This window comes from Diospyros lotus, chromosome 2 (genome assembly GCF_014633365.1).
Source record: "Diospyros lotus cultivar Yz01 chromosome 2, ASM1463336v1, whole genome shotgun sequence".
In the NCBI taxonomy this organism is placed as follows: domain Eukaryota; kingdom Viridiplantae; phylum Streptophyta; class Magnoliopsida; order Ericales; family Ebenaceae; genus Diospyros; species Diospyros lotus.
In genome coordinates, this window is record NC_068339.1 from 3,318,503 (window position 1) to 3,433,826 (window position 115,324).

The 115,324-nt window shown below is 35.4% G+C and overlaps 7 protein-coding genes and 1 pseudogene across 11 annotated transcripts; 6 read left to right on the plus strand and 2 right to left on the minus strand.

The window, feature by feature from the left end:
* Positions 1-394: 394 nt before the first annotated feature.
* LOC127795389 (phenylalanine--tRNA ligase beta subunit, cytoplasmic) lies at positions 395-27,137 on the minus strand. 2 transcript variants are annotated; one of them, XM_052327036.1, is made up of 20 exons: positions 26,973-27,137; positions 26,841-26,896; positions 26,626-26,729; positions 26,268-26,397; positions 26,051-26,166; positions 25,126-25,192; positions 24,364-24,405; positions 8,644-8,685; positions 8,364-8,440; positions 7,965-8,091; positions 7,674-7,841; positions 6,658-6,786; positions 6,458-6,559; positions 5,092-5,226; positions 3,322-3,396; positions 2,400-2,507; positions 1,697-1,792; positions 1,513-1,596; positions 845-941; positions 395-727 (listed from the first exon to the last, which is right to left on the minus strand). In XM_052327036.1, exons 1-19 carry the CDS (start codon positions 27,028-27,030, stop codon positions 867-869), a joined length of 1,791 nt encoding a protein of 596 aa, XP_052182996.1. In that variant the 5' UTR covers positions 27,031-27,137; the 3' UTR covers positions 395-727; positions 845-866. The 2 variants fall into 2 exon arrangements, 1 of the variants encoding a protein (XP_052182996.1); XR_008021787.1 differs by lacking the exons at positions 395-727; positions 845-941; positions 1,513-1,596; positions 1,697-1,792 and adding an exon at positions 2,886-2,955 and having other exon boundaries at positions 2,430-2,507.
* Positions 27,138-27,369: 232 nt separating this feature from the next.
* LOC127795390 (H/ACA ribonucleoprotein complex subunit 2-like protein) lies at positions 27,370-30,317 on the plus strand. The gene is made up of 4 exons (XM_052327037.1): positions 27,370-27,553; positions 27,643-27,712; positions 29,063-29,168; positions 30,095-30,317. Exons 1-4 carry the CDS (start codon positions 27,418-27,420, stop codon positions 30,254-30,256), a joined length of 474 nt encoding a protein of 157 aa, XP_052182997.1. The 5' UTR covers positions 27,370-27,417; the 3' UTR covers positions 30,257-30,317.
* Positions 30,318-30,691: 374 nt separating this feature from the next.
* LOC127795388 (inorganic pyrophosphatase TTM1) lies at positions 30,692-45,958 on the minus strand. Its single transcript, XM_052327035.1, has 12 exons — positions 45,789-45,958; positions 40,913-41,280; positions 38,865-38,979; positions 37,226-37,421; positions 36,991-37,104; positions 36,706-36,879; positions 35,508-35,702; positions 34,115-34,237; positions 33,935-34,047; positions 33,623-33,746; positions 32,848-33,099; positions 30,692-31,081 (listed from the first exon to the last, which is right to left on the minus strand). The coding sequence occupies exons 2-12, from the start codon at positions 41,250-41,252 to the stop codon at positions 30,866-30,868; spliced, it is 1,962 nt and encodes a 653-aa protein (XP_052182995.1). The 5' UTR covers positions 41,253-41,280; positions 45,789-45,958; the 3' UTR covers positions 30,692-30,865.
* A 2,328-nt stretch (positions 45,959-48,286) lies between these two features.
* LOC127793795 (agmatine deiminase) lies at positions 48,287-53,551 on the plus strand. The gene is made up of 10 exons (XM_052324528.1): positions 48,287-48,473; positions 48,999-49,112; positions 49,200-49,289; positions 49,392-49,476; positions 49,892-49,947; positions 50,036-50,114; positions 51,032-51,166; positions 51,826-52,058; positions 52,392-52,550; positions 53,096-53,551. The coding sequence occupies exons 1-10, from the start codon at positions 48,387-48,389 to the stop codon at positions 53,180-53,182; spliced, it is 1,125 nt and encodes a 374-aa protein (XP_052180488.1). The 5' UTR covers positions 48,287-48,386; the 3' UTR covers positions 53,183-53,551.
* A 587-nt stretch (positions 53,552-54,138) lies between these two features.
* LOC127793746 (uncharacterized) lies at positions 54,139-62,104 on the plus strand. Of its 2 annotated transcripts, XM_052324448.1 has the most exons (7): positions 54,139-54,252; positions 54,358-54,624; positions 55,049-55,191; positions 56,366-56,509; positions 56,897-57,082; positions 60,981-61,105; positions 61,566-62,104. In XM_052324448.1, the coding sequence occupies exons 2-7, from the start codon at positions 54,411-54,413 to the stop codon at positions 61,789-61,791; spliced, it is 1,038 nt and encodes a 345-aa protein (XP_052180408.1). In that variant the 5' UTR covers positions 54,139-54,252; positions 54,358-54,410; the 3' UTR covers positions 61,792-62,104. The 2 variants fall into 2 exon arrangements, with proteins under 2 accessions (XP_052180408.1, XP_052180407.1); XM_052324447.1 differs by lacking the exon at positions 54,139-54,252 and having other exon boundaries at positions 54,301-54,624.
* Positions 62,105-64,482: 2,378 nt separating this feature from the next.
* Positions 64,483-65,026, plus strand: LOC127795746 (protein GLUTAMINE DUMPER 4-like). Its single transcript, XM_052327616.1, has one exon. The coding sequence runs from the start codon at positions 64,574-64,576 to the stop codon at positions 64,814-64,816; it is 243 nt and encodes an 80-aa protein (XP_052183576.1). The 5' UTR covers positions 64,483-64,573; the 3' UTR covers positions 64,817-65,026.
* A 1,441-nt stretch (positions 65,027-66,467) lies between these two features.
* On the plus strand, positions 66,468-68,987 carry LOC127795487 (protein SOB FIVE-LIKE 2). Of its 3 annotated transcripts, none has more exons than XM_052327187.1 (3): positions 66,468-66,604; positions 66,703-66,745; positions 66,827-67,906. In XM_052327187.1, the coding sequence occupies exon 3, from the start codon at positions 67,098-67,100 to the stop codon at positions 67,494-67,496; it is 399 nt and encodes a 132-aa protein (XP_052183147.1). In that variant the 5' UTR covers positions 66,468-66,604; positions 66,703-66,745; positions 66,827-67,097; the 3' UTR covers positions 67,497-67,906. The 3 variants fall into 3 exon arrangements, with proteins under 3 accessions (XP_052183147.1, XP_052183148.1, XP_052183149.1); XM_052327188.1 differs by adding an exon at positions 68,802-68,987 and having other exon boundaries at positions 66,557-66,745; positions 66,827-67,460; XM_052327189.1 differs by adding an exon at positions 67,923-68,300 and having other exon boundaries at positions 66,557-66,745; positions 66,827-67,460.
* Positions 68,988-70,765: 1,778 nt separating this feature from the next.
* Positions 70,766-83,317, plus strand: LOC127794442 (serine protease SPPA, chloroplastic-like; annotated as a pseudogene).
* The last annotated feature ends 32,007 nt before the right edge of the window (positions 83,318-115,324 follow it).

Below are 115,324 nucleotides of genomic sequence, written 5' to 3' on the forward strand. Positions count from 1 at the left end.
TATTTGCAAATAACATACACAATGACACCTTTGTCTAAATGCGTTTAGTTAGTTCTTCCATTACTAAAGCAAATAAATATGAACTTAATACAGAACTTTGATGCAATTCCATTGCAATTTAAAATGGTTCAATATCCCCTCCACATATTCTGACTCTTGTTTCTGCACCATAATATATATCCTTAAAGACTTGTATATAGGCTATTAAGGCCCATTTATCATCCCTAAGAATGGGGCAGACCAACAAGAACAGACCTTTATGGACCAGGCTCAGGGGTCTGGCGTTTTACACCTCTGTTACCAAATCAGCATCAAGTTTTATTTCCAACTAAACCATATAGAATGGAAAGCTTTTAATTCTGTAATTGCATGCTCAAAGCAAAGACAACCTCAATTGGCTACCAAATGACAGTTCCTATTTATGTATTTACCGAATGCTAGAGTTTTCTGAACGGGCAACAACCACAATTTAAGTGAACTCTTTCCTTATAAATTATTGAAAACTAAAAGTTGACAAACAATAGAGCGCCATGTTAAAACTGTGTTAAGGAGACTCAGATCCAGGGAACAAATTGATTCTGGCATTCCCAGTGAGTCTTAGTAAACAATAAATAGAGGTTGGAAAGTGTAGGCTAGCTTAGAGATCAGTGTTATCCCCCTTCAGACAGCTGAACTGCTGGGAACTCACCTAGGCACCTTTTGGCCAACTATCATTCATCCAATATACCTGCAATTACAAAAATAAAGACAGCAATGGAAACAAGTTTTTGAGGTCGAGATACAGGATAGAGATCAACGAAAAAGGAGATTTAAAAAAAAAAAAAAAGGCACTGATAAGAGAGACCTTAAGTCTTCACATTACAAGACTACCCCCACAAAAAGCTCTCAATGTTGAGTTCCACGAAGGAGCATGGGTCAGGAATGTCAAAGTTGTTCAACACCTGAAAGCAGCACAAAAGAAGATTGATGTAACATGAGAATGCATTATGCTATTAAGATCCATTAAATTCACAAAACTATTAAGAGTCCCGGGTCCACAAGCACACGACCCAAAATGAATGGTTGATGCAACACTATGCGAGTCCAAAATCATCCAAGTTAACCATTGTGGGTTGGTACAGCAAGCATATGGTGGTGTCTTCTTTTTTTTTTTTCTCTCTCTTTTTCAGGGAGGTTTTACAATAACAGCAGTTGTGATGGTGGTGGCATGACGGTTAAGCTGATGTGATGAATGATGATGGGTGTGAAAATATTACCAGTCTTAGGCTAGGCAGAGAGATACAGAAAGGGAATAATTCAAAAGAGAGGAAAAGGGAGGGAAACCATCCAGAGAGGGGGGAAAGTGGGGACAGCAGTTAGAAACCAGAATCTGCCTAACATAGTAAGAATTATAAATAAATAAAAAGTAAAATGCTCGAATGAGAAAGTATCAACAACAAAAAGATTTGAAAGTATCATAGTGCAATTAATCCAGTCTATAAACAGGTGAACTGAACTGAAATATTTCCATACCTCAGGATGCACAATTCCAAAAGCACCTATGCGCTTGCCTTTGTAAATGATTCTAGCTTGTCTACCCGGAAGAAACTCAGACTCCTTCAGTGATAGCAGAACAGTAAGAAGATATTAGAAATACTCCCTAAATCATTTGAATCACATGCTCACAGGAAATTCAGGTTCCTTAAGCAACACTTACATCTGCACGTTCAATGTAGTAGCCCGCACTATCCCCAGGTTGAACAAAGGGAGTCCCAACTATTTCCATGATTCTGTCCACTAGACCGTGGATAAGCTGCAAAGAAAAAGTTAACAGAATTAAGATCAATAAGATCTACTTAAGAAATTGGTAGCCATGCAGAAGGGCACAAGTGGAGAAAGCAGCATCAGTGCAGATGCACACATGTTGCCATAGTAGACTCAAGCAGAGCAAAGTTCTAACCCAGATGAAAAACAAAAATTAGTCACAATTTGTAAGATATGTTCAATGTCAAGGATGATGAAAACTAAGAGATTTAAGAAAGTTCTCGATTATCTTAGAAACCTCAGGAAGGAATTATACTAGTAATAAGCCCTTTATTGTCAACCTTCAAATTAATTCATCATCTCCTTTGCAGTTTATTTTCACACACTGGGAAATTGCAACTAAATCAAAAGCTTGCTATAGAAGTGATCTTTATGCCCACAGAAGATAAGAACAGCTAAAGAACCCATGTTAATGTAAGTCTTACAGAAGTTCAGAAATGTCTCAGAAATGATTGGGAGGTCAAACAACTAAATGATCTATTAAATATAAAGAAAATTCTTACATAATAACCAAAGGGGAGGGAAGAAAGAAAAAGAAAATGCTAAAATCACAAAAAACAAAGATAAGAGACCTTTATCATAAATGAAATTAATACCTCAAATCCTGAGTTAGCACCACAGTATAAAGCTGCAAGTTGCCGACAATTCTTTGCACCAACATCTTTTGTCCCATCCAACAATGTGATATCACCCACTTCAAATATCTAGAATGACAATTTAAAATTAGAAAACCTTAGCACCTAACTGTAAAAATAGGTTAAGCACATAGAACATGAACGGGATCAGAAAAAAATTCAAGCCATGAAAACAAGAGTCTACAGAGATTAAAATTATAGCTACACATAACAGCATAAGCTGTCATGAATACACACAGCACACTCACACTCACACTCACAGGCATGTATAGTACTGAAATTGTGTAACACGTTAAGCATTAATATTAATTTTCCTTAATATAGAGACGATAAATTATGAAGCACTCAAGAAATCTGGTGCCAATAAAGGTTAATCAACCTGTTATCAGTTTCCGACTGTAAGCTTGCACCAGAAAATTACAGAAATTGTTATGTTAGAAGGAGTACCTCACTGTAAGATGCAAGCAAATAAAGCACCATCCTTTCTCCAAGAAATTTCCAAAAACTAGAACTAAAGCTGAGAAAAAAAAAAAAAAAGGTAATATTTACTAGTAAACCTCCTAAAATCTCTTAACCACAAATAACTGCTGCAGGTTTTGCAACTACAAAAACAATCACCCTTCCAACAGTATAAAAAAAAAAGTTCACTGCACTGCAGTGAAATGTGAGCTGTCCTATTTATTTGTAACTGAATAATTATGTGACTAAATATCTGACTTGAGAACATGAAATTTGTCATCATAAGAAAAAGAAAAAGGCTCCAAATTAGTATCTTAGGAACCCATATATGCATATACAGTTCATTCGGTCACTAAAGTCTGAATTGAAAAGAATGGCTCACTGATAGACACGATCAGGCCCAATATACAGTTTAGAAATATACCTTTATTGGCTTTGGATGGTCCTTATTGTGCCCCACAGTTTTCAATATACCAGGCATAAGACTGGTCCGTACAACCTGTAGAAAGATAGGGAGTTCCAGCAATTACAATCTTTAGATGTACCATGAAGATAAACAAATGAAGGAAACATTTCATTTTCACCACTAATACTAAAATCATGTGAACCTTTAATTACTAAGAGACTGCCAGATTAGAAGTTCAGACCACAAAAAATTTTCAAAGCCATCACTCAAAAGGAGCTGGAAAATATTAATAAAGCCAGAAACATTAAAACCAAAACCGACACATACGCATATACAAACCAGTAGGGGAGGGCAAAGATACAAGTTGACATCCATTTTGAGACAATTAGAAAGCTTGAAGCAACACAGTTAGGATTATGGCAATGAAAATCCCTTGTACTGGAAACTGGGGATGCATGTGGTCAGCCCAAAAAAACACAAACTATTAATTGCTTGGTCAAATTAAAGTGGATCTTAAATACAATCAAAGCAGAGATAACGCAAGAAAAAAGAAGAGAATTTCTAGCTCGTGTGAACTCAATTATGCCAAGTCAGAAAATTCCTTACATATGTGAGGTATATACAGATCTATAAGTGGTATTGTTCAATTAGGGAAAAAATGGAATAGAAACAAAATTAGAAGTGAACAGAAAAAATAATTTAAATTAAATTGAAAATAAATCCTATATACCTACTATCTTCAAGTTTTCTTTGCCTAAAATATACAGAATTCCATTGATCCCATCCATTAAGGTTCACTTCAACTTTTCTGTTGTCATGGATCATGTATTCCAATTGATGCAGGACTCATAATTACCATAAGAAAGATCTTTTGGATTAACTTGCCTTATTTGGAAGAAGATTAATTCATTCTGAACTTCGATCACTAGGGGAAACAAATATTAATTTCATCACCTTCTATTTCTGTAAGGAGACAAATGCTAACAGAGGATGCAACATAACTTCTTATTCCTCAGGAGATAAACTGATAAAGGAATAATTCTACAGAAAAAACAAATTTATAACCAGACCACCTTTAAAAGAGTTCAAACCACTCTTAAGACTTAGGCCACAAAAAATTATTCTTTGGCCATTCAAAACCCAAATTGCAATCCATTAATGATGATTTATAAGAAAAATGCTTACTGCATACATGCAGGTACAAGATGCTTTAATACATACCAAAGCTTCAAAGAAACGAAAGGCAATTACTTCCATCCCTGATACACAATACTCCCTGCTTTGTGAGGGTCAAGGCAGGGACATTTTCGTATGCAACCTTGCACTTGCTTTGAGAAGAAACTGTTTATGCAACTCAAACCTGTGACTCTCCAATTGCAAAGGAGTAATCTTACAATTACTAACAAGGCTCATACTTATCTTGAACACAATGCTACTTCAAGAAAAATATACCTTGTATTCTAGTTGTGTTAGAATTCAAAAAATCACCAGAACATAAGAAATAATTATCTGGTGGATCATCATGAACAATAAAATTCTGAAATGTTTGTTAATCCCCAATGGTGGACTCTGAAATAAATGTATCTGAAAAGAAAGAATTTAAAGCTAACACAGGGAATCAAAATACAGAAATGAAAGGGACAAATTGATTCTATTATGAAATACCAAATAAGAAATTGAGGTTTTCCCCTTTTTCTTTCTCATAAAGAAAGGTTACAGCAGGATAAAGACATTACAGTTATAAACAACTAGATTTCATTCCCTTTAAAACTGAAGGAGAAAACAAACCTCAAAATCAGTGGATCGAGGATTTCCAATGATCACTGCCGTTGATTTGTCATCTTCACGATTCAGCATGGAGAAATTTTCTTTATAGGAACACAGCACCCAAGTTAAAACCTCCGTAAACCCACTCATTGCAATCTAAAATTCAAAAACAAAGAGTTACCGCATGCATAAGAAAATTACATATAAAATTACTAAAAAAACAAAGCTGAAGAGATTCATTAGCAAGAAAGTAATTCATCAAGCAAACATTAACAAGTTATTAGATTTCACAGCAGAGTGGCATGTATAATTCAAGAAGAAATTTCTTCTGAGAAAACAATAGAATAGTCCAAATTGACAAGCTTCTATTCAGAAAATAATCCCATAATTACAGAATATCTTCTGTCAAACAATCATAATGCAATGGTGTGGGTTATCTAAAAGTGCAGATTTTCTTGTTGTGTCTCAACTGGAGAGAAGAAAACTGAATCCTGGGACAAAAAATTATAGAACTGGTTCACATTGCAATGAATTTCAAAATTAGTATTAGGTTTCACTTACATATATGCCAGCCAACAGCTATTAGCTATTTTTCTTAATTAGCTAGAAATCCAAATTTAAACATTTGGACACTGGAACATTAAATTATAACAAATAATAACAACAACAACAACAATCATCACAACAAGCAATAAAATTTTCAAGAAGGAACTCGAGGTTTCTTGTTCATTGTTTTGTATAAGCCGCCACCCCCCCCCCCCCCCCCCCCCCCCCCCCCAAAATAAGGCACAATAACAATGATGGACTTGAGAGTATCATTTGAGTACAAAATGCTAAGAGAAGCTGAGGGCTATTATGATTCAAATGGTTAATAACATCACCAAGTATTCCTATTTTCTATGTATAAAGGAAATTCAGGGGAAAAACAGTTGAGGGCTATTAAGATTCAAATGGTTAATAACATCACCAAGCATTCCTATTTTTATACATAGACAGGAAATTAGGGGGGAAAGGTCACAATTAATCAGCAAGTGAATATCTACCTAGCATGCAAGCATTGTTGATTGTTCAAAATCTCTTAATAAGCAGCCCATCCCACATTGATCCAACAAACAGATAACTCAATTTCTATTATACCCACTACTATGCATGTGTTACAATGCAGCAAAGATAGGCAGGGAAATATCAGAATGCCACAAGAGAAGGATTGAAATGGATGCTAGGAAAATAAGATGATAAAATTCATAAACTCCCAGGGAGGACAACAGAAAAGTGAAATAGATTATGAAACACAGAGGCAGAATATAAAGGAAACTCCAAAACCAGTGCAAGCAGCATGTCCTTCTAAGGTAAAGTATGGAAGTGAAAAAAAATGCAACTACAGCACCTCCAATCTGATAAGATCACTGAACTGGTTAAGAGGCAAAGGCTTCAAAGACGCAGGTATTCTCTTTGGAATTTCATTGTAGCCATAAGCAATAGCAACATCCTTTCAAAGAAAAAAAGTAGAAAATATAAGCTACAATTTTCATCTTGATGGCATATCAAATTGCCTGCTTTTGTAAGATGAAACATCAATATCCATACCTCTGCTACATCACACGGATGAAGAACATCATTTCTGGTAGGAGGAACAGATACAGTGTAAGTGCACTGCTTATCTCCTGATACAGACGTCACAGAATGCAACTGCATTTTATTCAACAAACTGGCAACCTGAAGGCAGTAACAGTTGGTGTGAATACATTAACTTCTAGTTGGTCTCTGATTCCATTGTTATGCTGCACAACATATGGAATTGCATATGTAGATACATGATTGTATCTACATGATTGTATATGTAGATACATGTAGTTTCTGACCAACTATAATAAACCTTTACATGATTGTAGGATCAACAGTATTAGAAGAGAACAAAAAAATAGATGTTCAAACAAATCGTAGAATAAGAGAGAACATACTTAAAAAGTACTTCATCAACACCAAGATAGGACTAAACAGGGCATTGCAAAACTTGCATATTTTATTAGAAGTTATTTTCTCTTTCTAAATTCTAATTAAGACAAATATTATACCCATTATTCTAGCTATCTGAACTAAACGCAACTCCATCAACAGTTAATGTATTTCTTAAAATATGTAACATCTTGCCCTATGCCAAAAACAGTGATGCTCAAGAAGGGTGTTGTTCCCAATGCACAAGGCTACTTATGTGAGAGTTGGGAGAGGCTCATACTGTATGCAATTCGAACCCATAACCTTTTGGTTACAAAGAAACAACCCTACCATAATTACCAAGTAGTGAAGCACCAAGAAGTATGAAGTGAGCTTCAGTGCAAGAACTCCCATTAGATTTTGCAGGGGATTGACATATAGCAAGGGAATAAAGTGAACCAAGGGAACAAAGCATCTACATCTTAGAAGTGAATTTCGCCACAAAAACAAAGTCAAAAAATTGAAGCAATCAACTGTGAAGAGAACCACTTCAGCTCCCAAAATTTAAAAAAAAAATCATATGTCAACCATCAAATAAAAGGTCATTTATTAATAGATAAAGCAGGCATACATGAAACAAAATAAATCAAAGAACAGAAATCCATTACCTCATTTGCCTCCAGGGGAACTCCAACAATATCAGTAATGTAAGATAGAGGGACTTCCATATGGTAGAGTGACAAATCAGGGTAAACTCTCGAATTGCCATCAGAATAAATTACTTCAACTGGTTCAATCTCAAACTTCCTTTTGCAGTACATTGAGAACATAGTAACCTTGAAAAAATAAATGAAGTATCCAAACATCATCCAAAAGTTAAACCAACTAAAAATTTCAAATTAGTTTGGCACCTCCCTCCCTCCCTCTCTCTTCTTTATATGCGCAACTCTAAACTGTACCATTGTGTTTAAAACAATTTTGGCCTTGGTCAAATCCGTGGCTGTGCATTCAATGAAAACATTCTTTGTCTTCAAAGTGATTGCAGAATGAGCACCATTGATAATTGGAGGCAATGACACAACAGTTCTGCAGAAAGAAAATGCATCCTTTTCAAAGAAGAAATAAAAACCAAAATAGAAACAAATTATCTAATACAAGTTCACTTCCTGTATCCATAGCAGAATAGGTTCAAGCAGGAATAAAGACCAAAAATACTTCATTATTTTGAAGCAAACTGTAGATGCAATAATTAATCTCAACATCTTTAAAGGAAGCACAGACCTCTTCACTAAATGGTCTATGAAAGAAGGAGCTCGTAATCAAAAAGCTGCAGCTGGCGCTATAAGGAAACAAAATACCTGTGCCGGTCATATATGACAGGATATACCAGTGAACTTTCAATTATATGCAAGAATTTCTTCAGCTTCAGGTCTGACTGCCAAACATGGGTAGTAAATTATGTACGAGATAGTTTCTTCAAAACTTTAATATGAGATTAAAAACATAAGCATTCTCATTCTAGAATCCTACATGATTATGCAATGTCACAATTCAAAGACAAATATTTGTAGGCTCATCATCAGAATCTCAAATGCTAACAAATTTGCATCAAGGAATAAATCACAAGTTCAGACTTACTTTATAAAACTCCATCAGCTCATCAGCCCTGAAGTTTTTAACCTGGAGAAGAGACACATGGCATATATCAATAAAGCTAATGACTGAAAAAAGGCAACAGTACTCATTCTGCATGGCAATAGAAGACATAAGAAACAAAAGATGAATAACATTGGATTGAAATGTAAATCCATCCACAATGCAGTGACTAAAGCAGGCAACTAACTGCTTTGAAGACACCAGCTCTGCTGACACTTCCTTGAGCAAGAAGCCAGCTCTCCGTCCAAGGATGATGGGTCGCCTAACCCTAATTCCTTTGATGAGCTGCACCTCCAAGGCCTGTTTGGCACCCAAGGCTCAGGTGCCTTAACAAGAAAACTTCTACATTCACAATGAGTTTTTCTACCCTACTGATTCCATCCCAGAGCTCTCCACTTCCACTCTCACTCTAAGTTGGTTGGGGTCGTCCATCTCTTCCCTACCTCCAGAGGTCCAATGACAGCTAGATGCCTACCATTACATTGCACAGGGTCCCACTAGCTTTCTTTCAACACCAATCACCCCACCAGAGGAACCATAGAGGAAAACTTCAATTACATTCATTTTTTTCTTTCTTTTTTTTTTTTTTGGGGGGGGGGGGGGGGGGGGAAGAATTCCATAGGGTCGAAACTTCATAAGTTTTTAAGATTTTAATACTTTATATGTTTTAGGATGTTAATTCTATTTTATGTTTGTTAGGGTTTTATTTCTATTAGGATTCTAGTTAGATTTTATTTACAAGTATTAGATGGATTAGCCAAACACTATATATATATATATATGCTTAGAAACTAGGGTTTGTAATCAACTTTTTACCAATTCAATTACAACAACCTATTTGAGTTTCTTTCCAGCAAAACAAGTTCAGTTTTATGCCTTTTTGAAAGCCAAGCTTTGACCATTGAAGCTTGTTTTCAAGGGTTTCTTTCACGTGTTTCTTTACACACTCGCTATCCATTGCGTTAGGTGGTATCAAAGTAGTTAATCAACCAATCAGATGGCTAATCTTGAAGGTAACAGCAGTAGCAACTAGCCTTGTGACGATGATCAAAGGTTGTCCGCGGTTTGAAGAGTAATTGAAGAACAACGGGGAGTAACTCGTACCATCTAACAGCAATTGGAGCAAATCAGCAACCAATTGGGTGTCCTACTACGAGTCAATGATGATAGGAACCAAAATATTGGCGTGAATCAAGTCGGAGCGAGAAGACCAACCAATAATCATGTCCCTGTAATCCTAGAAGAGCAATGATGGAAGATAGCGATAAAGAGGATGATCTTGGTCGAGTAATAGCTAACTCTAGTGGTAGAGAGGTTAGGAGGAATGTGCAACAGCACAACCATTGGGGCAACGATGAGTATATACTAAATGTTGATATTCCTACCTTTAGTGGAGATATTAATATTGAGGGGTTCCTAGATTGGATAACTAAAGTTGACCGTTTTTCAAATACACGGGGATCCCAAAAGAAAGACGAGTCAAGCTAATGGCCTATCAATTGAAGGGAGGCACATCTATTTGGTGGGAACGATTGAGAGAGACTCGATTAAGGGAAGGCTAACATCTAGTTCAGACAAGGAAACGAATGAAACAGCTGTTAAGAGGTAGGTTTTTATCTCTGACTACGAACAATACATGTTTAAAGCTTATCAAAGATGTGCACAGGGAATGAGGAATGTGAATGAGTATACACCTCTGAGTTTCTGAGATTGGCAGAAAGACACCAATTGTTAGAAAGTGACAATCAACAAGCAGCTTGTTATTTGAATGGGTTGAAGCCTGCTATTCGTGATAAAATTAGGGTTCATATGGTTATGAGTGTGGCAGAAGCAAGGAACTTGGTTTTAAAGGCTGAGTTAATGTTGAGAGAAAAAACTCACAATGACAACTATCGTCGGTATAGTGGAAATGACAATAAACAAGCAACTTTTGATAGAGGCAAGTCAGTTCAAGAAGTGCAACATTCCAATCCACCTAATGTACTCAACCCTAATAAGGCTATAACGGGAAGAAACACTCGAGGTGCTACTTCTAATCTTTCAAAATCCACTAATCCTTATGCAAAGCATGTTCTTTAAAATGTTTCAAGTGTAATGAGGTTGGGGCATAGGTCCAGTGATTGTCCAAGGAGAAAGACTATTAATATTATAGAAAGGGAGGAGGAAGATGTTGTTGAAGAGGAAGTATATTGTGAGCCTAATGGGGAGGAGGATGATGAAGAGTATGGGCATGAAAAGTATACATGTGTAGTGAGGAAGTTAACGTTGTCTCAAAAGAACAAAGATACTACTCGACGACATAAGCTTTTTCGCACGAGATATATAGCGAACAAGAAGATCTTTGAGCTGATCATTGATAGTGGAAGTCAAGAAAATACAATAGGAAGAGATGTGGTGGAAAAGTTGCAGGTAACTCCTGAGAAATATCCAAACCCTTATACGATTTGATGGATCAAAAAAATTGGTGGCATACGTGTGGGTGAACTCTGTAGGGTGTATTTCTCTATTGGTAAGTACTTTGACAAAGTTTATTGTGATATTATTGATATGGCCACTTGTCATATTTTATTTGAGAGGCCTTGGCAATTTGATGTGGGTGCTAAGCACTAAGGTAGAAAAAACACATATCAACTTGAGAAAGTGGGTGTGCTTTATACCTGAAGAAATTTTCTTTTGAAAGAATAATCTTCCGCCTATTATTCCCTTGAGAATGCCACAAATATATACATAGTAGATCCTAAGAATTCTCCTAATTTAGAGATTAGATTCCTCCTTTTTAGGACTAGATTACAACAACCTTAAATACAAACAAATCTAATAAAAGGAAAAGATAAGATATAATAGTAATATAAATCAAGATAAATCACAGAGAATGAATCAAATGATAACAAGCTTAGTAGCTCGGTAGCTCGGCCTCATCAGCTCGACAGCTCGGCCTTCCATCAACTCAACAGCTTGGCCTCATTAGCTCGACAACTCGGCCTCCCAACAATTTCTACACTCCCCCTCAAGCTGGGCTGAATATTTGATGAACCGAATTTTTAACAATGCCGATGGCAAATTGGTTGTCACACAACACCTGTACTGGTTCTGTTGTATCTATTTTCAGCTCTTGGAGTAGTCTTTTCAGCCATATTCCTTCACAAAATCTATGAGTAAGCTCTAAATTCAGCCTCTGCACTACTTCTAGATACAACCGACTGCTTCTTGTTGCGCCAGGTCACTAGATTTCCCTATACAAATGAACAATACCCTGAAGTTGACCTTCTATCAAGAATTGAACCAGCCCAATCAGCATCTGTATAGATAGTGATTCCTCGATTTGTTGTTTTTTTTAACATTAACCCCTTGCCTAGAGTTGATTTTAAGTACCTTAGGATGCGGTAAAGTGCTTCCAAGTGCTCCTCTTTGGGATCATTCATGAACTGACTTACAATACTAACAGAAAATCCAATATCTGACCTGGTATGTGATAGATATATAAGCTTTCCTACTAACCTTTGATACCTTCATTTGTCAACTGGATTGCTTTCTTTGCCAAAGTCAAATTTTGCTTTAGATTCCATAAGAGTTTCAACTGGTTTACAACCCAACTAATAGAAGACCCATACAATTCCGTTACCAACGACGGAATAAACAGGGGCAGAATGGTGATACGAGTAAGGGAGGAAGCGACAAAAGTGGGTAAAGGGTATTATGGGTAGAGCAAGCTGGTGGCATGTGGGGATAACAGAATCGGTTAGAGGGGGATGGCTAGAATAACAGTTAAGTAGGAACCATAGTGGAGGAGGAAGGCATCTTTTTGGAGCAGTAAGGAATTCGGGAGAGTGTGGACCTCTCGAAAGTCCACTTTTCATTTCATTTGTTTCTCTTTTTCAATTGTAATTCTCTCCAAATTCAGTAAACGTAGATAGATTATCTTCCATAATCTATCATTTGGTATCAGAGCGACAAAATCGATCTCCATGGTGAACCTGAGTGACCGAGTAGGGGACCTGGAAGGGCGGATAGATGGGTTGTACAGTGGATTGGATTCGTTGAAGTCGGAAATGCAGAAGGTGAGCGGAATTGAGAAAAACATGGCCACGTTGATGGATCAATTCGCTCTCCTGATGGCCCATTGGGATGAACAGGAGCGAGGGAGAAAAGGGAAGCGGGAGGGGACGGAGCTGCCTCGGGGTTCCTCTTCATTCATGGAGGGAATGCCGGACGTGAGATTGGGCAGAGGCGAGGGGGTAGATGGAGTTGAAGGAGTAGGAAGGTCTGATTGCAAGGGAAGGCGATTGGAAATGCCGATCTTCGAAGGGGAAGATCCAGACGGTTGAATTTTCAGGGCTGAAAGATATTTCATAGTTAATCAGTTGTCCGAGCTAGAGAAGTTGGAATCCGCAGCACTCTGTTTTGATGGGCCAGTGCTCGCATGGTTCCAATGGGAACAAAGGCGGAGGCGGGTACGAAGTTGGGAAGAACTGAAGGTGATGCTAAGAAGCCGATTTCGGTCCATGCATGAGGGGACCTTGGAGGAGAGATTCCTTGCCCTTAAGCAGTGGGGATCAGTTAGAGAGTACCGCCTTTGTTTTGAAACATTGGCTTCACCTCTCGAAGGCATGCCGGAGGCCTTGTTGGAGGGCCAATTCATCAATGGGTTGAAGCCGGAAATCAGAGCGGAACTGAGAATGCTTAGGCTGACTGGATTGGATCAACTCATGGAAGTGGCCCAACGAATTGAGGAAAGAAACATGGTAGTCAGAGGAAGCTCCATCGGAAGTGGTTAAAACAGGGGGACAACTCACTTCAGCCCATTTCAGCATCATCACCGATCCATGAGCACGGCTGCCCCATCAGCATCACCAAGGCCAGCAACAACCAATGCGGTTGTGCTGCACTGGAATCCGACTGCCGGTAAGGGGGGTAATCCGCCTTTCAAGAGATTGAGTGAGGCAGATTTGAAGACCAAACAGGAGAAGGGCTTGTGCTTTAGATGTGATGAGAAGTATTCTATTGGGCATCGCTACAAAAACAGGGAGTTACAAGTCATGGTGATTTATGACGAAGAGAAGGATGAGCTGGGGGCGGAAGAGGAGGCGGAAGGAAGGGGTAAATGGGAGGTGCAGGAGGCTAAAGGAGAGGTGATAGAATTGTCTATGAATTCAGTGGTGGGGCTTACCCCACCCCAAAACATGAAGGTGCGAGGACAGATTGCTGGCCACGAGGTTGTAGTTCTTGTAGACAGCGAGGCTACGCATAATTTCATTTCAGCTGAGTTGGTACAGACGCTGGAACTGCCAAGGTCAGAGACGGCAGGCTACGGAGTGATCATGGGAACAGGGATGGCTGTGCAGGGCGCTGGGATCTGTAAGGGGGTGCTTCTTTCTCTTCAGAACTTAGAGATAAACGAGGACTTTCTTCCCTTGGAGCTGGGCAGCTCGGATGTCATCCTAGGAATAAAGTGGTTGGCAACCTTGGGCAAGGTACAAGTTGATTGGAAATCCTTAACTATGAGATTTAAGGCAGGAGGAATGATGGTTACATTACAAGAGGATCCGAGTTTAAGCAAAACCCTTGTCACATTAAAAGCCATGATGAAAGCACTGAAGGACAATGGGGAGGGGGTGCTCATCGAATTAGGGTGTTTGTCGACAGATTGTGGAGAGTTTAAGGCTATCACACAAGGGGGTATCCAGCAGGTGTTGGCTGAGGTCAGTGAAGTATTTAATGATCCAGAGGGGCTGCCACCAAGAAGGACACGCAAGCATGCTATCAACTTACAGCCGGGAGCTGCATCGGTGAGCGTAAGGCCCTATTGTTACCCCTACGTTCAGAAAAATGAAATTGAAAGGTTAGTACGAGAGATGCTTGCTGCAAGGATTATTAGACCTAGTACTAGTCTTTTTTCGAGCCCTGTTTTGTTGGTTAAAAAAAAGGATGGGGGATGGAGATTTTGTGTAGATTACCGAGCCTTGAACAAGGTAACGGTGCCGGATAAATTTCCTATTCCGGTAATCGATGAGCTGTTGGACGAGCTGCACGGGGCCAAGGTGTTTTCAAAGCTGGACTTGAAAGCTGGCTACCATCATATTAGAGTTAAGGAAGGAGATGTGCCCAAGACAGCATTCAGTACTCACGAGGGACACTACGAGTTTCTAGTCATGCCCTTCGGGCTGACCAATGCACCAGCAACATTCCAGTCCCTCATGAATGAGGTCTTCAAAGGTCAGTTGAGAAGGTCAGCGTTGGTTTTTTTTTTATGATATTTTGGTATTTAGCAGTGACTTGGAGGCACATAAGTAGCATTTGAAGGAGGTGTTGCAGGTGTTGGCTGAAAATGAACTCTACGCAAACAGAAAAAAATGCCAGTTTGGATAGCGAGAAGTGGAGTACTTGGGCCATGTTATCTCACACGAAGGGGTGGCTGCTGATCAGTCCAAAGTTAAGGCCATGCTGGAGTGGCCAAGACCAGGGTTGGTAAAGGAATTACGGGGTTTTTTGGGGCTGACGGGGTACTATAGACGGTTTGTGAAGGATTATGGAAAGTTGGCTTGGCCTCTCACGGAAAAGCTACGAAAGAACGGGTTCGGTTGGGATGAACCAGCTGAAAAGGCTTTCCAGAAATTGAAGGAAGCTATGACCTCTTTACCAGTGTTGGCATTACCCGATTTCACTAAACAATTTGTGGTGGAAACAGATGCGTCCGGGTCAGGTCTAGGAGCTGTTTTAATACAAGAGCATCGCCCCATCGCCTTTTACAGCCATGCCCTTAATCCAAACAGCTGCAACAAGTCGGTGTATGAGCGGGAATTGATGGCAATAGTGTTCGCTGTCCAAAAATGGAGGCATTATTTATTGGGCCGGAAGTTTATCATACGCACCGATCAGAGGAGCTTGAAGTTTCTAATAGAGCAAAGATTGGTGAGCCCCGAACACCAAAAATGGATGTTGAAACTGATGGGTTATCAGTTTGACATCCAATATCGGCCCGGGTGGGAGAACAAGGCAGCAGATGCCCTCTCTAGAATCAATCACTCAGCTGGTCTTTTTGCAATAACAATCCCTAAAGTTATTCAACTTGAACAGCTGGCTAAGGAAGTGGAGGCAGATGAGGAAGTGCAGAAATTGATCCAAGAAATCCAGCGTAATCCTTTGGCCAAACCCGACTATCAGTGGGCCAATAATCAGCTCTTATTCAAGGGCAGATTATACTTGCCTAAAGGATCGACTTTGATTCCTATATTGCTCCAAGAGGGGCACGATGGGAGTGTGGGGGGGCATGCTGGATTCTTGAAGACATACAAGAGGATAGAAGCAAATGTGTATTGGGCTGGAATGAAGAAGGATATCCATAGCTATGTGAACCAATGTGCCATCTGCCAGCAGCACAAATACCAAGCCTTATCACCAGGAGGCCTTTTGCAGCCACTCCCTATTCCGAGTCAGGTTTGGAAAGACATAGCTATGGATTTTATTGAAGGGTTGCCTAGATCTGGAAATATGGACACGATATTGGTTGTGGTGGATAGATTGAGCAAATATGGACATTTCATAGGGCTGAAACACCCTTTTACAGCTGGAAGTGTGGCTGGGGTTTTTGTGAAGGAAGTGATACGCCTACACGGGGTGCCTCGCTCTATTGTGTCTGACAGGGACAAGGTTTTCATGAGCCATTTTTAGGAAGAATTATTTCGCCTCCAGGGCACGAAGCTATGCAGAAGTACGGCGTACCACCCCCAATCAGATGGGCAATCGGAAGTATTAAATCGGACACTAGAAACCTACCTCCGATGCTTTGCATCAAGAAAACCGAAGGCTTGGTTCAACTGGCTTCCATGGGCAGAGTTTTGGTATAACACCTCGTACCACACGACTTCCAAACTTACTCCCTTTCAGGTCGTTTATGGACGGGAGCCACCGGAGTTATTGAGGTTCGAAAGGGGTTCTACCCCAATATCGGCAGTGGAGCAGCAACTGGCTGCAAGGGATCAGATGTTGGAAGAGCTAAAGGCTCAATTACTGCGAGCTCAAGCTCAGAAGAAGTTAGGGGCGGATGGGAAAAGAAGGGACGTTCAGTTCGAAGTGGGAGACATGGTTTACTTGAAGATCAGGCCATATCGCCGCAAGTCGCTAGCAGCCCGCCCTCATGAGAAGTTAGCACCTCGATTTTATGGCCCATTCGCTGTGGAGAAGAAGGTTGGACAAGTCGCTTACAAGCTATCCTTGCCTGCGACTTGCAGCATACATCCCATATTTCATGTATCCCAATTGCGCAAGGCCTGCGGTATAACCACCCTCCAAACTGATATCCCTAACCAGCTCAATGAAGAACTAGAAATGTTAGTAGAACCGGAGGCAGTCCTTGGTATGAGACCGGGAATGGGTAGGAACCTCCGAGGCTTGGATGTACTCATTCAGTGGAAAGGGCTGCCGCCTTTGGAAGCCACCTGGGAACCCTACGACATGCTCCAGCAACAATTCCCTGATTTCCACCTTGTGGACAAGGTGAGTTCTATGGGGGGAGGTATTGATAGAAGACCCATACAATTCCGTTACCAACGACGGAATAAACAGGGGCAAAATGGTGATACGAGTAAGGGAGGAAGCGACAAAAGTGGGTAAAGGGTATTATAGGTAGAGCAAGCTGGTGGCATGTGGGGATAACAGAATCGGTTAGAGGGGGATGGCTGGAATAACAGTTAAGTAGGAACCATAGTGGAGGAGGAAGGCATCTTTTTGGAGCAGTAAGGAATTCGGGAGAGTGTGGACCTCTCGAAAGTCCACTTTTCATTTCATTTGTTTCTCTTTTTCAGTTGTAATTCTCTCCAAATTCAGTAAACGTAGATAGATTATCTTCCATAATCTATCACCAACATTCCTGTTTCCTTAAGGAGATCCAGGATATACTTCCTTTGTGTGACTGAAATTCCCTCTTTGGACCTTGCAACCTCCATGCCTAAGAAGTATCTTAAATTCCCTAGGTCTTTGATCTCAAATTCTCTTGCAAGTACTTATTTAAGGCTTTTGATTTCAATAATGTCATCCCCTGTAACAATGATATCATCCACATATACAATGAGAATAGTCAATTTACCTTCCAAGGACCATTTGATGAATAAAGTGTGGTCAGCTTGGCACTGATTAAATCCATGCTTCTTGATTGCCCTTGTAAACCTCTCAAACCAAGCTCTTGGGGATTGTTTAAGTCCATAAAATGATCTCCTTAGCTTGCAAACTTTGTTCTTTATAAGTAGTCTCAAATCCATGGCGAATCTCCATGTAAACTTCCTCTTCTAGATCTCCATTTAAAAAAGCATTCTTCACATCTAACTGATGTAGAGGCCAATCCAAATTTGTTGCTAGGGATAGCAAAACTTTGATGGTATTCAACTTTGCCACAAGGGCAAATGTTTCTTGGTAGTCAATACCATAAGCTTGGGTGAAGTCCTTTGTCACTAACCGAGCCTTGAATCTATCAATCTCTCCATCCTCCCTATATTTTACCGTGAAAACCCACTTGTAGCCCATAGGGTTTTTTTTGGGAGGCAGATTAGTGATATCCCACGTTTCATTCTTTTCCAAGGCCTTGATTTCCTCAAGAACAGCCTCCTTCCATCTAGGTTGCTAAACAGCCTCTTGGATATTGTTAGGAACCTGCACTTTGTCTACATTTGAAACAAACACACTGAATTTTGGTAAGAGACCCTTGTATGAGATATAATTTTGTAAAGGATGTTTTGTGCATGCTCTCACACCCTTCCTCAAGGCAATAGGCCAATGTAAATCCTCATCATCAATAGAAACAGAGTAACCGTATCCTCACCAGCTGTATTTCTACCTCTTTCTACTGGTGATTTCGGCTTAGCCTCTTGAACAGTCCCGAGGCATGTTGAAGCCTCATTCACCTTAGGTTTGGACTGTCTTCTAGAGTAACCCTACAATTTAGTGACAGTAGAAGGTAGGAAATTCCTTGGTAGGAGAAGAAGAATGGCTGGTAGAGGTGTTAGATTCGGTTCCTCGGTCTCCTCAGGTTCTTGGCAGTCAATGGAATCCCAAAACTAATATTCTAAGGAAGTATCTTGAGTGTTCTCCCCTTGAATATCAATTTTGTGATAATAGGGGTAATTTTCAATAAATGTGACATCTATGGAGGTAAAGAATTTTTGAAGTTCAGGAGAGTAGCATTTATACCCTTTTTGATGAGAAGAGTAGCCTAGAAATATGCATTTGGGAGACCGAGGCTCAAGCTTGCTTCTCATATGATTATGCACATGAACAAATGCACAACAACCGAAAATTTTGAGGGGAAGATGTGAAAGGATCCGTGTGTGAGGAAAGGAAGTAAGAAGAAGTTGACTGTTTGATGCTTTAGGATGCGTGAGGGCATTCTATTGATTAGATAGGTGGCCGTTAGAATAGCCTCACCCCAAAAATGAGAAGGAACATTAGTAGAGAACAATAAAGATCTCGCAACTTCCAATAAATGTCGGTTCTTTCATTCTGCAACCCCATTTTGTTGGGAGGTATCAACACAAGTGCTTTGGTGTACTATGCCTTGTTGGGAAAGATAATGACCAATGATAGAATTGAAGTATTCTTTGCCATTATCTGTTCTCAAGATCTGAATTTTGGCATTGAATTGTCTTTGCACCATTGAGTGAAAAGTTTGAAAGATAGAACCAACTTCAGATTTTTCTTTCATAAGAAATACCCACGTTAAGTGAGTATGATCATCAATAAATGATATGAACCAACGAACCCCAGTAATGTTTCTAACCCTAGAAGGCCCCCACACATCGCTATGAATCAAGGAGAAAGGCAAAGATGGAGTATAAACTTGGCTGGGATAAGTGTTTCGTATATGTTCAGAGAATTGACAGATTTTACATTATAACAAATGGGGATCTTTATTCTTGAACAATGAGGGAAACAATTCCTGAAAATAAACAAAATTATGACGACCTAATCTATAGTGTCATAACATGATAGCACCACTATTGGAATGAAAATTAGATAAAAAAAAACAGCTGGTTTAAGAGAAGAACAGTTGCTGGATTGAACGACTTTACTGCTAGAAGAAGTCTTTTTAATGATGTAGAGGCCCGAACATGCTTCAGCACTGCCAATCGTCTGTCAAGCCTCGAGTATGAGGCTTGGGCAATTCTAGAAGAATCGGGAATTTGAGAAAGAGAGGAGAGGGAGAATTTGAATTAAGAAGAGGGAGAGAAACAGAGAGAGAAATTAGAGAGGGAAAGATCCGAATGTATTCATTGATAGATCCCATCCTCACATACAATGCCCATTTATAGGCTCGCCCAACTAGTTGTTATCACAACTGATTCCTGCAAATGGCCTAAGCGGAACCGCCCGCACATGCAATCTGTTATAGCGATTTTGTTATTACTACTTATAGCTATGCATCTCTAGTTTATTACACATAAGCTACTAGGCTTGTGACATCGTCCTCCCCGAACTCCAGTCCTGAAATTCACACAAATTTTGTGAGAATTTAACCACACAATTACAATCAGTAGATAACTTGCTCACTGATATTAAGTTGTAGTCTAAATTTGGAACCAAGAGAACTGATTTTAAGGTTAAATCATCTGAAACTGCCACCATTCCAATTCCAGCTACCTTTGATAGTGAAAGCAATCCTTACCACCCAATCTTGCTTGGAGGGTTAAAAATTAGTTAGTATATTAGATTCTCCAGTCATGCGATCAAAAGCCCCTGAATCAACAATCCATACAGCAAAAAACTCACTTTTGGCAATTAAAACATGAGATGATTTACCTTTAAGGGCTATGAAACCGGATGCCATGTTAGGTGATGAAGTTGATGAGGCTGTTGTGGTTTCCTCCGTGGAAGCTAAAGCACCTCTACTCTTCCTCTCATGGGCTAGCTTCCAATCAGGTGGCTTACCATGAATTTCCCAACAAGTATCCTTAGTGTGTCATGTCTTGTGACAGTGATCACACCAAGGTCTTCCCTTCTTTTGTTTGAAGGCAGTTTGATGGCTTTCTCGGGTGATTAGAGCCGATTGCTCCAAGGTTGGACTTGTAGACTTGAGCATAATCTTCATCTGGCTCTCTTCCCTTCAGACTTTAGCAAAGGCCTCTCTAAGACTCGGCAAGGGCTTTGTTCCAAGAATTCTACCACATACAGCATCTAGGTTTTTATTCAAACCGATGATAAATTTGTACAACCTCTTCTTTTCCACAATACTCTTGTATTTTGCTGAATCCTATAGTATTCACTTGTATTAGATTAGCTTGGGTTATCTCAGGAGAGTTTTCGTTCTGTGTTAGCATTTGTATATCACTTGTTTTATTCTAAAAGGATTGTTTCTAAAATGGTTAGTTAGCAGATTTGTTAATTCGGTTAGTTGTCTGTAACTTCCGGTATTTTCTACGTAACTTTCTGTTACCGCCTCTATGTTGTATAAATAGAGGTCGAATATGAGTCTTTAAGCAAGGGCTTTATTCTGTCTTGGGATGAGAGGGAGAGAGGAGTATGCACAAGTTCTACTTGAGTATTAAGAGGGTATATCTTTGTATTTTGGGTAGGGAAACTCTCAGCAGTTCTAGGTAAAGGCTGGAGAGATTATTGAGTGCATGTAATACTTCAAGTTTTCATTCAAGATAGTGAAGATAAAGTGCCTAGGACAGTTTGGATGTAGGTCTTGTTAAAAGACCGAACCAGGATAAATTTCTTACTTCTCGTTTTGTAATTGTTTTTCTGATTGTTTCGTTAATCTTGTATGTCATCGAGTTGAGTGAATTCTGAGAGAGGTTTTTTGTTGTGAAGATGAGTGTTATCGAGAGTTAAGAAAGCTAGGGAAATTATTCCAACAAATCCTCTGTGCACTTCCATTGGATAATATCATACTTATCCAATTGAAGCCAATACTTGTTTAAGGAATTGAAGTATTGTGTGACATGGGAATCACCTTGCCTTAGGTCATCAAGCACGCTTTCTATGTCGAATAACTCCAAAGTATTTTCGATATGGAAATAGGCTTCCTTAGTAGCCTCCCAAATTTCTTGTGCGGTATCATAAAGAAGGAAATTCTCACCTATTTCATTCGTTATAGAATTGATGAGCCAAGACATCACCATGTTATTTTCTGTCTTCCAACCTCTGTATCCTGGTTCCTCTTCTCTTGGTTTGGCTATGACTCCGGTCAAGTAGTCGTCTTTGCCCTTGTCGCATATGAACATCAACACTGATTGTGACCATTGGAGATAATTCTGACTGCTGAGCTTGTGTCCCATAATAGCGATCATGCTTGGTGCGGGAATAATCTGGGTAGACTTACTGTCGATGTTGGCCATTGTAGAAGAATTCTGGTACTATCGGGTAGAAGGAAGAAAGGAGATTAAGAGGTGGTTGGTCATTGCAGCAACTGGCTGCGTAGGGTTTGATAACAGGAAGAAATAATTCCTTCTCTGATACCATGAAGAAATTTTCTTTTGAAAGAATAATCCTCCGTCTATTATTCCCTTGAGAATGCCACAAATATATACACAGTGAATCTTAAGAATTCTTCTAAATTTTAGAGATTATACTCCTACTTTTTAAGACTAGATTACAACGACCTTAAATACAAACAAATCTAATAAAAAGGAAAGATATAAGATATAATAGCAATATAAATCAAGATAAATCATAGAGAATAAATCAGATGATAACAAGCTTAGTAGCTCAGCAACTCGGCCATTAGCTCGACAACTCGGCTTTCCCTTAGCTAGGTAGCTCGGCCTCATCAACTCGATCTTCCATCAGCTCGGCCTCATCAGCTCGCCAGCTCAGCCTCCCAACAATTTCCACAATACCTTGTCATCTATGGTGGAAAAGAACCAAACCAAAACTTCTAAAGTGGAGGGGAGGAATTTTTTTACCATTACACATAAACATTCTGAGCTTGTGAGGGAATGTAAGGATACCCGAGAGGTTCACCTGTTGGTTGTAAAGGGGGAGAATGTGTATGAGCCACTAAAAGTGAATCAAATTCCAATGGAGGTGCAGGGATTGTTGGAGGAATGTCATGATGTGGTTCCTGAGGAGTTGCCTAATGAGCTACCTCTTATGAGAGATATTCAACACCACATTGATTTGGTTGCTGGTGCTAGTTTGCCTAACCTACCACACTATAAGATGAGTCTTAGGGAAAATGAGATTTTGCGAGAGTAGGTAAAAGAATTGTTGAGAAAATGGCACATTCAAGCTAACATGAGTCCATGTGCAGTGCAAGCATTATTGATACCAAAGAAAGATGGGAGTTGGAAGATGTGTGTTATAGCTAGTGACTTAGCCGAGCAAGTTCAAGCGATTTGGGAAGATGTCAAGAAAAAGTGGCACAAAACGAATGAGAAGTACAAGGCGGCAGCTAGCAAGCATAGGAAGAACAAGGTATTTGAGGTTGGAGATGAAGTCATGATATTCTTGAAGAAGGAAATGATTCCAGTAGGAAAGCACAATAAGCTCAAGCCAAAGAAATATAGTCCTTACAAGATTACAAAAAAGATCAATAACAATGTTTATGTTGTGGATTTACCTAATCATATGGGTACTTCCAAAACCTTTAATGTTGCTGATCTTTCTTTGTATTTTTCGGATGTTGTGTTGTCATACTCGGATCATAATTCGAAGTCGAATTCTTCTCAAGTAAAGGTGAATGATGCAATCACTATTTCTATTTGAAGACCTAGCCCGTCCAAAACCCGGCCCAAGGCCGACCCGACTTAAATTGGGCAGTCCAGAACAACCCAAATAGTAGCAGCGAAACAATCCCGGGGGGGGGGGGGGCGAATTCCATAGGGCCAAAACTTCATAAGTTTTTAGGATTTTAATACTTCATATGTTTCAGTCTTTCAGAATGCTAATTCTATTTCATGTCTGTTAGGGTTTTACTTCTATTACGATTCTAATTGAATTTTATTTACAAGTATTAGATGGATTAGCGAACACTATATATATATATGATTAGAAACTAGGATTTGTAATCAACTTTTTATTAATTCAATTACAGCAGCCTATTCGAGTTTCTTTCCAGCAAAACAAGTTCAGTTTTGCACATCTTTGAAAGCCAAGCTTTGGCCATTGAAGTTTGTTTTCAAGGGTTTTCTTTCATGTGTTTCTTTACACACTCGCTACCCGTTGCGTCACTTAGGTGCCAACATTTTTTCGTCTAATTCATGTTCAACGAACTAGGGATTTGTTTGGCATAGACAAAAGTACAAGCACATAAATGACTTGTTGCAGCAACATCTACCATGGTCCATGTAAAAGAAGGATATCAAGAGAAATATAGGACAAAATAGCATCATAACCAACCATCAAGTGGTCAATTGCTTAAAATATCCAGCATAAATTTCTATTAGTACAGATCATAAGCAACAAAAGAATCTTAATTGCATAAGAACTCACAGTAACCCTTTTTCTAGGAGTTGATTTTCCACCAAAACTTGCCTAATTCAATTTTGTGGCAGAATTAGAGAGGTCCGGTCAAAACCAACTTATTGACAACAAATAAAGAAAGAAAATAAGACTGGTAAACAACATGTTTCCAGGTGGTTGTTCTCTAGGTCTTTCTAACCAAAGGTAACCTCCCTCTCAACCAGAATCAGAAACTGACAACAATGAATTAAGACAGGTTTTAATTTTAATATCTTTCTATAAAAGTTAAGATTGAAAAATAGAATCACTTACCTGTTTCAGTGGCACAAAGTTTATTTCTGCCGGTGGCAAGGCCTAGAAACGAGAAAAGACATATAAGTAACAATGTGAAAAGTAACTGCTTATTAAGTGTTTACAGTTTAAATGAAGAGAAGCTCATAAAAGCATAAAAATCATCTTTAGTAGAGCTATCTGCTCATGATAGAGCAATATGTTTCAGGATGTCCTCTGTAACTGTTCTAAGGTATTCTAAGGTATTAAATTTCCACACAGACAAAACATAATCAGCAAAAATGCAAGAAATACTCAGAAAAGAAAGAAATTTCAGAATTTCCATTGTAGAATGTATAATAAAAACAACTAGACCTACCTTCAAATGATATTTACAGCCACTTTAGAAACTCAAAGGCTAGGCCAGTAACCCGTTTTCTGTTAAAAACAGCATAGAGATTACTGCTGCAACAGAACTCAACTCCACAGAAGTATGAAATTAGAATAGGCATGCCTAAGCTTTAAGCTAATATTGCAAGTGTCACAGTAAAGCAAGATGGCAAGCCTAGACGTGAAATTCTAATGCAAATAAATCTATCTGGAAGCATCTAACATCAAATGGTGATTATCCTTCTTAACCAGCAGATACCATTACCTGGTGTTTATCCTTAATGCTTTCAATAATCTTAAATAGATTATTCATCCCACATCCAAAGATAATATTTGAATTCAGAAAAAAAAAATGCAATTATTACATTATGTTGAAAGACAAAGTGGATGAGAGTGGCTGCATGAGCAGCATACCTCATATGTGAAAGGACCTTCTATCGTATCCAAATCATGAGTACCAATGGCGACCAGAGTTCTTCGCCTGAAACAAGAGGGTGTTGCCATCTCAAATAAAGACTTATAAAATATAGAACATAAAGACAATTGAATTGAAAAAGTTGGGCCAGAAGGCAAATACACAATGAGGAAGAGTTGGGCCAGAAGGCAAATACACAATGAAGAAGAGTAAATTAGCGTACAGCCATAGCATAGACATGAACTTATTGATTGCAGAGTTCTAAGAGGTGAAACACAGAGAGAAACATGCGATGCTTTGGGTAGCTTCACATTACAAAATTTTATTTACATCAGTAAGAATCTCTGTGCAGAAACGTACCCACTGTGCTCCTGGCAGACTCAAGAAGAGAAGAATATGACTAATGCAAATGTTACCCTAAGAGAAAGGGGTAATGAAAAGAAGTAAAAAATTGGGTAATGAAAAGAAGCAAAAAATTGGGTTAAACAAATCCAGGAACATATATAGGATTCTAAAATGTCAATGAAAATTCCATAAGAACTTATTCTGGATCTGAGAGATATCAAATGGCCAAATAACCATATCCTGTATTTGCATTAGAGTCTGTGTGCACAACAACTGTTAAGGCATTTGTTATAGACACAATTTATCAAGAGTCAAAAATCCAAATATAACCAATAAAGAAAAAAAAAAGTTAATTGGCTCCAAATTACAAGGAGAAACATTTTCTTTCTCTTAAAATCACCTTAAATTTCAATTAAATAGCCATGATGAATGAATGTATTTCTATCCATATATTAGTAAACCCAAAAAAAAAAAAAAAAAAAAACAAAAAAGAAGCAAGAGGTCACACAAGTATAACATGGAGGATATCAAAAAGAGTCCCAGCTGCAAAATACAACTGAACCATAACTAATGTGTTACCTGCAGATGTTTTGATGAAGCCTATCCTGAAGATCAATGAAGCTGTTATATCTTGCCTCATCAAAAGTTATACCTCTTAAAACAGCACAAACTATATATGGGCGAATTAAAGACGTCTGCAACAGTAAGCCAAACATAAAAAAGTAGAACAAGTCATTACCTACTTCTTGTGTTTAGCAAAAATTCAACAAGTGATTTATAATTATGCAATCTGTACCTCTGGTTTTACATGCATTTCAAGCATGGCATCACTCCTAATATTTGCCACTGTGTAAGTAGGAATTGGATCAAGCCCAATAAATATGCGCAGAGCTTGGGCAAGCCCTTCAAGGCACAGCAAGTCATATCTGTTCATCAAAAGAATAATAAAGATAAAATCGTTTACAAATGCTTCCCACTATTACAAAAAGGCAAAATCAGCAAGCAACTCACAACCAGTCACCAGTTCATATCCCATAAGTAGATTATATCCTATGTTTAGAATTTACAAATAAAACAGTCCAGAATCTACTAACAAACTGAAAAATAGCATCGACAAACAATTCATCGAGACTGGAAAAATTAAAAACGGACACCTGTTAGCTGCAACCTCGATTTTATAGATAATTTCTTCATCCTCAGCCGCGTCTTCTTCTTCCTCCAAGTGCTTCTCTTTTCGTATAATTGCTTTTTCAGTCGTCTATGAGTGCATTAGGCCAAAAAATTACATTAACCACAAATGCCTCAACATGTCCATACATTAGGGATAAAGAGAGAGAGAGAGAAATGCAGTCGATCAGCGATCCCTTACGACGTCATCGAGTTCGATTCCGAATTTGAAGCACAAGTCCTCGAACTCTTCTTGCGCTGAAAGCAACGAAATGAAATGTGAGATCCTGGACGTGAATTGGACGCTTAAGGAGCGGAGAATCGGAGGCCTTACTGTAGCTACGCCCGAGGGCTTCGAAGAGCCGGTCCCTTCCGACGCTAACGGTAGGCATGTCGGAGGCTGAACAAAGTACGCCGCTCCTCTGCAAAACCCTACTTTCTGTGCCCTGCGAAGTATACGCTGCTCAAACCGGTTCGCCGTTGGAAGCCAATGAGTAATGAAGAAATAAAGAGTAAAATACATTCCAAATCCCTCAATTTTGGTATAAATACAAGTAGAACCTTTTCTTAAAAAAAATTACACTAACCACTCATCAGGCCAGTTAGTTCGATAGAGCGGGCCCGGGCCGGCCCAAAATCATCCAACCTTGAGCCCGAAACCTATTAGAAATAAATAAATAGACGACTAAATCTAAAACCCTAACAAAAGGCCAGACTACCGCATAAAAACCCTAGTTTTCATCTCCACTGCGCAAAATCCCTTCTTTGCTCGATTACAGATGGCAAGCGACAGCGAAACAGAGAAGTCGGCACAGAAGGAGAAGGAGAAGAAGAAGTTGTTGGCTTTGGCCCCCATTGCGAAACCGCTCGCCGGCAAGAAGCTCTGCAAACGCACATTCAAGCTTGTTCGACGAGGTTTGTTCATACATTCATATCGACATATTCAGGCTTCTATATGTGTTTATGACATCCGTATCTATATTGAGTTCGTGTTCTTGCTTCAGCTGCAGAGCAAAAATGCCTGAAGAGAGGAGTGAAGGAGGTTGTCAAAAGCATTCGCCGCGGTAACAAAGGGTCCGTCCCTTCTAGATTTTCATTACGCTGTATATGTGAAGCAATCCTCCACCCGTTTCTATAGATGCACACACGTACTTCTGTACTTAACGATATCGTGTACGTTTTCCTTTGTATGTACAAGGTGCTGATGTTAAGGTTCCATCATCACTATGTGTGACCTTAGCGGATGTGCAGGATTTATTTTGTTATCCATGCTTCTACAAAACCGATCTCAGCTTAAATTTCAATATGAAATGTCAATAAAATTGGACATACCCTTATTAGAAAGTATTCATATTGCACAAAAGACTTTGTTAGAATTTGTTGAAATTATGCACTAAACAATAAATTAAATATGAGTATTTAACTTCAAAAAAAACAAACCATAGAAAATTCATTTCAAAGCAGGAAGCATTATGGATAATATTTTTTATGATTATAAATATTTGGTGTGAAGTGCTTAGGATGGTAAGGGAGTCTAATATTGGCACCTGCGATGCTTTGATGGTTAGATAAGAAATGCATTCTCACACCCAGTTTTGCTTCTTTATGATGGGCTTATTCAGAGGCCAGAAATGAAAGAAAAATTTTATTCTTTTGATTGTATTCTCTCAAGGACAATGTCTTTTGCCAAAAAAGTTGAATTATATTGAGTATATATGTAACAAGGAAAACAAATTAAAGGGAGACAAACAATGAATGGTTCATTCCATAGTATTGACCATTGATTAGCATTTTTCTAGAGAGGACAAATGAATAAATTTATTGCATTATTCTTGTATCACCAAACATGGTTTCCCAAGCTTGCATTATTCAATATTTCATCATTGCATTATTCAAAACAGAAACTTGCCTACTGTTTTCAATTTTTACAAGCAAAGCCAGTTTTCAGCAAGGAAATGGCCACCTGATCATACTGGATGAGGAAGTAGTCTACAAATACGTATAATTTTTTATTATAATTTTAAATTTTGTATTTATATAACCATTATATGGATTTTGATATTTCCAAAATTGGTAATTGCTTTATTTCTTGACTTCTGTATATAGGTCAAAAAGGCCATTAATTTTTGACATAGTGTTTGTGTTTTCTTGTTTCAACCCCATTTCTTTTGCTAAAAAAAGTAAATGTCATTTTCAAACTACTTGATACTATCAATGTTTAACGTGTTTTAAGTTGAAGAAGATGCCAGCTTGTGATTTGCTGCCACTTTGGCCGGACAGAGTTTGGTTCACTATGTTAGTGCTTGTGTGTGCGTGTATTATGGAGAGCAGCTTTCTTGTTGTTGAAGATTGTGCTTTAATTGCTCTGGTTACTTTTATTTACACTTCATTTCTCATTAATCCATCTTATTATTGTAAATGCAGATTGTGTATTATAGCTGGGAATATATCTCCTATTGATGTCATCACTCATGTTCCAATCTTATGTGAAGAAGCTGAAATTCCTTATATATATGTGCCAGCAAAAGAAGTAAGTTTCTTTTTTTTTTTTTTTTTTTACCGTTCTCCTGTAGATACAGTGAGTCAGTCTTCTATTTTTTTTTTTTTTAATTCTTATGCTATAGATGATAAGGGTTTCTGTTTCTCTTATGATTGTTTCCTGTCGCTATGGTAATTTTCAAGAATAGGTTGCACTGCTTATGTATTAGCTTAGCATTTGCAATTAAATTTTTATTGATCTTAACATTCCTATTCAGTTTATTGCCATACATTTTGACGTATTAAGAAAAGGGTAATACCATTTATGTTAAGGTATCTGGGGAATCATTTTGTTGTTTTTACAAGACTGAGGGCATTTCATTTTTCCTTCTTTTCTTCTCATTACTTCTGGATACAATGCTATCATCTGCATTGGCAGTTTAATGCACTTTCTTTCATTAAATAACCAGGACTTCCATGTTTTAGTTGCTTCTTAACTTGCATCCTGGCGGTTATTTGGAGATAGCATGATCAAATTTCATAGGCATTAAAGCCCTGTCTAGTTAGAGTTCTTGTGTTTTCATGCTATTTATGTTTTCTATTTCTGAAACAAAACTAACGAATCATTGAACAATGGCTGTAAGAAACTTTATACCAGAAAAACTATTTCCTTATGTTCATTAAAATTCATCTCTGATTGTTGTGGTGTTCTCTTAAGCTGGTTTTTAGGCTCTTCTCCGTGTACCCAATTGTGTTTGTGTTTCCTTCTTCTATTTTGTTTCAGAAAGTTGCATTACTTTCAAGATTCACGCCACTTGCATCACTTGGGTTTTTAAAAACAATTCTGTGAAATAGCATTGGTTACGTTGATGGATCATCATTCATACACTCTTTATCTAATCGGAATAAGGTTTGGCATAGTGGTGTATCATTTGACTCTTAGGGCGCTAAAATCACTGCCATGTTGCTTTTATCCAGGATCTTGCAAATGCAGCCACTACCAAGAGGCCAACATGCTGTGTTCTAGTGCTAACCAAACCAACCAAGGGGGAGCTGGGCCAGGAGGAACAAGAAAAGCTGAAGGGGGATTATGATCAAGTTGTAAAAGAAGTTTCTGATCTCACTTCCTCTATGTACTAGATTTTGACACAAACTGAGTATTGCAGTTCTCATTCAGTAATGTATTTCTGATTTTGCCGGATGTACCGTGTGGTAGTTGCATATGTTGCAACGGCAAGCAGCACAGGGTGCATTTTCCTTTTTTGAGATTTTGTCCAACACAACTAAGATCATTTTTAGTTATATGAGAAGAAGACAAATAGAGAGGAATGTAGATGAAATGGAAGTAATGGACGAATCAGAACTCAACCGGCCTCTATAACAGGATAAAAGGATTTTGATATGTTATTTGGTAATTGTTGATATGGCTCGGAGCTGGCTATAAGAAAGCGGCTAAAGTCGTTAGCCATAAGGTGGAATGGAATCCCAATAACATGTGTAGTTGATCTCTGAGGTGCATATTTGATGGGCGAAGAGTAACACATTAAAGAAGTTAACCATGTTCTTCATTTCAAATTACTTTAACTTCTAATGCATTCTATATATACTGCTCCATAGAACCAACCAACGGAGTCAACAGTTTGAACAGAAAGATCCTGAGTTGCCAATTGTTTCATCCCAAGACGTTTGCAACAAGACACAACATATACATGCTTCTAGTATGCAGCAGACTGGATTCCCAGCGCACTATCAGTGTTGGGAAGACAAGGTCCTGAAGAAAAAGATGCCGAGGCCACCAAGGGCCAAAGTTAGGGCGAAAGAAATTCCAACGGCCCCGGCATCTGTTGATCTGCTTGTATCAGTTCTTCCAGCACCAGAACTCTCTCGGCGGATCTCATGCAAAAGATTGATCAGATTGTCTAATTGATGCATGACTTGACGCTGGCCCCTTGCTACAAGTAACACCTGTTCAGGAATGGATAAATAATGTGAGAAAGGAAATTAGAAAGTGTTGAAAGTTTCAGTAAGAAACCTATGGTTGTAACCATCTTCGGTAGAAGATAAAACACTTTTAAAAGTACTCATTACTCATTACCAGGCCTAAAAATTGAACAGAAGCTTGATTTGCAACTGAAATTTGAGGGCAATTCTAAGGTACCCCGAGGGTATTACACGTCCAGACCTTCATCTTACACAGCACCCTTACCCCTTGTCAACCCCCCCCCCCCCCCCCCCCCCCCCCCGGGTTACACCAACCCCCTTGGGTACCAGTATCCGAGGGATACTAAAGCAGTTCCCAAAATTTGAGCAAAGCTTTGAATCAAAAGACAGCTTTTATGTTCTCTTTCTTGAAAAATTATACATATGCAAAAATTTACCTTTACTTTGCCATGTCTTTGTCAGGAAAGGCTAATAAATACGTGACAGTACATAAGAAACAAGATCCCCAAATCTTGATCCTAAAAGATGTGTTGCTTACTTGCTTGGAATGAATTCATATTGGGCAAACATGATAAAAAAAAAAATGTAGGTAGCTGAGACCAGCATGCTAAGTTGGGTGTACGGAAAAATTAAGAGTAGGAACAAACAAATACATAACATAATACAAGCAACATCTACTAAAGGTAAGAGAAAAATGGTGGAGGTGGCATAGACATTCAACAAGGGGCAACCAATGCCCTAGTTGAGGTGATTTAGAGTTATCTTGAGTTGTATTTATGCTGGCAACTACTGTTACTAGGCAAAAGGATAGTTGCAGATACGAATAGAGCAGAGTGAGGAAAAATGCAAGTGTAACAAGGAGAATAGGATGGAGTATTGTGGATAGGGGTATATTTTATTCTTTATCAGTGCCCATACAATTGGAGTTTTGTCCACATAAGAAATTGATGCAACATTGTTCAATGAAAACAAATTTGGCCCTGGATAGAAGGGAATGGAGAAAAAAAACCCCGAACCCAAGTAGTTGGGAAAAAGCTGAGCTCAGTTGAGTAAAAGAGTTGATTTTTTTTTTTTTCCCCATCTTTTCTTTCCTTTGAATAGATAAGCTCTATGGTTCCATTAACTCTCTTGCTACTAGATCCATCTAATAGGCCATTTTCTTATAGACACCTCCGGAAAAACCATAGCCCCCAGCAGAAGGCAATGCAAAGGAAGAAAGAGAAAGGAAAACATATAACTAATCTTTTACCACCCCTCAAGCATAAATACCCACACCAAAATGCTCAAGTATCACTCTTTTGATAAGAAACAGGAAATGCTGAAATCTAATCCTTCTTACAGATGCTCTCCTTAATGGTGTGAAAGAGGTACATTTCATGCGCTCGTGATTATGTCCATTCTTTCATATTAAAGGGAAGAAGGTGCTATTCTTCAGTGCGCCCACTCTTCCATTCTATGTGAAGAGGAAGAATAAGCTATTCCTCTTACTCCTAAAAATTGAAAGCTGTCCCATATGAGCCCAGTTACTTAATAATACCACTATTCAACCTCCATTTCTCTAAATTCCAACCACGTTCATCTATTAACCTCTTCCCAACAGACATCTGCACAAGGCATACATCTCCCCCGTGAAAGAAAAAGCATATGACTGCCACAAATTAATGACTTTCTCCATACCAAAATATGCTTAATGATGGCAGGCAGTTAAACTGCTATAATTATTAATTTAACATGAGTCACCTATTTTCTTATTTCATCTAACAAAGACTGAATAAGGGAAAGCCAAGTACCTCATCCATCAAAGGGGACTCCCTCGCTAATTGGGATGAAGATGATGAATTGGGCATTGAACCAGTACCAGCCACAAGGAGTGAAGGGGGTGTGCCTCCATTGCAGGCTTCAGCCTGCAAAGCTAAATTTTGTTGGCTAGCTGAAACTTGCCTGCCAGCTAGCTTTGAATTTAATTCTTCAATACGAGATGTAAACTCATCCATTCTCTCATTTAGAGTGGATATTTGTTCTGAGAGTTGAGTAATGATTCCCTGAAACAAATGAAAGACAAATTTACACTGAAAACTAATGCCATACCTGGTAAACAATGAATCAGAAATACTTGATGCAAGGAAAAACAGCAGTTTGGAGTGCAGAGTGCCTGTTTGATGCGATAGTAGAAGCAACTTTGAAGTTGACTTTCTCCACGCACCAAACTTATGTTGTGTTTATTCTACTAGTAACAACAGAGTAAAAGTTAGAAAGACAGTTCCATCTTTCCGTTCCATATCTTCTCTTGTAACCAAGAATGCAGATGTATCTCTAGGGTTGACACCAGAAAGCCCCTTCCCCCATTTCTTTTTTCTTACCCACACTCCTTTTTGGGTGCCAAACAATGACAGATCATACTTAAAAAAGAATCCAACATGATTCTTTGGAGAAAATAATCCTCCCCATGCCAAAAAAAAACACCAACTTGAGATGACTGCTTCAAATCTGTAACTCCAAACCCCATACAGACACCATTACAATACCCATTAATACAAATTGTTTCTCAAGGTAGAGATAAATTACCTGGTTAGTAAGTGATGCTGGAGAATCCAGAGTTCTTCCATCATATCTTCTATTATTGACAGCAAGTTTGGTCAACTTGGATAAGTTCTTGTCTCGTCGTGATGAAAATGAATGCGACATACCACTACCCAAATTAACACATAAATTAGTATTTTGACAATTGATGATATTTAACTCCTCAAAGAAACAGACAACATATTTCCAAGAAAACAAGACTAACAAATTACATCACATAACTTCTCATAGCTCAAGCCAGTGTGTTCCCAGAACAAAATTGTGACTGAAATCATGATGGTGGAGGAAAGAAAGTACCGGTTCAGATACTTCATTCTCCTATCAGCAGAGGCTCGGGTGAGAGCTTCTTTGGGGCTTGAGACCATATCATCATCTATGCTGAGCTGTGTCTTCAGGTCATCTGGCAATGCCTGCAGATGGAATCAATCAGCAAAAGCACAACCAAGAAAGTACATGACCAGTCAAAAAGAACCATACCATAACATCATTTAGAAGTTTCTCCAGTTGAATCTGTTCTATGTATGTACGAGGAACATATGAGCCATCTAATCCCAGATCCTCTGCAATAAGTTTAACATACAAACGATCTCTCCCTTGGACCTACAAAGGAATATATACAATAACCAAAAACATGACTAACTTTGCATGGTTCACCATAAAGCTAGATCCAACAGTTTCAGGAGAAAAGCTCCAGTGAAGACTAGAAATAGAAAAAATAAACTGTTTCTCTCTCTCATGATGTTGTGGTAAATATAATATAAGAAAATACTTGGCCAATTTATTTCTCCACATAGGCTCATTCTCTCGGATGAATGTTGGCCTAATATGCCTGGAGAAAAATTTGGAATGTCTGGCCCATCTTCTGTATACAATCTTTAGAAGTACATTGATCCTAATGCTAGGCAGCTTGGCAATTTTAAATAAATTGCAAGAGGGGTTTTTGTCAGTCAGTATTCATAATATCTTAACTAATTGTCTGCCAATTTCAAATGAAAGACAATTGCACAAAATCACTAACAGTGCCCTGGGAATGAAGTCAAATACCTCTAATATCTGATAAACTTGTAAGTAACTGCCCCCGCCAACTTTTCATAATCACTTCATGCAGGTTAATACTCCTCGAGTTATCCATTCTAGGTTTATATCAAATAATGCTACTTCTGCTTATAAAAGGGCATCCCCAATGGGTGAAGCTCCCCGCTTTGCGAGAGTTGGGGGAGGGTTGGTTTTGTACTCACCCTTGCCCTTGCTTTGCAAAGAGACTATTTCCATAACTTGAACCCATAACTTTCTAGTCAAAAAGGAATAACCTTATTATTGTTACCAAGGTTCACCTCAATGGAAGTTCTACTTATGCCAATGAAAATTTAAGTGAGAGCACCTTGATTGTGCTAACAAGATTTCCATAAATATGAAAGTATAGAAGAAAGGGAAAAGTAAAGACTCCTAGCAAGTCATCATCATCAATTGCACCTTATGCTAACCAAGTTAGGCTCAGTAGCTAAAAGACTCCTACCAAGTATTCCTGAAAATAGATGTTGTAAATATAACATGTGCCTGCTAACAAGTAGATTTAGTTACATTAGGAATGGTAGATAAAATTAATAGCTAAAAGGAAAGAAAAAGTCAAAAAGGCTTGTGAAGTATTTCACTATGAAGTTGTGCATGTTGTTTAAGAGAGTGACATGCTGTTTGTCATGGTCAACAGCATCCATTAATGCATGCTGCAGAATATTTGATATGACAATGCGCAGTCTCATCTAATTCTAGAGGTATTAGATAAAAAAAACTCATGCCAATATAAAAATAAAATAAAAACCAGTCATAGCATACTTAAGACCAATTTTCAGTAAGTGAACTAATACAATACCTGAATATAATTCCGATTAAGTTGTTCTAACCAATCAATTTTCACACACACTCTGTCATCAGAAAAGACGTGGCTGCTTCTTTTCAGAATGGATGCAATTGTATACCCTAAAGCCATAAGTCCACCAAGAAGGCGCACACTAACTTCAAAAGTGATTCTTGGTGATATGATGAATGGATTATCTGTGACCCATTCCTGAAAGGAAGAACAAGTGGTCAGTAGATGTAACATACATTTCATGTATTTCTAACCATTGCTGCACTTCCACAACACAGTTTCTGTAATTCTCAGGATGTTACAGTACTTCTATGACATTTTTTATTCATAAAGTAGTTAGCAGAACATAACCATGAATTAAATCATGTTCACACCTAGTATATCTTTCACTAAAGCACACAATACTTCAGTCCTATAACTGCACATTAATTGTGCTTGTGAATGTAATTTACTTCATATATTCTGGAAGAAACTACCAAACGATATTGTTACAAATTTGTAGCCTAGACAGGCTATTGTCCATCAAGTTCCCCCACCTCAACTGCCAGACCCTCCATATCTGCATGCAATGCCTCAAGTTTTCCAAGTACAAACACACTCTCACTACTGGAGAGCCAAGGTCACATGTTGCAGCAGCAGATGACTTCCAATCTGGAGCCGAAATCAATTGTTGATACCAAGACAAGTGCTAAAAATATGTAACTTTTGGTGCTAAAATATGGGGACAAAGAACAGAGTTTTGAACATGAAATGATCTGATCTGGGAGATATTTCAGGGTTATTTTGGCAATATGAAGAACACTAGTTTACAGTAGCTTAGATTTGTTATGTGTTCTTTAAGGCACTACATTGATTAATCTTGATGGGGAAGGAATATGCATAAAAGTGGATCAATTTCCTAGATTGGGAGAAAGCTTCAAACGCCTGGTTCTGGAGTTTTGTAGGCTAAAAGTGCACAAAGTAAGAAGAGAGTCTCAAAAGAATAATATAATTCTAGAGCAGCTTATTAGAGCCAATAAGGGAGAAAAAAGTGGGAAGGAATTAAATTAATTGAAATGTAACATCTCTAAAACAAGGGGAAAATACACCAATTGGGGGTAACATTGGTATGGATTTAATAGTTGATAATAAGATACGGACACGGTTATGTAAAGCATAATTACTAGTTGAATAGAGAGGCTTAGGTTGTTGATTATCAAACCTCAAACATAAGATTGTATTTGCCAGCCTTGTTCCTCATCCTCAGATATGATTGGCATGCTTCAGGGTCTTCACCTGGAGGGAGAAGATATATATCATAAGTTTCCTCTGTGGCTTCCTTGTGTTCTTCAGAAAGAACAGCCTTGATTTGCTCCACAGCCACAGTCCGTGATGACTACAGAACAGAAAGCATCCACTCAGTGCTAGGTGTAGAAGCCAAAATGTTAGACGAGGTGCTTAGGATACAACCCTGAAAACTTAACTCAGGTGATAATTGAAAGTTAACCTTTAAAATATAAGTGGGATTCTGAAATCCATTAAATGGATTAAATTTGTTCATAATTTTTATATGCGCTGTCTGGAGGTCGGGCTCAATAAAAGCCTTGTACATAGGATACACCTGTGTGAAAGAACATCAATGAGAACCATGCAAAAAGCTTCAGAAATAATTTAAGCACTAACTGGGAATTCAGTCAAAGGGTCCTGAAGAAAAGTGATGAAAATGGAAAGAACTAAGACACCGTTTCAGATATTTGCTGGATTATCTCTTCAGGCTCTTGTCCAGCACGTTGAATGTCCCTTAACACCCTCTTGACCAGGTCGAAGTGAACTCCCCCAGTAATAGAGACACGAAGATCTAGCAAAGGCCGCAATCTTTCACTTAATGCATATATGCCTTCAATAATCACAATGCGGGAGCTGGGAACTTCAATTGTCCTGTTAGATACATCACTTTGGTAATATTACATATATAGACACACAGTTTAAGATAGAAGTACATGAGACTTCCAGTATAAAAGGCATAAGATATATTCTTGTTGGTGAATACACCAGCACACCACATGTCATGACTCATCATTGAAAAGTTCTCCTGAAAGTGTTCTATTTATCAGCCTCATGAAAACACAAACCCTTAGAAATTCTTTCAAAAAGTGCCACATGTCAGCCTCATGAAAGTGATACATGGGCCATTGGGTTAATCACCAGATTCTCCAAGAGCTTAGGACAACGGATGGGGCACCTTGGACCTTGGCCACCCCCAAGGATGATGTTGTTCACTCACTACTTGAACAAGTTTAGAGCTACAATTGTGCTCAGCCTCATAGCTTGAGTATATGAAATCCTCCCCAAGCTATATCTGTAACTCAAGGAAATCACCTTCAGTCCAGACCTTGGACGCTTCCACCAGGGATTGTCAGGGATATGCATATTGGATGTTACAGATATGAATTCAGTGAGGCATGTAAGCCCTTCAGGGATGCATGCCTCAACCTGCCAAGACAGATGGGTCACCAAATTCTCTTGACAAGCACTTGATTGGCTCTGATGAAGAGACTTGCCTTTATAAGGAAGCCTAGTCAACATCATCCATCCCCACAGAACTGGTATATCCCAACCACACTTCCAAGTCAATGAGGGCCTGCCACCATCAAATAAAATGATGAGCAGAGAAAAGCTCAGAGCTCAGTGGTCTTCCAAGTAGAGTTATCCTCCATTAAGCGTAACGTCCCTATCCTCTTCAATGTTCAGTAATCCTTCCACTGCCACTCTCTCCTCTAGGTTGTTCTAACTCTCTTCCTTCACCCCTGATGGTCCTAATGCCATATTAATGACCATTATAACTTCTCATAATCCCACACCCTAAATTTCAACAAATTCCTATGAGTCTATAAGATTACTTGAAAGTAAAAAAATAAAAAAAGAAGGTAAGGATAGAAAGAACAAGGAAAAGACATATACCAAACTTACTGTGTAGTAAGAAAATATGGCAATGGAAAAAATCTGTTTACGTCTTTTTCCCCCTTCTTCCTTCTTATATGGATTTTTTTTTGGTTTGGGGGGTGGGGGGGAAGATGGCAGATAAATCAGATAATAATCATTGATGGTGGTGCCAGGCTCACTAAACAAGTAATCAAAGGCCAAAAAGGTCAACTGTTATAGCAGCAACAGCTTTTTTTTTTTTTTTTTATCTCTTTAGCCTGCCCCCTCCTCCTAATATGCCACTACAACAGCCACAGAAACTTGAGCTAAGTATACCAATGCCCATCCATCACTTCAAACAAGCATAAACATACATGCCATTCACATCACAAATCCAAAAATAGAAGTTAATACAAAAAGGAGTTAATTTAAGCTTTATGAAATAGAGATATTCCCAACCTGTAACCAGTTCGAGAGCTAGATTTAAAATCATATATAGGAACCTGAACAGACTTCCCTTCCTTTAAACCACGGATATTCTCAAGCAAAGTGTCATAATCCGTCAATCGTGGATCTGTTTTAAAGCAGTCCAATCATTAGACTTCTGCCAATTAGTCTTTAGTCATAAACTATCTTACCAGATAAGAAACCACAATATAGTCTGCCTTTAAGGCAAACTAGGAGGTAAACTGCATAAAATATGTAAAAGATAATAAACACATAATCAGGTCCATTATTTTCCAAGCCAACTGCACTTTATTACTCAAATGTTCATAGAAGTGTGTCAAAATCAACTAATTTTTCCAATTCTTAGGTAAGGAATAAAAAAAAAAAGTAGAAGAGTATAGTTAGAAAATGTCAAAATGATATCATGTATAGGTCCCTTTTACTAAGTTGAGGCAGGCATCAGAGGCATGACTAAAACTCAACCAAGCAGGTGCTTTTTGCAGTTTAATCCATCAGAATCTTCTAAGTTCTAGAAGACATATCTGCTCATATCAGCAATCTCTTTGAATATGATTCCAGAGAACAAATTCATTGGTTAAGCACAGTAGTGAAGATCTTTATCTCCACACCACCACCACCATAAGAAAAGAAAAGAACAAAAACGAAAGAAAGAAAAAGTCAAAAAGAAAAAAGGAAAAAGGTAATGCAAGAGTTGAAATTGTATGAACATGTTTGAATTTTAGTGTTCTCAAATGGTATTTACTCCAGGATGTTCCAGACCAATACCAATAACTTGTTCAATTTGACTTGGGAGCACACCATATTTAATACAAGTCAATGAGCACTCATCTGGAATGGACTCGAAGAATCCATTTTCCATTAATCATTTCAGCATTATCTGGAAATTTTATACCAATTCCATGTTGTCGCAACATCGACGAGGCCATAACAATTATGTTAACTTGGTTTATCTTTGGCATTCCAAGTGGTTACCATATTCTTTTTATTTGTCAAATAGTCCCTTTCTCCACTATATTCCATCTTCAAGCCCAAACCTGCCCACCTAAGAACATAAAATTTGTCAACAGCCCAGAAGCAGGTCATCCTTGCTAATATTCTTCTCTATAAGCCAACAGCCTCCCAAATTCCCCTATCTCGCATCCTGAGTTGCCAGTCTAAGCTCATTTGCTTCTTCAATACCTGAATTGGGCCAATATATTGGGTTCGTCTACTGTAAAACACTTGAATTCAGCCTGTTGTTGTACTTCAACAGCCTTTCAATACACAAATTTGCTGTAATTCATGTACTAGGTCATGTCAGGAAACAATCAGTTCCTTGTAATATGGATTCATGAAAGCTTTCCATTTCTTTTTTGATTTACCTTTAATTGCTCAATTAAAATATTCTCAAATAGTTTTCGCCCAAATCAAAACCCATGTCAAATCCTTCTTGATTTGTACCACCATTCTAGAATTTAACTAGTTCTTGCCTACAAAACGGAGAAGTACCTGAATTTCATAATGTATTAAAAAGAATCCAGCTCACGGGAAAAGTAGAGTGTAACTGATATGATTCAGTATATGCTTCCTAAAGGGTTGCATTTCTGATTGGATAGAATAAGCCCTAATGGGTTCATATACAGCCACCCATACAACAGACATGGATGCAAATAAACCTAATCGGCATATCAAATCCAAGCTAGACAAGAAGAATAAATGGCATGTAATTACTGGCTTTTCTTCGTAGTATTTTTATGATTTTATCAACTTCACAACAATTGCCTGAATTGCTAACCACCCAACAACCAACTTCCAGATTCTCAAGGGAGTAGCAACAGTTCTCGACTCTAGACTTCCCTTTAAGATTCATCAATTTTCTGAAAGATAATAAGCAGGAAGACTATATACGTTAATAGACATGCATATTTAGGGCAAACTCTGAGAAAGACGCATGACTTTACAGAAAAGTTTAAGAAATAATTTAAAGGATACAAATGCTAACAAACCACCAATTCACCAGAAGATTTTCTGACATGCTTCAAGAAAAAGATGTCACTTACCATCAAAGTTTCCATCAATAAGACGGCTTGAATCGTTGTAGTTGTCCATTGTTATGACAGCAACACTGGGCATAAAGTTGAGCAACTTTTCTGTAAAGACAGTTTTCCCAGCCCCAGAGGGACCTGCAACTCCAACTAAAATTATCCCCTCATTTTTTTGAGACAACAACTGACAGGCACGGATTACAATGAAGAAACCCTTCTCAAATGAAAAGGGATCTTGGATTGGGACAACCTCAAACCGATCAGAGTCCTTTCTTTTAACCAAATGGACTTGATCCCTTAATAGTCCAAACCGCCGCCTAGGTGATTCAATATTCAATGAAGTATCCTGAGCCATTAAACTGTGGTTTAAGCTATTCCTTTATCTGAAGAATGAAGGGGGAATAAAAACACAACAATGAGTACACAGAATTGTATAAAACTCTGATGTTAAAATGCTATTTGCAAAAATATGCAAAACCGAAATTTAATGGCTACTACCACTAAAATCTTTTGCAAGCAAATGGTAAATTTTTTTGGAAAATCACTTTTCGATACTTCTTTTTGCAAATAAAATTTCTCTCAAGATTTGAAGGCTAAGAGAAACAGATAAACTTAATTAATTGGAGGGAAATGAGCAAATTAAACAATGAGCAGTGTCAAAATGAACCTAACTAATGTATGAGGAGAATTGAAACCCTTAATTGGTAAACATTTTATCTTAAGTGCATACAAGATGTGTCCATAGAGGTAATCAGTAGACATGTTAGTTCTTGTTTCCATGGTTGCTCTAATATGGAAAATAGAAACAATAACAACAATCACAAGCCACAATCCACTAGGTGGGGCTAATATGGAAAGTGGAAATTTTGAAACAACATTTTTACCATGAAATCTTATTGTAGGAATAACTCCTACTCTCCATAAACAGTAACCAGTCCAGCATTGAATGGAATGAAGTCTTATTGTAGAAAGTTCATTCTTATCATAGGAATGAAATTTCTATATCATTCAAAAAAATTACCAGTTCAGCATTGATAGAGAGAGCTAATTAATACAGGTATATTATAGAATAGAATCAAGCTTCCACTAGTGTAATTTTTTTCTTCCCATGCAGTGAGATCAAGAAATCCTTTAAGTTTAAAAGATAAATTATACACAAATATGGAATATAACCTCCAAAAAACTTTTACATTTCAGTTGGAATAGTTCAGCAACTTCATTTTGACATTAGAGGCAAATATATGTGTAGACATCAATATCTATGGGTTTCAGTAGGTCAACGGAGAATTTGCACACAAATTTCCCTTCCCTTCTCATGCTTCATTCCAAAATAAACCCTCCATTTGAACACACAAGATTTTCCATGCCATTTTGGAAGACTGATCCTATGTGACTAGAAGGTCATGAGTTCAAGTTGTGGAAACAGACTTTTTGCGAACCACCCCCGCCGCCGCAAACAACCGATACACCCTCCAAAAAGAATCTGTCATGTTTATTGCATAAGTCAAGCTAACAAGGCCAATCTCCACACAAGGTTGTCCTCAACTTCTTGTTTCACATACAATAGTTATCTCCATGAAACAAAGATTAAAGCTCGTGGTAGCAACAATTTCTAGGTGATGCATGGCCCGCCCTGGTGACATTTCAACAAAAGATAACATAATTAAATAAGAGGATGGGTACAAGAATAACATATTCAGCTAAGATCGCACAAGTTATACCAGAAATGGAGGACAACAGCTTGACCTAACAGGGTTCGGGAGAATTTTGTTTGAAAGCTGAGAATGAGGTGCTGACAATTCTGTGTGGTGCTCACTGTCTCCTTCACTTTAATAGAGATATTAAAAATCAAAAGTGTATTTCATCCTTAGACATTTCACTATGGCATGTCTCATCACCCCTTGTACCATTTCACACCATTGCTCCCCATTTGGGTAGGTAATACAGCTTCACAGTACAGAAGACACTAATTGATGGGCATATTTACCTAGGCAAAATCCTTGGTTCACCATAATTCTGCAACTCACCATTCTATGTTGGCAGAAAAGCAAAAGGCAATCTTTTGACTGATAAAATAGACACATAAATCCGAATCTTGGCAACCATTGGAGAAAGTGTTTTTGTTTATTGTGTGCATAGGTTCCAGATATCTTGACTTGCTGGAGCAGCAAAGAGAAGTATAGTATTACGACAGCCCCCAGCCTTAATCCCACGAGGTAAGGTCAGCTACATGGATATTAGAGCTCCATGTGTCTCTATCCATGGCAAATCCTCTATGAGGTCATGTCTAAGATATGCATAGAATTATACAGATTAAACTTGTATATCAATTTTCTCACAGAAAAAAAAGTGTTTTGGTCGAGGTTTCCTTAGGAGTGTGAAGTCCTAGCATAACTGTGTAAAACTGTGCCGTGTTGCTACTAATAATGCTTTTACATCTTTAATTTGTAAAAAAAATAAAGTATATTTTCATAGAAATAAATTTTAAAATACCTCAAGAGAATGTTCGGTTCTAATAGAATTATAGAATAATATATTTAAATCTGCCACTGTCCTACCACATTTAACACATTGTGCATGTTAGAGTTCTCATTTAATGTATGAGAACAACCCACATTGCAGGTAACATATATTAAACCTATTAAAAATTATTTGAGTAAGTTAAAACCTTAAAGATGTAAAATCATGAGGGAGAAAGCTGAGAAATAGTACATGAAAAAATTGCCCAAAAATGAGAGACTGTAAATATAAGTCAATTATTAGAAAATTTAAATAAACCAAATAAAATATTCATACTAAAGTGGGAAATCCCCTCCTATGGGACCCCAACATGCAGCCCACTCTAAGGGCTCCAGCTGGCTGTTTCTACTTATGACAATTCATCACATACTCGGCCCAATACTCATCAGCTCGATATCCGTTGGATCTGCCTCCTGTTTGTGATACACATGGGTCGGCAGGTCAGGGACCCAATCAGTAAGGTCAGGCAAGAATCTATGGAACCCTGAAGAATTCTAAAAAAAGCCAAGTGCCTCTCTAAAAACTGCGATGCCAGCACAGAACTGCCACATGCCACTGGGATCCCATCTGAATAGGGAAGATCTCCCTGGTACCAAGACAGTAAGAGGCCTTTTAACCTCACAGACACGCCCCCATAAAAAGGCAAGGGGAACCATGCATGACAGAGGGCCATGTTTGGTAATAACGGGATAAGGGAACGATTCATGAAGGCAAGCCATATCCAGTAATAATGAGATAATAAGGGGTCAAGATACCTCCCTTTTATCCCCCTCTCTTTTCCCTTCTTTGCTATTACACCCACTCTATTTTCCAACAAGGCTTTGGAGGGCCCTTCCAAGGACATCCCTGAGCAGTTCTTATTCCAGGTTATAGATGCAATGGGAAGAAGAGTTCAAACCAGGTCGCAGGAGCAAGTAACCCAAATCCATGCAAATAATGGTCAAGCTCATGCAACCCAATGATTACCCAAAAGGAAGGCAGGCAACTGATACTTTCTTGCTGGGCACAAATCCCTACGTCATCAAGTGGCGTCATCTGTGAGAAAGAAAGCAAATCAAGTGGACACTAACCCTCTCTAGGGTTCCCGCAGAATATTGCCAACAGACACCACTATCATAGTCCCCCTTCCGGAGAAAGCATGCCCATATGCATAAACAAAGGGAAAAAGAAAATGCTAAACACACACACACACACACACACACACACACACACACACACTATGTAGCCTAGAAAACAAATGCGAAGGTAATAAAGTTTTCCATTAGCAGTTGACGGCAAATAACGAAAAGAAGCAGGAAAGGATGGGGACACCCCTATTGTCTCAAGATCTTCCAAATAGTCGGCATTCTTCACTGATGCCTGTGCATTGCTAGCCCCTTGTGATGCAGCAAGCCTAGCCACATCCAAGCCAACAGAAAATGGTTGGCCCTGGCAGATCCCTGTTAGCTACAACAGTTTCATCACTCTTCAATAGGGTAGAGAAACCTCCCCCTCCTTTCCCTGCTTTACTATTGTGCACTCTCTTTTCCCAGACAATTCTTATTGTGAGTCATAGAAGCAACGGGAAGAGGAGTCCTAGCCAGGCCACATGAGCAAGTAGCCCAGCTACATGCAAATAGTCGCCAGACCTATGCAACCCAGCAGCAACCAGAAGGGAAGGCAGGCAATCCAACCCTTTCTTGATGGGTGCAAATCCTTGCATTATCGCATGCACACTCCACCACACAATCCGGTGCATGGAGTAGAAAATTATAAGTAGATGGGAACTGAAATCATGGCATATGTTTCACTGGGAAACAGACATATAAACAACAAGAAGTCAATAATTGAACTTGGAAGGAACGGTGAACGTTTTAGAAAGATTCCATAAACTATCCATAAAAAGAAATTCAGCCATTTCAGTCATGCAAATTCTACTACATGATCCCACAAACTAAAAGATGGTCACGGAATAAGCCCCCGAAAAGGAACCCAAATCTAATAACTTCCTCTGAAAGGTAAGTATCAATTGTCCCTGGAAATAAGTTAAATCGCTTTCAATCTCCATCCCAACTTAAACAGAATGCCCATAAATTGAATTCAGAAAAACAACATTTCCCGATCAACCGACCTCTCTACAATCTGTAAGCGGGTCTGCAGACTGCGCTTTCCAATCACGAACTAGAAACTAACGATAACCAACAAATTATGCAGAGAAAACTGAAAAAAAAAAAATAAAAGATAGATACCCATAAAAAGAAAATCAAAATTAGGCAAAAAAAAGTGCACGCCGACGAAGTACATCCAATTCCAAACATGTAATTTTCTGGGAAATGAAATTCACAAGAAGAACAAGGAGAGTAAGCAAATATCAATTATCAGCTTCACATACACGGAATAGGGATTCAAAAATCAGCTCGGCTTCGGAGTTGAGACAGTGTTTTGCCTCTGGAGAACGAGATGCTCGAGCCTCGAGGCGTGAAGCTTAAGCAGGAGTAGAGATCACAAAGAGGGAACTGCGCTGAAGAGGGCTACACCTGTACTTATAATTTTTCTTTCTTTTTTCTTTTTCCCCAAACGGATATATATGTATATGTATGTAATATCAAACATGATACGGTTTGTCCGGCTGCCGGCTCTTAAATTAATAATAGTTTTCATTTTTTTTATTTTCTGAAACTCTCACCTCCTTCTTCCCACGGATGACGGTGGAGGTCGCGTCTCGCGTACTTGTTCACCAAAGTCCACGTGTTAAAATAAACAGTGACATGCATTTTTTTGTTTTTGTATTTTTTTATTTTTTGTGTAATTATTTAAATTTGTTATTGTTTTAATTATGTGTATGTACTATATATTTTTTAGGCAATTACAAATCTCACTTAGAGCACAATGAAATACTCAAACTACTCTTATGCGCATGCAAATAATCATCGTCTACACCACAATTTCTTTTTTTAATGGTTGATGTCGAGGCATTTTAATGGTTGATGTCGAGACATGGGAGGTGACCAACAACAAGTATAGAGAATTGAAGATAAGGTGTGACTAGCAATGAGATTGGATATGAGATATGACAGGATAAGAAATAATATGTGACAAGATATAAGAGGTTACTAACAATAAATACAGATGATGAAAGAGAAAGTGCAGATCAATAGTTATGCCCAAAAGTGTAAAGATCATTATTGGTTAAGAAAAATGAATGGTGAAGATATCGACGATTATAGAAAGTGTAAAGGCCATTGATCAATAAATATGAATTGTCAATGCCTTCACTTCTTAGAGCATTTTCACCTTTTACCACTATTGATGCATTCACCTCTTTAATCAATAAATCACATATGTACACCAAGCATTGTTAGATTTATCAAGAGTGTTGTTTTTTTTCTTATAAAACATTTTTTTAGCATTAAATGATTTATTTAACAATAACATGAACAATAATTTTATATAAAATAATTTTACATGAAATGATTTTTTAATCATAAATGTATTTTTTTTGTTTCAAAAACTCTCTTTAAATTATTGAACGTTTAACGAGAACTTATAAATGAAACATTAAAAACTCTAATATTTAATATGGACCTCAAAATATTTTAAATTATTGAATTTACTTTGTATCTATTTTATACACCTGTTTGTTCTTCTACCACGATTCACTAATTTATTTATTTTTTTATTTTGTTATTAATTAGTATAAGCTCGACTTAGCAGTTAGTTTCTAAAATTAAAGTTACTATTTTTTGTTTAAAATAAGAGAAATAAAATTTTAGACGTACCTTGAGTTGAATATGTCAAAACTTAATTTTATATTTTCTTTTATTTGTTTCTCTTTTATTTCTTCCTTCGTCGAATCTCGCTTTCTTTTTTTTTTTTTTTTTTTCTAGATTTTGTAGAGTTAATGAGAGAAAGTATATGATTATAACTCCTTATTTATATTATTATCTCATTCAAATATATAAAAAGTCATTCGATCAATCTATTGTTTTATTTGAATGGTGAAATATATGTATAGAGATGCATGTTTTTATTCTTTTATTTCTCAAGCTCTCTTATAACTTATTCAAGGTATCATCATTTTAATAAAAGGTATATTCTTTGATTTCCTGCATCTCTGCTAACTTACTCAACATGTTCACTCAATGTATCATCATTTTATTTTATTATTTATTGGGTAAATGAATACGCATACATATATATTAAACTTTAATGTTTATTAACATCTTGTTTTTTTATAAATGTTTTTAAATAGAAAAAATTAAAACTATGTGTATCGATTCTTATTTATGGTCAGTTTTAAGTTCGAATAAAAGAAAAAAAATAATATAAGTAACTAATAGTCAATAAAAGTTTTTTAGGAAACAAATTAATTATAAAAAATTAAAATTTATGCAATTGGCATACACAATAGAATAAATGCATTAATAATATTAGTAGGAAAGTGTTTCCCTGTAAAATATTTTTTTAAATAAAATAAATTTATAAAATAAGTTTTCTAAAATATGTTTTTTGTTGTTTCAAGTATAATTTAAAAATTTTGTTAAAAATTAATTATAGTGTTTGGCTAGAACTTATAATGGACAAAATTTAAATAAAGAATCAAATAATGATAACAACGACGAAACAAAAAATAACAATGAGAAAGATGGTAACATGAATGAAGAATAAAGTAAAGATTTGAACAGATAAGAAAAATAAAATAGAAAATAAATCGTGTTAAGTAAAGAATTTTAAAAAATATATACATATATATATATATATTGGCAAAAGGGACGTCAATTTTTGCAATTTTGTATGGCTACAGCATTGTGTTTTTCGTTAATTGAATTGTATTTTTAATTGATTTTTTCCCAAACACACGAGCCTCGGACAAGATGTGTTTAGATGTATTTTTTAATCCATTTACGGTCGGGCAAGGGTTGATGGTTAACCGGGTCGGGGAGTCGAGCTCCGGTGGATGCAGAGAGGGTAACGGAGAGAAGGAGAAAAGATGGATTTGGAGGGGACGCCGGCGCTCCATGGATGCCGAATGCCCGCCGAGTGGGAACCTCACTCCCAAACCTGGATGGGTTGGCCTGTAAATTTCAGTCCCCCCTTTCTTTCTCCACTCTACTAAATTTCCAGGATCGAGATACAGAGACGCAGAAGTTTTTGCAAAAATTTACCATCGGTTTTCGGACTCTGAGTCCAAGAACAACTAGAACGGATTTTCTTATTGGGAACGTTGGTTCCTTTAGTGTTCGTCATACTTGGTAAAACAGGGATTATGGGTTCCCTAAGTGTTCGTCAAATTTTCTGCTATGGGTATTATTGTTCTAAATTGATAAGTAAAGGATCACTATTTCTGTTGACTAAGACGATGGATTTGCTTTCATGAACATTTGGTGCCTTCTTTGTATCCTACTTGTTTCCCTAAAGAGCCCTTTGTTTTCCACTGCTGTTTACACTCCTATTCCCTTGATTTTTGTCCTGTATTTCTCAAATTGTTTGATATATTTGCATTTGCGAGTGAAAGTAAGAAGGCTTTTGAGTTATTTCATTTTTTTTTTAATTTTATGCTGATAATGTATGGATATAATAATAGCTTCATCGTGAATTACAGGAACGCCCAGATAATTGGCGAGATAATGCAGAACACGCTCAACGCGTATTTGCCAAGGTTGCATCCGCAATCTCGAAATTTGAGTATGTAACTGTCTGTGCTAGTGCTTCCCAGGTTGGTAATAATAGTGGTTGCGATTTGTCCCGCCAAATTGATATTTTGTTCTCTATCGAGACTGAATGTGATTCTGTTCATGATCAGTGGGCGAATGCTCGCAGTCAATTGCCACAAAATGTCAGGGTTATTGAGATGAGTATGAACGATTCTTGGTTCCGTGATACTGGACCAACTGTAAGCTTCTTGCTTCTCTTTTGCTTTGGCTTTTCTTATAGCTTTTTAAGAGTAGAAAAGTTTATTTCAAACCCCTGAATTGATGATCTGTGGCATGGATAGTTTGTTGTAAGAGACAGCAACGCATGTTTGGGCAACAATGAGTGGAAGGTTGCTGCAGTTGATTGGAATTTCAATAGCTGGGGAGGTGAGAATTTATAATGTGTGTTCTTATTTATGCCTATGAGATATTATACACTACTTTCTAGAAACTCTCTTATTTATATTAAGTGCTTATGACCTCATAACTGATGTATTGTTATAAATAATGATGATTTTAAACAGAAACTAGTATGAGATATTAAAGCTTTCTTTTCCCAATATTTAGATTACCCATGCAATGGGAGCACACAGTACTCTTAAGTCATTATCATTTTATGAATCTCATTGATCTGCTGAGAAATTATAATTGTGATTAACTGTACTGTCCTTCAATTTATGGTTTATGAGGCTAGGTTCCATCTATAACTTTATTATAGTTTTTGCTAAGAGAAGAGTACATTTGCTTGCTCCACTGACCTGTCAAAATGAAGATTTCACTTTTATTGGTCTGAAATTTGTAGGCATCGAGGATGGTTGTTACAATGATTGGAGTCTTGATCTTCTTGTGGCCAGGAAGGTTAGCAAAGTTGTTTGTTTTCAATTTATTTCTTAAATGCCATATTTTTGTATCCTGTCTGATCCCTATTTCTTTCTTTAACCATTAGATTTTGGAAATTGAGAGAATCCCTAGGTTTCCTCATTCTGTGATTCTTGAAGGTGGAAGCATTCATGTAGACGGAGAAGGTAATGTGTTTCTAATTTCTAGGAAGACACACATGACCATGTATCAAGGCGTGCCCTCCCAATGGCACAAACCTTGCCTTTATGCTTCATTGTTCTGCTCAGAATGCTTTATATGTGCCTAGATGTCCAAAGTGTGTGTTGGCACTGGTGCTTACTATTCCCAAGATTTGAAGTTTCAAGTGCCATGCAATGCATATTTGAAGTTTCAAGTGTATGACAAGGACACCTTACCAATTTGAAAGAGTATGTACATAGCTTCATATAGCACAAGGAATTCCACAGAATATAAACAGTATTTAACTGATATAAAAATTCCCAAGAAATGACCTATGATTAAAATATTGTAGTTTCTTCTGATCTGTGAAGCATGGAATGCATACTGCTTGATGGCATTGGAATCTCCCTCAATGTAATTTGTATACAAGTTCTTGTTTATACAGGCCTGCTAGGGGTTAGAGAGCAGCTCATTGAATATTTGGTTATTCAAGTCTTTTAAAGAACAATATGGTTAAAAAAGTGCTTGTTGTTTTTTGGGTGAAAATTTCAGATTCTCTTTTCCTTCTAGGGAAAACATTAAGAAAATAAATCACTTTGGCTCATTTAATCCGCTATTTTGTAATGAAATGTAACCTGAAAATGTGTGCCCAGAAATGTAAGCAGGAATTAGTGTAAGCAGCCTTTAATGGTGCCATTCTTTGCACCTTATCTGTACCGGCATGAAGTAATTTCTAAGTTGATTTATTGAATCTAATCTTTGTAAGTGATAATGCAAGACATATGGAATCTGACGTGATGGTGCCTGATGATGGCTTACAATTTTCATCATTAAAGGGGCCACAGAAGCTATTTTCTTTATTTTATCTTCCAAGAGTTGACCTTTCTTGGTCTTCATCCTAGTGCATTTCTCCTTCCTACAGGGACTTGTCTTACTACTGAGGAGTGCCTCTTGAACAAAAACAGGAACCCCCATTTGACTAAAGAACAAATTGAGGATCAACTTAAAGCATATCTTGGAGTAAAGAAGATTATTTGGTTGCCTCGTGGATTATATGGTATCCTATCAACTTGAGTTCTAACCGAACTTGTTATTTATATTTATTTTGCACTGAGATTTTAGATTGCTAGCATTTTTTTTCAAGTTTATCTGGATTTCAAATATTTGCTGGTATATGTTGTTTTTTCTCAGCATGTTGGAGATCTTTATGCTTTTGAATCTCACACTTTTTAGTACATGGAATGATACATTCCTGTGCAATTGTGCATGCAGAGCATCAACATGGTAGAAAGAGTTTTTATGAATCCATATCTTTAGTATTTGAACTGCAATTAAAAGTTTAACTCTGTAGCATTTGTTATCTGTAGCACAATTTGGAGGTAAAATGGTAAAGGCTGATTTATTGGGGTTCCTTGGTTTTTTAAAATTTGTCAAGCACTAGTTTTGTCCTTGGATAGTGTTTTGGAGATCATTACCTTGAACTTTGATCCAGTCCCTTCGAGCAATGGTCTATGCCAAGTCCTTGGCCTTTTCATATTACTCAAGAAAGGGCATATATCATGGACGTTATTTTATTGAAGGTTCCAAACCGAAAATGCTGCTCTCTCAAACTAGGAGAAAATATTTTATATTCCATTCCACTCATTTCCATTTCATTCCTCTCTCTCTCCCAAACAAAGCCTGAGTGAACTGAAGTTGATTGTCATTGTTTTGCAGGAGATGATGATACCAATGGTCATATTGACAACATGTGCTGTTTTGTAAAGCCTGGTGTGGTTTTATTGTCCTGGACTGAGGATGAATCGGATTCACAATATGAGCGATCCGTGGAAGCCTTTTCTGTTCTCTACAATGCTACAGATGCTAAAGGCAGAAAACTAGAAATAATTAAACTCCACGTACCTGGACCACTGTATATGACAGAGGAGGAGGCAGCGGGAGTAGTTCAGGTGATGCATGGAATTTACTATCACACAACTGTATTCATTCTGGCACTGAAAAGTAACTTAAGCTCGATCAGTTCTGAATGCTAAAAGAAAATATGTTTATACGGAAGGATCTGGAAACCTGTTGTTTTTGTTGTTGTAAAATGTATGTACACACACTTCCGTGCATCAATTTGCAACTATATGCATGAGTTTTGTCCAGACGAGGTTGTTACTCATCTGCCTGAAATAAGTAGGCCGTATAACCTTGCTGATCACCTCTAGTTGTTATCTCTATCTTGTGAAACGGTAAATCAAATGCATCAAATCTTATTCTTGTTAATATTTGAAGAATAGGATGGGGAGGCTAAACCAAGACTTCCAGGAACAAGGCTTGCAGCTTCATATGTGAACTTCTATATTGCCAATAAAGCTATCATCACGCCCCAATTTGGGGACCAAAAGTGGGATGATGAAGCTGTTCGCGTCCTGTCATTGGCTTTCCCAGCTCATGAAGTAAGTGATTGTGTAATTATTCTTTCTTTTCCATTTTTTTTGATAAATAGTAACTCTGTTAATGACTGTTAATTTATTCTAACATTTAACAACCTTCATATTTAGGACATCAGAATGGAGTATCAAATCTGTCTTATGAATTATCCATCTAAAAATAAATTTGTCTGATGAATCCTTATGTATTCAGATTGTAAATAAATTGTTGAGCTGTAAGTCTTATCCAAGTATTCAAATGAATTTTTGTCAGTGAGTTTAGTTTTTCGATCAGTTATGACAATACAAATGGTATCCTGAGGATTCATAGCTTAAAGGTTCGACCTAAAATCCTTTTTGGCAATATCAATGTTACTCTGCAAATCAAATAAGATGGTCAGATCAATATGGGAGCGTACTTAAAAGAGTAAAATCCTCTTAAACCCTTCATCTATTGTGTGGGATCACCTAAGCATAGTGGGGCTAGGATTGTTTGTTGGGAAGTAATGTTTGTTGTTATGTCCTTTGCCTATATTGCTGAAGAAGGTTAATCTTCTTGGTCTTTGGTTCAGGTGGTAAGGATTGAAGGCGCAAGGGAGATTGTTCTGGGTGGAGGAAATATACATTGCATCACACAGCAGCAACCAGCCCTTTTATAAACACTGTATAACATCTTTCTCTGTATGTTAGCATTGGCTAGGTCTGCAGAGAATGCAAATGAAAAGAGAATTTTCTCAAGCTGTTTCTTCAACTGGAGATTGTTAATCGTAATTTTGGACCTTCAACTGGTCTAGAAGGTTGTACTTATGTAGTACGAGATCCTGAGAATTAAAATGACCAAGAGTTTTCATAACAAAGGGCTTTCTGACCTCAATGCATGAGGGGCAGCCCCAATTTGTGACGGTGAAGAAAGAGTCATCTTTATATGTAATTTTACTCTTATTTTATAAAGAGATTGTCTTTGTAACCAGGACTTGATTGTTAACATGCAGTGAAAATGTGTGGCTTGAGAGGCTGGCATTAATTTCTCCTCTCTTGGAATGATTGTTTTTCGCAAGTTTTGGTCTCGTGCTTTTGATTACGTTAAAGGAGGTAAATCGTAAGTGTGAGATTTTGTTTCATTATACAGAGTGAAGATTGAATTCACGATTTATTGAACTGACACTGACATATTGTTTGTTCGACTGTTTGATCTATTCTGTGGGGATAATTTTTCCTCCCTAGTAGATTGTGTTTATGTTAGATTATTGAAATTTTATGAAGTGAATATAGTATTATTTAAATTTTTTTTAAATATATTCAAGAAAATTGTTTAATAATAAAAAATTATAACAATTTTCTTTATAATAAAAGATTGAGCCATTTTGAGAGAATTTATATATTTTTTTATGTATGAGTTTATATGATGTGCATTATGTATCTTTAGTGAGTTTATTTAAATCATGTTTAAAAAATATTGTGTGATTTATTTTTTTATTAAAAAAAGATAAATTTTAACATTTATCTCAATGTTGTGGGTTTCTTTTCTCTTTTTCTAAATTGAGATACATAAAGTTTAAAATATAATTAGGTGTATTAGCATTTGTGATACAATGGAATTGAACCTAAAATGAAGAAAAAGCCTCGTAGGCACAGAAACGTAACGCCCCAACAGAGTGGAAGCACGAACACCGGGAGTGGAACAAGCAAGCCACGCGGGCGATGTTCAGTGAGAGATCCGAGAAAACTTGTAAGAAAACTGGAAATATATATATATATATATATATAAAATTCTCCAGCCTTAGACCCAATTTTGACGTGGAAATTTGAAGATCTGTTTCAATTTTGAGAGCAGAGTGGTGGTGGTGGTGCCGTGGTGGACGGGGAGAGAGAGAAAGACAGAGAGAGATGGGTTGCTCGTTTTCTGGACTGAACGCGCTCTACGACGCCGTGAACGGAGGCGGAGACGTCTGGATCAACGAGAATCGCTTCCGAATCATCAGGCAGCTCGGCGAAGGTGGCTTCGCCTACGTCTACCTCGTCAAGGAGGTCCTCACCGATGCCGCTGCCGCTTCAGGCGGTGGCATCGCCCAAAAATTCAAGGATCCCTCTCACGCCTCTGGTTCGTTCCCTTTCCCCGGGTTGATCAGTTCCGATTTTTGATTGCTAATTCTTTTCTCAATTGGTAAGCAGCGGTGGAACGTATTTCTAGGGTCTGATCTTTGGTCTGTGATTTGTTAACTGTCTTAATTTTTTGGATTTCTCGTTTGTCAATGTTGTGTTTTTTATTTTAATGTTGAACTGGACCGTGTTGTGAATTAGGTTGTTTTGATGCATGACTCTTTCACGTCGATAGATCTGTAGTGTAACTTATTTTGTTGATGCGTTTGTTTGATCTGTAATGTGAGATTGGTATTACTTTGGTGATGCATTTGTTTTGGCATGGGAGGAAGACTGTCATGGTCATGTTATTTTGCTGGCGGAGAAGGGAAAAAGAAGATAGGATAACTAAATTTGTTTTTCATTCGTATTGGTTTGATATGCAGATGATGGAACTTATGCTATGAAGAAAGTGCTCATTCAGAATACTGAGCAATTAGAGTTGGTGAGGGAGGAGATCCATGTTTCGTCCTTGTTTAGCCATCCGAACCTGCTCCCACTTCTTGACCATGCTATAATATCAGTAAAGGTATACTGCACTTGTCTATATATATTACTGATTTATAAAAAGGCTTGGAAACTTTGCTTCTGTTTTTGTTCTTATTGCTGTTGGCTGATGTGGTTGCATATAAACCTAAAATGTCATTACGTTGCTGTTTTGTGTTGAGAGGTTTGCCATTCAATGTCAATGAGTATGTGCTGAGCAGGAAGGAGAATTTTCCTGTTTTATCTTGCATGATACCAATGCATGCTCTTACTTTAATTGGGAAAAGTGATTGAGGAAGTAAAAGTGCAGAATAACACCAAATTTAGTTAAAAAAAATTCCGTGGAAAGGTTCTCATCATAATGAACATTGGTGGGAATTGTTTGATCAATAAAAACTCAACCTATTGTTGTCCCAATGTCTTCAAATGATATTTACATGAACCTGTGCTTTCCACCCAGTACTTTTTCCTTTATTTGTTGAATTAAAAAAAAAATATTGTAGCCACCTGAAGTTTCCCAAATTAATTTTTGAAATTTCAACTGGTTGTTACCTTCCCACCTTTCTAGGTACAACTTAAACTCTAGGATATTATGGTCCACTATATAACCAACTGCAGATGGTGCCCTTCCAACACTTAGTGTACTGATGTCTTTTATCAGCATCACAGCATACTGAATCTACCGATCAAATAATTCTTCTATGAATAAAAGCGATTTGCTTTTTCTTGCTCATGCCTCTGTATGTTCTGGTTGACATGACTGTAGCCGCCATTACTTACCATGCTCAGCATTTCATATATTGCATGCGTAGATGGAAAGGGTGAAAGACTCCTGCCATTTTGGGGTTTGGGGAGATCATCTATATGCAACTTTATTCATGACATGCAAGGGCATTGTTTCCATTGTTGAACCTATGACCCTTGGTTGCATTAGAACAATATTTTCTAGGCTCCACATTTCTAGGCTCCACCCTCTACACCACATTTCTGATAGCCTGAAGAATTCCATGCAAAAGAGAATGATGAAAATCTTTTCAAGACTTCAATTACTAATGCAACTAACTACTTTCGTTGTTTGCACTTGGTGTACTTTCATTGTTTCCTGTAATTTCTTTGAGATAAAGATATGGGCATCTTTATGTTGTTACTTTTATTATCCTTTTATTTCTCCTTCTGAAGTTGCCAACTTATCAACACGGTCCTCTTTCACTGGATAGCCTACACAAGAAGGATCCTGGAAGCATGAGGCATACTTGTTGTTTCCAGTTCATTTGGATGGAACATTACTGGACAATGCTAAAGCTATGAAGGCTAAGAAGGAATTCTTTTCTACGTCAGATGTTCTTCATATATTTCGGCAGGTGAATAGAAATTAGTAGATGTTGATGCTATTTATTGATTTCCCTTCTACATATTGTTTTTGAAGCATATGAATAACTTTTTTTTTTTTGTCAAAATCTGTCTGCATTAGTCTGAAAAATAAATGTTTTACATTGTTTTGTTTTTTTGGATATACATTTTGCTGTACTTGATTTGATTGTGTGGTGATACATGTTTTCTTTGACTTTAACTTAGCTATTTGATTTGTCAGTTAATCCCAATTAAATCAGATTTCCTTTTGGCTTTTGGTTCACACTTCAAATGCAAATCTGGATTATGAAAATTTATGCTAAACACAGAATTTCTATGTGGCAACTGCAATGGCTGATGCATTTAATGTTAATTTATTGCTGCATTTGTATTTTCAGCTTTGTGCTGGACTCAAGCATATGCACAGTTTTGATCCTCCATATGCACATAATGATGTCAAACCTGGTAATGTCCTTGTAACACATAGAAAGGGACAGCCACCTCTTGCAATTTTGATGGATTTTGGAAGTGCTCGTCCCGCAAGGAAACAAATTCGCTCTCGTTCCGAGGCACTACAGTTGCAGGTAATTTCTTGGGGCCGATTTGATGCTTTTCTAGTTATATGTGTTGGTTTTTAAATTTTTGTATTAAGTTTTTATTTTTTGTTGAAAAAAATGAAAACTTAATTTGCTGTTTGATTTTGTTGCTTTTGAAAAATTGACAAAAACTAAAACTAAAAATACAGTTTCATGGCTCTGTTTGTGTTGATTTTTCTTATATGTTGACAAAAATTTGTTTAATTGTGCAGTGCTTTAGTTTTTATGGTAATTGGAATTTGCTATGTTGGTTTTTTTTTTTTTTTTTTTTCCAATTTTATATGGTGATCACATGGCTAAAGGTCTAGAATCCATGTAGCTGACTACGGTGGTTTGCTTGTATTGATTGAAAAGTCTGTCAGTGGTTGTCTCATTTGGTAGAATAGGGGGGTGTCAGAGAATTTCAGTGGCCAGATCTGTGGGAGATGACCAGAGCTAGGCTACAGGGAAGGAGAAAAAGGATTTAGGTTTCAAGCTTCTCATGCACAAAAACGAGATGACATGAACTTGATTGAATGTGGAAGTGCCTAAATTTTGAGTTTGTGTCATTTTTTTGAACACGTGAACACACAGCAAGTGGTATTTTTTATTTTCCTACAGAAACTAGAAAGAGAAAAAAAAGAAACTAGGAAGAGAAACTAAAACAGAAACTAGAAAGAGAAGAAAATTCAAATGGGCCCTTAGTTTTCTCCCCTTCAACATCTGCAATAAGCTCTCTTCATGCAGATAATTTTTCCCTAATTTTTTGATAAATGATCTCTTCCCTCCATTTATCTGGTTTTAGGGTAATTTTTTGTCGTATGTCACTTTTGATCTTCTCAACGTGCATTTTCTTTCTTGGTTGGGTTGATGTATAAGTAAAATTGAGGACAGCTGGTATCCAATAGTTGGAATGGTTGGGTTGATGTATTAGTAAAATTGAGGAAAGCTGGTATCCAATAGGATAGTTGTAGATCTGGTACCAGATGCCAGGTACCGGCCATTATATTCCATTTAGACTAAATCTGTACAAAAGGAAAGAGTTGCATACTTTTTGGCTAATATCAGCCATTTCGATCTGTGTCAGTCTATATTGACGTTCTGCTGGTCCGACGGAAGAAGTAGCTTTCTAGCGTTACAAAGGAAGAAAAATGTTGAGTCTGTTCGCTGTCTTCTCTTTGTTGGTCTCTCTCTATCCTCTTTGCTGAAGTAATATCAAGGAGAATTAGTTATTGCTTTTATTTTTTTTTTCCATGCTTAATAAAAAACCCCTTTTTTAGTTGGAAGGATGTGATTTTATAATAATCTATTAGTTCAAAGTTCTTTCAAAATCTTTATAACAATATTTTTTGAGAATTCCTAGAAAAATATTTTCAATTTTAGAATTAATGAATAATTCTAAAGCAGCCAAAAAATGTATGAAAAATTCTATTTTTTTTTTAAAATTTTAGTTATTAATTTGTAGATTATTGAACAGATACTTGTATAATATACTTTCTCTAATGTGGAAATCTTTATTTTGTTGAAAAAAAGAAACTTGATCATCATCAACATCAGAAGTCTTAATCATACTAGGTGGGTTTTGGTTACATGAATTCTAGCTGTCTGATAAACTCTATCTATGATCATACCTCCTCTAATGGTGTTATAATCTTATGTCATGCCTAAAGGTTTTCCGCTAAGTTCCTTTTTTGTTTGGGTTGTTTTTCTCTACCTCCCTTATTACAAACTTCTTTAATTTCATCCATTCTCCTTTCAAATGTATTTATTTATCTTCTTTTCACATGTCCAAACCATCTTAATCCAATTTCATACATTTTATCTTTAATCGGCATCATTCCAATTTTATTACAAATAATCTCATTTCAGATCTTGTTTCTTCTGATATATTTGTACAATATTATTATGCAGAAACAATTTAGAATCTAAGAGATTTAAATTAAGTAGAAAAAAAACAGAATATATGGAATGTAAATTTAGTAAGAATGCAAGAGTGGAGGATGTTATAATAAAATTGGAAGACCAAATCTTACAAAGAAAAGACCATTTTCGATATTTGGGATCAGCGATTCAAAAAGATGAAGAAATTCACGAGGATGTCACTCATAGAATTAAGGTAGGTTGGCTAAAATGGAGAATTGCATCGGGGGTGTTATGTGATGGTAAAATCCCATTAAAATTAAAAGGAAAATTTTATAGGACAGCTATAAGACCAGTTTTGTTGTACGGCTCAGAATGTTGGGCAGTCAAATACCAATATGAGCAAAAGACGAGTGTAACGGAGATGAGGATGTTAAGATAGATGTGCGGCTATACAAGAAAAGATAAAATTAGAAATGAAGTTATTCGTAATAAGATAGGAGTAGTGCCAATAGAGGAGAAGATGAGAGAGACTAGACTAAGATGGTTTGGTCATGTGAGAAGGAGACCAAGAGATGCTCCTGTGAGGAGAGTTGATGAAATGGAACAATTAATCAAAAAAAGAGGCAGAGACAGACCTAAGAAGACTTTGAGAGAGACATTAAAGTTTGATATGAAGTGTATGGATCTTAATGAAGATATGACAAAAGATAGAAATACATGGAAGTCTAGAATTCATGTAGCCGACCCCACATAGTGGGATAAAGTCTGAATATGTTGTTGTTGTTGTTATATCCCAAATGGCAGATTTGTTCTCCTTCCTGCGGGTTTGCCCGCCCGGAAGGGGGGCCCACACCCTCCTCTCATTTATCCCGCGTTGGGCAAATGTTATGTTGCGCAACATAACATTCTCATCCCAAATGGTACCTAGTATTGTCTTGTTTCAGTACCGGTAACAAAACCATTAACTTGTTCAGTACAGTATTAATAGCTATGCTTGGTAGGCTTATGAGAGCTTTGTTTCAGCTTATTGCATGTTGGTGCTTGGCTGGGGATGTTAATGATTGGCTTGACGTCTCCCAATTTGGCTGTGCTTGATTTTGTTAAGGTTACATTTCAGCTCTAGTAACAGTTACGTCACAGAAACACATGCCTACTGCAGTGCTTGGCTGCCTACAGACTTAAAAATAATTATAGATAAAATAAAGATACTAAGATGAGTAATTAATTATGACGGAAAATGGTAGAAATTCAAAGTGTGAAAAATGATTTGATGGTTCATTTTCCAGCAAAAAGTCATGCTTCTGGATAAAACTGAATGTGGCAAAGCACTGTGGCTTTGAAATTCAAAGTTGACATGGGCCAGGAAGACTCTCAGGCACTGAACGCAAAATTGTTAGAAATGATAACTAGTTCTCTTTTTACTGTTCTCACTTGTTTGCTTAAGTTGTGACATTATATAAATAAAGAACATGTAACATACTGATAGGACAGGATAACGAAAAAGATCAAGTAACTTGGTTTTGTTGAGTCCATAAATCAATGACTGCATGGTTGAATAAAAAAAAGAAAAAAGCTTTAGATGGATTGTATATATTTAGAAAATTCTGCAAAGCCCTCTGGGAAATATATTATTGTAGGTATATGAAAGAAATAAGTCATCGGATGATGTATCATTGTCATAATAATATTGCTGACTAGAGGTAACATAATATGTGGACGGGGTTATGCCTATATCCACTTATTGGTGTATTATGTAACTTTTGGTAAAAAAAATCATATTACATTGGATATTCTCTGTGTTATACCTGCAATGTCTCACACAAAACAAGTTTATCAAACTTGGTTCCATGTTTTAGTTTTCATGAAGTTATAAAAAGTTCGTTTCCTACTTGAGCATTGATATTTAATAGCCGTTTTTTTTCCCTTTCAGCTACTTTGCTGTTTTATTAACGTGAACAGAATTAGGGGCTTGATTTGATTATTGGGGATTGTTCTCTAATTTCTAATTGTATATATCTTGTTTTTCTGGATGCTTATTGTGTAGGAATGGGCATCTGAGCACTGTTCAGCACCGTTCCGAGCTCCTGAATTGTGGGATTGCCCAAGCCATGCAGACATTGATGAAAGAACTGATATCTGGTCACTAGGGTGCACAATGTTTGCAATAATGTAAGTCTGCTTTTGCTGCAAATAATTTATAATAACTCTTTTTGATGCACATGCATCTTTTTTCATCTTGCTGGCATAGCTGTTAATTTTGTTATGCGCAAGCCACTCAGTGATTTAGCAGGGCCCATGGGTGGATGGATGTTCACTGAGGACATGGTCAGTAATCTATATTGGGTTTTGGTTGGGAAGTCTTCGAACGCTTGCATTTAATAACTTGAATTTTAGACGTCTAGCTTCTCTATGAAGAGAATTGCTATTGGGATCAGGTCAAATGAATACCTCGTCTGGTGTCTATATACAGTAACTACTAGAAGTAAATCACAAGCTTAATTCCACTAGATAGAGTCGACCACATGAATCATAGATTTCAAGCTATCTCTATCCACGGTCTTATTCTCCAGCTGGTGTTTGTATCTTCTCTCAAATTTTTAACCAACTTCCTTGTCTCTGCTACTCACAGGTATGGTGCATCTCCATTTGAGTATGCACTTGGGGAATCTGGAGGAAGCCTTCAGTTGGCCGTTGTAAATGCACAAGTAAAGTGGCCTGCCGGGCCTAACCCTCCATATCCAGAAGCTCTGCAGAAGTTCGTGACATGGATGCTCCAGCCTCAGCCCACCGTTCGACCACGCATCGACGATATCATCATTCATGTCGACAAGTTGATCTCAAAGTTCTCTCCTTGAAAAGAAGTGGGCCACCGGAGCAGTGTTGAATCAGTTCGTTTGGGTGATGAATTCAGCTAGCCTTCATCACTTCAGTTTATTGTGAAAAATGTGATGACAAAAAAAGCAAACATAAAAGTTCTTGTTATGATGGTTATATAGATCTCTTAGAGCACATCTACATCCAGCCACCGCAACGGTTTAATCTTATTGTATTGCTTTAACAGCAGTTATTCAATTTTTTCTTTTGTAATTGAAGCTACCATATGTCTCCTTTGTGTTCGTTAAATAGCATTTTGGGAGAATAATTTAATGAATCCATCTCATTTACTCATATTTACAGCATGTCGTGAATGATTAATAAAGATGGTGATAAAAGGATTATACTTCTCTCTATTATGTACTAGAGTTTAATTTAGCCTATAGCTTGATTCTCAACTCAAGTGCCAATTTCTGTACTGTTTATTATAAAAATGTATAAACCTCACAATTTTATTAATAAAATCGTGCATATATTAATAATTAAAAATTTACTAAGAGTGTTAATTTAGCACTGTTCGTTAAGTGCTATAGGCAGTTAATTTAGCCTATGGCTTGATTCTGTAATACTTAAATTAGAAATAATAAAAAATTATATTAATAATTAAAAATTTACAAGTGACAAATGCATTTATTTTAAGTTATGGTGCATATATACCTAGAGTAGTAGTAGTGCGGTCACGGTTAACTCCCTATTTTTAGGGATTCCAGCTAGGATGCTCCTAATTTGTCTATAATAAAGTTTGTTTTTAATTTTCTTTTTAAGTAGAAGTATATTAATAAAAAAAATCATAAAGCATTTACAATTTATACTAACACATACTTCGAACAACTGTAAAATTTTTTATAAAACATAAGAAAACTACTTAAACCAACTAAACACAAAACTAACATTTCATCATATTTATATAAAATATGGAGAATGCAAGTATCGCTAGGCTAGATCCGTAATCATTAGACTTGAAGATTTGAAATCCCAATTAGTTTTTTCAATCGTATTCTTCTTATTCCTCTTTTTCTTCAATTGGAATTTAGACTTAACCTCAATATAGCCCAAATTTAAACTAGTTGTCCTATCATATTATTGCACTTATAAATAATATCATGGTGTGCTTATTATAAAATAATTCTTAGAATTAAAAAGGATATAAATATTTGGACGGTGTGATATTATATTTATTTTTCAATAATTTTTATATGACATTTTTTTAATAAGTATACATAAATCTTCTTATCTACTCATCAAGATAGTTATAATTTATAATTTTAAACCGCATCAAATATTCAATTTTTTTTCATATAAAAAATATATAAGAATATTATGGTTTTCCAAGAAAAGTAATGGTCTAGTAGTATGAAAACCAATCTTTGATTTGGAGGCAAAGTTGATTTAGCATCTTATTCCACAAGTGAGAAAGAATAAAAGAAAGAGAAGTACTTCTTTCTTCTGTTTTACTTATTAAACAAAGGAACTTTGACAACTTATAGCAGGAAGAGCAATTGAAATCCAATCCAATAAAGCCCTCTGGATAGCATAATTGTGGTAAAAGCATGTGAGAACCAGGAAGAATCTAGTACTCCAACAATACAAATATAAATAAAACATATTATTTCATCATAAAAATTAATTATGATAAGTATTAGATTATGAGTTTAAATTTTTTTTCACGTCTTTTTTTTAAATGTGAATATTATAATTTTTGGGCCAAAACTATATTTTTTTCTTGTAATTTTGCATTTTTTTTTGTACTACTTGAATTTTTTTGTTATTTTAAGTACATCCTATATACCTGTATTTTAGAGTTAATTTAACTTCTGTATTTTAATAATTTTTTGTGTAACAATTCAAACTTTTTATTGTTTCAATTATACCATTAGATTTGCATTTTTAAGTCAATTTAACCCTTGTATTTTGATATAAATAGAGTTTGAGGTGTATTTTATTATATTATTTTTTTTACATATAAAAGTATAAGGGATAAATTAATTTAAAAATGTAGTTATAGTGCTGTAATTTACTTTTATACGTTGAATTCATGTTCACTAAATTAAGTATTTTTTTTAAGTATTAAAAATGAATAATATCATACTGACTTTTTTACGAAGATAAAATATTATATTTACAAATAATGATCATAAATTGACGTAATATATACAAATTTATAATAAAAAATAATTAACACAAAACCATTATTATAGCAAAAGAGAGCATATGATCAAGAGAGTGCTTGGAAGCTTATGGCAACATGAATGCAAAAATAATTAATACAAGTGGAGTCCAACCCACCAATCCAAGTACATATACGTCACATGCCTCCCCTAATCGTCTCTTCTCCCTAGCTTTGGTAAATTCACGTGTCAATTTGAACAAATGCACCCAAATCAGTCATTCAGTGGGCTATGTTGCAACCACTAATGTTTCTTATTTTGGTAACGACCATTACTAAACCACACAGTTTTTTAGAATTTGGTCTGAAAAGCTAATGACTAATGTGTATCAAATATGTGTAAAACAATATAGTCTCTATTGTCACGTAACGTTAACAAACCGTAAGAAGAAAGCGAATAATGGGCATTTTGGTAAATGGATGGACAAGAATCGAAGCATCATCCACTTCCAAATCAATACACAACCCACTAATCAATATTAATATATACTAAGATAAGCTCTAAGCTAGTTATTCTCTCTCTATAAATCAAGGTCCGATTATTCATTTGTATTGCCAGAGAGAAGTCAATCATCTGAGACTGAAGCCATCCGTCCATGGCAGCCGGAATCCTGCAATGGAACACTCCTCTGCCGTACCTGTACGGTGGTCTTGCGCTGGTGCTGGGACTCATTGCCGTATCTTTACTCTGCCTTGCATGCTCCGGCGAGAAGAACTTGCCGCCGTCAGAAACAGCGGCTGCAGAAAAGGCCGCGCTGCCGCCGGGGGAGGAGACGAGAATTGTCGTCGTCATGGCCGGCGATGACCTGCCGACCCACGTGGCAAAGCCGGTGTCCTAAACCGGCGCCCATACATGTTCAACAAGTTTGAGCCCTTAAGCTCCGTGTATGTTAGTAGGTAGTTTGTTCAAGGCAGTGGGGCCTTCCTTCTCTCTTAAGAGCGTAAGTAGATTAGTTGTTGGCTTGTCTCCCTGTTTGTTAATACAAAAATTTAATTCGAACATGTGATTGTTCATTGCTTTTGAATAAAATCTCTCAACTTTGTTGATAGTTGTCACGCCATTAAACCTATAGTTTTTATAATTGAGATACCATCAAGAATTAAACCCAAGACTTAAGGAGCAAATCGACTCAACTTTATAATTTAATCTATATTACAAATTTGCATCAATGCATATTTTTTGACTGTAAACAATTTTATTAGTGCACTTGGGTACAGTCATGAGAGTGATTATTTTTATAATTATAAACAGTTTTAGTTATAATTATGAGAGCGATTTCTTTACAGTCACAAATAATTTTGCCAAGACTGAACAGTTTTGCCATGGTGTCCACATTTCTACAGTAAACAACATTGATTGGGAGCTAAACAGTGAAAGAGGAGGGGATCAGATTTGTGAAAAGTATAGGAATTTGTCCCATTGCATGCCAAAGAGAATTTGGGGGAAGCACATCATGATGTGCTCGGCATGGAGCCCAGGACAAGAACAATTCAAAGATGTGATATCCCAAAAGACAAGCAGCAAGAATATGTGATGGGGTCTCAGCTGTCTGGTATTAGCAGATAATAAGCCAATGCATGGAACTAAGCCGTGGGGAGCAATGAAAATTATGCTCAAAGTATAAAGGCCCTGGAGGCAGGGTGTGCCCCAACCCACTTGGACTCCAGCCCTTGAGTCCCTTTTGTTCCCTCCCTTGCCATCACCCGGGGTCCCATCACCAGTCAACAAGACAATCAGAAGAGTTTCCCCCATGTTATAGAAACAACCACCGAAAAAAACAAAAACCCAGAAAAACTCCACCCTCATTCGCATGATTCCATCAATTAGGTCTCATTTTACCCACCACCCAGAAAAGAAAAATAAAAAAGAAATGGTCTCAGGTGCACAAGACTCCGTTTTATTAGGATCAAGAAAGAATCGCGATTACATGTAACTTTATCATTGTTATCAAGGCACATCATAGGTCATTTTACTCCATACATATATTATATTTGTAGAAGTTTTATATGATACAATATTGAACTTATTTTTAACTCAAGGTGTGAGGAATTGGTGAAGCATTCAGAAGGGGACATGCAGCATTCTGAGATCTTGACGAAAGGTTCTTTGTCATCAACATATATTTTCCTTTTCACTGTATCAGTGCTTCTCTCCTGTGGAAAAAAGGGCCACTCATAAATGAAAATCTAGTTTTCCAGGGAAGATCGTATCAGGCCTAGCTAGAATAATAAAGGTCTAGTCTTTATGGGGATGGAACTGGGGAGCAGCAGTGGAAGTAATGTGCAAAGAAGAACAAGAAATCAGAGATTGAAAAGAAAAACCAAGCGTGTTCTTCCCCCTTTTAACTCTGTAAAGGCATTAAATTTAAATATGCTTTATGAGAAGACATCCAGCAAATAGGATCTTGTCCTCAAAGAATTCAACCACAGTGTTGACTTTTTCTCCAATTTTTCTTTTACAGGAAAAAGGCATTTTTATTAAGAAAGAGGATATAAAATTTAACATCTTTAAATAAAATTTCCCTCTTGTTTTTGTCTTGTTGTTTATTTGACAAGACAGAGAATTAATGTTGTGAATGTAAATGAGCATGGTGAAGATGTCTTTTCTCAACCAACTCAAGAACCAGGTCTTATATTCTCTCTCTCAGTAGCATATAGATAGATTATGCCTCGTCTGCATTTGCATTGAAAGCTGCTTTCTTTCTTTATTAATGACAAAATGCAGAGTAAAGATGACTGCATCTTCACCTCTGCAGCCCAATCACCAAGTGAGCCATCCTGTCCTTTCAAATTCAGAACTTGGGTTTTTATGCCTTTTGTGAGACGGTTTTTCTCTCTTTCTTTGACAGCTTGTAGCTGTCTTCTGGTGATGTGAAGTCAGAGAATTAATAGCCATCTACATATCCAATCCAGGTGGTGAGATTTAATCCACCTATCGACCCAGAATAAAATAAATTTTTGGGTTTTGTGTAGCTTTCGAGAGCCCAAAATGTGTGTGAATCTTTTCCTTGCGGGGAGATTTGCTTGATCCCAATTCCTGGTTCCTATTTAAGCCCTCTGCTACTTTCTTAGTTTTCTATTCTCTTGCTTGATATTTTCTCACCTTCCTCTACCTTGTCAATGGAGTCCTCCCACATCTCTGGGGATGCAGAAGAATGCCACAGCAGTGAATCTGGCTGGACAATGTATATTGGCTCCCCAATACACAGTGATGATGATGATGATGGTTCTGATGATCATAGAGAACATCATGACGACGACGACGACGACGACGACGATGATGGTGGTGATGATCTTAGTGTTAAATCACAAGATGACAGTGATGATTCCATGGCCTCTGATGCTTCTTCTGGGATGGCTCAGGCTCACTACAGGCATCGAGTGGATAAGAGTGGCAAGAAAGCTAAGAAACCAGTGGAAGAGAAGGAAGAGCCAGAGTCTACTGCAAGAGGAGGAAATGTTGCCGTTCAGAACAGTGGAAAGGTAAGGAAGAACAGTTGGTTTGGGAAAAGAAAGTAAGTCTTGTTCCTTCCTCTTTTGGCGGTTCAATGTGCTGAAAATGTTCCCAGATGAGAGGGAGAGAGATATCACTATATCAGCCATGTTTCTGTTTGATTCTGTTTCCAGTTTTCCAGTGCAAGAGTTTTGGATAAAGAAACATAGCATTCTGTGCCTTGCTTAGATATGTATTTTGCATGTAAAAATATGGGCAATATCAGAACTTTTATGAATATATTTAGGCCAAAGAGAATGAGCCAAAGTGAATGGTAATATGAACAATTAATGGCACTTAGTCCGAAACTAAGATCTAAACACAGTCTCCAACAACTCAAGCTGACCGTTTCCTGTCATTTGGAGTCGATCTGTATACCATCTAGAACAGGTACTTAAGCCCAAAACTAAAGCCGAACTCCATTGTGGTAAAATTTTTCTAAAATTTTACAGGCTAAATGACAAAAGTTATGTGTAAGAATGGAATTGGAAGAGCATTGAAGAGAGTGTTGGCGGAGAGGGAAGCTACTGTTGGACAAGGGCATGGTCTCTGCGGACAGGCTGTCCAGATAACACAACAAAAGTGGAGGCTGGCTGGCTGGAACATGGGGTGGTCCTTATGAGAGCGAGTCACTGTTGCTTTCTCCTCCTGGGCTTGCATTTTTACAGCTACTTGGCATGCATTCATGTGCTCAAGCTAGGCTTAGGCAGCAACATGGCTCAAAGTTATGGGCTCCACTGATTTTTCACATCCCACCTGTGGAATTTGAATCCAACCCTAAATAAATGGGTATTTTGTTTTCAAGACGTTGATTATCAAATCATAACATATTCTAGACACTTAATTTTGATAATCTTATATTATTCTCGTTCAGCTTGTTGAAATGTGATCGTGCAATATTTATACATACCAATTATAGAGACAGTAACTCAATAGAGTTTTTTTCCTGTAACAAGTTTATCATGCATATCTAGATTTAGTTTGAAATTTAAAGTGCTATTTAACAATAATTAGGCATGTTAAACGAAACATATGATTCAAAAAGAATGAATATCAGTCCAAAAAATCAAAGTGATTGATCGTAGAAGATCAAGATAAGATTTTGACAATAAAACATGAAGAATATCCACATATGGATTTACTATTCTTGGGTGCAACAAATCTTGGATGGTAAATGGCGAATCTGAGGTGGTTGGTGATGAGTGAGTTATAATAGCAAAAATATAGCTATCACATTATTAACAATCCAATTTTGCTTCTCAAAGAGTTGTGGTAATTACAGCCACCCAAATGAGAATTGTACTTTGAATGCCAAATTTGTGGTGGTATAGGATGGAACATAAGCAATTGAGGATTCAGAAAGGGACCTGTTGGTGTGGTTTGGTACCAGAGAGAGCTGAAAAGGCAGCAGAAGCTGAAACATCCATGGGGCCAACCCTAAGCTTGGACAAGACCAGTTGAGGCATGTGATTATGTTCATTTTATTCGCTTTTGTCCTCCATTTTTCTATCTTCCTTTTCAGGCACCTAACAAGGCAAAGACATTGACAATTGGACACATATATAGAGCTCATCTGGCAATGGTTAGCGGCAGGGCTTGGTCACACATTGCTACATGGACAACTACCTTCCCTTTCATTTGAAAATGACCCATCAACTGCAGTCTGCAGCATACAAAGTTTATTATGCTCTAGTGATTTTTTGGAGGTTTTAGTTCTAGATACATTATTTACTTTTAGAAATTGCCTTATTAATGATAACAACATCGATAAATGCACACTTATGATCAATCAATGAATAGGGCATTATAAAAAATGTTTGTGTAATTTGTTGGTCATTCATAATAATGTTTTTACTATGGATGTGATAAAGTTTATCCCTTCTTATTTTGCATACATTATTATTTAAATTTTTTTATCAGCTAACGAGCACATAAATGAGTCACTCTCATTATAATGTTTTGAATTGTAATTGTTTATATGTATCAGTCTCAATAAACTCGTACATACAAAATATTTAGTATGTATATCGACAATTTACTTGTTAAAATACTTATCGATCAATATGTCTTTAAATAAAATATAGTTATTAATAGCGATCAATTTCTATCCATAAAACAAAATAACTTTATAAAATTGAAGTAAAATAATAAAAAATTAGCTAATATTATTAAAATTTATAACGTAACAAAATCCAACATCTACCTATAAAAATCTTAAATTTAGATATTTAAGATTAAAATATTTCAATTTAGATTTAAATATTAAATATTTCACACAAAAATCTTATGTCTAAATATAAGTAGCATTTTCATGTTTTAAATATATAATATTAATACTTTCACATTTATTATTTTTGCTAGGTAAGTGAGAAAAAGCTTATGAGTATTAATATTAATACTTTCATCCTCCATACTTGTTATACGCATTTCTTGTATCACTTATCATGGGTTAGTCAGTCCAATGAGTTGGCCCAACCGCCCAAAGCCTAGAAGGCCCAGACGACCTCATCAAAGAAAGTCTATATACCATCGAAATTCGAAACTCATAAAGTGAGTACCTTGCGAGCTCCCGGTAAAGCCCCTAACGATCTTTCAGGGATCAACTAACGAGCTCCCAATAAAACTCTCAGTTCGTTGGACCACCTAGATCACTGGCCTAAAACTTCCAACTTGTATAAGTGGCAAAGCTGCTGAAAAGTCAGAGGTAGAGTCCATTTACTTTATCTGTAACAGCCCATGTTCCTCGTAATGAGAATCTCACTCTTGATTTTGTGTAGATGATAAGGGTTGTTTGTCCCCCGTTATGTCATCTTTATATTTTTATATGTTATCTAAATTGTAAAGGCCTCTCATTATAAATAGGAGTTAGAGATATCATGAGGGGTACAATGAGAATAATCAGACGCCGTCATTCTGAAAGAATAATCAGAGTACAGTCGTGGAGTAGCCATCGTTCTGGCCGAACCATGTAAAAAAATTGCTTGTGTTGATTCATATCCAGAATCTTTGTTTTCTTTTTTTTGACACTTTGGACTTATTTACCGTGGTTGAAATTGAATGTCGACAATATTTATGAAAGAAACTTAATTTTGACATTTAAAAGTATAAAAATTTATTTAACAAATTAATAATATTTTTTATAAATTATTAATTATTTTTAAAAAATTACAGCACTTTAACGGGTAGCCATTTGAAGCCAAATGGCACGCCACAGCGACGGACACGTCGATGACTACGTGGACTCAGCGTCGTCATCCTCTTCTTTCGGTTGGAATTACCTCTCCGTACCCTTCGCTTCTATTCTAGAGAGAGAGGGGGACTAATGTCGAAGCTTCTGCATTCTTTTCGCTTCGCCTCCATCCGCCGCCGGAGCTTCTCCGTCATTGCAATCGCCAATTCTCTGTCTCGGATTCGCTTCTATCCCTCTCTCTCTCCTCTCCGCTCCGAACCTCGCCCTTTCTTTCTCTGCACTCCAATACCCTGATCTCTCTCCAATGCTCGTCTTAATAGAAGCCTCTCGATTCGTCTTCCGATGGCTTGGAGGACGAGGCATCCGATAAGAAGGATAATAAACGTAATCCTTCAGAAACCGAGGTCAAATCTGCTAAGTCTAGGATTGATAAACGAGTTGCCAACAGTTCCGGGGACTACCCTAGCGGTGAGTTCGTATTCGAGGAGTTCGGTGCGTGGAAGAAGTTTCTAGTGAAGCTTCGGATGCTGATCGCTTTTCCGTGGGAGCGCATTCACAAGGGCAGTGTTCTCACTATGAAATTACCGGGGACAGGTAGTTGGCTTAGCTTTTATGTCTTGCTTATTCAATTGCTGTAAAATTTGTGCTTTATTTGCACTTTTATGTATGAATTCAAGAAATATAGATCACCGTTGTATTCGAGTTCACATAAGCTTGTTTACCTGTCTACGTGTTCTGAAGATGAATAAAAGACATTTTCTGATTCACCATTCAAACACTCAATGCATCACCAATCTCGCTCTTTAACAGTCATGCCAATATCAAATTATGCTATACAACTTTACTTCAAAATAACCCATTCCCATTCCATAGTTCATTTTAGAGACATTATTTCAGACATACACTTAATTAACTAACATGACATCACTGCCACCAAGAGCTGGTTCATCAACATGTTACAGAGATTTATACAATATCATGTCAGTACGGTAGTCCCACTTACACTGCCACCTCATGCTTCAAAAGGGGTAATGGTTGGATCTATATATATATAGATAGATAGATAGATAGATTTTCACATCTACTGCCTTTTGTGTTAGACACACAAGAAGTAGCTAAAACCTCGTTTGATTCATCTTGGATGATAGGTTTAGCCACATAAACATGGGATGCAAGCCGCGTAGCCATTTTCAAGAGAAAACAAACCAAGGTAAGTTCAGCACTACCTGAGCAGACTGCCAAAATTTTCCTCAAAACTATCTACCGTTTCCCAAATCATCTTACTGTTTTGTTGGATTTTCAACATTCTCACTCCACCCATTCAACTGGATCTCCAACCTGTTGATCATTTTCTGTTTCCTGTCTACAACTTTCACCATCTCTAGCTGCTAATTTACCATTACAATCCTCGTTATCCCCAAACAGCATTCTTTGACCAGTTTCAGTTTATCATGGACCTCAGAATCTCTTGGACATCTCAAAAGCCAGGGGGTCTTTTAGCTTGGATTCCCTTCCATGAGTAAATATTTCATGGTAATATCATTAGTTACGACTTTCCTTGGTACATAACCTATGAATCATTTGCTTATTTACTACTTTGCTTCTGGTTGTAACAGTTGGCCTCCCTTTCTGGTTATAGTTAGTTAGTTACGCTTGTGCATGTCATCAGCAAAAAGGTTGGTAATGTGAATTTTTTGAAGGACGTAATTTTTGAAAAAAAGCAAGGCTGACTCTCGCAAAGCAGGGAGCCTCATACATTGGGGACACCCTTTTAATATTTTGCAGACTTTTTGTAATAGAAGAAAAGATACAGATGAATGATTGGGGTTGATGGAATTCAATAACGGTTCATTAATGCTTAAGCAATCTTTTTGGTTTTTACCTTGTTTTTAAGGTCTCCATGTTGTTGATTTTTGTTGATATTTATTTTTCAAATACATGTAGAACTAATTCAATCATCATCATCATCACCCCTTTCTGCCACCACCACCAATCATTTTTCTAGGCATTTGTGCAAGAAATTTTATGCATGTATTTGGTACTTGGGATTACCGCCCTTGAGCAGTCCCCGCTGCTCGTGCCCTCGATTTTAGCAGAGGAGATAAATCGCAAGCAGGCCTTTGGCTCTTGCCTAAGCCGAGTATCGAACTCGTAACCTACTGGTACTAACTCTAACATATCAGTTGCTCGCCACTTGACCTATGTGCTGGGGGCGCATGTATTTGGTACTTCTTTACACCTTTTACATGTTCATCTTCCAATATTATTCTCTTCCTGTTAATTTTAAATTCAAACTTATAAAATTCCATGAAAAAATTATGGAATCCACCTACTGGGATTGAGGCTTGTGATTGTTGTTGTTTGAAAATATTATGACATCTGTATTTTCTTGGTCACTTTTCTGTAATGAGAAATGCTTTATTGAATGTGTGCACGGCTAAACATTTTATGTCACATGAAGTGGGACAAAGTGAATATTTTTCTTGCATATAATTTCCAGTAGATTAATGTCTTATATTGTGATGGAGTTGAGAATTATTTTTTTTTTTTCATCTGAAAAAAATTCAGATATCCGATCAGCTAAAGAGCTATTTCTCTTATGGTCTGTCTCTACCTCAAATTTGTGAAAACTTCATTAAAGCAGCATATGTTCCTCATATCTCTGGAATCTATCTGCACATTGATCGCTTGAATTGTGGGTGGGGCAAAGTTGAAGAAATACAGAGGCATATATTGGATTTCAAGAAATCAGGTAGGATTAGTACTTAATAATTCTACTCAAAGTACTTCAATGTGTAGTAAAAAGTTTTCTCCAGTTTAATTTATAAGAAAAAAAAAGAAGAAGTTTTTGCCAGTTGAAATTCTTACCTGTCTCTGGGCTCTTGGCCTTTAAACCTGAGATCAGTTGATATATTCTAGGACCAAGATCTGCCAACCTCTACCTACCACTCATCATATAAAGCTGTCATCTTGAATACATTCAAATGCAATAGATGAAGATTAAGAGTCCATTTTTTTTTATATGGTTGAGCTTATCCTTATATAGCTATATCATATGCATCTCTTTGGTGACTAATATTTAAATGCACTACTACATAACCTAATGAGGATTTTGTACTGATTTTTGTTATTGGGTAGAGATTCAATCATTTTGAATGGAAAGTAGGTTCTTGGAACTTTAAGTGATATTCATATCCCCATGAGAGGGTTGATATATTCATCTTTTTTCTACTAAGTGGGGGCACTATGAAGGAGTTACCTTTGCCAAACAAACGTGGGGTACCAACATTCTTTAGGCACTTCTCTAAACATTTTCAATTCCTTGCAAATGCATTCATAGTTTAGAAATGTGGTTCATCTATTAAAACACTTGCAATGTATCTTGACAATCCTATGACCAACACATCTTAACAGGATCCTTTGCAACTATTTGTAACATGACAAGTTCAACCATTTTTCCCCTAAGAATATATCACATCATACAGAAGCCACTAGAAGTCAATATGTAATTGTCTACTTGCAATAGAGGATTCAAATATAATTATGAATGCAAAGATATGGCATGTGAATAGTAGCACCTATGATACATCTAAATGAGTACTGCCTCATCTTCTGTACTATGGATGCTTGAATTGATGAGATAGTAATGTCTTGCAGGTAAATTTGTTGTGGGTTATCTGCCTACATGTGGAGAGAGAGAGAGAGAGTATTATCTTGCCTGTGCTTGCAACGAGCTGTATGTCCCTCCAAGTGCTTATTTTGCGTTGTATGGTTTGAATGTTCAAGCATCATTTCTTGGAGGTAAATTTGATTCTCCTTGTTTGGCCACAGGTCTAAAGTGCATTGCACAAATAGATTTCCACCTAGTTTGGACATTCTTTATTCCAGGAATAAATTTATTATTGCTGTGTACATACATACATACAATACGTACGTACGTACATGCATGCATGGCTAGATACATATTTTAGCACCTGTACTTGCTCGTTTTTTTTCATTTAAACACTCGAACTTTTTGTTGTTCCAAATATATCCCTAAACTACGCAATTTTCAGTCAATTGCACCTCTAAACTTTTTGTTGTTTCAATTACACCCACCTCGACAAAATTGTTGAGAACAATGAATTCAAGGCTGTAATTGAAATAACAAAAAGTTCAAGGGTGCAATTGACTGGAAATTGCATAGTTTAGGGGTGTTTTTGAAACAACAAAAAGTTTGAGTGTCTAAATGAAAAAAACCGTACAAGTACAGGGATTAAAATATGTATTTTGCCTATATGAGGAGCACTGACAAAAAGCCCCATAAGGAGTGTTGTCATATTATGCTAGTTGTACCATCTTCAAAATTGAACTCATCTATAAGATCAATGCCAATATTGATGTGACTACTTTATTTACGGACAGTAACTATATTGATGATTCACACTGTGGATAATTATAACTAACATAAATAAGACTTCATTGGTGCTGATTATTATTTTCGGAACTTGCTTGCTTTTGACTTTTTCCCTGTCACTATGCATTATGATAGGAAGACCGTTTGACATGACTAATTAGTCTAATTTATTATTTCCTCAGTGTCACCATTTGTTAACAAACTTCGTTTACTTGTGCAACAAACATAAAATATTTTATTTCTCTCCCCTAGTACCATATGAGAATTCCACATTTCAGTTCTATCATGGTGCTTCGATATTCCTGTGCAGTTATAGAAATTTGTACCAGTTAGCAATTGCCAATCTGTACTAGCTGTTGCTATAAGAGTCTTTTTTTTTTTTGGGTTCATCCTTAGTATTAGACTGAATTATATAATATCCTGTCTTTCCCACTAAAGGGCTGCTAAAATTCTACTTTTGTGGTCTCAATATTAACAGTGATTTCCAATTCTTGATATTGGAAATGCTAATAGTTGGTGGATAAGTTGATTCTCATTTCATGCACAACTACTTTTCTCAATTGTTTGGTCATCTAGAGTTGTATTTTTATAATTGAGGAGCTGGCAAATATTGGTGAAAAAAAAATCTGTTTATACCTATGAAGTACATTCTGAACTTGTACAATTTTTGAAGTGAACAAAAAATTCCCCAATTGCTAATGTGGTATTGTAACTACTTGGAATAACCAGATGTTCAAAAAGGAAGTCTTTTCATTGATAGCAGCATAGATGCCATGGAATGTTTTTAACATCGCAAAACTGAAGCTGAAATCTGAGAAATGTTTGCCTCCAGTTTGGTCAAGGAATTTAACATAGTCACAATATGTGTGTTGACATAAGACAAAACCTTGGCTCTGTCCCTCCTATTCTGTCATTTAAGGTCAAGCATAAGCACAGAGTACTCTTGTACTATAACAGTTGCAATAATTTTTGCAAGGATGTATCATATAATTGTAAATGTGAAGGAGGGAAGAAAAGGTTTGGCTAAACATAAAATATTTTGTCATTTAGGTCAGGTAGGGATGACACATACAGGACTTAGTTTGATAGAAAATAGGAGAAAAAAATAACTTGTCTTCTCTTCTGTCTATTGATCTCTTGATTTTCTTCTGTTGAGAATAATTATAATAATATGTATCAAGTTTCCCTCTTGAGCATAAAAAAGAACTGTACATATTTTTCTTTGCCTGAGACTCATGCTCACTATTTAAACTGCAGCAGAATGGCATAAAAATTTGTTTTGCAGGTGTTCTTGAGAAAGTAGGGATTCAACCACAAGTGCAATGAATTGGAAAATATAAGAGTACTGGAGATCAACTTGCATGCAAAAATATGTCTGAAGAAAATTGTGAGATGCTGACTTTGTTACTCAATAACATCTACAAAAATTGGCCGGATAAAATTTCCAATAGCACAGGTGCTTGGTACTAAGCCATTTGGTATTTGAGGCTCTGTTATCATGTTTAATTATGGGGTTCTTGTATAGGAAAGACTAGAGAAGACATTGTAAACTTCATCAATGAAGGGGTTTACCAGGTAGAAAGGCTGAAAGAAGATGGCTGGATTACAAATGTGCAGTATGATGATGAGGTATATTTATTAGTTACAAGGCTCTTACTGAACATTTATGCATGAGTTTTTGTCTCAGAAAAGGATCATATTCTATTTTTACAGTTGAGACATAAACAGAGGGAGATAATGTTTTTATCAGTCCACTGTCTTCAGATTGTCAATAATTATTATTGAGCTATAAGAAAAACTAAAACGTGGATTAGTCAGGATGAGTTTACACTTACTGGGAAAATACAGTAGGTACATTCATCACTGATGATTTTTTGTTTTGGCATGCATTACGTCAAGGGCAAAAATGTGGGTCCATATCAAGTTCGTTTTAAGTATGACTGTTACACCACGTGTAAATGTTTCATGGCACAGTAACCGTCCTTATAGTTTGAAACAGAACTCTAGTTTACAGTACATATATGTCAACCTTGAACTTTTTTACTATCATCCATCTCCATGTACTGAAGTTTTTCAAGTTTAGCTGTAACTGTGTGTCCTGATCTATAGTTGTGCATACCATGGGGTTGGCAGCTAGGTAGAAACTAGTGCCACTTGGGTTCCCCCCTCTGTCATGGGGCCAAAATTACTTGCAATAGTTAGTCCAATGAACCAGATGGTGTATGAGGGGCGCTCAATTCCACTTAATCCTACTGGGGCTGGGTTTAAGACATGATGCACCAAATTCAGATTCCAAGTATTCTTTCCCCAGGTGGACAGAGGATGATATGGTCTCACCAAGCAAGTTTGCCAAACCTTTCCTGCTCTCTACCTATTTTAATTAGAAAAAGAGAAGGAAAAAAGTTGCAAATGTAATTGTTCAAATCAGTGTATATTCACTTCTAACATACAATTCATGACTGGTGTGGTGATTTTCAGAGCAGCTGATTATGAATGCATGGAACATACAGGTTACGTTGAGTCTGAAAGAAAGACTAGGACTTCTGAAGGATAAAAATCTTCCTACAGTAGATTACAGGTGATCACTTAATGGAAACCCACCTCACCCACACCCCCCCCCAAAACCCACAAAAGGAGGTAGGGAGGGGCCTCTCCTTTTTTCTGTCCTCTTATGTAGTTCATGTTGCTATTTTCTTCTAGTTTTTATTCTTTGTTTAGACATTTATTACAGTTCATCATTTGCTGTTTCTAACATGTTATTTTCTTTCCTAACATTACAGATTTTAAAATGTTATTCTTTGTTTAGACATACTATTCCAGTTTATCCAATTAGCAGTTTTAAATTGCTATTTTATGTTTAGACATTATTCTAGTTCACCCGGTTTCTAGTTTTTAACTTATTTTTTTCTGTTTGGACTTATTATTGTGGTTCATCTTGTTTGCAAGTGATGCAGTTGTTTGCATCAAGTGATGCTGTTCATCTAGTTTTTAACTTAATATTTTCTATTCACTCTTTTATGCTCCCACCTCTATTTAAGTACTTGTATTTTTTCTTTTCTTTATATAGCAAAAACTGAATCCACTAGATGTCTTCACTCTTATTCAGTATGATGAAGTGCTGATGTTAAAATAAGCTGGCAATGTTTTTATCTGAATTGTCCTGCTTTGTCATGTTCCTCTCTTTCCCCCCCTTTTATTTTCTGATTACTTAGATCTCCTTTTCTATTTTTAACTGAGATATTTGTAGTTTGAGGTGCTCTTGTCTTTAGTTTACAAGAAGTGTTTTTTGTTTGACTATAGGAAATACTCTACAGTAAGGAAATGGACAGTTGGATTATCAGGTGGTAAGGACTTAATAGCAGTTATCAGAGCATCAGGAAGCATTAGTCGTGTCCGGGGTCCATTTAATGTTCCTAGTTCTCGTATTGTTGCTGAGCAGTTCATTGAAAAGATACGTAAATTAAGAGGTATGCTTTAGCTACTGTAGTGACATTTCTCTTTTGAACCAAAGGAAATCTATTTCAATCTTGGAAAAGGCTTTCTTGAGATGAACCAGAAAAGAATGATTAGAAAAAGAGATAGAGGACATCAAAACACACATCTGAAGTTGTGATCTATAATCGCTTATAAGTTTTATTGTCTTTAACCAGGTGCCCCTTTAAGTAAAGCTTCATTTACCAAGTTCACTGCACTGTGCTTGTGCAACAGTATACAGGTGGCTGTTTTATTTCCTTCTTTCTTTGCGTTTACCATTCTTTACAAAAGTTTAATGTTTACAATATAATGCAAATTATAAGATCCAGAAAATTTAAAATTAAAGATGAGGTGAAGTTTGGAAATTCGTTGGTTTTAACGGGACCTAATTTGGACAGTTCCTAATTACATTTTGGTCGATGAATTGTCACTATTTCTGCCCATCTTTGGGTTAGTATAAATCCTGTTTTTTCTCTATAGAATAATTAAGTTTTGTAGGCGAGGAGTATTTTTTGATGGATCAGACCCTAAAGGAGCAATAGGAAAAAGTACATGAGACACAGGACATTTCATGATGCAGACATGGGGTACATTGTAATTTGGAAAACTTAGAACATGGCAATGGCAGGGATCAAGCAAGTAACAAATTACATATTTTATGCATATAACTAGAATAAATGACATTCTACATTAACAGGGGAAATAAGTGTGATTAAGAACTAAGAAGTTATATATTCTAGAAAACTCATTAGATAGAAGTTTCAAATTTTAAGATTCTTGACATTAAGTTTGAGGGAGGGCCCATAAACATAAACCCATATGTGAAGTCATTTGTTTTTAGATTAGTTTCTGTTCTTAGTATTCCCTTTGGGAAGTCTGTTAGCATATTTTTCATTTTGTAATTTGTATTAGTTAGTTTGTTTCAAAGCTGCCCGGAAAATGGTTAAATCCGGTCAGGATAGGGGCAGTTAGTTGTAACTGCCTTGCCTGCCTTTATGCTTTATAAATAGGGGCTGGGAGGGCTCGGTTGTGTGTGTGAGATCTCAGGATTATCTTGTAAGGGTTGTGCGGGTGAGCTAGGCTGAGAGATTTTGTATTTCTCTTGGGATTTCTTCTCTTGGTAGTCTAGGGTTTTAGACTAAGGGAAAAGAGAGGGTTTCCTAGTTCAGATAATTGCTGTAAAGTTGGCAAGATAGTGGAGATTTCATGGGCTTAAGGCAGTCTGGATGTAGGTCTCTTTTTTGAGACTGAACCAGGATAAAATCTTGTTTCTCTTGTTGTGTTTTATTGCTGTGTTCTATTCCTATTTTTGTTCTTCCTATCGAGTGATTGTGTGTATATTGTTTGGGGGTATAATCAGTGAGTCTTGAGGGGTAATTTGCTGTAAGTGTGTTGCGGTCTTAAGGACTACACCGTATTGTTTTATTTTGTAATTGGTTTTTGGCTTATATTTTAAAACATATAATATAGTTATAATCTGTTTAACTGATGGATATATATGTTCCAAAATGAACACATGCCCCATAAGTGTTTATAAAGCATCTTGTAGTTAAAAATAAAAAATAAAAAATAGTACAACATGTTTGGGCTATAGTGCATTCATTTAAAAGTGTGATGAGTTTTGGTTTATATTTTTACATGATTCTAGAGATGACTTCTGGCTTCGTGCACAATTCAGCACCCCCCCTGTTCTTCAGTTGAGTTTTATTTTATTTCTTTTCTTGTTGTTACTCATTTTCTTTATAATATCTTCTCTCTAGTTAATGCTGATCTTCATCTTCTTCCAGAGTCAAAAAGATTCAAGGCTGTAATAATCTGAATTGATAGTCCTGGTGGTGATGCTCTCGCTTCTGATTTGTAAGTGTTTAATGTTCTTCCTTTATAATAGAACTTTAATTGTGGATATGCCATATTTTGCTTGATCTTGAGAATGATTTTGTAGCTCAATTCATCTGTAAAATTGTTATTTCCTGTTTTAATATTGATCAAGGATAACGTAGTATGTTGGCTTTGACGGCCTATTTGATAAGTCTCAGATCTGGGACTTATGCAAATTTGGAAATTGAGTAGCTGTAGAATTCAAATTGGAGGGAGATAGAGAGAGAATTTGAAAGGAGGAGGGAGAATTGAGAAGAAAAGAGAGAGAGAGAGAGAGAACTTTGGAGGGAAAGATTTATGTTCTATTCAATTACATAAATCCCATCCTCGGCGCCTCTTATCCTTTCATAGGCAACCTTATGGTTGTAACTGCAAGGGTACAAGTGGTTAGAGCTGTAACCGTTTAGTACAGCTATGGCTTATTACAATACTAGGCTAATTACAGCCTTGCCCCCTAACTAATAATTACATTCATGCCCTTGCCCGCCCTTTAGGGTCATGACACTATTCTTATCAAGGTGTTTGTCAGATCCTTCTGTGAAGAAAGACCTATATCAAGGGTGTGTTACTGTTGACCGCATCACCTCTTAGTGGTTGAGCTGCATTGTGTCTTTGTTGAAAGCTTAACTGATGCTCCCTGGACCTATGCTGAGCTCCCCAACCCCTCCCGAATTCCAGAATCTCTGGGTAGGGCTATTGGGGAACAAGTGCTGAGGGTAGCACAACGTCTTTACCAAGATCTCTAGCAACAAGCCCAACGAAGTCATATTACAGAAGTTTGAAATATTTGAACCAGTTGGGCTTTCAATCCAACTCCTCAAGGTGGGGTCAGATTGGTTGAAATTGAGGCTGGACCTAAACCTTTGTGAAAAGCCCAAGATTTCTCCCTCTTGGCCAAGGGCGGATCTAGAAATTTATGTAGAGGGAGGTTGAATTTTTTTTTTGAGTGTAGAGACACATAAAAAATTTTGGGGTGGGCTGTAATTTTTTTTTTTTGACTGGGTAATTATTTTTACATTAAAAAATTAATTTTTTATATAAAAAATTAATTTTAATTGTGGGCTGCCCTAGCTCACAAGTGGATCTGCCGCTGCTCTTGGCCGGATAAAAAGAGAAATATTCATTATAATGGTACTATGTTATTTTGCTGACATGCTATCACCAGCTAATTATATCACGTATTATTGATTAAACTAATCAGATACAATACAACATTATTCTTTTATATTTTATAAATAAATAAATCCAACATAATAAGTTTGGTAGTTGCAGTAGTCACATATGGCTGATTTCAATTGGATTATTGTCGATGTTATCTTTGTACAGGATATGGAGGGAAATCAGACTTCTGGCTGCCACAAAGCCAGTCATTGCATCAATGGTTGATGTGGCGGCTAGTGGAGGATACTACATGGCAATGGGAGGAGGAGTTGTAGTGGCAGAGAATCTTACTTTAACTGGTTCAATTGGAGTTGTTTTAGGTAATCCTAGGGATCTGTCAGTGTTGGTTTGATATTGCCAAGATATTTTGGTATTCCACCACATTTAGTTCTATTTTCCATTTTCCCTGGATTTTAAAGTTCAACTAGTTGTTGAAAGGGTGGTGTTTGAACAGAACATTTAGATTTTAGACCAAGAGGCATTAAATACATAGAACCAGAAGAAAACAATTCATTGATCAATAATGGAAATGGATGCCGTGGTTGATATTTAACAATTCCTGAAAAGATAAAATTTAATTGTTGTTCTATCCTTTTACATCTGTTCTGCAAACATAGAATTTATGCCTGGAAAGGGAGATCAAAGTCTATTTGCTTTATTCTTAAGGCATTCGTTTACCTGTAAGCAACAGAGAGAAGAGCTGACTGGAAGACCTGCCTCATAAATGTATGCCTCCTGATATGGCAGACAAATTTAAAATATATATGATTCTCCCTGGACATTTAAGTACATGGTAGCCAGTGCATCAGATGTAACTATAGTTCTATAAAAATGTGGCATGGGGAGGGGTGTCCCCAGTGCACATTGCGAATGTGGTATTTACACCCTGCCCTTTGCATTTCTTTTTGTGCTAGGGGGCTGTTTTTACAACTTGAACTCATGACCTTCCAGTTACAAAGGAGCAAACTTGCCATTCCTACCTTGTGAAATTCTCTTTCGTGACTGGGTTTCTTATGTGCCACACAAATTGCCTGTATTTAATGCTCAATTAAACTGACAATTTTATCCAACACACTCGCCCAAAGCTCATGGATCAAATTAAGAATGAAACAAAGTGATGTTGGATAATGACACCCTGAATTTATTAATTATTATAACAATTACAGTGTGTAAGATTAAATAAAAAAATTCTTTCTTCTCAAAGTATCAGAGAAGGAAAAAAAAAATGAGAAAGGAATGTTTAATTTATGAAAAGTAGAAATGCTAGTATGGTTATGCTGTCATAGGCAATTTTAGGATATAGTTTTTCTTTGGATCCTGCAGGAGATACCTATACATGTTTGAGGTATGGCTATTGATGCTTTGACATGCTGTGCTTGCAGGGAAGTTTAACTTGGGCAAACTGTATGAGAAGATTGGCTTCAATAAAGAGATCATATCAAGAGGAAGGTTTGCAGAGCTTACTGCAGCTGAACAGCGACCACTCAGGTAAGAGGCCTTGTTGAGTTGCTAATTATGAACTCTTATTTTTGATACAAGAAAATGAATCAGTGAGTTTATGCAATGACGGCATGTCCTAACTGAATCTGAAACTCAAAATAAATTTTATTGTGATTCTTTCCAGGATATTATGTCTTCTCCGTCAATCTCCTCACTTCTCTTGACTGTTGATAACTCTCACTTTCTTTTCCTGTTAAGACTTTCCTTGTAATATTTCTCTTGACTGATATTATGGGATTGTTTGGTCTTGTGTTGGAGATTGCTAATACAATAGTAGTGTGGAGATGTTTGATAATTGCTCAGTTGCCTCAATATAATTTTACCATTTAAGTGAGATTGGATGGTGTTGTCTTAAATATTGTGTATTTAATTATTATTAAATTTTAATTTTTATAAAATGATTAAAAATAAGCCACATCATCAGTTCTGGCGAGGTGAGCCAAAATTTATAAGGGTATAGAGGAGAGGGAAGGAACTTGGGGGAAAGTTTCTTCCATTCCAGTGGTTGCTATACCCAGTTCTTCAAAGTTGTCCACAAAGTTGTCTACCATTCTGTTCGTGTAACATTTTCCTCCTTCCATTCCAGTGGTTGCTATAGGCCCCACAACTCAAAACCTTTTATTCCTGTATTAATTTCAGTCAGATACGTTGATAGTGTCTTTGTAGCGAATTAGACGCATTGTTAACCATATGCATCTTCTCACACTGTACCTACCTGTTTCATCTTCAACGCATTCTTAATTCAATAATATCTTATATCAATATGTTTCAATCTATAGTGAAAAGTAATATCCTGAATAAATTTTTTCATCTACACCAACTCTTGACAAACTTCTCATACTGATTTTAGGTGATAGAAAGTATAAAACACTTTTACAATTTAAATTACCATAAAAATGTGGGAAGTCAAGTTTTTGAGTTCTGAGTTCTAAATTTAACATACATATTACTCAAATATATTAGTTGGTTTCTTTTGTTTTAGAATATAAATTATTATCCAATGGCAAAAATATAAAAAAAATAAAAATTAAAATTAAAAGGGTATTGCATCTCTCAAGTTCATGGTCTGTTAAAAGAAATCGAGTGACGTTCATGATCCAAAATCAGTTAAATCAAATTAACTAAATCCAACCGATTTAAATTATTGATTCAATTTGGTTTATTTTGCAAAATAATCCGATTTGGTTAAGTTTTTTAAGTAATTTGGTTTGATGTGATTACTTTGTTCAAAAATTTAAAATAATCGAATCTAACAAAGTTTTAAAAATCACTGTATTTTTGGCCCAATTAATTGAACATTAAAACCAAACCAAACCAAATATATGAAATGAGTTGACATATACACTAAATTCTACTAGACCTGCAAATACAATGAACACAAGATCAAACAACTCATGGATTCTACTAGCTAGAACTGCAAATACACTCAAAAGGAAAAACAAAACCTTATCTAGGTTTTAATTATATTATTTTTGACATCAAGCTTCGCTTTTTTTCTTTTTTCTTTTTTACCAAAAGTGAAACTTACTGTTTTATAAAAGGTCTGGCAGCAGCAGTAGGCTGGTGATGGGGTGAGTGGTGCTAATTGGCGGTAGTTGCAGATGAAGATGACGAGCAATGCAAGTGCGTAAATGGCCCAAGAGACCACCTTGAGCCACAACGGGAAAGCAATTGTGATGGCCAAGAAGAAAGCCGTGATCCCAAGAAACCCACCGACATGCTCCAGGACTCGAGCAGCGTGCTCGATAGCAATGTTCGTGGCAATGAAGATGGCAGAAAACGCAAGCAACAATAACATACACAGCAACTGGAAGCTTACAGCGTCTGTCTTGCGAGCCTCGACGGCAATCTCAAGCGCGACAGCCAAGCAGAATCCGATCGTAAGCGTCGGCCAATCCAGCTGGCGATTGTTTTTCTTTTGCTGCTGCTGATCATCATCAGCACTTTGCTCCCCTACTACTGGTGTAGTTGGAGAAGCGCTCTCGCGATCATCAACTTGCAGTGGGCTTGGTATATCAATCCTCAGCTGCTCGGGCTCGGTTGGCGAAGGGAGTTGATCAGACGAGGGTGGAGTACTAGTTTCCGTTTGTGGGAGGGCCATAATCATCAAAGAGATGAAGAACCGAAAAAATAACGGGATTAGGAGCAACTAGCTAGCGAGCTCACACATATATATCTAGAAAGGGAAGACGGGACTATCTACCATAGTCCTGTCCTTTTGGATTTCCAAAAGGGAAGAAATCTCCAAATCCATTTGGTTTCTTCCCTGATTTGGAGGTTCCAAAATTGGAAACCAAATTTTGGAGGTCCCCCTGGGAAGAAACCAAATGGATTTGGAGGTTCCAAAATTGGAAACCAAATTTTGGAGGTTCCAAAAGGGGAAGAAACCAAATGGATTTGGGACTATTCACAAAATAAATACAAACTAATTTAATTTATTAACATTTAAATTTCAACTAATTCAATTTAATTTTAACCTTATAACAAATTCAATATTAACTTTATCATCTTCAATACAAATTCATAATTAAATATCAATATTTATAATATAAATTAAAATCATTACAAAACAAAATATATAAATATATGTATGTATATACAGACAGAAGTCACAACTGTCACAACCAACACTGCCGACGACCATCGTCAATGGAAACTTCCAACGATCAGAACTTATCATTAGAAACACAAAGTTAAGAGAGTTAACATATAAAAAAATAGGACAGATTTAATAGTTAGATTTTAGTAGATCTGATTTTAATTTTTGGTTAAACTTAAAAAAGCATTGCCAGTCATCATCGGCTACTGTAGTCGTTGGTTTCCGGCTATCAGAGGCAACCACCCAACACCTAAGGGCACATCGACCAACATTCCCAAAATCAACAAGATCCAACGGCCAAATTTCTGTAGATCTAAACTTAAAGTTTCGGCCAAATCTCCATAAATCTAAAATATTTGTCATTTGATACTTTTTAATCATTGTGCAAAAGTAACCTTTTCCCATGCATTAATGTAGATGCTTTTGTGCAATACCATTGATTTAGCAGATTTCAAGCAAGTGACGTTATCCAGTGATATTTTGCCGGTTATGTACTCTGATGTACCAAACCATCCTTTTCTTCATGGACATTCCCTCATAAATCCCCTCTACCTCCCCCTACTAGCTAGCGCCATCAACTTTGAAGTGATCAATGATATATATTTGATTGATATATATCATTGATCAACTATATTATATATTATATATAATATAGTTGGTAATAATATAATATATTTGATTGATATATAATATATTTTGGTAATAATAATATAATCTTATTACAATATGACGTTAGTAGTTGGAGATTGATGCAACTAATATATACAATAGTAGTGTGGAGATATTTGATAATTGCTCAATTGCCTCAATATAATTTTACCATTTTAGTGAGATTGGATTGTACATGTTGTCTTAAATATTGTATATTTAATTATTAAATTTTAATTTTTATAAAATAATTAAAAATAAACCATCATGAGTTCTCCGAAGGTGAGCCAAAATTTACCAGGGTATAGGGGAGAGGGAAGAAACTTGGGGGGGAAGTTTCTTTAAGCGTTGAAGAGAAGTAATGCTGTGATAGAAGATCATCTTTGATTCTCTTTTCTTTATATATATATATATATATATATAAAGAAAAGAGAATCAAAGATGATCTTTTCCGCAAAATTCGTGGCGCATAGCAACCATTAGAAAAATAATAATAAAGGACCGTTCTATACGTGCATGTGTATGCACGTAACTTAATATATTAAGTTACGTGCATACACATGCACGTATAGAACGGTCCTTTATTATTATTTTTCTAGTGGTTGTTATGCGCCACAAATTTTTTGAAAAGCTCTGAAGAGTTTGACAGGCTCATTGATTGTGCTATCGAAAGGGGTAAAAAGACGTTTTTACCCAGTCTACTTTGTAAATTTGTAAAATGGGCCACTATTGCTCTCTTCCTACTCGCTCGTCTCCTTTCCATGGCCGCCGCTCTCGACTTGTCACCTCGTCTCCATCACCTCGCTGTCCTTGTCTTGTTGATTGATGCAGCAACGGTCGACGAGGGCACCGAGACGAGGGCAGCAGCTATGGAAGGGAGACTAACTAGTTTTGACCTCCTTTCTGTAAAGGACTTGGTAAGCCTGTCGGGCTCTGTAAAACGACTTCGAGTTTTGCTACTTGTACGCACTGGAGTGACGCACAATTTGACACATAGCGAGAAATGACGAAAATATCCCAAAACTGTCACTCAAATTACTTGGGATTGCCACTCAAATTAATTGCTTCTTCTTCACTTCTTCTCTCTATCTTCTCTCTCTCTCGCACAGGAGAGTTTTGCCCATTCCTTTTCTGTTACATTTAATCAAATTTTGTTATTTGAGTATGTAAATTTAGTAGTTAGATATTATCAATCCAATTTTGTTATTTGGGTGTGTAAATTTAGTACTTAATCAGATAAATTTTATGTAATGTAATTAATTTTTGTAGAATTATAACTTTAACTTTTTCAAGAAATATATAATATTCATTTTGCCTTATTAAAATTTGCATTAACTAACTAAGATATAGCCATCCAAATTATTTCCTACCTCAAAAACCTTAATCCATCCCCTAGTTTCTTTCATCATAACTATAATTAAGGCTCAGAGCCTCTATTACCAAAATTAACAGAAAAGGCAAATGAATAGGATAATGTAACCTGAGATCTACGAAGTTATACTAACAGTGTCTCAGTCCTCTAAGAAGCCAGTCTCAATATCAAAAGACTCTTAACTATGAAATGGTATATCTCAGTATCAAAAGACTCTTAACTATGAAATGGTATATCATGAATGAGATGGCCCAAGATACAACAAGTGCACAATTCAAATCGTTATCATCTTCTTAATCAAAATTCATACATCCATAATTAAATTAAAATCTCTAATCCAAAGAAAGCAATTAACATCACTCTCCACTCTGTGCCACATAAAAAAAATTATTTGTGCCATTTACAGGAAAAAAAAAATTATTTGTGCCAGTAGAGAAGCAGCACAAAACTGAATGAAGCATCAAGACATTGTTATACATCCATCAAACAATTTTATACATCCATCAAAAATATATAAATATATATATATACACACACATATTACTCAAATATATTACACACATATGTATACACACATATTACTCAAAAACAATTATATACTCCTTAATTACAAGCTTCTCGTACTACTTTCAAGTGATAGAAGGTATAATACATTTTTATAATTTAAATTATCATAAAAATGCAGGAAAGTAAAGTTTTGAGTTTCAAATTCTAAATTTAACATACATATTACTCAAATATATTTTTGAACTCAATTTTAAATGCCTCATCTCTTTTTCTAACTCAACTTATGTACTTAATTTGTACCATTTATTTTTAACTAAAAAAAGTCTCCGAAGAGAGATAAAATAGGAGAACTTTTATACTCAATAAAAATGATGGTCTTAGGTTTGAAGAAAACAATTTTAGTGAAATTTAATTTTTTCTATTTTTATTATTTTAGAATAAAAATTAAAAGAGTATTAGTTTGCTTCTTTTATTTTAGAATATAAATTATTATCCAATGGCAAAAATATAAATAAAATATAAATAAAAATAAAAAGGGTATTGCATCCCCCAAGTTCTGTTGCTGTTAGAAGAAATCGCTTGACGTTCATGATCCAAAATTAGTTAAATCAGATTAACTAAGTCCAATTGATGTAAATTATTGATTCGGTTTGGTTTATTTTGCAAAATATTTCGATTTGGTTAAGTTTTTTAAGTAATTTGGTTCATTACTTTGTCCAAAAATTTAAAATAATCGAATGTACCAAAATTTTAAAAATCACTGTCATTTTGACCTAATTATTTGAACATTGCCCCGAATGGAACTAAATGAGTTGACATATGCACTAAATTTTATTAGACCTGCCAATACAATGAACACAAGACCAAACAACTCCTGAATTCTACTAGAACTGCAAATACACTCAAAAGGAAAAATAAAACCTTTTTTTTTTTCTTTTCTTTTTTTACCAAAACTGAAACTTACTGTTTTGTAAAAGGTCGAGCTACATCAGCGTGCTTGCCAGCAATGTTCATGGCAATGAAGATGGCAGAAAACGCAACCACCAACAGCATACACAACAAGTGGAAGCTTATAGCGTCTGTCTTGTGAGCCTGGACGACAATCTGTGCCGCGGCCCCCAAGCAGAATCCGATCGTAAGCGTCGGCCAATCCAGCTGGCGATTATTATCAGCAGTTTGGTTTCCTTCTACTCTATTTCTTTCTTCTCTCTTTTCTTTCGACCACCGTGGACCCACTACCCCGTCATTGCGCAATGGGTCAACGATGAGAGAGAGAAGAGTGAGGAGAGAGAAATGGGGTTAGCACAAAAGAGTGTTATTTATTTAGATTCAGGGCCAGGGTTGTTCCGGTCCTAGACGATAATTAATTTAGTAGTTTTCTGAAAAATAATAAAAAATATTAAAATTTTATTTTTCTTATCTTTTGAGATGTAAAATTATTAATTAAATTTTTGTATTTTAGTTTTAAAAGTAATTTTTTTTAATTAATAATATAGATATGAGAAAAAGATATGAAACGTAAAAATTGAATAAAAAATATGAAAAATTTACTGTCAGGCCTATAAATTAAAAAATTATTGATTTACTTTTTTTTCTTTAATGCCCTGATCATTGCAGATTTTTCAGATAAAATTTTTGTGGTCCAAGTAATCATTTTATCAAATTATTCTTCTAAAATAATATCATTTCTTGTATTTTTTTTATTTGCGTTACTAGTTTAGTACACCACATTATTTATTATAATTAAAAGTTGGGGTCTCCTTATCTAAATAACATCACACTATATATTGTATAATATTAAAAAATGATCCATGGACTTAGGGAGTTAAGAGATCTTTTCATTTAAATAAAATAATAAAATAAATATAGTATGAATTTAAAGAAAATTATCATAAAATAAAATTAGTAATTTTATATTTTAAAATATAAAAAAATAAATTTTAATTAATTATTAATTTTGGAGTCAGCATAGACCTTAGTGACCTGTTTAGATCTAGTCTAGCTCTACTTTTAGTAGTTGGAGGTTGATGTAACTAAATACAATGATACTCTGGAGATGTTTGATAATTGCTCAATTGCCTGAATATAATTTTAATATTTTAGTGAGATTGGATTGTGTTGTCTTAAATATTGTGTATTTTATTATTATTAAATTTTAATTTTTATAAAATAATTAAAAATAAGCCTATCATGAGTGCAAAAATTTATAAGGGTATAGAGGAGAAGGGAGGAAGAGGAAGTTGGGGGGAAGTTTCTTTTTAAGTACTGTTGGAGACAAGTAATGCTAACATATAGAGCATCTTTGATTCTCTTTTCTTTATATGCTGGAATTTCATGCCCTCCTCCTCGAGTGGTTCTAATCTAGGTTGTATGAAAATAAATGTAAAAAGTATTTTTAATACAAAATAAAAATTAAAAAATAGATATTTTTTTAAAAAAATAGGTATAAATAATTTTAAAACAAAAACCATTTTCCATTTCAAAAACAATTTAGAATCTCTTAACCATTCTCTCCCTATATTAATCATTTGAGTTAGGCTGACATAACCCAAACCTTTTCCCTTAATAGCGGCTTTGTCAACATATTAGATGCATTCTCTTTTCAATTTGTAAGTATTTCTTTTTAACACATTCATATCTTACTTTAATATGTTTGGATCTAGAGCAGCGTCGTCTTAAGTTTAGAAGAGGATATAGGTAACAATTATTTTACTGGTCATTTGTTTTTATAAATAAATAATAAAAATAATTAAAAATTTATTTTTTTATTTCTTGAGATTCAAAATTATTAATTAATTTTTTGTATTCAAGTTTAAAAAATAAATATTTTTTTATTGACAATATAATCAAATTACTGAATTTTTTTTGTGACATAATTGAATGTAAATAAGATTTTATTAATTTTAATTTTAAAAATTTTTTTAAGCTAAAACTATAATAACAAGAATGGTTAACAGTATTTTATAAGCTATCAATACATTTAAAAAAGAATTTACCTTTTCTGTAAAATTTAGTATTACAAGAAATATTTTTATTTCTATGATTATAATTTCTTTTAAAATTTTAAATTTTAAAGATAAATCTAAACCATCAATATTAGATAGCATGTCATATTTTAGAAAATTTTCAAGATCTAAATATTTTTTTAAAAATTATAAAAATACTTTAACTAGATTGAGGGTTACATGAACAATATGTTCAGATCTATGAATAGATTAGATTTATTTATACCAAAAATCAAATTAAACATATCATCAAATAGATGGAGTATATAAATTAGAATTTATTGAAAATTGGATATCTTATTTCATCTAGTCTTTAGAGAGATAAATATATTATAATAGATTTAATTTATAAATATAACATAATAGTAGTTTATCTAATTATTACTCTAAATTTATTTATTAATTTAAATTGTTCACAACCAGTGATCATGATTATTTACTCTCATTTTTAATTTTTATATTGTTCCAGATTAGATAGGGCATTTTTTGCGTTAAATCAAATTAATATGAGAAATACACTATTTGATGCATTTTCTATCAATGTGAAAAATATAATATTTGATACAATTTCTATCCAATTAAATAAATTTTTCCTTGCTTGCCTCCTTTTCTCATTTCTCAATTTTTGAGGGGTCTTACTCTCTTTGGTTTCTCATTTCTCAATTTTTGAGGGGTCTTACTCTCTTTGGGGCCATACGTATGGCCTATGCACTGAGCCAACATTGATCAAGAGTGAAAAATAAAATTCTTATCAAGCTAAATACCACTATAACTATCATAAAATAGTTCGTACTTGTCTTGATTGAAATTAAATTTTTGAATAAATTTTTTCATTCATATAAACTCTTTACAAGCTTCTAATCCACTTTTTAAGTGATAAAAAATATAATATATTTTACAATTTAAATTACCATGACAATGTGGGGGAAGTAAGGTTGTTAAAATCATAAGAGATTTTCGACATGTAAAATCAAATGTAATTCAACTTCAAAATCGTAAAATTGTAAGAATTTTCAGTGTAAAAAATCGTAAAATTATACCCGTAAAATCTGGAGTTTAACAACCATGAGGGGAAGTAAAGTTCTGAGTTACAAGCTCTAAATTTAACATTTATATTGTTCAAGTATATGTTTGAACTCAATTTTAGATGTTTGATCTCTCTTTCTAACTCAACTTTAGATGTGATTAATTTATATTATTTGTTTTTAACTAAAAGAAATCTCCAAAAAAGATAAAATAAGAGAATTTTACTCGCAATAAAAAATGATAGTCTTAAATCTCAAGAAAACAATTTGAGTGAAGTTTAACTTTTTTTTATTTTTCTTATTTTAGAATAAATTTTATTATTAGACGGCAAAAATATAAATAAATAAAAATTAAAATAAAAATTTAAAAACTTAGAACATGGCAACGGTAGGGATCAAGCAAGTAACGAATTACATATTTTATGCATACAAATAGAATAAATCACATTCTATATCAATAGGGGAAAAAAGTGATTAAGAACTAAGAAGTTATATATTCTAGAAAACACATTACATAGAACTTAAAAGTTTCAAACTTTAACACTGTGTTTTCTATGCTATTTTCAATTTATTTTTAGTTTTTAATTTTCTAAAATAATAAAAACGGTTTACTTTATTATTTTTAAAAATGTATTTTTTAAAATAAAAAAAATTATAAAAAAAACCCAAATAGTTGTTTTTAGCCAAAATGCGAAAAATGCTGCTACGCTCCTTGTTAGCCATGCCTATCACTCACCTGGCTTGTAGCCTTCGCTAGCCCGTCATGGCAACCATTGCAGTTGTCGTCGACCATCACCTTTGTCGGCCTTTCATGGCCGATCTCTCGCGGTGGGTCTCCCGCGATAGTTGTCAAATGGTCCCCTACGACTTTGATTTGTTTTTGCCATAGGTTGTCCCTTTATCTTCGTCCTAGTTGCGCCCGCGACTGCCGTTCTCCGGCATCACCTTCTACCATCATCTTCGTGCTTCGTAGTAGCGGCGCTGACTCTTCACTGGTGACGGTGTTGCCGCCCTCATCGGTGGCAAGGTAAGGGGAGAAAGAGGAAGAGGGATTGCTTACTGGAGAAGAATAGTAATAAGCAGGCCGTGGGCATAACAAGGGAAAGTGAGAGAGAGGAAGAGGATTTCTTGGAGAAGGTGAGGATTTATGAGGTTAGTTATTATATATATATATATCTAATATATATTATGTAATTATAAAATAATATATTTATAAATATATTATATACATATATTTAGAGTATTATTTATATATAAAATGTTAAATTTATCTAATTAAAATGTATTAAACATAAATTAATTATATCTTGAATATTTTTTGTATAACAAATGTTTGACCATATTTAAAATATGTCGAGCTAAATAATAATTATATTTTTATCATTCTGAATTTTTCATATGTTGAATTGCTAATGAGGTGCCTAATAACTTTTTTTTCAAACCTAGCTTCGCTTAGAAACTTTGTAGAATATATTTAAATATCTATATAATGCATTTTGGCTTCTTTTACAATTTTCTTTTCATTTATACACATATAAAGGAAGAATTGTATAAATATAAATGAGAATTGGAAAACAAAAGAGTAATAGTAGCCAAATCATTAAATAAAGAAACAAAGGATTAACATACATCTATGTTATATATCTAATTTGAGGATTTGTAAACTCCCTATTAAATAGTTCTAATTTATTGAATAATTAAATTTATTGAATTAAATGTCATTAAAGAATTATTTTTAAAATTTTAAATAGAACGCATTTTCTAATTTTTTGTTTTAAGATATAATTTTTTAAAATGACAAACGAAACGTGTTTTTAGTTTTCTGAAAATAGACTAACTAAATAAAAAATTAAAAATGAATTCAAAATTCAAAACTAAAAATTGAATTCAAATTTTAAAATTAAAAATTGAAACACAAAGAAAACGCAATTTAAAATTCTTAACATTAAGTTTGAGGGAGGCCCATAAACATAAACCCATATTGGTTTATTTTGTAATTGGTTTTTAGCTTATATTTTAAAACATATATATAATATAGTTATAATCAGTTTAACCGATGGATATATATGTTCCGAAATGAACACATACCCTAAGTATTTATAAAGCGTCTTGTAGTTAAAAAAAAAAAAAAAATAGTACATGTTTTGGACTAGCGCATGCATTTAAAAGTGTGGTGAGTTTTTGTTTATCTTTTTACATGCTGGATTCTAGAGATGACTTCTCGCTTCATGCACAATTCAGCACCCCACTGTTCTTTAGTTGACTTTTTTTTTATTTCTTTTCTTGTTGTTACTCATTTTTTTTTGTAATGTCTTCTCTCTAGGTAATGCTGATCTTCTTCTTCCTCCGGAGTCAAAAAGATTCTAAGGCTGTAATAGTCCGAATTGATAGTCCTGGCGGTGATGCTCTAGCATCTGATTTGTAAGTGTTTAATGTTCTTCTTTTATAATAGAACTTTAATTGTGGATATGCCATATTTTGCTTGATCTTGAGGATGATTTTGCCGAATAATTCATCTGTAAAATTGTTATTTCCTGTTTTAATATTGATCAAGGTTAATGTAGTATGTTGGCTTTGAAGTCCTATTCTTATCAAGGCATTTGTCAGATCCTTCTGTGAAGAAAGATCTATATCAAGGGTGTGTTACTGTTGACTGCTCCTCCTCTCAGTGGTTGAGCTGCATTGTGTCTTGTTAAAAGCTTAACCAATGCTCCCTGGACCTCTACTGACCTCCCCAACTCCTCCCGAATTCCAGAATCTCTGGCTAGGGCTATTGAGGAACAAGTGCTGAGGGGACCAGCCCAAAGAAGTCATATTACACTTTGAAATACGGGTTGAACCAGTTGGGCTTTCAATCCACTACTCAAGACAGGGTCAGATTGGTTAAAATTGAGGCTGGACCTAAACCTTTGTGAAAAGCCCAAGATTTCTCCCTCTTGGCTGGATAAAAAGAGAAATATTCATTATAATGGTACCATGTCATTTTGCTGACATGGCATCACTAGTTAATTATATCACATGTTATTGATTAGACTAATCAATTACGATACAACATTATTTTTTTATATTTTATAATTAAAAATCCAACACAATAGGTTTGGTAGTTGCAGTCATCACATATGGCTAATTTCAATTGGATTATTATACAATGTAATTTTATCACTATTATAATGAATATTTTCTCGGTTAAAAGAAGCTCCTAGCTGCTCTCTGGCTGTCTAACTTTTGCCTTCTATTGCCTATTAAAAGAAAATATCTGATCCCTAATCTTCATGGAGATGGATAGGAAATCTCTCTGAAATAATGGGCTCCCCATATATCCTCTTTCCCTAAGTGAAGTCCCACAGGGCAACAAACTCCATTACTTTTCTCCCATACTTCAAGAAAATTCCCGTCCAAGTTCCTTCCCTCTCTTCTATTGTAACGACCCGCCTCCCGAAGCCCCTATCACGAATAGAAGATCCTTGAGAGGGTCATTATTGAGTGATATCAAACAATAACACAAACTAAAAATTTAGACACTGCCCTTGTTAAAATATATCTTTTGAATTTCATAGCATCTCATAATCGTCTTTACAAAATCATTCATCACTTGGGCCCACTTGAGCTTACATAACATACATCAATTTCAAAAACATATACATTAACCTTAATATAGGCACAACGACACCCAGGATCTAGGTTCGGGAGAGCTTTGCACTTGCTATCATGACTCAACTTTGACGAGCGTACCTGCGATCTTAGGATATGCTGACCTGGAATGATGTAAAGCAAACGTGAGTCGCGAGACTCAGCAAGCTCTAGAAAGAAAGGCTATAGGTTTAGAATATGACTCTTTCCATGACATCCCATGCAAATCATGTCAATGCAACGTCATATCATGCCATGCCCAATACCTGCCTTATTTCTAAATGCACAACATATAATAAATCTCACATAAACGGTCATTGGGGCCCACATAAATCACACACTGGCATCCAAGTCCAACATACATACCTGTTAACAGCCCTCTATAGGCTACCATTCCATACAATTTCCCTTACATGTCTATTCATGTCGCTCACATCATACTTTGTTGCCGTGGGTCTCACCCCAAGGTCTTTAAGTTGTTGTGGGTCTCACCCTAAGTTCTTTATGTTGCCGTAGGTCTTATCCCAAGGTCTTATAGTGGACCACGCTGCCACCCATACTCAATCTTAGTAGTCTCTCGGGCCAACCCCGAGCTAATATCTAAGCCGAGCCGAAGCTCACCGAGTCGGTACTCCCGACACCTGGCACGGTTCTCCCATCCAGATAATAGTAACATTAGAACCATGCAATGCAAAACATAAGAAATGCAAGGGATTCTGTAGCATAAACGTGATGATAAGGCCCCCATAAACCAAGCATCAGGCCCTGTTACGCCGACACATTAGAATTTACACATGCGATATGCTCTAAATGCATATGTTTAACTAGGATACCCAAATTGGCTCTTAGACCAACCGGGTCATGCAAATGCTCACACATCCCATCACACACAAAACATGATCCTACGTGAATGCAACCTAGCCCCTTGTAGCACACACATCATGAAATGCACAAATCAATGCAGGAATCTGACAGTACTAGCACTTCTGGCCCGTCTAGCGCTTATCGTAACAACCGATCACTGGCGCCCATACATCCAGCCATCAACTGCCACGACCCACACTCGACAGTCAGTGGCTTTGTACCTCATACCCTTAGACACACATAGACATTATTAACTTTATATCTTCCCAGCTTATCTTTACACAACATTTATCCATAACTCTTCGTGTACATAACCACATAACATCGTGATACCATTCTCGTTCTTTCTTATTCACATAAAACATCTCAACATACGTCATAAATTATTAATATAACCCCATTAAATCATAATCAACCTTTCTAAGAACCTAGCCCAACGGGTACGGCATCATTCTCAAGGGAAGCGGGGCGATACAAGACCCTGTGACGGACGTAATGAAAGACACCAAAACATCATTGTTTTAACTCTTTCCATTAACAATAACCTCATTAAATAAATAAAAGTCGTAGGATGGTTACCACGCAGATTATTATTATTAAAGCGTGGAACCGAGTCAAGGTGAGAGAAGGTTTAAAATACAAGAAACCTCGAAAACTTTCACGGGAAATAAATAACGCGAGGAGAGGGTTAAGAGCTTGCCTGAAAACGATTGATTTCGACCTCTCTTGTGCTCCCATAGTGAAGTAAAACATTCTATAAAAAGTAATAAAATAATAGTACAATTTAATTAAATCTAATCGCATAAAATTTATAATTTAACAGTACAAAATCCATGATTTAAACATATAACACTTATATTAATTTTTCTCATTTACCTAAATATTTTAAACACCAATTAATCACCAAAATCCCTTAATTTTCTTCACTTTTTCTTCCATTTCCATGGGTGCTCGCGCCCTTTCTTCTTCTCCCATTAATTCCTCTCAATTCCCTTCTCTGTTTTGGCAGCAAAAGTGGTCGAATTGGCCTTATAAATGACACAGCCAGCAGCTTGGAGGCCAAGGCAATTTTGGGGCCCTCAACGCGCCACGCGTCTACACACACACATATATATAATGTTTGGGCTCCCTTTCTCTCTCCTCTGATTCTACAAATTGATGCCCCATGCACATTTATACCTATATATATATATATATTTATATATTAATTCATTCTTTTAAATTAAGTTAATATAATTTACACATTTGTTATTATTATAACTATTATTATTATTATTATTTTTACTATATTCTATTTTAATATTTTCATAAATATTTTTAATTAATTTAATTAATTACCATAATTTCCTATTTTCTCAAAATAACATAAATCATAATTTCCTTAAATTTCTAAATAATTTAATATTTTCTTTAATTTCACAATTAACCACTGGTCTCCATAAATACAAGAATTATTAATTACCTTATTTACTCATTATCTCAAAATAACATAATTAAACATTTTTTCTTAATTCCTCAAATATACCACAAATAAATATTTTTTCCAAAATATCCTCAAATACTAAAATTAATAATTATTTTTTTTATCTCCAAATTTTTGAGATGCTACATCTATACCCTTATAAATTTTGGCTCACCTCGCAAGAATTGATGATGGCTTATTTTTTGTTTGGCTGGCGCTAAAGTCTAATGAGAGGATAGCGATAAAAAAATTTATAGCTATATCTTGGGAACATGTTTTCTATATTTCTTGACCAAATGTTTCTTATGTTCTATCTTGGTGGTCACCAATATGAGAATGTCAACTATATGAAAAGTTTAGTAATAAAGTCCTCCCTTTTTTTCCAAAAATATTTTGGCCAGCAATGCAGTTAAGACAAGCTTGATATCAATAGCGGAAAATGTAACATCGAAAAGAACATCAATTTCAGTGTTGGTGTGCTTTCTTTTGCATCTTCACTTATGATTTAGTTCTGTTCCTCTTGCGTGAAAAGTTCTGATAAGCTTCTTTAGTGGAAATATTGTCGATGTTATCTTTGTACAGGATATGGAGGGAAATCAGACTTCTGGCTGCCACAAAGCCAGTCATTGCATCAATGGTTGATGTGGCGGCTAGTGGAGGATACTACATGGCAATGGAAAGAGGAGTTGTTGCAGAGAATCTTACTTTAACTGGTTCAATTGGAGTTGTTTTATGTAAGCCTAGGGATCTGTCAGTGTTAGTTTGATATTGCCGAGATATTTTTGTATTCCACCACATTTTGTTCTATTTTCCATTTTCCCTGGATTTTAAAGTCCAACTAGTTGATGAGAGGGTGGTGTCTGAACAGAACATTTGGATTTTAGACCAAGAGGCATTAAATACGTAGAACCAGAAGAAAACAATTCATTGATCAATAATGGAAATGGATGCAGTGGTTGATATTTAACAATTCCTGAAAAGATAAAATTTAATTGTTGTTCTATGCTTTTACATCTGTTTTGCAAACATACAATTTATGCCTGGGAGATTAAAGTCTATTTACTTTATTCTTAAGGCATTCGTTTACCTGTAAGCAACAGAGAGAAGAGCCGACTGGATGACCTGCCTCATAAATGTATGCCTCCTGACATGGCAGATAAATTAATTTAAAATATATATGATTCTCCCTGGACATTTAAGTACATGGTAGTCAGTGCATCAGATGTAACTATAGTTCTATAAAAATGTGGCATGGGGAGGGACGGCATCATGTTTCAGAAGGTTAATGGTGCTTCTTAATATTCCAGCCCCATCTTATCTCTGTTAAAAGATTACCTGGGTTCCGTCTGATTTTTATATGGTCATCCATCCTCTTAATGATTATGCTCCTTTGTCTTTTACTCAGTTCTCTCCCAGATTGAGACCTTCCACCTCTATTTGTTTGCTTTGTTCTCACCAGTTGGGGAAATCTTTTAAATACGAACTAAGGGTTTCATGGATCTATTCTCAGGGGGGAGTTGGATACACCGTTGAGGTGAGCCATTATTTATATGCAGTATTCTTAGTGGAGATGTGGGTGTAATTTAACTATGATTGTTCAATATGGGAAGCCAAAAGCTATTGCCGGTTATGTACTAATGTACATGCTTTTGTGCAATACCATTGATTTAGCAGATTTCAAGCAAGTGACATTATCCAGTGATATTTTGCCGGTTATGTACTCTGATGTACCAAACTATCATTTTCTTTATGGACATTCCCTCGTCATAAACTAGCTAGATTTGTGACCTGTCCCCTCTACCTCCCCCTACTAGCTAGCGCCATCAACTTTGAAGTGATCAATGACCATATATAGATGTATTTTATATATTTGATTGATATATAATATATTTTAGTAATAATAATATAATCTTATTACGATGTGACGTGAATATAAAGGGGCATGTTTCCCTCATAAATTAGTAGTTGGAGATTGATGCAACTAATATAATAGTAGTGTGGAGATGTTTGATATATAATTGCTCAATTGCCTCAATATAATTTTACTATTTTAGTCAGATTGGATTGTACGTGTTGTCTTAAATATTGTGTATTTAATTATTAAATTTTAATTTTTATAAAATATTTAAAAATAAACCATCATCACTCTCTAGAGATCATCCATATGAATCTTTTCACACTGCTCGTTTTATTTTCAACAGTCTTAATTCAATGATATCTTATATCTTATATCAATATGTTTCAATCTATAGTGAAAAGTAATATCCTGTATAATTTTTTTCATCTACACCAACTCTTTACAAGCTTCTGATACTGCTTTTATGTGATAGAAAATATAATACACTTTTATAATTTAAATTACCATAACAATGTTGGAAAGTAAAGTTTTGAGTTCTGAATGCTAAATTTAACATATATATTAGTTAAATATATCTTTGAACTCAATTTTAAATGCCTGATCTCTTTTCCTAACTCAATTTTAGATGTACTTAATTTATACCATTTATTTTTAATTAAAAAGAGTCTCCAGGAGAAAACAAATATGAGTATACTCAATAGAGATAATGGTCTTAGGTTTCAAGAAAATAATTTCAGTGAAATGTAACTTTTTCTTTTTTTACTATTTTAGAATAAAAATCAAAAGAGTATTAGTTGGCTTCTTTTATTTTAGAATTTAAATTATTATCAAATGGAAAAGATATAAATAAAATATAAAAAAATAAAAATTAAAAGAGTATTATATATTTGTGTTAATATAATATATAATACTTTTCTTTCCGTATTCATTTGAGTTACACAAGATAACTCAAACTTTTCTCTTCATAGCGACGTTGTCAACATATTAAATATACGTATTCTCATCAATTAATATGAATATTTTCAAATTATAACTGTTTCATTTTTAATACATTCTTAATTCAATAATATCTTATATTAATATATTTGGATCTACAGTAAAAAAAAGTAAAATTCTTACTAAGATAAATACCACTATAACTATTATAAAATAGTTTATACTTTGTCTGAGGAAAAACTTTATTTCTCATAGTTACACATAATTAGAGAAATAAAGTTGGTTGTCATTAGCATTGAGCAAAAATTCAATTAAATCAAATTAATCAAACCAAATTAAAATTATTGGTTGGATTTGATTTATTTTGCCCAATGATGCGGTTTATTTTGCAGAATAATTCAATTTGGTTAAGATTTTTGAGTAATTTGGTTCGATTTAATTATTTTGTAAAAAAATTAAAATAATCGAATAGACAAAAAATTTAAAAAATGCTGTCATTTTGACACAATTAATTGAACATTGCCACCGAATCGAAATTAAAACCGAACCAAAGATATTAAATGAGCTGAATTCTACAAAGTACAAACATCCCTTGAATTCTACAAAATAGAAACATCCCTTGAATTCTACTAGACCTGCAAATACAATGAACACAAGACCAAATAACTCTTGAATTCTACTAGAACTGCAAATACACTCAAAAAGAAAAAACAAAACCTTATTTAAGTTCCAATAATGTTATTTTTGGCATCAAAACAGGTCTAGCAACAGCAGGGTGGTGATGGGAAGCTAGCGTAGTGCTCATTGGCGGTAGTTGCAGATGAAGATGACGAGCAATGCAAGTGCGTAAATGGCCCAAGAGAAGACCTTGAGACTCAACGGGAAAGCAATTGTGATGGCCAAGAAGATAGCAGTGATCCCGAGAAACCCACCAACATGCTCCAGGAGTTGAGCTACATTAGCGTGCTTACTAGTAATGTTCGTGGCAACGAGGACGGCAGAAAACGAAAGCACCATCAGCATACATAGCAAGTGGAAGCTTACAGCATCTGTCTTGCGAGCCTCGACGGCAATCTGTGCCGCGGCCCCCAAGCAGAATCCGATCGTAAGCGTCGGCCAATCCAATTGGCGATTGTTCTTCTTCTGCTGCAGTCGATCATTATGATCAGCAGTTTGGTTCCCTACTGGTGTAGTTGAAGAATCAGAAACTTGTGGTTGTTCTGGTACTTCAGTCGTGGGCTGCTTGGCCTCGACTGCCAAAGAGAGCTGAGGATCAAGCGAGGGTGGCGGAGTACTAGTTTGCCTTAGTGGGAGGGCCATAGTAGTGAAAGAGAAGAAGAAGTGAAAAAATAAAGGGAATAGGAAATTAAATACAGCGAGGAGTTGCCTTGGTGGCTCTGGTACTACGTACTGGTGTTAATATGTGTATAATATATCTATATGTGTGTTTGTAGAATGGGTTGGCATTTTGCTTGGAGAGTCGTTGTGTTGCTTGGAGAGTCATTGTCATTGGCAAAAGAGTCAAAATGACGTCATTTTGACTCTTTTGCCAATGACAATGACTCTCCAACAAAAGAGTCAAAATGACGTCATTTTGACTCTTTTGCCAATGACAATGACTCTCCAAGCAACACAACGACTCTCCAAGCAAAATGATAGCTCAATTCAATAATAGGATTTGAGATCTAATAGATAGATGATAATTTAATTATGTATGTTAAAAATAATATATTTAATAAAATTAGTAATAAGATAATTATACAATATTATGAAAATATGAAAAAGTGTAAGGAATAATTGTAAAAAATTTTGTATTTTAATATTATTACTATTTTCTTATTTTTAAAATTATATTTTTTATATTTAAATTCACTCCAAGCATTCTGGATCCACCCGTGCAGTCAGACTTGTTTTTTCAACAAACTAAATATGATAGTTTATGGTAATATTTGTTAATTAAGATATAGATTAAAAAAATAAGATATAAAAAATATTTAAGATAAAAGTATTTTGTATTATTTTTGTTAAATTTATCTGACAACACTTAGAAAATGAGTTACGTAACTTCTTATTTGGAATTGTCTAGATAAATTTATCTCTCTTCTATAAATAAAGTTGTGTCGAACCGTATAGATAAAAAAAAAAAGAATTTGATGCATTTTCTATCAATGTGAAAAATATAATATTTGATATAATTTCTATCAAATTAAATAAAATTTTCCTCGCTTGCCTCCTTTTCTCATTTCTCAATTTTTGAGGGGTCTCACTCTCTTTGGGGCCATACGTATGGCCTATGCATTGAGCCAACATTGATCAAGAGTGAAAAGTAAAATTCTTATCAAGCTAAATACCACTATAACTATAATGAAATAGTTCGTCCTCGTATTGATTGAAATTAAATTTTTGAATAAATTTCTTCATTCATATAAACTCTTTACAAGCTTCTAATCCACTTTTTAAGTGATAAAAAATATAATATATTTTACAATTTAAATTACCATGACAATGTGAGAGAAGCAAGATTGTTAAAATCATAAAATCGTAAGAGGGTATTCGACATGTAAAATCGAGTGCAATTTAACTTCAAAATCGTAAAATCATAAGAATTTTCGGTATAAAAAATCGTAAAATTGTACCTGTAAAATCGGGAGTTTAACAACCATGAGGGAAAATAAAGTTTTGAGTTACAAGTTCTAAATTTAACATTCATATTGTTCAATAATATGTTTGAACTCAATTTTAGATGTTTGATCTCTCTTTCTAACTCAACTTTAGATGTAATTAATTTGTATTATTTGTTTTTGACTAAAAGAAATCTCCAAAAAAAAGATAAAATAAGAGAATTTTACTCACAATAAAAGTGATAGTCTTAAATCTCAAGAAAACAATTTGAGTGAAGTTTAACTTTTTTTATTTTTCTTATTTTAGAATAAATTTTATTATTAGACGGCAAAAATATAAATAAATAAAAATTAAAATATAAAAACTTAGAACATGGCAACGGTAGGGATCAAGCAAGTAACGAATTACATATTTTATGCATATAAATAGAATAAATCACATTCTACATAAACAGGAGAAATAAGTGATTAAGAACTAAGAAGTTATATATTCTAGAAAACTCATTAGATACGAAGTTTCAAACTTTAACAGTGTGTTTTCTATGCTATTTTCAATTTATTTTTAGTTTTTAGTTTTCTAAAATAATAAAAACGGTTTACTTTATTATTTTTAAAAACGTATTTTTTAAAATAAAAAAAATTGTAAAGAAAACCCAAATAATTGTTTTCAGACAAAATGCGAAAAATGCTGCTATGCTCCTTGTTAGCCATGCCTATCACTCACTTGGCTTGCAGCCTTCGCTAGCCCGTCACGGCAACCATTGCAGCTGTCGTCGAGCATCACCTTTGTCGGCCTTTCGTGGCCGATCTCTCGTGGTGGGTCTTTCGCAATAGTTGTCAAATGGTCCCCTACGGCTTTGATTCGTTTTTGCCATAGGTTGTCCCTTTATCTTCGTCCTAGTTGCGCCTGCGACTGCCGTTCTTCGTGATCACCTTCTACCATCATCTTCATGCTTCGTAGCAGCAGCGCTGGCTCTTCACAAGTGACAGTGTCGCCGCCCTCACCGGTGGCAAGGTAAGGGGAGAAAGAGGAAGATGGATTACTTACTGGAGAAGAATAGTAACAAGCAGGCCGTGAGCATGGCAAGGGAAGGGGAGAGAGAGGAAGATGATTTCTTGGAGAAGGTGCGGATTTATGAGGTTAGTTATTATATATATATATCTAATATATATTATGTAATTATAAAATAATATATTTATAAATATATTATATACATATATTTAGAGTATTATTTATATATAAAATGTTAAATTTTTATTGTTAAATTTATCTAATTAAAACATATTAAACATAAATTAATTATATCTTGAATATTTTTTGTATTATGAATGTTTGACCATATTTAAAATATGTCGAGCTAAATAATAATTATATTTTTATCATCGTGAATTTTTCATACGTTGAATTGCTAATGAGATGCCTAATAATTTTTTCTTCCAACCTAGTTTCGTTTAGAAACTTTGTAGAATATATTTAAATATCTATATAATGCATTTTGGCTTCTTTTACAATTTTCTTTTCATTTATATACATATAAAGGAAGAATTGTATAAATAAAAATGAGAATTGGAAAACAAAAGAGTAATAGCAGCCAAATCATTAAATAAAGAAACAAAGGATTAACATACATCTATGTTATATATCTAATTTGAGGATTTTTAAACTCCTATTAAATAGTTCTAATTTATTGAATAATTAAATTTATTAAATTAAATGTCATTAAAAAATTATTTTCAAAATTTTAAATAGAACGCATTTTTTAATTTTTTTATATAAGATATAGTTTTTCAAAATGACAAACAAAACGCGTTTTTAGTTTTATAAAAATTGACTAACAAAACAGAAAATTAAAAATGAATTCAAAACTAAAAATTGAATTCAAATTTCAAAATTAAAAATTGAAAACAAAGAAAACACAGTTTAAAATTCTTAACATTAAGTTTGAGGGAGGCCCATAAACATAAACCCATATTGTTTTATTTTGTAATTGGTTTTTAGCTTATATTTTAAAACATATATATAATGTAGTTATAATATGATTAATCAATGGATATATATGTTTTGAAAAGAACATATACCTTAAGGGTGTGTTTGATAGACATGAAAAATAAGAGTGTAATTCATTTTCCATCTAAATTTTAGGAAATTCTATCAAACAATTTTTCAATTTATGGAATTCGAATTCCATTTTAGTTCAAAAAGTGACTATTTTTCTTGAAATCAAGGAATTGGAATTCCTAAGAATTTGGGTAAGAATTGGAATTCTACCCTTATTTTTCAAGTCTATAAAACGCACCCTAAATGTTTATAAAACGTCTTGTAGTTAAAAAAAAAAAAAAATAGTACACGTTTGGACTAGCGCATGCATTTAAAAGTGTGGTGAGCTTTTGTTTATATTTTTACATGCTGGATTCTAGAGATGACTTCTCGCTTCATGCACAATTCAACACCCCACTGTTCTTTAGTTGACTTTTATTTTATTTCTTTTCCTGTTGTTACTCATTTTTTTTAATGCTGGTCTTCTTCTTCCTCCAGAGTCAAAAAGATTCTAAGGTTGTAATAGTCCGAATTGATAGTCCTGGGGGTGATGCTCTAGCATCTGATTTGTAAGTGTTTAATGTTCTTCTTTTATAATAGAACTTTAATTGTGGATATGCCATATTCTGCTTGATCTTAAGAATGATTTTGCCGAATAATTCATCTGTAAAATTGTTGTTTCCTGTTTTAATATTGATCAAGGTTAATGTAGTATGTTGGCTTTGAAGTCCTATTCTTATGAAGGCATTTGTCAGATCCTTCTGTGAAGAAAGACCTACATCAAGGGTGTGTTACGGTTTATTGCTCCTCCTCTCAGTGGTTGAGCTGCATTGTGTCACTGTTAAAAGCTTAACCAATGTTCCCTGGACCTCTGCTGATCTCCCCAACTCCTCACGAATTCCAGACTCTCTGGCTAGGGCTATTGGGGAACAAGTGCTGAGGGGGAGCACAACCTCTTTACCAAGATCTCCAGCGACGAGCCCAAAGAAGTCATATTACAGTTTGAAGTACGGGCTGAGCCAGTTGGGCTTTCAATCCACTCCTCAAGGCGTCAGATTGGTTAAAATTGAGGCTGGACCTAAACCTTTGTGAAAAGCCCAAGATTTCTCCCTCATGGCCGGATAAAAAGAGAAATATTCATGATAATAGTACCATGTCATTTTGCTGACATGAAATCACTAGTTAATTATATCACGTGTTATTGATTAGACTAATCAGTTACTATACAACATTATTTTTTTATATTTTATAAATAAAAATCCAACACAATAGGTTTGGTAGTTGCAGTCATCACATATGGCTAATTTCAAATGGATTATTATACAATGTCATTTTATCACTATTATAATGAATATTTTCTCGGTTAAAAGAAGCTCCTAGCTGCTCTCTGGCTGTCTAGCTTTTGCCTTCTATTGCCTACTGAAAGAAAATATCTGATACCTAATCTTCATGGAGATGGAGAGGAAATCTCTTTGAAATAATGGGCTCCCCATATAACCTCTTTTCCTAAGTGAAGTCTCACAGTGCAACAAACTTCGTTACTTCTCTCCAACACTTCAAGAAAATTCCCGTCCAAGTTCCTTCCCTCTCTTCTATACCCTTATAAATTTTGGCTCACCTCGCAAGAATTGATGATGGCTTATCTTTTGTTTGGCTGGTGCTAAAGTCTAATGGGAGGATAGCGATAAAAAATTTATAGCTATATCTTGGGAACATGTTTTCTATATTTCTTGACCAAATGTTTCTTATGTTCTATCTATCTTGGTGGTCACCAATATGAGAATGTCAACTATATGAAAAGTTTAGTAATAAAGTCCTCCCTTTTTTCAAAAAATATTTTGGCCAGGAATGCAGTTAAGACAAGCTTGATATCAATAGCGGAAAATGTAACATCGAAAAGAACATTAATTTCAGTGTTGGTGTGCTTTCTTTTGCATCTTCACTTATGATTTAGTTCTGTTCCTCTTGCGTGAAAAGTTCTGATAAGCTTCTTTAGTGGAAATATTGTCGATGTTATCTTTGTACAGGATATGGAGGGAAATCAGACTTCTGGCTGCCACAAAGCCAGTCATTGCATCAATGGTTGATGTGGCGGCTAGTGGAGGATACTACATGGCAATGGGAAGAGGAGTTGTTGCAGAGAATCTTACTTTAACTGGTTCAATTGGAGTTGTTTTATGTAAGCCTAGGGATCTGTCAGTGTTAGTTTGATATTGTCGAGATATTTTTGTATTCCACCACATTTTGTTCTATTTTCCATTTTCCCCGGATTTTAAAGTCCAACTAGTTGATGAGAGGGTGATGTCTGAACACTAGAACATTTGGATTTTAGACCAAGAGGCATTAAATACGTAGAACCAGAAGAAAACAATTCATTGATCAATAATGGAAATGGATGCCGTGGTTGATATTTAACAATTCCTTAAAAGATAAAATTTAATTGTTGTTCTATGCTTTTACATCTGTTTTGCAAACATAGAATTTATGCCTAAAAAGGGAGATCAAAGTCTATTTACTTTATTCTTATGCCTCCTGACATGGTAGATAAATTAATTTAAAATACATATGATTCTCCCTGGACATTTAAGTACATGGTAGTCAGTGCATCAGATGTAACTATAGTTCTATAAAAATGTGGCATGGGGAGGGACGGCATCATGTTTCAGAAGGTTAATGGTGCTTCTTATGCCAGCCCCATCTTATCTCTGTTGAAAGATTACCTGGGTTCCGTCTGATTTTTATATGGTCATCCATCCTCTTAATGATTATGCTCCTTTGTCTTTTACTCAGTTCTCTCCCAGATTGAGACCTTCCACCTCTATTTGTTTGCTTTGTTCTCACCAGTTGGAAAATCTTTTAAATACGAACTAAGGGTTTCATGGATCTATTCTCAGGGGAGTTGGATACACCGTTGAGGTGAGCCATTATTTATATGCAGTATTCTTAGTAGAGATGTGGGTGTAATTTAACTATGATTGTTCAATATGGGAAGCCAAAAGCTATTGCCCGTTATGTACTAATGTACATCCTTTTGTGCAATGCCATTGATATTTTACCGGTTATATGTACTGATATACCAAACCATCCTCTTCTTCATGGACGTTCCCTCATAAACTAGCTAGATTTGTCACCTGTCCCCTGTAGCTCCCCCTACTAGCTAGCGCCATCAACTTTGAAGTGATCAATGACCATAGATGTATTTTATATGGTTGATTGACATATAATATATTTTAGCAATAATAACATAATCTTATTACAATGTGACGTGAATATAAAGGGGCATGTTTCCCTCATAAATTAGTAGTTGGAGATTGATGCAACTAATATAATAGTAGTGTGGAGATGTTTGATATATAATTGCTCAATTGCCTCAATATAATTTTACTATTTTAGTCAGATTGGATTGTACGTGTTGTCTTAAATATTATGTATTTAATTATTAAATTTTAATTTTTATAAAATATTTAAAAATAAACCATCATCACTCTCTAAAGGTCATCCATATAAATCTTTTCACACTGCCTGTTTTATTTTCAACACATTCTTAATTCAATGATATCTGATATCTTATATCAATATGTTTCAATCTATAGTGAAAAGTAATTAATATCCTGTATAATTTTTTTCATCTACACCAACTCTTTACAAGCTTCTGATACTGATTTTATGTGATAGAAAATATAATACACTTTTACAATTTAAATTACCATAACAATGTTGGAAAGTAAAGTTTTGAGTTCTGAATTCTAAATTTAACATACATATTACTCAAATATTTGAACTCAATTTTAAATGCCTCATCTCTTTTCCTAACTCAATTTTAGATGTACTTAATTTATACCATTTATTTTAATTAAAAAGAGTCTCCAAGAGAAAACAAATATGAGAACTTTTATACTCAATAGAAATAATGGTCTTAGGTTTCAAGAAAATAATTTCAGTGAAATGTAACTTTTTCTTTTTTTTACTATTTTAGAATAAAAATCAAAAGAGTATTAGTTGGCTTCTTTTATTTTAGAATTTAAATTATTATCAGATGGAAAAGATATAAATAAAATATAAAAAATAAAATTAAAAGAGTATTATATATTTGTGTTAATATAATATATAATACTTTTCTTTCCTTATTCATTTGAGTTACACAAGATAAGTCAAACTTTTCTTTTCGTAGCGACGTTGTCAACATATTAAATATACGTATTCTCATCAATTAATATGAATATTTTCAAATCGTAACTGTTTCATTTTTAATACATTTTTAATTCAATAATATCTTATATTAATATATTTGGATCTACAGTAAAAAAAGTAAAATTCTTACTAAGATAAATACCACTATAACTATTATAAAATAGTTTATACTTTGTCTGAGGAAAAACTTTATTTCTCATAGTTACACATAATTAGAGAAATAAAGTTGGTTGTCATTAGCATTGAGCAAAAATTTAATTAAATCAAATTAACCGAACCAAATTAAAATTATTGGTTGGATTTGATTTATTTTGCCGAACGATGCGGTTTATTTTGCAGAATAATTCAATTTGGTTAAGATTTTTGAGTAATTTGGTTCAATTTGATAATTACTTTGTAAAAAAAATTAAAATAATCGAATAGACAAAAATTTTAAAAAATGCTGTCATTTTGACCCAATTAATTGAACATTGCCAACGAATCGAAATTAAAACCGAACCAAAGATATTAAATGAGCTGAATTCTACAAAGTACAAACATCCCTTGAATTCTACTAGCTCGACCTGCAAATACACTCAAAAAAAAAAAAAAAAACCTTATTTAAGTTCCAATAATTTTATTTTTGGCATCAAAATAGGTCTAGCAACAGCAGAGCGGTGATGGGAAGCGTAGTGCTCATTGGCGGTAGTTGCAGATGAAGATGACGAGCAATGCAAGTGCGTAAATGGCCCAAGAGAGGACCTTGAGACTCAACGGGAAAGCAATTGTGATGGCCAAGAAGATAGCAGTGATCCCGAGAAACCCACCGACATGCTCCAGGACTCGAGCTTCATTAGCGTGCTTGCTAGTAATGTTCGTGGCAACGAGGACGGTAGAAAACGAAAGCACCATCAGCATACACAGCAAGTGGAAGCTTACAGCGTCTGTCTTGCGAGCCTCGACGGCAATCTGTGCCGCGGCCCCCAAGCAGAATCCGATCGTAAGCGTCGGCCAATCCAGCTGGCGATTGTTCTTCTTCTGGGGCAACCGATCATTATCAGCAGTTTGGTTTCTTTCTACTGCTGTAGTTGAAGAATCAGAAACTTGCAATTGCTCTGCTACTTTAGTCGTCGGCCGCTCAGAGTCAGCCTCAGGTGGCAAAGGGAGCCGATGAGGATCAAGCGAGGGTGGTGGAGTACTAGTTTGCCTTAGTGGGAGGGCCATAGTAGTGAAAGAGAAGAAGAAGTGAAAAAATAAAGGGAATAGGAAATTAAATACAGTAAGGAGTTGCCTTGGTGGCTCTGGTACTACTGGTGTTAATATGTGTATAATATATCTATATGCGTGTTTGTAGAATGGGTTGGCATTTTGCTTGGAGAGTCATTGTCATTGGCAAAAGAGTCATTACCATTGTAGTCATTGGCCTCTCCAAGTAAAATGATAGCTTAATTGAATAATAGGATTTGAGAGCTAATAGATAAATGATAATTTAATTATGTATGTTAAAATAATATATTTAATAAAATTAATAATTTGATCATTATACGAAATTATTAAAGTATGAAAAAATGTAGGAAATAATTGTAAAAAAATTTATATTTTAATGTTATTACTATTTTTTATTTTTAAAATTATATTTTTTATATTTATATTCGCTCTATGCATTCTGGCTCCACCCCTGCCGTGAGACTTGTTTTTTCAACAAACTAAATATGATGGTTTATGGTAATATTTGTTAATTAAGATATAAATTAAAAAAAATAAGATATAAAAAATATTTAAGGTAAAAGTGTTTTGTATTATTTTTGTTAAATTTATCTGACAACACTTAGAAAATGAGTTACGTGTCTTCTTATTTAGAATTGTTTAGATAAATTTATCTCTCTTCTAAAACTATGTCAAACCTTATAGATTAAAAAAAAAGAATGCATATGTCATTTAATGCATTTTAAAAAAATTAATAAATAATCTAATAAAATTTTTAAAATACTTTTTAGTTTTATTTTAATCATTTTATATTCTGATCTAAAAAATTTTATAATCTTATATTGATATGATCTTATCTTATTCATTTAAATAAAATATTAGTTAGATATATATATATATATATCTAAAAAGAATACATGTGCTCTTTTTAAAAGACTTAATGGCTTGGCCCCTTAAGGTAGTGTTTGTTAACTAAGATATGGAACGTAAAAGATAGATATGAAAAATATTTTGCATATTTATTTTTTCCAACATATTTGTTAAACTTATTTAGTAACCCTTAAAGAAGAAGTCATGTGACTTCTTATCTTGATTTTTTTAGATATACTTATTTCTCCTCCTTTCAAGATAAGTATATTTTAGTCCTTACAGATAAGAAAAAAATAACACTTGTGTCTTCTAGTGCATTTCAAAAAATTTAACAAACAATTTGATAAAAAATTTGGAATGCTTCCCAGCCTTATTTTGATCATTCTATATTTTAATCTGGAAAGAATCTTGACCTTATTTTACTTATTTTAACAAACGTTACCAAAAGAAGAAGAAAAGTTAATTGATAAGGACGCTTGAGAGCAACTTTACACCTCAAAACGCACTATTTTTATAGAAATAAATGCTCTCACAACTTTTTAACCCGAAATGGCCAAGGAGAAGACAAGTTTTTTTTTTTTTTTTTAAGGTACTCTTAGGAGTAGATTTAATGGAGATGAGATGGAGCCTGTAGTTCAAAGAATTAAAGTACGTGGTTACGAACCATGGTGCTAGGGGGTCAAACCCTTTCTTGCCCACAAGTGGCCCAAGAAGGTAGAGGTGTCAAAAGGGCCGGGCGGCCGCGGGCCGCCCGGCCCGTGGCCCGTTGGGCCCTTATGGGCCGGGCCCATGAGGCCCTTATGGGCCAGTAAGGCCCTTACTCATTTTTTTTTTAATTTTGTTATTATTTAGTAATTATTAATATTGGATATTAAAAAATTTAATTTCGCAATATATATAAATAATAACCATCAATTAATTTATTTAAAATTTTTAAGTTAATTTTTTTTATATTTAAATTATAAATAAACATTCTCCTTTTTATATGTACATTATTTTTCATATCAATTCACAAGAAAAATTATAAGGCATATAAATTAATGAAATAATATTTAAAACTTAAGAATTAAGATAGAAAATATTTTTAAAAAATAAATTAATTTTTATATATGTAAATATTATATGTATTATTTTTAAAAAAATTATTTAAAAAAAAAAGGGCCGGGCCCACCGGCCCGACCCGTTAGGCCCTGTGGGCTAAGGGCCCGGCCCGGCCCGCCCCTTTGTAAGGGGGCCGTGGGCCGGCCGGGCCCTATCAATGATAATAGGGCCCGGGCCCGGCCCTTTTAGTAAAAGGGCCGGCCCGGCCCGTTTAAAAAGCTCGTGGGTCGACTCGGGCCGGACCAGGCCGGCCCTTTTGACACCTATACAAAAAGGTGATTGAATGAAGCAATAAGTCCTTCCGTTGGCATACACAAAATCTTGATGGAGACAAAAGTCAAGTCTCCTTAAAGATGGAAATTTATTCAAGCTAATGATTATAAAAAAATGTTTGGTGAAAAATAAATTAAATATATTATTTATTTTAATTAACTTTAAATGTAGGTAATTTTTAACATTAGTTTTTATTTAAAAGGAGTATCTAGAAAAATATAAAAATACGGAAACTTTTATATTCAATAAAAATGATGGTCTTTTAACTCCCAAAAAGTGATTTGAGTGAAATTTAAATTTTTTATTTTTATTATTTTAGATTAAAAATTAACATCCAACGGAAAAAAATATAAATATATAGAAATAAAAGTTTAAAAGAGTATTGTATATTTGTATTAAAATGTAGATATAACTCTAAATATATATGTTATGAAAATTAACAACATTAGAGTGGTCTTGGATGGATAGAGGCATGTAAAAGTGATAAAAAGTATATATACGGATTACGGAAATCAGAGTGAATTATATATTGATTTATTTATTTGATGATTTTTGGTTTTTTTTTAATCTATTGTTCTTTCAGAGAATAAATGTACATAATTAGTTTGCAAAGTAATTTTCAAAAACTTATTTTACAATAATATGATTTTAGAAAATTGACAAAAATATTTCCATTAATTCCGATTATAACATCTGTAGAAATGTAAGCAAATTGAGGCTATCTCGAACGCTGCAGCTGCTATTGCCGGTTATGTACTGATTGATGTACATGCTTTTGTGCAATGCCATTGATCTAGCAGATAATTCAAGTAAGTGACGATGTACTCTCTGATATACCAAACCATCCTTTTCATCATTTTCTTCCTGGACATTACATTCCCTCCTCGTAAACTAGCTAGATTTGTCACCTGTCCTCTCTACCTCCCCTACTAGCGCCATCAACTTTGACGAGATCAATGACCAATAGATGTATTTTATATATTTGATTGATATATAATATATTTTAGTAATAATAATATAATCTTATTACAATGTGACGTGAATATAAATTTTTATTTTTTTGTATTTTATATATTTGATTGAAATATAAACCTGTTTCACTTAAAACTGTTTTAGGGTTTGTATTATTTATTTTGTTTTGTTCCTCCTCAATTAATTTATTTTTTTTTTTTTTTGCTAAGTTAGAAAACATACTTTCTTTTTTATTTGCTATCTGCTCATAATTAGTAATTAGGTTATTGTAATTTTTTGTGACACAAAATGAAACTAACTAAACTGTATTTAAATAGAACCAAATCAGTCTAATTTGAACCATATTATGCACACTTTAACCACGCCCTATTATCCTGGGAGGAGTGCTATTAACTGGCCAGATTAGTTGGAGACGAGAATTACCTTAAAATAGAAGAAAGACGCAGAAAGATTTTGACCTTAAAATATTCGTTTGCATTTCGGTTTTTTTTTCCCTTATTGTTAAACCCACTATACAAGTAATTTTAGTGACACTGAATTGTGTTGTCTTAAATATTGTGTATTTAATTATTATTAAATTTTAATTTTTATAAAATAATTAAAAATAAGCCATCATCAGTCCTGGCGAGGTGAGCCAAAATTTGCAAGGGTACAGGGGAGAGGGAAGGGACTTGGGGAAAGTTTCTTTAAGCGTTGGGGACAAGTCATGCTAAGAAGAAGAATCTAAGATAAAGTGCATCTTTGATTCTCTTTTCTTTATATATATATATATAGACACATGCACATGCAGGCTTAGAACGGTCCTTATTTATTTTATTATTATTATTTTCCAGTGGTTGCTATAGGCCACATAACCCAAACTTTTCTCCCTGTATTCATTTCACTCAGTCAAATACGGTGACAGCGACTTTCTCATCCATTTGAATACTTTCACACCTCATTTCCAACTCAGCGCCACATGCATGGGCCACCTCCTCTCTCAGTCGCATAACTGCTATGTTGTCTATATTGTCGGACGGCGGGTAACATAAGAGTTACCCATTCTTAATTTAATGATATAAGCTCTTCCTGTATTCATTTTAGTGAAAAGTAATATTT

What these genes read in the sequence shown, in the direction of transcription:
- LOC127795487 (XM_052327187.1), top strand. Translation starts at nt 67,098, where the DNA reads ATGGAGTCCTCCCACATCTCTGGGGATGCAGAAGAATGCCACAGCAGT.
- LOC127795388 (XM_052327035.1), bottom strand. Translation starts at nt 41,252, where the DNA reads ATGGCTCAGGATACTTCATTGAATATTGAATCACCTAGGCGGCGGTTT. An exon ending in AGCTCTCGAACTGGTTACAG is followed by an intron (nt 37,422 to 38,864) that starts GTTGGGAATATC and finishes TGTATCTAACAG; the next exon opens with GACAATTGAAGTTCCCAGCT. An exon ending in TCCAGCAAATATCTGAAACG is followed by an intron (nt 37,105 to 37,225) that starts GTGTCTTAGTTC and finishes TCTTTCACACAG; the next exon opens with GTGTATCCTATGTACAAGGC.
- LOC127793746 (XM_052324448.1), top strand. Translation starts at nt 54,411, where the DNA reads ATGGGTTGCTCGTTTTCTGGACTGAACGCGCTCTACGACGCCGTGAAC. An exon ending in GGATCCCTCTCACGCCTCTG is followed by an intron (nt 54,625 to 55,048) that starts GTTCGTTCCCTT and finishes TTTGATATGCAG; the next exon opens with ATGATGGAACTTATGCTATG. An exon ending in ATGCTATAATATCAGTAAAG is followed by an intron (nt 55,192 to 56,365) that starts GTATACTGCACT and finishes TTCACTGGATAG; the next exon opens with CCTACACAAGAAGGATCCTG.
- LOC127793795 (XM_052324528.1), top strand. Translation starts at nt 48,387, where the DNA reads ATGGATTTGGAGGGGACGCCGGCGCTCCATGGATGCCGAATGCCCGCC. An exon ending in TCTGTGCTAGTGCTTCCCAG is followed by an intron (nt 49,113 to 49,199) that starts GTTGGTAATAAT and finishes GTTCATGATCAG; the next exon opens with TGGGCGAATGCTCGCAGTCA. An exon ending in GAATTTCAATAGCTGGGGAG is followed by an intron (nt 49,477 to 49,891) that starts GTGAGAATTTAT and finishes TGAAATTTGTAG; the next exon opens with GCATCGAGGATGGTTGTTAC.
- LOC127795390 (XM_052327037.1), top strand. Translation starts at nt 27,418, where the DNA reads ATGGCAAGCGACAGCGAAACAGAGAAGTCGGCACAGAAGGAGAAGGAG. An exon ending in ATTCAAGCTTGTTCGACGAG is followed by an intron (nt 27,554 to 27,642) that starts GTTTGTTCATAC and finishes TTCTTGCTTCAG; the next exon opens with CTGCAGAGCAAAAATGCCTG. An exon ending in ATTCGCCGCGGTAACAAAGG is followed by an intron (nt 27,713 to 29,062) that starts GTCCGTCCCTTC and finishes TTGTAAATGCAG; the next exon opens with ATTGTGTATTATAGCTGGGA.
- LOC127795746 (XM_052327616.1), top strand. Translation starts at nt 64,574, where the DNA reads ATGGCAGCCGGAATCCTGCAATGGAACACTCCTCTGCCGTACCTGTAC.
- LOC127795389 (XM_052327036.1), bottom strand. Translation starts at nt 27,030, where the DNA reads ATGCCTACCGTTAGCGTCGGAAGGGACCGGCTCTTCGAAGCCCTCGGG. An exon ending in AAGGTCCTTTCACATATGAG is followed by an intron (nt 24,406 to 25,125) that starts GTATGCTGCTCA and finishes TCTCGTTTCTAG; the next exon opens with GCCTTGCCACCGGCAGAAAT. An exon ending in ACTTTGTGCCACTGAAACAG is followed by an intron (nt 8,686 to 24,363) that starts GTAAGTGATTCT and finishes TCTCTTCTCCAG; the next exon opens with GTTAAAAACTTCAGGGCTGA.